Raw genomic sequence first — 144179 nt, forward strand, 5'->3', positions numbered from 1 at the left:
ATTTATTCATTCGACCAATTAATAGATACAGAACAGAACAAAGCACATGGTCATTGGCAAATAAAGCAAAACAATTACTATAACCGCCCTGGCTTTTAAACACGATGTAGCTCTCGTTCTGCAAAGCCTAGCAACTAACGAAAAACAGTGACGTAAAGCTTGAAAATCCCCTTATAGAATATGACATCATCTTTTGTGCCTTCTATTTGCATAAGCGATGTTTAGGTAGTAATACGCAGGGTGGTTTTGGGCGCTTTAGGTGCTAAAGGGGTAAAGAGCAATAGACATAATGTAAATTAAAACAACAAAATACAAAAAATATTGCACCAAGTAAAACATTTGTACAAGCTTACTAAAAAGTATCTTGATGTTCAAAATTAGTATAAGGGACCTATACATAAATATACAAAATTAAATAATTAAAAGATTAATAATCTGTTATTGAAAATTTAACTACTGTAATATAACAGATGTTGCCTTAACATAGTAGCACAAATTAAATTGTAAATTTTTATTAAAATCTTTATTAACTCAAGATCCTGTATATTTAAAGCATAACTGAACAAAATTTCCTTTTTTTTAAAAGAGCAAAATAGACATAAATTGGCATTTCTCAACATTGAGACAATTGAGAATAGAGTTGTAGCTTGATGATTAAGACGGTTGGCTAGCAATCTAAGGGTCCTGTGTTACATGTTTTTAAGAATAAAAACTTATTTCATTGTATCCTATAACTTTTTTAAACATTGATGCTTTCAAGTAAATTTAAAACAATTATTGGATGGATATTGTAATTGAAGACTATCTAAGTTGTAATCCGGCAGATGCGGACATTCAGGCGACCCTTGTGAATCACAAACGTTAAAGAGTGAAAAAGTTCATTAAATGATGAAGGCTTGTCATAAACAGTAGAATTGAAGCAATTTTATGATACATTACAGAAGGATAATCACTAGGTTTATTTTTACATTTCATCTGACTCCAAAATCTTATTTGTACAGTAGGCCTTGTATTTTTAGCTAAAGAATATATTTACGCTGACAGTAAAGTATCTCGAGCAAACTTTAAATTATTTTTTGTCATTTCTTAAAATATAAAAACAAAAAAACAGGCCAAGTTATTAAATTATAAAAAACCTGTTATTGTAAGTTAATTTATACTAGAGTGTACATGAGCAAAACAGGCCTACCCTATAAAAATGAATAAATAATAATAATATATTAAGATTTAATGACAATTTTTGACAAAATGGGTTTTATTACATGATATACCAAAATATGAGCCCATATTATTAACATGATAATATTATGAACAATTTCAAATTTTTTGGTGGTTGTTGTGCTTTGTATAGCAAATTTTGAAAATGTCTAATTAACCAATGACAAGCAAATCATAGGTGAAAAAACCAATGACAAGTGTTATAACGTTCGTAAAAGCCAGTTACTTATTCGTCGTAGAGGGCGTAGATGCAAACAAGTTTGCTGAACTGGGTTGGCAAATGGTAAAGTAGGTCATGGGTGATCGATTCATACTAAATTTAAAAAAAAATAAATAAAGTATGTCAAGTGTTATAACGTTCGTAAAAGCCAGTTACTTATAGAGGATGTAGATGCAAAAAAGTTTGCGGAACTGGGGTGGCAAATCGTAAAGTAGGTCAAGGGTGATTGATTTATACCAAAATTTTTTGAAAAAATTAAGAAGGTCAAGTGTTATAACGTACGTAAAGCCAGTTTCTTATTCACCGTAGAAGGCGTAGATGCAAAACAGTTCGCGGAACTAGGGCAAATGGTAAAGTAGGTCAAGGGATACCAAAATATGTTGAAAATATTAAGTAGGTCAAGTGTTATAACGTTCATAAAAGCTAGTTACTTATTCGCCGTAGAGGGCGTAAATGCATAAAATGTTATTGAACTTTGACCGGAAGAAGTAGAGGAGGTCAAGGCTAACATGTTGATGCAATAACCACTCAATTAGATAGTTATTACATATTAAAATCTGTTTTTAAAAATATTTGTGACTGTCCCTTTAATTCAATTTGGATAAGGAACTAGGAACTAGTAACCAACTTCACAGACATGCAAAAAATCGTATATTTTTTACCACTTTAAATAACCATAACTTTAGAACGGGTAATCGGATTTCAATCATTTAAATTGCAAAATGCTAATTACATTAAGTCCTTTATAGTTAACTGAAAGAAAAAGTAAAACAATTAATCTGAATTTTTTCATTGGGATACCTATTGTTAGAATTCAAATTATTAATGGTGGGCTTATACTTAACATAGGTCTACTTTACTGTGAAAACAGGATGCTGGTCAACTCATCACTAAAATACTTTGATAACAAATAGTATATCAAGACTTAAATATTATGAAGAGGGAAGCTTGAATGCCACTATCATTCCAAAATAGGGATAGGCTGCTGTGTAGTGTTTATATGACATGTTCAGTTTTTAAATTCACTAGTAAATAATAAACCTTCTTAGTTTCTGTCTAGCATTACTGCTAATGCAGCATATTAAAGTTTAAATTTCTAAATTAGATAATGTTTTGTACTATATTACATAGCCTATGTAAATACGTGAACGTGATTGGTTGAAACTGCATCACATGACTACCGCTGCGAGGATCGTAAATCGTATATATCCTCGAGAACGATGATATTGACTGTGTAATTTTCGCGTATTTATCGTGTCCCCTGTCATTAAACATATAGATTCTCGAGTTGGATGATATTGACTGTGTAATTTTCGTGTGCCAACACTCGCGTTGCCGATAAATAAACAAAAGTCATCAACTCGATCTTGAACTCGGGTGGAATTGTCACTCCATCGCAAGACAACGCCACTGCGCCACTGAACTTGCTTGGAGAAATTTATCTTCTAAACTATTTAAGCTATGCATACATAGCGCCCTCATTTGTTATTAGTCCACCCTAAATGTGATGAAACACCGTTTGTGATTGGTCAATACTCACGGTGTAGTAACCTAGTAACTAGTACGCGCTGAACATCCGGTGATTCGGCTCCTCGAAGAGAAGTTAAGAAGACGAATTTTTATTCGGCCTACCTGATTAGAATATTATTATTAATAGGCTTATTGATGGAAATTCTTCTGTTAATTTAAACGACCTAGGCCTAAGTGAATATTTTATTGCCAAGGAATCATTAATTAGTAATTATCTGTATATTATTCTTCGCAAGGTAAGGTGTCTAGGCAGGCTTGTTTAAATACAATACAAATATAGAGGAGGCCTAGCCTAGCTTCACCCAACCCAGCAGACTTGTTCTTGGCTATATAATATAACAGATATTGCCTTTTATATCGGTTAAATATAAAATTTGACATCCCCTCGGGAATGATATTAAGTTCTCGGGGAATATATATTTCTCTCAGCTGGCGCTTCGGGAAATATATATTCCCTCGAACTTAATATCATTCCCTCGGGGATGTCAAATCTTATATTTAACCTCTAAGCAGTCAATATCTGTATAATACATCACAGCCACTGATCATAACTGGGCCCTCTTGGAGACCAGTCTTTGACTGAAGAGGTTGCCCAGTATAAACAAAATATTTTAATTTCAATAATGACACGTCAACCAGTAATTTTGATCAAAACAAATTTAAGGCAAATGTACTGTACATTACTTTACATATAGTCTACTCGCCCTAATTTGCTAAACATTTTAGCAGCTAGAAATATTGCCACATAATTTTTTTTGGGTAAAAAATGTGTATTTTTTTTTTCGTCCAATGTTGAGAGTGGCCTAACAACAATGAAATCCATAAATTATAAATAATTACAACATTGTTTTTCATATGTACTGTATGGACAATGGTGTTTATAACCCTTTGATTAACCCCACATTTCATAGGATACATACTGTACAGTACAAACAATGGCATAGACTCAACATTAGGATGTTTTTTCACTGACAGAATTAACTTGGATTTATAGATTCAACAGCAAAGTGAAGTTCTCGTTCATGTTTTATGCCACAAATTCAGACCACTGGTTCCTTCTGAGCATGTACAATACAATTGTGTCATCATCAAAGTGGTTCTGAAGCGGGTTGATTTGACAGATTTCCATGTTAATTCATTGCTCCTTGCTTATTCTTATAGTAATATTGTAATACGTCAACACTACTTCTGTAACACAAGGCAAACTAGTGCTGATCTATTGATACTAACACTAAGAAATCTTCTGACAGACTCTGAGCTGGTTTATATCCATTGTTATAATTTGTTTTCATTCTGAATTGTCTGACTTGGCATAACCATCTGGTATGCAAATAACCATCTGGTATGCAAACACAATAATCAAAGGAAGTGTCCTCATTATCACATTACCTGTACAAATTGTTGTACTTTATTATTAGGAATTTAAAAGAGAAAAAAATGTTACCTTTGAGTTTGTTTTTAAAAATTACAGTATGACTCTGAGAATAAGAACATGATGTTTGGTATGATAATTATCTATACTATGTGAAATATAATAACCTCTATGTGCTTAATATTTTAACCCAAGCTGGTCACAACCTCATATGTATGTGCCTGATCGAGGCAGAATCAGATGTGAATGTTGCAAGCGATGTAAGTCATATATTTAACAAAATATTTTACTTTTTTTTCCAATTTAAAAAGTCTAGATTAATTTTTCACAAAATCTACAAATTGGAGTAGTAAAGATTTTGTCTGATTTAATGTTGTAATTATAGATACAAAATCTTCACTCATCTTAAACCTTATTTATTGTTTTAATGATTTACATTAATACATATACAACAAATACAATACATTAGTTTATATTTTTGAATGACAGGTTTGCCAAATATAATTGTGGCACATTTCAACAAATTACAGCATATAATTACTGTAGATAAAACCAAATTACATTTGCTCATAAAGAGTATTATCATTCTTCGGAATGTGCCTTGAAAGCTTTGGTCTTTGCTCTATCGTCTTACTGTACACCATTGCTTGTAGTATAATATCACACTACCCGGTCTGTGTTAAATATAAAGGCATCCATGTCTAATTCATATGTTATATTTACCTGTTTCAAATGAAAAAAATTGATAGCTAAATTGTTTTAAATTTAAAGAAATGCAGAAAATAATTTGCAAGCATATTAATTATATTGAACATAATGAACAACTATCTAAAAGGTAGTCTTCTTTATTGTACCTTTTTAATATCCTAGATGTGGGTAAAGTACATTGGAAGAATCCTCTTTCACTTCTCATCTGTTAACATACATATTTTATTTGTTTATTCTTTAACTTCATTTATATATTATTCTTCATTTATATGTAAAATTGTGAAATTCTAAGCATGCCATGAAACATTTTATTATCTTATTTTATGCAATGTAATTATATTCTTCAGTCTATTACGTGCCTAGCTTACCTGGATAAACCGACAAATGCCATATTTCTCCTCGAAGAGCGAGATATACTCGAAAAGTAGAAAATTCATTGAACACCCCTCTCTCTAAATGGTACAGTCCACAAACCTCAAGTGGGAACATCCCTACAATTCACCATCATCATTTCTTTTCGAGACATGAAAGAGTAAACATGTCTGACAAAGAGCTTGCAATTCACAGTGAATTTGCTGTTTGCAAAGAAAGTTACTGAGATTGCTACTACATGCGCACGAAGCTAAGTAGTTGTTCTTGTTTAGAGATTCATTGAAGTGTCATAATTTTGACTTTAAATATGCTTTCCTAGGCCAACTGTCTAGGATGTTTGCAGTAGCATAGGGGGCCTAAGCCTAAAACTGTAGCAGGCTAAGACTCCTATGTAAGCCTGGAGTCCTGCTTGGGCTGGCCTCCTAATCATTCAACATCTCTTAAGGGGCCTAGACTTAGAACTTGCAGGTCAAGCTTACCCCCTTTATGGGGCAGCTCCTGTTCTTGCTTATGGCCTAACATAGTGTTTAGGCCTAGTTCTGTTTGAGCTGACCTTCTTATCATTCAACATCTGGGCCTAGACTTAAATCTTGCAGGTCGAGCTTCCCCCATTATGGGGCAGCTCCTGTTCTTGTGTACTGCCTAAGATAGTGATTAGGCTTATCTTTTGAGCTGGCCTTCTGAGTTATCATTCTCACATCTCATAGGGAACTAGACTTGGAATTTGCAGGACAAGCTTACCCCCTTTATGGGGCAGCTCCGGTTCTTGCTTATGGCCTAACATAGTGTTTAGACCTACTGTTTGGGCTGGCCTCCTGAGTTATCGTTCAACACATTTCGATAGGGGAGGCCTGACTTAGATATTGCAGGACAAACTTACCCCCTTTATGGAGCAGTTCCAGTCCTTGCATGCTGCATAAGACTAGGCATTCTGTTTTACTAGACAAAGAGGCCTAACATTGTGCTAGACCTTTAAAGGTCTGGTCCCCAGGAGTCATAGTCACCTCTCTCCAAGATCGATCCGTCTGTTCATATATATACAGTATAAGCAAATTCCTTCAGGTCAGCTGCGACTGACTCGCCTTTTCTGATCTAAGATTTGACCTCCGGCCTGGCTCATTGAGTTGCCTGGTCGACTACATGTACATGGTACATTTGTACCATCTGTACTGAGGTTTATGTAGAGTTTACAGTCTACAGTAGTCAATCTTTGAGGCATTGCTTATTTGTGCTGCAGACGCACCTGCTAACACTGTGTCTTCTTTGAGCATGCAAGATGAATGTTGGTTCCTTGCAGTGCTGGAGGCCATTTCAAAACGAAAATATTCCTCCCTTCAGGCCGTACTTTTCGGTATTGCCTTCCCTCGTCATTGATCATGGCTTGTTACAGGTTACGACAATGACGACACTATCTTCTACTGAGCGAAGATCGTGGAAGGCACGGGTAGGTTTTTGCAGGTTAGAATAATAATTATCATTCCTGCGTTGCTTGTGTTGGTTCACTTGCTGTGCATTCACCGCTCAGGAAGGCCCCAATTTATCCAGTCATTCTCCTGGATTGTCAACAGGCTTAATCTTTTGATTGAGAGCCTTTTTGCCTTCCTTCTAACGCAGGAACAATTCGGGCATTACGTGTCGGCACCTCAGATCCTGACACTTTTTAGGGTATGTCTCCTTGCCGTCTGTCACTGCCAATAAGAAACATTCTGTGCGAGTGCCAACTTGTAAAACCTTAGCTTACCCTAGGTCGAGATTGCACTTCTGCATTTACCTGTTGAGTAATGCAGGTACTCACAGTGTTGAGCTACTGGTATGCCTTTGATGCAACCACAATGATTTCACAGACAGCGCTACTAGTTGACGCACCTAGGTTCGCCCTAGTAGTGTATAGCTTGAAGGAGAACACATGGACCTACAAATCAAGGCTACTCTGCTTACTGTATGAGTTAAGCAGAAGCAGCAAGCCACCCTGTACACATGTACCCTGTTGGCTGCTGATGAGGTTGCTAGAAAAAGAGAGTGCAACCATTATAGCTTTTGGTCCCACGCCGATGGTGCCACTGTGCTCGCTCCCATGCCCGCCACCACAAGTCTGTCTAAAATTCAGACTTTTTCACGCACACAATCTGTATCCTGCACGAGGCAGATCAGACAGGGCTGCACGTTCAACACCAAGATTGCAAAGTAACAGAGATTGCAGGTTCTGGTGACATGCTGGTGGAGTCTGTACCCTCGAAGGTCAGACAAATGGGGGGTTCGCCTAAGATGGTTTGCCTGAGTGTGGGAGACCCCTGCTGGAGAGCAGGTGGTTTCTCTCCACAATTACACACAGCTATTGCATTATGTTAATTAACATTACGAGCCCCCTAGTAAGCGGGGAGCTCGCTCGACAAGGATACCGCCAGAGCCACAAAAGAGTTGTGTGCGTCTGCACGGTCTTTCTTTCCTGCCCAAAAAGGGGCAGTGGAACAAGTCGACATACAATGCGCTGTCTCAGGACACGAGTCTACCGTCTTCCTAACAGAAAAAAACGGGCGATGGCGACCCATACTGAACCTTATGAGTCTAGACTAGCGGTTCTTTCGGCCCCAAAGGTTTAGGTGGAGACAGCCTCATCCATCCTGTTGGGGCTAGGACGAGAAGACTGGGCGGCCTTGATAGATCTGAAAGACGCATACTTTCACTTCCCTATCGCCGAGGCGGATCAACGCTGGTTGCGTTTCAGAATCCATGACCAACTTACCAATCCGTAGTTTTGCCGACCAACGGCCCTTGCGTGTTTACACGCATAGTAAGAATGCTGTCGACATTCTTTTACCAACATGGCATAAGAGTGTTCATGTATCTCGACGATTGGTTGGTCGTGGCCCAGTCTAAGGACAGACTGATGAGCAGTCTACAATATGTCCTTATCGTTACGGAACAGGCAGGTTTCATTATAAATCGGGAAAAGTCGTGCCTGGTGCAGACTCAATCCCGCTATATCTCGGATCACAGATAAATCTCGTGACGGGCTTGGCGTGTCCATCCCAACAATGAATAGCGTCTGCAATGAGTGCAGTACGCAATCTAATTACTGTTCATGCTCCGATGGTTTACGAATGGCTCAGAGCACTAGGATGTCTGGCCAGCTTCGTCGCCTTAGTTCCGTATTGCCGGCTGTGTATGAGACCAGGACAGCTTTATCTGCTGGCTTATTACCGACCGCACTTAGACTCATTACTCAAAGTGGTCCGATGAATGCCTTCATCCGAACGCATCTCAAATGGTGGCTGGTAGGAGGCAGGTTGACTGTGGGAATGCCAATTCAAAAATCATTGCCGGGCGTCCGTATAGAGACAGACGCATCCGAGACAGGCTGGGGCGGTTGCTCCAAGGCACTCCGCGCCTCCGGTCGAGGAGGCGCGCTCCCACATCAACCTCCTAGAACTCTGTGCAGTCGAAAAGACCTTGAAGGCCCTTCGACCTCACGTGACCGGTCGTCACGTCCTTATCCATTCCGACAACTCATCAGGGGTAGCATATATAAATCGTCAAGGAGGCACGAGGTCCCCGACGTTATGCTTTCACCTGTGGACTCTGATGTTGTGGTGCGTAGACAACAACATCACACTTGGCTGCCCACAATGCGGGCAGCCTCAACATTGTTGCGGACGCCCTGTCCTGACAAACACGGAATGGCGCCTTCTACCCAGCATTGCCACACTGATATTCGACCACTTCGGGCGGCCTCATATAGAAATGTTTGCGACGTCAGACAACACATAGATCCCGACCTTCTGCACAAGGTTTCGGGATGCACGTGCGTGGGCGGTGGATGCCCTATCCATACCGTGGGTCGGTCTATGGGTTTATGCGTTTCCACCGATCTCACTAATACCAACTGTTCTGACACACATTCAGCGCCATCCTTGCCGGGTCCTTCTGATCGGGCTGGACTCGACAAGTGTGGTATCCACTGCTTCTCGACCTGCTCTGCGATCATCCCCTGCGTCTTCCAGTTCGAGAGGATCTGCTGACGCAGGGCCGAGCTCTGTTCTCACTACAGAACCTACAATCCCTGCGCCTAACTGTATGGCCATTTTCAGGGATCAGCTCCGAGACTCAGGCATTCCAGATGGCCCTGCCGCCCTTGCGGCGAAATCTCGTCGGGAATCTACTCTTGCCGTCTACAATAGCCGATTAAAGCATTTCTTTACATGGTGCAGGCGCCAACAAATAGAACCAGGGTTGGTTACCCTTGGTCAAGTATGCGCCTTCCTGCATTACCTATTTGAGTCAGGTCTTCAGGTCCGCACCATTTCAGGCTATAGGCTCGCCATTGGGGCGGTGACACCAACACTAAAAGACGGTTCCACGATTTCGTCATCCCCCGTTATCGCTCAGATGATACGGGGAATGTTCAGAGAACGACCTCCAGTTAAGGTCTTGATTCCTCGATGGGATGTTAACGTCGTCCTAGCCACTCTCTCACACACCCACCCTTATAGCCTGCTTATAATAGCACTTGGACCGCCGATGGCGCCAGGTAAATGCTGAGGCAAGTTGTTCGCTCTTACCTTGGAACCAAGTCAGAGGTAATTGTGGAGGGTGCAGCTAGTACTTAATGATGTTTTCTAGCATGAGGGAAACTGCATCGAATCAGAGCCCCCGGTGAGCGAGGTGCTCTTTTGAAAAGGATACCGTCGGAGCCACTAAAGAGTTGTGGATTCCTGTACGGCCTCAAGGTCTTGCTTCAAGATCTTGCTTAAAAAAAAAAAATAAATAAATAAAGATATCGATGCACGGACTAGAGAAACCGAACGTTTCCAGTGCCGCTGTTGTGCACCATCTGTCCATAGAGGCATGATGGTGAACACATTACCTTGGACAGCTCTGCAAACCTTGTGCCTGTAGCCACATCAGTGATGGACACACAAAGCTCATTGGTAGCTTGTCTCCCACCGCCGACTAGTACCTAGTCCGGTGCTACACTGGCATTTGTCGGTTTATCCAGGTAAGCTAGGCACGTAATAGACTACACAAACCAGAAATGGTGTTGGTAGTCTATAAGTGCTAGCTTACCTGGATAAACACCCTCCCGCCATCCCCTCAGACAAGAGGTCTTGAGAAATGATGATGGTGAATTGTAGGGATGTTCCCACTTGAGGTTTGTGGACTGTACCATTTAGAGAGAGGGGTGTTCAATGAATTTTCTACTTTTCGAGTATATCTCGCTCTTCGAGGAGAAATATGGCATTTGTCGGTTTATCCAGGTAAGCTAGCACTTATAGACTACCAACACCATTTCTGGTTTGTGTAATTTAAAGTAGGATCTTGATGTTTTTCAACAACAGCTAGCTATAGAAAGAAAGTTGATTGAATATAATTATATGTAACTTTTTTAGAAAATTCAGTCGATGATCAATGGTTTAAAAAAAAAGAAATATTTGATACAGTATTTAAAATGAATTAATAAAAACAATTATGCATTTCTTCAATAGTCGCAAATGGTAACTGGCTGGCCTCTTAATTTATTTCAAAATGTACCCAACTTTGTCAATAAATGATCCAATATTGTGAAATAAGTAAATAATATTCTAATTTTAGCTATTAATTACCGGTATGTGAAAATCATTCAATTTGAGGCCTCTAATATTAATCTCATATTAGTAAGCATGTCCTGATCAATTTTAAATTTCAGTGCTAAATAAACTTGTCTCCTAAATCTAAACTTAGTTTTCTTCATCTTTCTGAGATAAAACATTGTTTGAATGCCTTTCTGATGAATTTGACAGTAAAACAAAGGTTATTTCATTGCAAACCATTGTTTATATCACCATAGTTAATACAGTTTTAAAGAAAACTGAATAGGCCAAATTTGTTTCATGTCCAGGATTTGAATTTTCAATTTTTTATTTGAGAAATGTACAAAATATGTGAAAGATGGTGTTACATACAGTTCAGTTGTGTTTACATACCTTAGAGTGTGTAATAAATGCTTCATTTTTATTTTTTTTATTACTATTAAAAGATACAATGTAGCTAATAAATTAGAAAGTCATCCATCTCCAAAATTTGATTATAAAGGAAATATGAAACTAATTAACATTTTGTTTTTATTTATTTTATCTTTCATATTATGTTATTAATCTATGATTTATATATACTACAGCTTGTGTATCTGACAGTGTTCTTTCTTCTTTATTTTAAATTAAAAAACGCCAGTTTGGAGCAATGTTAAATGATCAAAGCTAAACATAATTGTCAAACATAATAATTATAATACAGTTAACCTTTCCACCTACGCACTGTAATTCTTAATTACAAACTTTCTTATTTACAAATGCCGGTCATCACTAAGTTTGTTTACACTTGATATACTTACCTTCTGCATGTAAATTATGTTATTTCAAAATTACATGCGGAACAATAAAGTTATTGATTAATCATTAATACTCCTCACACTTATTTAAATTTTATTAATAAAATACTGTAATTTAATAATATTGATAATGTGCCAAATTGTTAAGTTAAATTGAGATTTGCTATTCTCTTAAAAACAAAAAACAAATATATTCTTAGGCTAAATCTTACATAATTTATTTTAAATTGTATTTTTAAGTGTATATGGTAATTATTACAGTTATGATCATACTTCAGTTGAAAATAATTTCCATTAAACAATTCTATAAGAGAAGAAGCACATTACGTGCAATAGCTTTCTTTAACTATTTTCAGTTAATTAATTGCAAATATATCCTGCATTATTATTATTATTGCAATCATTATACTACTATATAATTTAAATTTAAGCAAATTATGTAGTTAGACAGGGGTAATAATGTCAGCTGCATTACATCAAATCAAGACATTTTAATACAATCACACTGCTAGAAACAATGGTCAATCCAATTAATTGTGGTGTGGTCCCAATTATTATGTCACTCATAAAGAATGGAAAAATAATAATAATAATGGATAAATAAATGACAAATCCATTAGGTGCTCTATAAATATTGTTTATTATTATTATAATATAACTTTAAAATCATAGCACATGGGCAGTACTCACCAATTTTCAAATTTGTTGCTCATACCAAAATGTAAAACCACTAATGCTAGAGAATTTACAGACTTATCGCAAAATCAGCATTGCATTAAACTATCACATGGAAGTTTTCAAATATTATATACTATAGCCCTGTTTCTGCTGCCAAGAATATACACACTGTATATTACTGTATTTTATATGGTATTTTTTGTGGCAGCAGAAATGGGTCTCATAAAAAATATACTGTATAAATATACCGCATATTTATCTTGATCATTATCGATATCGTTATCTCTGATATTTTATCAATCATATATTTCTTGCACCTTTCTGCTGCCTTATGAATATACCATCTATATTGTTCACCCATAACACAAGGTTTGTTAAACATACCCTACTTAGAACAATTACTAAAATGTCACAGTGGACTGAAAATGTTAAGATAATTGCTCTATTTAAATGTGATAGAACCGAGGTTTCAGGGTAATAACAGGAGATGTAGAGTTTGGTTATCGTCAAAACAAGTGAACAGCAAGCAGTACAAAACAGCAAACTGACCATGGACAATGACTGCAAGTTGGGTAGACACAGGGTTTTCCGGTCCCATAGGGGATTTTGAGGGATCGAACCATAGCTATCTATTCCTCAATCCATACAATCTCACAAAGTAGTTTTCAAAAGAAACGGGTCACCGAATTATAATTCTAATATATTATTACGGTATGTTTATGCCGTACATATTGTAGCAGAAACAGGACCTATCTTACATTAATGGCTCATTGGGATTACTAAAGGTTAGTATTTAATAGTAATACCTAAGGGTAGACTCACAGCGTCAGGTTTGTTATCCAACACAAGGTAATCCGTGTCGTTAAAAGTCAGGGTGTTCAGACACAACGATCGACATTCCAATGCCCACATTTAAAACACTCTGATTAGGTCTAAGCAGATAGAACTATGCATACATTGATGTCAAACACATGATGGTTTACATTGTAAAGTTGTTCTTTGTTTATTTATATTCATATAATGTTACTTTCAAAATATATTGATTTATACTACTCTTACTACTTACCACTTGCAGAGGATTTGCAATCTTGCTGTACAGGTATGCTGTTGGCCTGCTAATTGTGGTCGTGTCTTTTCATTTGTTAAAGTTAAAATCACTGGATTATCCTTATTAAATCTACCCTCTCCTGCTAGGGTTATTAACGCCACTGGCGAGGCGTAACAGCTTCCTAACGCTAATCTGCAGCTTAGTTCACATAAAAAAATATGTACACTGCTTAACATAACGCCACCGTCAGTCTGAACATACCCTAAGACACTGAACAGTACTATGTTTAAAAATAAAAGTGATTAATCAAAGACTCCAGCTGATAACTCCTCCACATAAAACTCCTAGAAAGTAGGAAGCCTTTTGTCCTCTTCCCTGACTGACTGAGCAGATATACCTATGATCTCTCTATTAATAATTTATATTGTAAACCTTATTATGTAAACAGAAATATCAATGAAATTTCTTCTTCACTAAAAAGTTGTTTAAAGATATGCTACATTATTAGCAATTTACACCTAAATCCAGCCCTCAGTCTTAACCCTTTTCCAACATGCAATTCGTTTTTTAAGGATATTCACTACATTATTAGCAAATTACCCCCTAAATCCACCCTTTTCCAACATGGCTGTTGAAAAAGTGTGTCATCCAACGGAATAGTTTTATTGCCAGTATTGTATGTCTGTGGATTTTCCATCTGAATTGACATAGCAGCAATCAATCATTTAATTAAGAAACCTTTGATATCAACAAACGTATAAGCCAGTTTCGAAGTTACCTACTTCTATTCTAGTTGTAGTTAAATTGTTTCTACTGAATAATGATTTAAACGAAACACAATCGGCCTATAAAATTAGAAGTTAAAAAAAAACTAGAGGTGCCATTTATTATGAATTTCATGTGCGAAAGCATTTCTGGCCATATAGAGGTGTCATTTAACAAAATTTGCTTTAAATCCCGCTCCCTTTTCAGATCCTGGCCAAGGCCCTGGACATTTGGGCAATCACCTTAAAAGATAGTCCTGCTACCAGCCAGTGGTGGCGCCAGCGGGGGGCCGGGGGGCCAGGGCCCCCCCGTCGGGGAAAGCTGGCCCCCCTGTCGGGGAGTATTGGTCATATTTGTCGGGGAGAAAAATATGATCATTTCTTTTCTGGTAAAAAATAAAACCATATTAAGTGTACTACTATATATTTTAAGTAACTGCGGCATTCCATTTTTGACGTACGTACGATATACTGACAGCGAAGTAAACGGTATGATGTGGTACGCATTTGTCTGGCGGTGTCTCTTTGTACGAATCTTTCATGGCTCACTGCGGTATACGCGTCGACATACATCCAGGGACCAAAATGTGTATTTTTCAGATTCCAGGCGAAAATCGAAAATTCATTTGCAACTACGCATCGACGTACGTTCATACAGGGATAAAGGTACGAGTTATGTTCTCACGGTTCAGTTTACGAATTGTTTCAATTTACCAATAACCCTTGGTGTACCGCGTATATGTCCGCTGTCGGTTGGTTGGCCCGAACCATAAAACAGGGTCTGGTCACGTTTCTTTTCGCGCATAAATCTCGATCTAGGGTAGGTGGGTGAATAGGGTGGCTAGCCACCTCCCTTAATTCTAAAGGGAAAAAAAAGATGCACCAAACCCATGACCGTCGCTAGACGCGGATTTGACGCACTTGACTCTTTTTAAGAAGAGTAGGCTAGAGCTATAGTTGTGTAAATAGGCCTACATAGTGAAATAACTATTTATGAATTCAAGAGTCTAAAAAGAAAACGCAATTTAAAATCTTCGGAAAATACCCACAACTGAGTTATTTTCAAAACACATGCACTCCCATTACCAGCATCACGTTTTCTTAGCTCGCTCCTCGTGTGAATGCTGACGTCATCACTCTCCAAAAAATACACCATTTTCCGCCCTGGTCCGTGTGCAAGCGTTAGCGTGGACCTGTATATTTACACCCCTGTACAGAGTAGAGTGTAATATCGTGAACTTTTTTCTCGCGTATGAAGGTTTTTTATATAATGGTATACAGTATAAACGAAAAAACGAAAAACATGATGTTCTTTTATTATTATTTCATAGGCATAACATAAACATGAAATGTCTTGTTCTATGTACACGGCCGAAAAAACGGCATTTTATTGATTTGTGTTATAGACACGGCGATTACGGCAATCATCATTGTATACGGTACTAAATTACATTGAGTTATTCACCCGGCTATAGGGTATATATCTGAGGTTAACAGACCACCAAAGCACAGTCGTACACTAAACACATGCACTATCGAGGCATTTTCGGATCAAAGTTTATTATTAGTTCATCGAAAAAGATCCGTATTAGAGTATTTAGGAAAGATTTATTTAAATTTACATTATTATGTGACATTGTTATTAAATGTAATGGAAACAGTTGCTCTAGCCTATTAAACAGTGTGTAAGCATCTATTTTTTCAAAATTTTTTGAGGCTCGGGAGGGGGACCCACCCCCGCTTTCGCGCGTACGGCCCCCATGGGGGATTCGGCCCCCCCGTCGGGGAATTTGGCCCCCCCGTCAGGGAAATCCTGGCGCCACCACCACCCCTGTAAATAATTCTAAGCATGTGAAACAAAATACTGATTATTGATTATTTGAAAGTGGATAATTTAAAAACATAAAATATGTTGGTATCACATGGATGACACACACACACACAGAGTGATATCACTTTGTTAGTTTTTCTGTCTTGTGCTGCTATTTGTATCGTGGTATTCTAGCTTTAAAGTTTAAAAAAAAATTAAGATATAAATGAGTTGAATATTTATTATTGAAATGAGTATTTATTATTCAATTACATAATAAAAAATTAGTTTTGATAGCTGAATTTAATTAGCTTGGTGTTTATGAACATACTACATTAATACATAACTTGCTGGCTCATCTTGATTGTGCTAAATACTTATGTCATGAGGTAATTTCCAGATTGATCGTAATCAAAACGGTACTGGGTTTGGTCTACTAGCGTTCCTGCTCCCAACCAGTACATCCATTCATAGAAGCCTTAATGAAGTAAGCCTACCTGGTGGTGGCCATAGAACGGTCCCGAGATAACGACTATACTTCGGCTTTAGTCGATAGAAGAAGAAGATTGAATAAATTGTTAGAGATAGAGTATACGATGTTATGATTATGTGTAGATATGTGGTTTGTTTTTTTTATTCCAATGATGTTATGTATTTAATAAATTTGTTATATCAATACTTATGCTAGGGTTTTATTTCTAGATTTTTCGTCCTCTTTTAATACTATACAATCAAATATTTAATGAAATCAGTAAAACAGCTTATAGAATAATAGGAACTAAAGAGAACACTAAAGATATTGTTAAAAGTGCAATAAGTAAAAAGTAATTATGTCGGATGAGTATCACCCTTCCTCATCATTACCTTGTCTTAAGTACCAAGATGGAAAACCAATAGGATGAGAAACTTGTTTCTTACTACTGCAATGAGCCAATTCAATGAACTTGGAAACATTGATCATTTTATGCTATACCCTTACACACACCAATCTTGCTTGTATTTTGTATTTTAAACGATTTATTTTATCTGTATTTTACAAAATTTTAACATTTTTTAACTCATTTTTATATCTTTATGTGAATTTTTAACTTGAACAAACAAAAATAATGTACATATTTTTCTGTGTTTGACCATGAATAAATGAATACTAGGCCGGTAATTTGTTTAGGTTTATAACTAAATAGGCCTCTGTAATAATATTCAATTCAAATTGCTCTATCCTAATTATAGTTTTCAAAGTATTAAATACAAAATTACTAAAGAAATATAAATTGGAGACTGCTTTATTTTTTTTATACATAAGCAATATTATAATAATAATAATAATAAAACAATTTAAGCATTTTACTAATGTAATATACAGTACATAAGTACTTTCCTATCTACCAGATTGTTGATTCAGACAGCTTTAACCAGTTAAAGATTTTGATAATTTCCTTGGATGATACTATTTTTTACTGAAACCACTCTGAGTCTAACTAAATACCTGATCTTAATACAAATTTTAAAGATGCCAATAAATATAAGTTATTAAAAGATACTAGGGATAAAATTAGCACTGTCAGTGTCAATTGAAATGAAAATAGGCTGTTATATAGTTTACAGGGTAAACAAAATTTGGTTCAAAACTTAGATTTAGACTCTCAATATAAAATCTGGTAGTGATGATGATACACCTTTAAAGCTGTTTTACAAGTTATCAACTTTTCTTTTGCATTAGTGTTTAGTGGTTACAATAATATATCAACCACAAAATGATTGTCATCCCTTTCTGTGTACCAATCCAATTGTACCCAATGTTCCAAATAAATCGATCAAAAATATTTTAATAAAGTTCCACAAATATAAAATTTATGGAGGGCGACATTCAAGTTTATCTAAATTGTGTGCACAATAAAAAGAAGTTTGCTATTCATTTTGTATAACAAACACATGGAATATTTTAAAACACATTTTGTTTCTATTGTTCACTAATCGTTGTATACTTTATTGTTTTATAGCATTGCTATGTTTTAATATTGTTGGTGTTCCACTTTAGTGCTTTTTGACAATTAGGCTTAAATATACTGTAGTTGTTACTGTGTGCAAAACAATATCAGTTTTTTGTAGCAACAGTGTACAGTTATATGTTATAATTTAAAATATAATCTTTAATGTGTATTATTATCAATACATAATGATATACATTATGTTTTTTCATGCTATGGTCATAAATTTCCATTTGAAACACTTTATAAAACATTGAAAACAATAGTGCCTTGACCATTTTATTAGATTAATATTTAATCAATAGTTGAAGGTGTATTGTCCTCAAAATCATGAAAAATGAAGATTAATTAAATCAGATTTTGAATATGTTATTTTGTAGGGTTTTATTATAATAAAGTTAATCACTTCCGTAGAAAAAAAATGGGAAAAAAAAAAATGTTTTCACTTATAAAATGACAAATAAATGGTTAAATATAAACCAATTAGCTACCAGTCACATTGAACATAGGATCAAATTGTTGGTCAAAATGGATAACTGTTATGTTACATTCAAATGGCACATTCAACAAAAATGTTAAGAGTTTTTTTCAGGGGGACATCTTTAACAAAAACACTTAACATTTCACAAACCTTCAATTGTTCTTACATATGATTTTTTATTTTTAGTCGCGTGGAAGCGACTCTATAGTTCACTATGTCGGTCGGTTGGTCTGTCTGTCTGTCTGTCTGTCGGTCTGTCTGTCGGTCCGGTATCACTATGCGTTTTATCGCTTTCTGACCTTATCTTGATATCAGTTTAATCTAGCTAGGTCAATTTTTCACAGTATATTCCTTATGGCCAGGAATCAATGTGGTTATGTTTTCACGGTGCGCAATAAAAAATTACGCGGTCTACGCACGATTTAACGAAATCACGTTTGTAATCATATCTTCACAACCATGAATCACAATTAAATAAAATTTGGTACTCATAAATTTCAGGGCATAAATCATCATATGGCAATACAATTACGTGCGTAGCGCATGTAACGCATGCGTACGCGCGCTTAACATTTTCAAAATTTATTTTCGATGAAATAAGAGTACATTTCAGGCAATTTTAAGCGTTTACAAAATTGCCATGAGTGCGCATATTTGTGCGCGCGCACTGCGCGTTAAATGTTATTGCGCACTCTTTTTGCCCGATTTCTGTTTTCTTGACTTACTTTTCAACTCGAAATTACGTTATACGAGCACGTCGAAAGTGACAGGCTACGCACGTGTAAATTAAAAAAAAATAAATGTTTTTAAACATTTCAACATTTTTAAACATCTTCAGTAATTTCGGTCAGTATAGTTCACTATGTCGGTCGGTCGGTCTCTCTGTCTGTCTGTCTGTCGGTCTGTCGGTCTGTCTGTCGGTCCGGTATCACTATGCATTGTAGCACGTGACTTAATGGCTGTTGGCCTTGTTTTATATGAAGTGCAATTTTTACAAATTGTTTTTTTAGACAAGTCACTTAAATGACCTATGATCCCTGTGTATTATAATGATCAAAGATGCTAGTTGTACTGAATATTTTAGTTTTTATTCATCATCTTTATTAATGAATTTTGCCATATACTCTTTTATTGTCAATACACTACCAATCTGTCCACCACCACCTCCTCATTAAATAGTGAAGAGCAATGATAATATACACCCATTTTAGACCCATTTTTAGTTTTCCATAATACATTACAAGGGCCTATACATTTTATATTACACAGTGCCCTCACTCATCATTTATTTTACTTTTTAAAATTTCTTTTTTTGTTCGCACTTTCAGTACCAGTGTACTGTTCAACAAAAACCAATGTACTTGACAGTGATTATTTTGCTTTTTATTAAAAGAAAGAAATTAACAAACACAAATAAAAAACAAAACTTGGTCTACTAAAATCCGTGAATAAGTGCATATATATTAAAAGCTTTGGTTGCAGTGCAAGTTAGTTGACCAATAACCAGTAATTTGTTTAGTTTTGAGTGGGTGTACTGTAATAATATCATAGGCTATAAAACATGTACATTTACTATCAACATTTATATCCTGATGAATTTCAGCATTTCTTAAAAGCTAAATGGAACTTAGTCTGCAACCTAGTTTTCCTGATAATATCTATCTGAGATCAAACTTTTTACACTTATTGATAGATTTGTTTGATAATAAAATAAAGGGATTGTCATTGGCAACCCTTATCACCATGGTTAGGAAAAGACTGAATAACACAAATTGTTAAAGACTGTTCGTTTCATGTCCAGGATTTGAATTATTTATTTTTTATGCGGGGTAATTACTGTACTATTAGTCAATCAATGAATTCTACTACAAATAGAAATATGTTGTAAATGCAATATTGTGGGCATGCAATGCATGTGGTGGGGCGTTTACTCAAGGAAATAGTCCAAATGATGTTCTATAGGGACGTAATATTCGTGGGGGATTATTCAAAAGAGGGTGTTTAATCAAATTGTCATCCATGCACCCTACAGGTCCCCATCTCTGAAACCTATCAGCACCACAACCACACAGGTTCAGTACATTTTCTAGTAAAAAGACCCCTACCTTCATCAACAACCCAGCAAATGGGCATTTGATATGGAACACAATCTAAAATGTTTGTCACCGAAGTTGAGCTTGAGTGACAGTCGATACTGAAACACACATGGAATTTGATTTAGTGATTTGAATAAAATAAATTTAATTAATTTCAAACAATGACAATTTATTTAATTTATTTAAAAATTGATATTAAAATATAAAGCATTTTGTTCATTTATTCTGGGGATGGTAATGGGGTAAAAAATAAATAATAATTTAAGTATAAGCTAGTAAAATAGTTTGTTTATCAGAATTGCTATCGAAGTTTACTCAATAATATAGTTCTGCTGTTACCACTATTACATTCTTGAATGATTAATTAACACCAAACATGTTGAGTGCTTTCTGCCTTTTTAGCTTACATACATTTTGCCATTTTGGTGCTTAATATCAGGTGAATAGTGGTAAAGTTGGCACCACCTGCAGTTGATTGAATGTATCAGTTAAATGTTCTTGATTTTAATTTCCAGGGCATAGACCTATAATCATTGATACAACCGAAGTATCTTAACCCTTATCTATCTTATCTAGTTTGTTAACTCTTCTCAAAACGAATTCACAAGGTTCTTCTAGATAGTGTAGTGTTTTTTTTGTTTGTTTTTTTGATCACTTGCCTAATTTCAGGTCTTGAAATTTAAAAATGAATATTTGGTTGAAATAAATGAAAAAATGATGAAAATGAGAGCCTCTGATTAGGCTGTACACTTTTATGTTTCAAACAGTATAGTTGTAAAACAAAATGTTAAAGATGTATTGTCCCCCAAAAAATGAAAAATAAAGATGAAAAAAATCAAATTTTGAATAGACGGTTTTGTAGTTAACATAAAGTTATTCACTTCCACCGAAAAAAAATCCGAAAAAAATATTGATTTCGCTTATAAAAAAATCAAAATAAGTTTACCATTTTTTCGAACTCATCGGCTCAGAAATTAGGCCGGTAGAGCTAACTCATACATATGCATGATATGTTAATGAGCATCCACACAGCAGAGATCTGATCTAACAATGGACGATGCACGTTGTATGTACAACAACACCACCAGAGATCGACGCGATTCGACTGTGGGTTTCCCTGGCCTGATCGTATAAATATGTAAAGCTGAGCTGTTAATTTGTCGGTAAGTAGGCCTAGACGGTTATTTTAAAAATAATAATATATATAACGCAATAATAACAGGAAGGTAAATTAATTAACTTAACCTGGGATTTTTTCAGTTCAGGGCTAGGCCTAGAATAATTAATACATGCTGCTGCATATTACTAGTAGGCTAGTAGCAAGCAGACTGTGACAATCGGGTCCCTGCAGAAGATGCCCAGCTAGGCCCTATCTATACATTGTACTTGTTATGCGCGATTTGAACGATTTGCGCAATTTGAAATTGCGCAAAAAAAATCCTTGCGCAATTTGAATTGAAACATGTGTTTCAAATTGCGCAAGCAACGTATTAAATTGCGCAAGTAATCTGCAAATTGCGCAAGGTTTTTCGACAGATTGTGAAATCATGCACACCCATATTTTTATAGTATTTAATTTCTAAGAATGATTCAAAATTAAAGATAAATATCACATTTCCTTATTTTAGTAGTGCAAATATTGTTATAAGTTAGCATACCGTCGAAGAACCGACGAAGGAAAACGAAGCGGTGGTGTTCCACCAGGCGGGCGCGGCGCGGGCGGCCGGCTATACTAGGCCTACTCTAGCCTAGCTAGGGTCTGGACTACTGATACTGACTAGGTTACATGGCCTAGCTTAAACTAATATTAAAAACTTAAAAAGTGAGTATTAAACATTATCTTCATTGAAATGGTCTTATTTATATAATAAAATACTAAATTTTAAACTCCTCTGCCTAGGCCTAGCCTAGCCATGTATGGGAAAATTTACAGTTCGTTTTCAAATTGCGCAAAGGTGTCATATTGCGCAAGAACTATCTTGCGCAATTTACAAATTGTGCAGCGCAATTTAAAATTGCGCAAAGATTTTCTTGCGCAATTTGAAATTGCGCAAGTTGATTGCGCAATTTGAAATTGCGCAAAAAAATCCTTGCGCAATTTTAAATTGCGCAAGAATTCTTTGCGCAATTTCAAATTGCGCAAGGATTTTTTTGCGCAATTTCAAATTGCGCAAATCATTCAAATCGCGCATAACATACTCTTCATAGACTGGCCAAGGCTATATGCCATCAATCTTAGCTACATTCCGAAAATACAGCCAGCCAGTTGAAGCTTGTTTAACTAATTTTTATGATAAAAATAAAACAAACATTTTTCAGGGAAAATGGTTGCAATACAATACAAGCCTGAAATTGAGAACCTTCCAGCAGCACTGTACAAACAAGTAGACAGAGGGGAAAAGTCAGCTTAGCCATTTTACAACACAAACAAATGTTCTCTGTACTGTAGTAAGTCAAATATTTATTTTCTCTTTTTATAAGTTATAACATTATAAGTAATGTGTTTTAATTACCATAGAAAGGTAGTATACTTATTTGACTATGTCAAAGTAAGCAATTTCACTAGCCCAATTTTGCACTAAATATGCATGATCTATTTTTTCAAGATTTTCATACTTTGCTTTTACTTTTTTTAAAGACGTTGAGCTGATGAAGACTGGAACAGAGGTCACCCAAAGACAACAATGATAGACTCGGTATTGGAATATGATTGGATATTGCAGGAAAAATATTTCTGACTCTCCTGCTGCATTCGGCCAATATGTTCTTGTCCAGCTTGTAAAATATTGTATCATTTTTTTTGTATTATATGTACAGTATATTATTTTGTAAACATAACATTCAATAAATTAAAAAAAAACTACTACAACAGTACACAGGATAAATTCTTCAAATTTACTTACACTTCATAATATTACAGTGCAAAAGGAGTTAATAAAATATATATATACAGTATATCTGATTGAATTCCTGTATTGTTTTTTGTGTCAATTTGTCTACTAATTATCAATGTGTTGATTGTGGCAGTAATTACGACAGCTATAGTCTTCTAAGATCGCTCACATCCATTACAAAGTGTCATTTTAATAGTAAGAAACGTTTCAATAAATTGTGAATGTTGCCACTGTACGATACATTTTATGTTTCTCACTACTTGCTCTTATTGTTCAATCAATCAACCTAAAAAAAAAAAGAAATTTGTGTCAAAATATCTGCATAAAATGTTTATTTGCGGAATGTTAATTTGAACCTATTGCATTTGATACAGAAAATATTTTTAAAATATTGCATCAGTAAAACATCCAAAACAATATTTAGATTTTTTTTTTTTTTTAATTTTCACTGCCAAATAGATAGTTGAAATCTTTAAAAATTAAACCAATTCATCATGATTAAAACAAAAATACATCCCTTCTGGTGGTGTTCTACTGTAGCCCTAGCTAGCAGTGTACTGCCTAGGCCTACTACACTCTCTACTTCTAGAGACAGAAGTAGGCAGCAGTTAGGCTACTCGAGACTGTCAGTGCTAGTAGTAGTAGTAGTTACTAGTAGGCCTAGTAGTAGACTAGTAGTACAGTAGCAGCAAATTCGGGCCTAGGCCTAGCTAGGCCTCTCCTGTTAGCGAAACAAAAACTCACCTAAATGAATAAGATTCAACATCAAAGTTGCCAACTGTAATTCTAACTTAGCATTCTGCTAGCTATAGTTTTCGTGTTTTCTTCAAGATTCGTCTCGCATCACTACTCGATCTCTCACGCATGCATTGCATGCTATCGTTGTTGGCTGTTGATTTGGAAAGCATCATCATCCACACGATGTATCCATACAATATGAATATTTATGAGCTAACTCAGGTCAAGGGTGAAATTAAACCGGAACACATTTGTCTTCCAGACAAATAGCTTCCGGTTGGTTAATTTTTGCATTAAATTGCGATTTTCTCGTGTAAAAAATTATTTTTTTCAATCCAAATTGAGGTCAAAGTGAATAACTTTTATGTGCAATTAAAATGGCCTATTCAACAAAAATATTGAAAAAAATTTTTTTTTCAGGGGGACAATACATCTTTAATGATAATGGTTTATTACATTTTATAGACATGTTATTATGGCTACGTATGGCTGTGTATTAATTATATAAACAGTTTAATTTTCTATTAATACCAAACATGTTGGATAATCATTTGACTAATATCAAAATAAGTTTATTGTTTAATAATATTTTGCTTTTATAAATAATCATAGTTATATCTAAATAAACTACCAAAAAGTAATGAATTTATTATTTAAAGTATTTATTATTCCAATACACAACAAATTAGTTTTGCTTATTATTACTCTGAATCTTTTTAGTTTCTTTGTAATAATAGTTAATTCTTGTTTATATTGTTTTAAAAGTATTTGTACTAAAAAAATATTAGTTTAATAAGTAGTATTTTTAATGATTTCAGTAGGCTGTGAATCATTTTAGTTGTATGCCTAATTACTGTAATTATACCATAAATTGTCAATATTATCTTATAGTTTAAAAAGTATAAACTAAAATATAATAAATTAAGACTCTTTGTACACATGTTGTACATCATTGCCTTTTTTGTTGTTGTACATCATTGCTTTTTTATACCGTTGCCACCGCATTTTCGGTCTTTGCAATACCCATGCTTATACTGTTATATACATTAATATCTTTCCTTTTTTAATAGTGCCATCTATGTTTTGATATTTTCCACAAATGTTATAGTGCACGCTATTAGTGTGGACATAACTATCTTAAAACCTCTCAATATTTCATTTGTTCAAGTTGAGATGTCATATACTTTAATTCATCGTTCACATCAGCAGTTGATTGAATGTAATGTTTAAATATTATCTACTCAACAAATATGTTCCATTTGTATAATGTACAGTACAAAGCATTAGCAAACCTTTACATTATTTTTCTTTTTGCGCATTTAAATACCCTATAAAGTATGAATACACATGTGGTTGATAACCACAATAAAATAAAATATAGATAAATTGGCCAGACAAATTGGTACGCATACTGGCCCACATCTTTCTGTTTCACTACATTATACTGGTACTGCCAGTAACTGCTGCTGCTAATAACTTATCAATTCCAATAATTCAGACAACAATGAACACAAATAAAAAACAAAAAAAAAAACAACTTTCTACCATAAAAAAGACTTTCTGAGATAACAGTTTTAATTATTGTTCTTTCTTCATTAAATGATATTTTTTAAATTGATATTCTATTTAATAATTTAAGAAACAAAGATTTATTATCAATTATTTTTGTTTAAAAATCAGTAGTAAACATTTTGTGTAACATAAATATAGTTTGAATTACTAGACTATAGTACTATGCATATTCTTAGTGGCATTACTCACTAAGGTTGGAGTGACCTACTCATACCCATACATTCTAGTGAACAAAAAAATGTATAATTTTTCATGAGCCTTTGTTGTACAGCAGCAGCCGACAAACGTACTCGCTAATAAAAAAATTCATTATCTATATATACCCCATTCGCCAAAAATATTTACCATAGAGGAAGTATTGTTTTGACCATTAATTATTCAATGATAATCTGACGGTAATAATACTTAGCCCCTATGTTGACAGCCAAAAAATTGTTTATTGAACATAGGTCAAACTAATGTCTATATACATCTCATAGACTCTCTGTGCGCATGCCCAGTTTGAGTTAAAAAATTCCCATTTAGACTCTTTTCCCAGACGTGCTTTGAGGTGTGCTCATGTCCAGTTTGTGTTTCTAAATACCCATTTTTTCAGCCTTAATAAACTATTTTAAGCCTGCATTGTAAATGTTTCCTAATGCTTCCATTCTCTTGAATGTAACTGCCTACAAAAAAAAAATTGTTGTGTACTTTTTGAAAATTTACTTTTTCATTAATTTTTTTTACTGAAGTATAAAACATTTCAATAGAATAAGCAATGATTGGAACATGTGATACAGCACTTTATTTGTTTATTGGTATACTCAGTATGCATGGTCTACTAGGAAAGTTGTATGTAGCCTCAGTGAATATTATTCACATCCTATACACAATGTATATTATTCCACTGTTTGTCTTCAATGTTCATCAAAATAATATATTAATATTTATTAGCTTGTTATAAAATCATTAGTTATAGGATTTATAGTATAGATAATTTTTAGTTGCATTGAATCTTTTTCAAATGTTGGTATATATACATGTGAATAAATAATGTTTATTTCTTTGTTATAATTACTGTATAATGATTTATTTCCAGTGATTTTTTTTTATATCTTTGAATTAAAAAGAATAACAATTTTTATGAATTTGTTTTAATGTAAATTTTATTAATTTTTTGTAAGTCAATTCAATAAGTATAACACAAATAATAAAGATCTTAAAATCTATTAAACTGTATAAATGTTAAGTTTGCATTTCTTATGTACTGTATTGATTTTCAGATTCAATATTTTTCACATTGATATGATTTGTTAGGTTCTTGGTATTCTGGCATCAGCCAAACCTTTACCCATTTTAATTCTCTGACAGGCTTGAGCTATTTATTTCAGGGAGGTATAAAAATGGTCATGGTATTTCTAAAAACTGTCCATTTGATCTAACAACTTTAAAAAATGAAACAAATATGGTTCAAAAAGATGTCTACAATTAAATTGTCCATCTTTTTTTTATCAGATTAAACTCAAGATTAACATTGTTACAATCAATATTTAGACTAATATGCTACACTTGCAAGAACTTGTAATAGCTAAACTCTACCACCACACAATAGAGCAATGAACTATTCTTTGCTCTTATCATCACATAAAGGATAATTAACATAATGAAGTTAGTTAAACATGCCCCTGAAAGTAAAAGTTTGTATGCCAAACCTTCAATAATTTAATATTTAAAAAAAAATATATAAATAAAACTAAAAAGTGATTGATATTTAAATATCAGCAACAACATTTTGACATTAAAATTGAAATAATACAAATTTGTATAAAAGTATATAAAATAATTATCATATTAAAAAAAAATGTATACAAAAGTAGAAATCAAATTCAGAAACTAATTTGACTTGGTTGCATTGCATATGATTATGCAGTAAATAGTTGCAAATTGATTTTTGTAAAGTAACCCTCTGTATAAATTACATAACAAATGAATATGCGCAACTGTAAGATATAACCAATATTGTATGTATTTCATATTATAGAATGGTTGGACAGCTTTGCATTTAGCAGCAGCCTCTGGAGAAACAGACTGTTGCAGTCTGCTGGTGAATGCAGGAGCAGGTGTCAATGTATCAGATGAAGTAAGTCATCTTCATTATTATTTATTTTCATTTTTAAATATACTGTATAACATTTTATTTTTTAATTATAATGGTCTTTTGGGTAATAATATTTAATGTATAAAACTTCATTGATGCTGAAATTGGCATAATTTGAAGATATTCAATATATTTTTTTTTCTCTGATATTTAATCATAAAAATTGCTATGACACTACGTTAACATTTTGTCATGTATTTCCATTGAACAATTAAAACAATGAAAATGATAGTGCCAATTTTACTTAACTAAACTACAGCAACATGCTATATGCACAATTGAAATATATCATCCTTATTCCAAAGTGTTAGATACAGTAATTTAAACAGTTTTGTGAACACTACAACTTCACAAATTTTCAATTTTTCTTTAGATCATTATGATTTTGTATATCTTAAAAGTTCAGTTTTTAACCAAAATGATTTAATAATTTCTGAAACACTATGATTCTACCTATATATCACATAGAGGTACAAATGATCAAAGATGCTAGTTGATAGACATATAGACTGTATTCATTTATTAGGTGATCATTTAGAATAAAATGATCACCTATTGTTATTGTATGAAATCTTTATTCTTATTCTTATTATTTATTTCTCTCTGTACAGATTTTGTGTAACAAATATCTCAAAAAGTTTAATGTTAATGATTACCAAAATTTCACAATGTCTTTCAAATACGTTAACTTAGTCCTAATAAGCTTTTCAGCGTGATCACTCATCCGTGACGTCACGTATACGCCATTTTGTGAAATCACATTATCAATCATATCTCCATAATTCATTATCACATATTAATGAAAATCACTACACGTAAACTTGAGGTCAAGGTAAAAAATATTAGCAAATAAAAACTCGGGCGTTTCAAGGTCATGCGCGTGAAATCGCGCGTTGAAATTTTAAAAAGCTCAAAATTTAGTTTTTATCAATTTAGAGCATGAAATAGGCCATTTGTGTGTTTAAAAAAATTACTGCGCAAAAATGTGTTTTTGCGCAGTAATTTTTAAAAAGGGTAAAAAATAAAATTTGATGTATACATCATATTCTACTCACAATCCTTAGTACATTCTCCGACTTTGAGTCCATTCCGACTTAAAATAACGCTATACGAGCACGTTAAAAATGACAAAATGCGCACATTAATTGTACAAAAGTGCTAAAAATGGTAAAAAATAAGGACTTTTTAAAATGAATATAACTCTTCAGAATGGCAGGTGACCCCCAATTTTTTTAACTTATTATGGAAGCCAATAAGTTGTAGATACAAATGTATATACACATTAGACGTACAAAATGGTATGACGTCATCAAATGGCCAATTGAATTTAGAAATTAGGAATTTTTATCGTTTTGTGTAGGTTATCACATTCAATAGAGCGCATCTCTGCTATTTGATCCCGATTTTCGCAAAAATTTCAGTGTGTGCTTGCTTAATTATTTATCTTTCTCAGAAGTTGTCAGTGTTTTCATTTTGATGGCGTCATCACGCGTAAAAACTTGAATAACTTAGGTCGTGTAATTTCAGCTACACCATACATTTGAATATCTTATAGCTCCTCAGAATTAAAGGTGACCTTGAAGATTATAATTTATTATGAAAGCTGATGAAACGTAGATATGAATTCATATAAAAATTAAGCCTATCGGATGTTGTGACTTTATCATATGGCCAGTTGAAGTTAAAAAGTACTTTTTAAATTTCTTTAGTCAAAGTTATACAAATTTTAAAGAGCGCGCATTGCGCTTCTACGTGTCAAATTCTCTTTCAATTCTTATATTTATTTGGTCAATTCATTATCTTTCGAAATTGTCATCTTCGAGTATATTTTGATAATTCCATCATACCAAAAAATTAGAACATGATGTGTGTCCCGTAATTTCACCTATGCTACACTGTATATAGATATACAGTATATACTGTACATATTGTATATGGCATATAATAGGCCGAACTCAGCACTATTAAGCGTATAATAGGATGGCATACATCAACATTTTCCGATCATGTTAACGTACGTACATGTTTAAACAAAATTAATTTCGGTAAAATGATAAAAATGATCACCTATAATTCGTCAAAGTGACGAATTAAATTCTAGTTAGGTGATCATTTAGAATAAAATGATCACCTATTGTTATTGTATGAAATCTTTATTATTAGGTGATCATTTAGAATAAAATGATCACCTATTGTTATTGTATGAAATCTTTATTGGTTATCCGCCTCAGGCGGATAAGCAATTGTTATTGTAGTGTTTCTTTTTTTTATTATTCTTCCATATTTCCGCCACTTTTTGTGTTCAACTTTTCTCTGCAACGTGTTAACATAACATGTTGTAACTTTGTAAACATTTCGAAATTTAACTGAAGTTGTGCAGCGAAGCTTTTGGACGCTGTCAGATCCGCGTAGCGTAAGTTACGCGCGAATTTCTGAAAATCTTAAGTTGATCATAACTTCGAAACAAATATATATTTTTTAACGTAATTTCCAGCCACGTTTGCTTCACATCAATTGCTAACTTTTTCATCGTTACCGACATTTGTAACATTGGAAAGTGCGCGCGTAAACGGCTTTTGAAATTTTAAAATGCTCCAAATCAATTTCTGATTAAATTAGAGCACGATTCAGGTCATTTTAAGGGTTTGAAAAATTGCCACCAGGTGCGCACATTTTTACGTGCGCACGGCGCAGGGAACACGTATGAGCATTTCTTTTGCACGAGTTGTGTTTTTCAATCTTCGGTTAACAATTTTACGTTATTTTAATCACTATTCAACTTGAAATGACGTTCTACGAGCACGTTAAACATGACTGGTTGCGCACGTAAAATGTTGAAAAAATTTGAAAATGTTGCAAAATATGTATACTTTTAAAAATGATACAGTTCATCAGAATGCAAGGTTACCCCCATTTTTTATTTTATTTTCTTGCAGTGTATGAATCATAGGTCTGATTTATTATAGTGTCGAATGTTAAAAGGTGTTTGGTGGCTACATTATTTGCATATTAAATATAATTTTTGAAATTTTTATCATCAAACAAACATAAACATTTTCAAAGAGCAAAATAATAAACATAACGTTTATCTTTTTTCTTCACATGTTAATATATAAAACTTAAAAGTATGCACTTTCATAATATGTCACTGTTTAAAATTTGTGAAGATTTCTTCATAGTAAAAATTATGATTTAGTTTGATAAGTAATAATCTATTTGCATCGAGTGGTTCACGACATACCGAATGAACGAGTAAACTTTCGTCGGATTTTCTTCAGCAGGTGCTCATATGGCTCGATGTGTAGTGCCACCGACTTTGGTATCAGAGGTACCGGGATCGAGTCCCGTCACGGGAAAACAATTTAATAAAAGGATTTATTTGGTTGTTACACTGAAAAGGCAGTTTTAATTTTGAATTGGCTACTTTTTGGAAAAGCCATAACTGAAAAGTACTTGAATGCGCAAGATACGTTTTGTGGCGGGCGGATAACCAAACTCGTCCTCAAGTGACGAGTTCAGATCTAGTTATTTTTATTTTTTTTATTCTTTCTGTACACTTTTTGTGTAACAATTATCTCAAAAAGTTGAATGGCAATGATCACAAAAAATTCACAGTGTCTTTCAAATACTTTAACTTAGCCATAATAAGCTTTTCAGCGTGATCACTTAACCGTGACGTCACGTATACGCGATTTTGTGAAATCACACTATCAATCATATCTCCATAACTCTTTATCACATATCAATAAAATTCACTATACGTAAACTTCAGGTGAAGGGTAAAAATATTAACAAATAAAAACTTACGTGTTTCAAGGTCATGCACGTGAAATCGCGTGTTAAAATTTTAAAAAGCTCAAAATTAAGTTTTGATCAATTTAGAGCATAAAATAGGCCATTTGCGTGTTTTAAAAAATTACTGCGCAAAAATAGATTTTTGCGCACAGGATTTTTAAAAAGCGTAAAAAATAAAATTTGATGTATACATCACATTCTACTCATAATCCTTAGTACAATCTCCGACTTTGAGTCCATTCAGACTTAAAATAACGCTATACGAGCACGTTAAAAATGACAAAATGCGCACATTAATTGTACAAAAGTGCTAAAAATGGTAAAAAGTAGGGCCTTTTTAAAATGAATATAACTCTTCAGAATGGCAGGTGACCCCCAATTTTTTTAACTTAATTTGGAAGCCGATAAGTTGTAGATACAAATGTATATACACATTATACGTACAAAATGGTATTACGTCATCAAATGGCCACTTCAATTTAAAAATTAGGATTTTTTTCCGTTTTGTGTAGTTTATCACATTCAATAGAGCGCATCTCCGCTATTTGAGCCCGATTTTCGCACAAATATTAGTATATGCTTGCTCAGTTACTTATCTTTCTCATGAGTTGTCAACATTTTCATTTTGATGATGTCATCACACGTAAAAACTTGAATAACGTAGGTCGTGTAATTTCACCTTCGCCGTAAATTTGAATATCTTACAGCTCTTCAGAATTGAAGGTTACCTTGATGATTATAATTTATTATAAAAGCTGATGAAATGTAGATATGAATTCATATAAAAACCAAGCCTGTCGGATGTTGTGACGTTAACATATGGCCAGATGAAGTTAAAAAGTAGTTTTTTCATCTTTTTCGTCAAAGTTATACAAATTTCAAAGAGCACGCACAGCGCTTCTACGTGCCAGATTCTCTTCCAATTCTTATATTTATTTGCTCAATTCATTATCTTTCGAAATTGTCATCTTTGAGTTTATTTTGATAATTCCATCATACCAACAAATTAGAACATGATGTGTGTCCCGTAATTTCACCTATGCTACACTGTATATATACAGTATACACTGTACATATTGTATATGGCACATAATAGGCACAACTCAGCGATATAAGCGTAGGCATCATGTCATAGGATCGTATGTTAACGTACGTGCATGTTTAAAAAATGTTAATTTCATTAAAATGATAACAATGATCACCTATAATTCGTCAAAGTGACGAATTAAATTCTAGTGAGAAATTGTTTTTGTAAAAAAAAAATGTTTCTTTGCAATTTCTTTCTGTACAGATTTTGTGTAACAAATATCTCAAAAAGTTTAATGTCAATGATTACCAAAATTTCAGAATGTCTTTCAAATACTTTAACTTAGTCCTAATAAGCTTTTCAGCGTGATCCCTCACCCGTGACGTCATTTATACGCCATTTTGTGAAATCGCAATATCAATCATATCTCCATAATTAATTATCACATATTAATGAAATTCACTACACGTAAACTTCAGGTCAAGGGTAAAAATATTATCAAATAAAAACGCGCGCGCACGTAGGGTCATGCGCGTGAAATCGCGCATTAAAAATTTAAAAAGCTCAAAATTACGTTTTAATCAATTTAGAGCATGAATTAGGCCATTTGCGTGTTTCAAAAAATTACTGCGCAAAAAAATTATTTTGCGCGCGCGATACTTACAAAGTGTAAAAATTGCAATTTTTTATACAAATCGCATTCTACTCACCATCCTTAGTACATTCACCAAATTTGAGTCAGTTCCGACTTAAAATAACGGTATACGAGCAGGTTAAAAATATCAAAAATGCGCAAATTAATTGCATCAAAGTGATGAAAATGGTGAAAAATAAGGCCTTTTTAAAATGAATATAACTCTTCAGAATGGCAGGTGACCACCAATTTTTTTAAGTTATTCGGGAAGCCATTGGGTTGTAGATACATATTCATGTACACATTAGACGTACAAAATGGTATGACGTCATCAAATGGCCACTTCAATTTAAAAATTAGTAATTTTTATCTTTTTGTATGGGTTTTCACATTCAATAGAGCGCATCTCCGTTATTTTAGCTCGATTTTCGAAGAAGTTTTAGTATGTGCTTGCTCAATTAATTATCTTTCTCAGGAGTATTCAATATTTTTATTTTGATGACATCATGACGCGTAAAAACTTGAATAACATAGGTCGTGTAATTTCAGCTACACCTTACATTTGAATATATTATAGCTCTTCAGAATTAAATGTGACCTTAAAGATTATAACTTATTACGAAAGCTGATGAAATGAAGATATGAATTAATATAAAAATTAAGCCTATCGGATGTTGTGATGTTATCATATGGCCAGTTGAAGTTAAAACGTTGTTTTTAAATTTCTTTAGTCGAAGTTATACAAATTTCAAAGAGCGCGCATTGCGCTTCTACGTGCCAAATTCTCTTCCAATCCTTATATTTATTTGCTCAATTCATTATCTTTCGAAACTGTCATCTTCGAGTTTATTTTAATAATTCCATCATACCGAAAAATTTGAACATGATGTGGGTCCAGTAATTTCACCTATGCTACAGTGTATATAGATACAGTATATACTGTACATAATAGGTACAACTCAGCACTATAAGTGTATATGCATCATGTCATAGGATGGCGTACATCAGCTTTTTACGATCGTATGTTAACGTACGTGCATGTTTAAAAAATGTTAATTTCATTAAAATGATAAAAATGATCACCTATAATTCGTCAAAGTGACGAATTAAATTCTAGTTTTTTTTCTTTCTGTACACTTTTTGTGTAACAAATATCTCAAAAAGTTGAATAACAATGATCACAAAAATTTCACAATGTCTTTCAAATACTTTAACTTAGCCATAATAAGCTTTTCAGCGTGATCACTGACCCGTGACGTCACGTATACGCCATTTTGTGAAATCACATTATCAATCATATATCCATAATTCATTATCACATATTTATGAAATTCACTACACGTAAACTTCAGGTCAAGGGTAAAAATATTAGCAAATAAAAACACGCGCGCACGTAGGATCATGCGCGTGAAATCGCGCATTAAAAATTTAAAAAGCTCAAAATTACGTTTTAATCAATTTAGAGCATGAATTAGGCCATTTGCGTGTTTCAAAAAATTACTGCGCAAAAAAATTATTTTGCGCGCGCGATACTTACAAAGTGTAAAAATTGCAATTTTTTTATACAAATCGCATTCTACTCACCATCCTTAGTACATTCACCAAATTTGAGTCAGTTCCGACTTAAAATAACGGTATACGAGCAGGTTAAAAATGTCAAAATGCGCAAATTAATTGCATCAAAGTGATGAAAATGGTGAAAAATAAAGCCTTTTTAAAATGAATATAACTCTTCAGAATGGCAGGTGACCCCCAATTTTTTTAAGTTATTCGGAAAGCCATTGGGTTGTAGATACATATTCATGTACACATTAGACGTACAAAATGATATGACGTCATCAAATGGCCACTTCAATTTAAAAATTAGTAATTTTTATCTTTTTGTATGGGTTATCACATTTAATAGAGCGCATCTCCGTTATTTTAGCTCGATTTTCGGAGAAGTTTTAGTATGTGCTTGCTCAATTAATTATCTTTCTCAGGAGTTGTCAATATTTTTATTTTGATGACATCATCACGCGTAAAAACTTGAATAACGTAGGTCGTGTAATTTCAGCTACACCTTACATTTGAATATATTATAGCTCTTCAGAATTAAAGGTGACCTTGAAGATTATAACTTATTATGAAAGCTGATGAAATGTAGATATGAATTAATATAAAAATTAAGCCTATCGGATGTTGTGATGTTATCATATGGCCAGTTGAAGTTAAAACGTTGTTTTTAAATTTCTTTAGTCGAAGTTATACAAATTTCAAAGAGCGCGCATTGCGCTTCTACGTGTCAAATTCTCTTCCAATCCTTATATTTATTTGCTCAATTCATTATCTTTCGAAATTGTCATCTTCGAGTTTATTTTGATAATTCCATCATACCGAAAAATTTGAACATGATGTGGGTCCAGTAATTTCACCTATGCTACACTGTATATAGATATACAGTATATACTGTACATAATAGGTACAACTCAGCACTATAAGTGTATATGCATCATGTCATAGGATGGCGTACATCAACTTTTTACGATCGTATGTTAACGTACGTGCATGTTTAAAAAATGTTAATTTCATTAAAACGATAAATATGATCACCTATAATTCGTCAAAGTGACGAATTAAATTCTAGTTATTCTTCTTTCTGTACACTTTTTGTTCGTCAAATATCTCAAAAAGTTGAATAACAATGATCATAAAAATTTCACAATGTCTTACAAATACTTTAACTTAGCCATAATAAGCTTTTCAGCGTGATCACTCAACCTTGACGTCACGTATACGCGATTTTGTGAAATCACATTATCAATTATATGTCCATAATTGATTGTCACATATTTATGAAATTCACTACACGTAAATTTCAGGTCAAGGTAAAAAATATTAGCAAATAAAAACTGGCGCGTCTCAAGGTCATGCGCGTAAAATCGCGCGTAAAGATTTTAAAAAGCTCAAAATTAAGTTTTGATCAATTTAGAGCATGAATTAGGCCATTTGCGTGTTTCAAAAAATTACTGCGCAAAAACACGTTTTTGCGCACGCAATTCGTAAAAAGCGTAAAAAATAAAATTTGATGTAAAAATCACATTCTACTCACAATCCTTAGTACATTCTCCGATTTTGAGTCCATTCTGACTTAAAATAACGCTGTACGAGCACGTTAAACATGACAAAATGCGCACATTAATTGCACAAAAGTGCAAAAAATGGTAAAAATTAAGGCCTTTTTAAAATGAATATAACTCTTCAGAATGGCAGGTAACCCCCAATTTTTTTAACTTAATATGGAAGCCAATAAGTTGTAGATATAAATGTATATAAACATTAGACGTACAAAATGGTATTACGTCATCAAATGGCCACTTGAATTTAAAAATCAGGATTTTTTTCCGTTTTGTGTAGGTTATCACATTCAATAGAGCGCATCTCTGCTATTTGAGCCCAATTTTCGCACAAATTTCAGTGTGTGCTTGCTTACTTATTTACCTTTCTCATAAATTGTCAGTGTTTTCATTTTGATGACGTCGTCACGCGTAAAAACTTGAATAACGTAGGTCGTGTAATTTCACCTTCGCCGTAAATTTGAATATCTTACAGCTCTTCAGAATTGAAGGTTACCTTGATGATTATAATTTATTATGAAAGCTGATGAAATGTAGATATGAATTCATATAAAAACAAAGCCTATCGGATGTTGTGACGTTAACATATGGCCAGATGAAGTTAAGAAGTAGTTTTTTCATCTTTTTCGTCAAAGTTATACAAATTTCAAAGAGCGCGCACAGCGCTTCTACGTGCCAGATTCTCTTCCAATTCTTATATTTATTTGCTCAATTCATTATCTTTCGACATTGTCATCTTTGAGTTTATTTTGATAATTGCATCATACCAAAAAATTAGAACATGATGTGTGTCCCGTAATTTCACCTATGCTACACTGTATATAGATATACAGTATATACTGTACATATTGTATATGGCATATAATAGGCACAATTCAGCTATATAAGTGTATGCATCATGTCATAGGATGGCGTACATCAACTTTTTACGATCGTATGTTAACGTACGTGCATGTTTAAAAAATGTTAATTTCATTAAAATGATAACAATGATCACCTATAATTCGTCAAAGTGACGAATTAAATTCTAGTGAGAAATTGTTTTTGTAAAAAAAAATGTTTCTTCGCAATTTTTTTCTGTACAGATTTTGTTTAACAAATATCTCAAAAAGTTTAATTTCAAGGATTACCAACATTTCAGAATGTCTTAAAAATACGTTAACTTAGTCCTAATAAGCTTTTCAGCGTGATCACTCATCCGTAACGTCATTTATACGCCATTTTGTGAAATCACGTTATCAATCATAATTCCATAACTAGAATTTAATTCGTCACTTTGACGAATTATAGGTGATCATTGTTATCAATTTAATGAAATTAACATTTTTTAAACATGCATGTACGTTAACATACGATCATAAAAAGTTGATGTACGCCATCCTATGACATGATGCATACACTTATATCGCTGAGTTGTGCCTATTATATGCCATATACAATATGTACAGTATATACTGTATATCTATATACAGTGTAGCATAGGTGAAATTACGGGACACACATCATATTCTACTTTTTTGGTATGATGGAATTATCAAAATAAACTCAAAGATGACAATTTCGAAAGATAATGAATTGAGCAAATAAATATAAGAATTGGAAGAGAATCTGGCACGTAGAAGCGCTGTGCGCGCTCTTTGAAATTTGTATAACTTTGACGAAAAAGATGAAAAAACTTCTTTTTAACTTCATCTGGCCATATGTTAACGTCACAACATCCGATAGGCTTGGTTTTTATATGAATTTATATCTACATTTCATCAGCTTTCATAATAAATTATAATCATCAAGGTAACCTTCAATTCTGAAGAGCTGTAAGATATTCAAATTTACGGCGAAGGTGAAATTATACGACCTACGTTATTCAAGTTTTTACGCGTGATGACTTCATCAAAATGAAAACACTGACAACTTATGAGAAAGATAAATAATTAAGTAAGCACACACTGAAATTTGTGCGAAAATCGGGCTCAAATAGCAGAGATGCGCTCTATTGAATGTGATAACCTACACAAAACGGAAAAAAATCCTAATTTTTAAATTCAAGTGGCCATTTGATGACGTAATACCATTTTGTACGTCTAATGTTTATATACATTTATATCTACAACTTATTGGCTTCCATATTAAGTTAAAAAAATTGGGGGTCACCTGCCATTCTGAAGAGTTATATTCATTTTAAAAAGGCCTTAATTTTTACAATTTTTTGCACTTTTGTGCACTTTTGTGCAATTAATGTGCGCATTTTGTCATGTTGAACGTGCTCGTACAGCGTTATTTTAAGTCGGAATTGACTCAAAATCGGAGAATGTACTAAGGATTGTGAGTAGAATGTGATGTTTACATCAAATTTTATTTTTTACGCTTTTTACGAATTGCGTGCGCAAAAACGTGTTTTTGCGCAGTAATTTTTTGAAACACGCAAATGGCCTAATTAATGCTCTAAATTGATCAAAACTTAATTTTGACCTTTTTAAAACCTTTACGCGCAAATGCACGTGCATGACCTTCAGACGCGCCAGTTTTTATTTGCTAATATTTTTTACCTTGACCTGAAGTTTACGTATAGTAAATTTTATTGATATGTGATAAAGAGTTAGGGAGATATGATTGATAGTGTGATTTCACAAAATCGCGTATACGTGACGTCACAGATGAGTGATCACGCTGAAAAGCTTATTATGGCTAAGTTAAAGTATTTGTAAGACATTGTGAAATTTTTATGATCATTGTTATTCAACTTTTTGAGATATTTGACGAACAAAAAGTGTACAGAAAGAAGAATAATAATAATAAAGATTTTGTACAATAACAATAGGTGATCATTTTATTCTAAATGATCACCTAATTAATTATCACATATTAATGAAATTCACTACATGTCAACTTCAGGTAAAGGGTAAAAATATTAGCAAATAAAAACGCACGCGCACGTAGGGTCATGCGCGTGAAATCGCGCGTTAAAAATTTAAAATGCTCAAAATTACGTTTTGATCAATTTAGAGCATGAATTCGGCCATTTGCGTGTTTTAAAAAATTACTGCGCAAAAACCCGTTTTTGCGCGTGCGTACATAGAAAGCGTAAAAAATAACAATTTTTTGTACAAATTGCATTCTACTCATCTTCCATAGTACATTCACCAAATTTGAGTCCATTTCGACTTAAAATAGTGCTATACGAGCACGTTAAAAATGACAAAATGCGCACATTAATTGTACAAAAGTGCTAAAAATGGTAAAAATTAAGGCCTTTTTAAAAAGAATATAACTCTTCAGAATGGCAGGTGACCCCCAATTTTTTTAACTTATTATGGAAGCCAATAAGTTGTAGATATAAATATATATACATATTAGACGTACAAAATGGTATGACGTCATCAAATGGCCACTTCAATTTAAAAATTAGTAATTTTTATGTTTTTGTGTGGGTTATCACATTCAACAGAGCCCATCTCCGTTATTTGAGCCCGATTTTTGCACAAATTTTAGGATGTGCTTGCTCAATTAATTATCTTTCTCAGGAGTTGTCAATAATTTCGTTTTGATGACGGCATCATGCGTATAAACTTGAATAACCTAGGTCGTGTATTTTCAGCTACACCATACATTTGAATATCTTACAGCTCTTCAGAATTAAAGGTGACCTTGAAGATTATAATTTATAATAAAAGCTGATTAAACGTAGATATGAATTCATATAAAAATTAGGCCTATCGGATGTTGTGACATTATGAAATGGTCAGTTTAAATTAGAAGGTAGTTTTTTTCTCTCTTTCGTCAAATTTATACAAATTTCAAAAAGCGCGCATTGCGCTTCTACGTGTCAAATTCTCTTCCAATCCTTATATTTATTTGCTTAATTCATTATCTTTCAAAATTGCCATCTTCGAGTTTATTATGATAATTTCATCATACCAAAAAATTAGAACATGATGTGGGTCCCGTAATTTCACCTATGCTACACTGTATATAGATATACAGTATATACTGTACATATTGTATATGGCATATAATAGGCACAACTCAGCACTATAAGAGTATGCATCATGTCATAGGATGGCGCACATCAACTTTTTACGATCGTATGTTAACGTACGTGCATGTTTAAAAAAAATTTAATTTCATTAAAATGATAAAAATGATCACCTATAATTCGTCAAAGTGACGAATTAAATTCTAGTTAGGTGATCATTTAGAATAAAATGATCACCTATTGTTATTGTACAAAATCTTTATTATTAGGTGATCATTTAGAATAAAATGATCACCTATTGTTATTGTACAAAATCTTTATTATTGTTATTATTCTTTCTGTACACTTTTTGTTCGTCAAATATCTCAAAAAGTTGAATAGCAATGATCACAACAATTTCACAATGTCTTTCAAATACTTTAACTTAGCCATAATAAGCTTTTCAGCGTGATCACTCATCCGTGACGTCACGTATACGCCATTTTGTGAAATCACATTATCAATCATATATCCATAATTCATTATCACATATTTATGAAATTCACTACACGTAAACTTCAGGTCAAGGGTAAAAATATTAGCAAGTAAAAACGCGCGCGCATGTAGGGTCATGCGCGTGGAATCGCGCAGTAAAAATTTAAAAAGCTCAAAATTACGTTTTAATCAATTTAGAGCATGAATTAGGCCAATTGCGTGTTTCAAAAAATTACTGCGCAAAAAAAATATTTTGCGCGCGCGATACTTACAAAGCGTAAAAATTGCAATTTTTTTATACAAATCGCGTTCTACTCACCATCCTTAGTACATTCACCAAATTTGAGTAAGTTCCGACTGAAAATAACGCTATACGAGCAGGTTAAAAATAACAAAATGCGCAAATTAATTGCATCAAAGTGCTGAAAATGGTGAAAAATAAGGCCTTTTTAAAATGAATATAACTCTTCAGAATGGCAGGTGACCCCCAATTTTTTTAACTTATTCAGGAAGCCATTGGGTTGTAGATACATATTCATGTACACATTAGACGTACAAAATGGTATGACGTCATCAAAGGGCCACTTCAATTTAAAAATTAGTAATTTTTATCTTTTTGTGTGGGTTATCACATTCAATAGAGCGCATCTCTGCTATTTGAGCCCGATTTTCGCCGAAATGTTAGTATGTGCTTGCTCAATTAATTATCTTTCTCAAGAGTTGTCAACATTTTTATTTTGATGACGTCATCATGTGTCAAAACTTTAATAACGTAGGTCGTGTAATTTCAGCTACACCTTACATTTGAATATATTATAGCTCTTCAGAATTAAAGGTGACCTTGAAGATTATAACTTATTATGAAAGCTGATGTAATGTAGATATGAATTAATATAAAAATTAAGCCTATCGGATGTTGTGATGTTATCATATGGCCAGTTGAAGTTAAAACGTTGTTTTTAAATTTCTTTAGTCGAAGTTATACAAATTTCAAAGAGCGCGCATTGCGCTTCTACGTGTCAAATTCTCTTCCAATCCTAATATTTATTTGCTCAATTCATTATCTTTCGAAATTGTCATCTTCGAGTTTATTTTGATAATTCCATCATACCGACAAATTTGAACATGATGTGGGTCCAGTAATTTCACCTATGCTACACTGTATATAGATACAGTATATACTGTACATAATAGGTACAACTCAGCACTATAAGTGTATATGCATCATGTCATAGGATGGCGTACATCAGCTTTTTACGATCGTATGTTAACGTACGTGCATGTTTAAAAAATGTTAATTTCATTAAAATGATAAAAATGATCACCTATAATTCGTCAAAGTGACGAATTAAATTCTAGTTATTATTCTTCTTTCTGTACACTTTTTGTTCGTCAAATATCTCAAAAAGTCGAATAACAATGATCATAAAAATTTCACAATGTCTTACAAATACTTTAACTTAGCCATAATAAGCTTTTCAGCGTGATCACTTATCCGTGACGTCACGTATACGCGATTTTGTGAAATCACACTATCAATCATATCTCCCTAACTCTTTATCACATATCAATAAAATTTACTATACGTAAACTTCAGGTCAAGGTAAAAAATATTAGCAAATAAAAACTGGCGCGTCTCAAGGTCATGCACGTGAATTTGGGCGTAAAGGTTTTAAAAAGGTCAAAATTAAGTTTTGATCAATTTAGAGCATGAATTAGGCCATTTGCGTGTTTCAAAAAATTACTGCGCAAAAACACGTTTTTGCGCACGCAATTCGTAAAAAGCGTAAAAAACAAAATTTGATGTAAACATCACATTCTACTCACAATCCTTAGTACATTCTCCGATTTTGAGTCAATTTCGACTTAAAATAACGCTGTACGAGCACGTTCAACATGACAAAATGCGCACATTAATTGCACAAAAGTGCAAAAAATTGTAAAAATTAAGGCCTTTTTAAAATGAATATAACTCTTCAGAATGGCAGGTGACCCCCAATTTTTTTAACTTAATATGGAAGCCAATAAGTTGTAGATATAAATGTATATACACATTAGACGTACAAAATGATATGACGTCATCAAATGGCCACTTCAATTTAAAAATTAGTAATTTTTAACTTTTTGTGTGGGTTATCGCATTCAATAGAGCGCATCTCCGTTATTTGAGCCCGATTTTTGCAGAAATTTTAGTATGTGCTTGCTCAATTAATTATCTTTCTCATGAATTGTCAACATTTTTATTTTGATGACGTCATCACGCGTAAAAACTTGAATAAACTAGGTCGTGTAATTTCAGCTACACCATACATTTGAATATATTATAGCTCTTCAGAATTGAAGGTTACCTTGATGATTATAAATTATTATGAAAGCTGCTGAAATGTAGATATGAATTCATATAAAAATTAAGCCTATCAGATGTTGTGATGTTAACATATTGCCAGTTGAAGTTAAAAAGTAGTTTTTTCATCTTTTGCGTTAAAATTATACAAATTTCAAAGAGCGCGCATTGCGCTTCTACGTGTCAAATTCTCTTCCAATCCTTATATTTATTTGCTCAATTCATTATCTTTCGAAATTGTCATCTTCGATTTTATTTTGAAATTTCCATCATACCAAAAAATTAGAACACGATATGAGTCCCGTAATTTCACCTATGCTACACTGTATATAGATATACAGTATATACTGTGAATATTGTATGACACATAATAGGCACAACTCAGCGATATAAGTACAGTGTATATGCAATCATGTCATAGGATGGCGTACATCAACTTTTTACGATCGTATTTTAACGTACATGCATGTTTAAAAAATGTTAATTTTATTAAAATGATAACAATGATCACCTATAATTCGTCAAAGTGACGAATTAAATTCTAGTGAGAAATTGTTTTTGTAAAAAAAAAATGTTTCTTCGCAATTTCTTTCTGTACAGATTTTGTGTAACAAATATCTCAAAAAGTTTAATTTCAATGATTACCAACATTTCAGAATGTCTTTCCAATACTTTAACTTAGTCCTAATAAGGTTTTCAACGTGATCACTCATCCGTGACGTCATCTATTCGCCATTTTGTGAAATCACATTATCAATCATATCTCCATAATTAATTATCACATATTAATGAAATTCACTACACGTAAACTTCAGGTCAAGGGTAAAAATATTAGCATATAAAAACACACGCGCACATAGTGTCATGCGCGTGAAATCGCGCCTTAAAAATTTAAAAAGCTCAAAATTAAGTTTTGATCAATTTAGAGCATGAATTAGGCCATTTGCGTGTTTCAAAAAATTACTGCGCAAAAACACGTTTTTGCACACGCAATTCGTAAAAAACGTAAAAAATAAAATTTGATGTAAAAATCACATTCTACTTACAATCCTTAGTATATTCTCCGATTTTGAGTCCAGTCCGACTTAAAATAACGGTATACGAGCACGTTAAAAATGACAAAATGCGCACACTAATTGCACAAAAGTGCAAAAAATGGTAAAAATTAAGGCCTTTTTAAAATGAATATAACTCTTCAGAATGGCAGGTGACCCCCAACTTTTTTAACTTAATATGGAAGCCAATAAGTTGTAGATATAAATATATATAAACATTAGACGTACAAAATGGTATTACGTCATAAAATGGCCACTTGAATTTAAAAATTAGGATTTTTTTCCGTTTTGTGTAGGTTATCACATTCAATAGAGCGCATCTCTGCTATTTGAGCCCGATTTTTGCACAAATTTCAGTGTGTGCTTGCTTAATTATTTATCTTTCTCATAAGTTGTCAGTGTTTTCTTTTTGATGACGTCATCACGCGTAAAAACTTGAATAACATAGGTAGTGTAATTTCACCTTCGCCGTAAATTTGAATATCTTACAGCACTTCAGAATTGAAGGTTACCTTGATGATTATAATTTATTATGAAAGCTGATGAAATGTAGATATGAATTCATATAAAAACCAAGCCTATCGGATGTTGTGACGTTAACATATGGCCAGATGAAGTTAAAAAGTATTTTTTTCATCTTTTTCGTCAAAGTTATACCAATTTCAAAGAGCGCGCACGGCGCTTCTACGTGCCAGATTCTTTTCCAATTCTTATATTTATTTGCTCAATTCATTATCTTTCGAAATTGTCATCTTTGAGTTTATTTTGATAATTCCATCATACCAAAAAATTAGAACATGATGCGTGTCCCGTAATTTCACCTATGCTACACTGTATAAAGATATACAGTATATACTGTACATATTGTATATGGCATATAATAGGCACAACTCAGCGATATAAGTGTATGCATCATGTCATAGGATGGCGTACATCAACTTTTTACGATCGTATGTTAACGTACGTACATGTTTTAAAAAAAATTAATTTCATTAAAATGATAAAAATGATCACCTATAATTCGTCAAAGTGACGAATTAAATTCTAGTTTTATAATTATTATCATACTCATTTGCCATACTCTCCTTTATTCCTTTCAACAACATCACCACCAACTCCAACCACCTCCTGGTTATAGTCACCACCACCATTCCCAAGAATGATGATGCAGAATTAGTTTGAGAGCTAAAGTGATCTTTTAATACACACCACAATTATAGTTCTTTGTTATTAGGTTGTAATTATTTTTTCCATATACAATATAAGATACAGATAGTATATCTGCCACAATTATTCTTTCTTTATACTCAGGATTAACAAACATAAATAAAACTGAAATAGCGGCACAAATATAATTTTGTAAGTTATTTACCGTACCTAGTTTTTAACAAATCACCTTACATAATAATTACAGTATCAAACCACCATTACAATGTCATACAAAATTTGTAAAAATAAACAAATCATCATTAGCATAACTAGGTGATAATTGATCCATTGTAATATTTTTAGTCTATTAAAAAAATGTTTATGTCTTAACATTTATTTAAATATACATACACACATAGTAAATTATAGTTAACAAAAAATAAAGGGAAATTGTTTAACACTAAACAACCTACATTAGAGGTGAAAAACAACTAAGAAACACAAGAAAGCTGAACTTAGACTTAAATGTTCTACACAACTGTAACAAGTTCAGAGTGTATCCAAAATTTAACATTATGAAATATTTTAGACCACAATGGTGATCACAGTGCTTTGCAAAGTCTGCAGTTGCACTTTAATCATGTTTTATTCATTCATATTTATCTCCATCATCCAACTTTATCAAACAAAACTTTTTTGAGGATAAACATACAGTAGCTATATGTAAGGTTCAACTTTTATAATTTTAAAAAGTTTAACAGTTTCTAACATTAATGTTTAACAATTTTGACGAAGGAGGGTTAAAAATTCCCCATATTAAGAGTTACTGTACATCTCTCAAATCATGTTGGGTGAAAAGATATCTTGATGGAAATCAATCCAAGTGGAAAGTGTTTTTAAAAAGTAAGATTAAAGAGGTTGGAGGAAATATTGTTTTCGAAACCAACTTTTCTAAATCTTCAAAAATATTAAAACAATTTGAAAGGTTCCATAAAGATATACTCTCTGCGTGGAGTGAATACAATTTTGTAGAACCGTATACAATAGAGGACATCTTAAATCAATCTTTATGGAACAACTCATGTTTTGATAAAAGAGAATTTAAAGTTGAAAAAAATTGGTTGGTTAAAAATGTAAACTATGTAAAAGATATCGTGAACAAAGAAGGGAAAATATTAGAACTAGACGAATTTAACCAAAAATATAATTTTAAACCAGACTTCTTATTATATCACCAGATTGTAAATTCAATTCCAAAGCTCTGGAAACAGAAATTAATTAAACAAGGTATAAACACAACTAATGAAGTTGAATCTAAATTACAGACATTCATTTCTGTGAAAACGAGAAATTGTCATTATATCTATAAACACATTATATTAAAAAATGTTGAAGAGCCAATTGGAATTGAATCCAAATGGGAAAAAGGAGTTTGACAACAAACTTAATTGGAAAAACCTTTTCTCAAATTTACACGCCTGTACAAATGACACTAAGCTAAAAAATGTTCAATTTAAATTTATTCATCGTATAATTTATACAAATACAATGCTCTTTAAGATGTCAAAGGTCGATTCACCAATGTGTCGTTTCTGCAAGGAAAAGCAGGAAACACTGCTACATATGTTCTTTGAATGTGATCTGGTAAAGAAAATTTGGGAAAATGTAAATCAATATATGTATCGAAATATCAACAATAACTTAATTATCACCAAAGAAAGTATATGTTTTGGTTTTGGAAAAACACACAGTGATGCAAACATTTTAATTTTAATTACCAAGTGGTACATATTTAGTTGCAAAATCAAAAAACAATTACTTAATTATAATCATTTATTTCACATTTACCAAAAATACAAGGCAACCATATTATTAGCAAAATGATTATTATTAAGTGTATTGTTGCGATACATTACTTTTTTTTCTTTAATTTCATTACTCTCTTATTTTTGAGAGAGTATTATATCGTTTTAATAGTTACGTTGCCTTTATATATTAATTTTGTATTATGTATGTGATGAAATGAAATAAAAAAAAAAAAAAATAAAAAAAAAAAAAAAACATTAATGTTAAAAGATTATTTTTAAAAGAACTTATATTATAATTTCAATTTTCAGTACAAGCTATTTAACAATTTAAAAAAAATATATGCAAAGTTATTGTAGCATAACTTTATATTTTAATCAATGGATGTAAATGACTTTGCATTATATAAATGTATTACAATTGTTTATAAACTCTTAATTGTTGTAGATTCTATTTCAGTACAACCTTTTTTTAAAACTAATATTGACCTTGGTTCATCCTTGTTTCAGTTTGATGGTCCTACCTTTTCAATAGAATTACATTCATGTTCACAGAGTAAATTAAGATTTATCTCCTTTAAAATTAAATTCAATAAAACTATATCCCATAACAATTTTCCTGTGAATAAATAGATGGAATTATTCTTAGTTTATTGATTTGATTCAGACCAATTTCATACACATTTAGCAATATTTTTTTCATTTTTTAACTAATAATATGCATAGAAAATGTTTATTTTACAACTACAATACCTCATTAAGTAATTCATTTATTTACTTTTTTATGGCTTTAACTAGTTGAATTCTCTCATGGTACCAATATAAAGTCTTAATCGGCAATACATTTCTATTGATCATACATTCTAATAATTAATGTTTCATATTTTTTTGGATTTTATTGTGTTACAATAAAGTAAAAATAAACGGTGTGGGAAAAAACATTATCAGATGACTAAATATATGTAATATAACGTTTTAATACATTTCTGGTGTTTTTGTACAACTTCAAATTTTTATTTATGTGCTATAGTTTAGTAGTAAACTAAATTTATCTTCCCATTTCCACCCTTTAAGACAGAATAGTCCAACTTCCCTTCCCCTGTAGTAGAGCACCGTATCAAGAATGTTAAATAACAGACAAGAGACATAAAATTGCTTGTCTACATACACTTTATTCACAGTACACATATGGCTGAATGCATATAACAACATTACTATAAGCCCAACAACTGGGAAACCTTTAACATGTGGCTTACCTTTCATCGGTCATGCTTTTTTTTTAAGGTAACACCAACCCAGCGAATGCTATGCAGTCCAAATAGATACTTATTGTACCCACATCTTCGTAAAATATCCTTAAATAGCACGGCAGCGTGAATAGGACATCTTTCTAGCATGTGCCTACTAGTTGATTTCACTGACTAAATAGTGCTAATGTGGTTCCATGCCTTCTACTCTCTATCAGCATGTATAAAGACCCAGGTATCTGTGTTCAACAATAATGTCCAACCACCAATAGTTTTGATAGTTCAGACACTGAATTATTTAATATTTTAAATAAACCAAAATAAATTTACACTATCTAGTATCTTTGTAAAAAATTTATAAAATATGCACTTGATGTTAATTTTCCTTTTACCCAAACCTTGTATTATTTTAGATAAATACAGAATTTAATTTACAGTATTGTGGTACAAAACTATGAAACCAAGACCTTCTGTTTTTGAATTATTTCTTGTAGATGTTAAAACTTTGATTAGTTTTATAAACTACACCTTTTCACCTTCTGTCAATTATATAAGAATGTATTTATTCTGTTACTGACATTCAATGATTCAGGTTTCTCCTCATCTAATGTTCAAGCAGCATTGTTATAATTTTTTTTTATTGAGAATTGTCCTATAATTTCACATATAAATTCATTATTCCCTCAGATTTGGAATCAAAATAAAATGTACAATGACTTAGGAATGTATTTAATAATTGCCTTGATTTAATGCACAACTATTAATTTAGATTGTATACTGGCTTTTTCTTTTTATCCAAATGTACATATGAAAAACATAAGCACTCATTTTGAGGGCTTGTGATGAGTTGAAAAACAAATAACAATATTATCAAGTTAAAGTTCAAAACACTTTTTTCTGTAATGGTCAAATGAATACAAAACAGAAAATATATTTAGGTTACATTTGTTTAAAAAGTAGCATGAAAATATATAAAATAAAATACATGAATAAAGGTAATGACCATTACAGGAACCAGAACTTAAAACTAATAAATAAATTCAAAAGAAATATAGACAATAGCGTATTATTTCATCAGAAAAGTAGTTGGAGAGATAGTGATTTTTCAAATATCATTTAAAAGTTTTTACAATTAGAAACAATGATTAAATCAAGACTATTCCACTTATATTTGGGGTATCACTTGGTTTGTCAATTAAAAAATTTAATATATTTTTGTTAAATACTTAATTTTGTAGTTAAGCATCATTTTTTGGTTTATAATTGCTAAACCTTCACTCTCGGATTAGAGAGGGCGTAATCACCAGCCCAAACAATTTTACAGTACTGTATAAGTAAAACATTTTATTTTAATTTCTTTAGAATACCAATATATTTAGATATTTGATTTGATAAAAATTGTTGGCAGCCAATAATCTAAAAGACCAAGGATTGATACTTCACTTTTTCTTTAAATTAATTTTCTATTAAAAAACATAACAATTGTTGTTTGTAAGTTTATATATAATACAATTAGTTTTAGCTGTATTAATTAATAATTGGTTTGTAGTAAACCATTCACTAGCTTATTTAAATCTAAATTAAAAAATTTCAACAAGACATCAATATTGTTATTAAAATATAAGAAAGTTGTATCATCTGCAAAAAAAGGGTTGTCTGGAAGATTTACTAATTATTAATTTGAAATAATGATTTTCATCTGTAAAATAGCTTTTAAACTAATCTAAGAAAGGCCCCAAAATACCATAACGAAACAACTTGAAAATATTATGGTTAACAACATCAACATTTTAGAAAATCTAGAAAAGTACTTCATAAAATTAATTGTTTTCAAATGCAGTATTAAGGGAATTAGTGAGTTCAAGAAAAGCATGACAAGTGGTATTGTATGCATACATTTTTCATTATTTTTTGAAAAAAAATGGGTAAAATTAAGATTGGTATAAAAGTATCCGTTTTTAAATACAGGATTAACTTTTAATATGATTAGGAACAGAACCCATCATGAATGATGGCTTATAATTAATGGCGCAACCTTTTTAAGAATCACGCCCTCAACCTTTACTAGAATATAAATTATTAATTATATTAAGCACTTCTGTTTCAGATATAAATGAGAGGCTATATGGGAGGTGGTAATTAAGAGATTAGGTCTTTGGTATTTTTAGGAATATAGAATTACAGGTAGTTCTACACATTTTTGAAAAATAATCACTGAATTCTGGCTAGTTAGATTTGTATAATATTCATCATTCATGTATTTTTACTTTCTCTACCGGGATTAATTACAGAAATTTTTACTTCTCATTTTTTTTAAATGTTACATTTAATCTGATTGAATTTAGTTTTGTAGCATTTTTTTCATTTGAAGTGCAGCAGTAATGTTGCTATACTTTTTATATCTTGAGATATCGGAACATTTATGAATTTATTTAAAGTTTATGCTTACGTTTACTAAATTGATTTAGGTGGAGTGGGTAGAGGGGTGTCATCCATAGTTGTTTTAGTGTTGTTTTTTTCCTTGAACTGCAAAAAGTTTATAAAAAAAATGTATCCAACATTAGAATTAACTGTAAAGTTTAGACCAATCAGTTGCAAAATGCACCTATATCTCTAATTCAGTATGAATGTTCAGGAACGTCAACCTATTTTAAAGTTAATCATAATCAATTATTTTTTAAATAGGTAAATGATCAGAGATGTCTGTAAAAATGTGTGTAAAAATAAGTTCTGCATTAATTTATTTTTTTTTCTCGTTGGTTTATAAATCCTAGGGAAAAAAGAACAATAATTGATAAGATGATACAAAATAATTATTAATTAGATTATGCTTATTAATTTGATTAAAACAATGTTGTATTTTCTCACAATATTCCAAAATCTTCATGATTTAAACTTTGAAAACAATTAATTTATAATAACAGCAAGATGTTCTATGTTATTATATTTCAGTTGACTTAAATAAAGCCAATTATAAAATTCTTTTTTGTTTTATTGATTTATAAAAAGCTAATCAGATAGTTCTTTTGTCAATAATAAATCTGGTCATATTTTGTAATAAATAAAAACTGCCCATAACAAAAAGTCTTAGTAGTTATAGCTCTATAGCGGTTAGCCTTATAGTCTATCCGGCTTAGTAGATATAGAGCTGTCGCCTATTTATCACCTACTAGTAGATAGATATTTGATAGATTTTTTATAGTCGTTAGTAGATTTTTGCCTCATTAGCATATTTCGCGATGATATTAGTAGGCGACACCTACTAAATACAACTATTATTAGACTACCAATAATCTATCTAGAATGGATTCTTAATTGGCTATTATTTGGCTTTTAAAAATCTACATTAATTTGCTATTTATGGGCTATTAAAAATCTACTAATTAAATGACTATTATTGGGCTATTAAAAATCTGTATAAATTGGCTATTATTTGGCAATTAAAAATCTACATAAAATGGCTATAATTTGTCTACTTAAAATCTACATTATTTGGCTATTAATATACTATTAAAAATCTACTAAATAATTGGCTATTATTCAGCTACTAAAAATCTACATTATTTGCCTATTATTGGGCTATTAAAAATCTACTTAAAAATGGCTATTATTTGTCTACTAAAAATCTACATTATTTGGCTATTATTGGGCTATTAAAAATCTACATAAAAATGGCTATTATTTGTCTACTAAAAATCTACATTATTTGACTATTATTGGGCTATTAAAAATCTACATAAAAATGGCTATTATTTGTCTACTAAAAATCTACATTATTTGGCTATTATTGGGCTATTAAAAATCTACATAAAAATGGCTATTATTTGTCTACTAAAAATCTACATTATTTGGATATTATTGGTCTATTAAAAATCTACTTTAAAATGGCTATTATTTGTCTACTAAAAATCTACATTATTTGGCTATTATTGGTCTATTAAAAATCTACTTAAAAATGGCTATTATTTGTCTACTAAAAATCTACATTATTTGGCTATTATTGGGCTGTTAAAAATCTACTTAAAAATGGCTATTATTTGTCTACTAAAAATCTACATTATTTGGCTATTATTGGGCTATTAAAAATATACATTATTTGGCTATTATTGGGCTATTAAAAATCTACATTATTTGGCTATTATTGGACTATTAAAAATCTACATAAATTGGCGACTATTGGGATATTAAAAATCTACATTATTTGGCTATTCAAAATCTACATAAATTGGCTATTATTGGGCTATTAAATATCTACATTATTTGGCTATTAAAAATCTACTAAATAATTGGCTATTAAAAATCTACATATAACTACTATTGGGCTATTAACAATCTACATATAGATATTATTGGACTATTAAAAATCTACATATAACTATTATTGGACTATTAACAATCTACATATAGATATTATTGGGCTATTAAAAATCTACATATAAATTGGCTATTAAAAATCTACATAAATTAACTACTGTTAATTTAGATACTTAAAATCTACAGAAATTAAAAATCTAATCTTTTCTGGCTAAAATACAGATACAGAACAATAATTCATCTTATTGGCAAATAACAAATGTATAATGATTAAAAAAATAACAAATTAATTTGTTTCCCATATTTGTAAACCTTAATCTTGTCCATACATATGCGAGTCCGAAAACTTTAAGCACATATTTTAACTCAGTTGGACATGTAAAAAGAAGAATACCAAACAACAACAGTTACTTTTGTAACAATTTAGACTTATTAAGTGAAACAAGACATTAGTAACCAAATATACAGTATACATTATTTATAAATTTATTTAACAAAAAATTAAGATAGTACATTATTTGTAAACCTTAATATCTTAACCATAACATTGCACATGTTTTAACTCAGCTGGACATGTAAAAGGAAGAATACCAAACAACAACAACAGTTACTTTTGTAACAATTTAGGCCCTGTTTCTGCTGCCAACTAAATACCGTATATTATACGGTATTTTTTGAATACCGTATATATACGGTATATTTTTGGCAGCAGAAACTGCGCTCATAAAAAATATACCGTATTTTGTATACCGTATTTTCCCCACAAAATTTGTGGATAAAATACGGTATTTACAAATTTATACCGTATTTTTTGTACCCGTTTCTGCTGCCAATAAAAAATACCGTATTTTTTTTTTACATGACAAAAGGTCAACATTCGTGTTTTTATTTTCTGTCGCTGTCAGCTGCTTTTTCACACGTGTATAGATATATTCGGCGAAAATGTGGAGCGAAGACGTCACAGTTTTACTAAATAAATGTGTGTGGGGAAGCTAAAATGTCTGGCCAACTAATAAAAGGAACAACCACATTTATAAAGACATTTCTAAAAAAATAAAGCAGGAGTATGGAATAGACTTGTCTCCAAAGCAAGTAAACTCAAAGCTGAAGAGCCTGCGAAAGCAGTACAACATTGCAAAATACAATAACTCGGGGAGGGAACGAATTAATTTTCCCCATTACGATGTTTTCTGTGCTCTCACAACATCTCTATCACTAGGGCTAGGCTGTTGAAAGTGAGACGTAAAACTTCCTTTATTGCGACTTTTAATTATCGACCAAATAAATGAATGGCAATTTGGGTAAAAAAGATGAAATTTAACACGACCACCCAAGAAGTATTGTTAGCAGAAACGGGGTACTAAAAAATACGGTATAAAAAATACCGTATTTTATACCGTATTTTTATACCGTATTTTGAGCAGTTGCAGCAGAAACAGGCCCTTAGACTTATTAAGTGAAACAAGACATTAGTAACCAAATATACAGTATACATTTTATAAATTTATTTAACAAAAAATTAAGATAGTACAGTATTTGTAAACCTTAATATCTTAACCATAACATTGCACATGTTTGAACTCAGTTGGACATGTGACAGGAAGAATACCGAGCAACAGAGCAACACTCATCACTTTTGTAACAATCTAGACTTATCGAATGAAACAAGACACAGTATCCAAATATACAGTATACATTTTATTTAAACTTCAAAATTCAAAACAATTCCTGAATGGAATTAGACCAGACAATAAGAAATGCACCAAATATTGTCACTATTGACATGAAAAATTAATTACGCAAAAGCACACTTCACCATAAATTAATCATCTTTGCACTTGACCATCAAATTTGTACTAGTATAGGTTAAAGATCGTCTCTCTGAAAAAATAATTGTTTAAACATTTTTTTGTTGAATATGCCATTCGAATTTTGCTATACAAGGGCTACCTACCAGTAACCTATTAACAGACTATAAACAAACTGATAATAGCCAGTAACTATTAATAAACTATTTATTTTATATACTTAGGCCTACTAAGAATTATTACAAATAGATACAGTAGATATAGCTAGATGACCTAGGCCTCTAGGCCTAGATACTGCATTAGAAATCTATTATTAATATCACAGTTGTAATATCTATCAACTGCATACTTACAATGGGTGTCACGAAACCTAAGACCACGAAAGCTAAGACCCCCTAAGACCTAAGATCACGAAAGCTAAGACCCAACACCTAGATTACAAATATTTATCTTTCGCACCTGCCTTGTATTTTAACTCCCAACATTTATTCTGAATACCACACCTTAGAATTGGCACTTTCATGAAAAAGAATCACATAAAAAGTAACAAATACATTTTTAAATTGATGATTTTACAGACGTTTTTCTCGCACACAAAATGACTAGCCTACAGTACAGTAGGCCTACCCCATGGGCCATGTTCTATGTTTTTGTTTCTATGGAACGTCAAAAGAGCAAAAATTATATAGAGGGCTGAAAACTCTGTGGAGTCCATCTACAGTGTGGATGGAACAATGTAAAATTAAAATTGTAATGATAATAGTATACTCATGCAAGTACGAAGAAATAAATACTGGCAAATAAATTTTAATTTAAAAATCATGATAAGTTTTTTTGTTTCGTTTTCTTTCTGTTTTTATACTTGTACTATTATTGTTGCTCTTTTGGCGCTCCATAGAAACAAAAACATTGAGCATGGGGAGCTCGAGGAGTTACATTACAGTATACAAAGAAACACATCTGTAAAATCATCAATTTAAAGGATTTATTTATTTGTTATTATGTGTTTCTCCTTCTGAAAGTACTTATAAGTCCTAATTTTAAAGTGTGGTGTTCAGGATAAAGTTAGTCAACAAATTTGGAGTCAAAATACAAGAAAGGCAGGTGCGTAAGAAAAACATCCTCTGAACCAACACAATGGAGTAAATATATACCAACAAACAACCCGTCAAGTTTGTTTGTTGTAAAGTAAAAATATACATTTACTCAACGGGCGAAAATAATGTGAGTTTATCTATGTTTTGCGGTAGTATTAAATTATATTTATGGTAATAAATGAAACCTACTGTGTTTAAAATTATGTATAATAATAACCTATTAATAGACTAGGCTTAGGCCTATTAACAAACTGATAATAGGCCTAGGCAGCCCAGTATAACTATTTAGTATTAATATTATAAACTAAAAAATCTATTTTATAATTGAACCCTGGGAAGTAGGCCTACAACTTGTGGCTTATTACTATGTTTTCATTTATGTACACACCTATAATTATATTATACTGTATAATGCCATTGTTGAATAAATAAATGTTTTTTGAACAACAAACAGGCAATGTAGGGCCTAGGCTAACTAGTAGTAGGCCTATAAGCCTAGGCTATAAAGTATATTAGGCCTAGGCTAGGCTATTATAATTATAACTTGAATGAAAAATGCCTAGTGCAATTTAAAAAAGACTAGGCCTAGGCTAGGGCCTACCTAGCTTAGTAGCCTAGCCTAGCCTAGGCCTACTAACTAATACAGGCCTGGCTAGGTTATAGAGCCTACTAGAGGCCTACTAGCCTAGCTTCTAGCCTATCAAAAAGGAACACTTTAACTTTAACAAATAAAATGTAAAGATATGGATTGATTCACTTACCACTAAACTGACATTGTGTATAAATAAACATTCATGGTCTGATCGAAAAGGCCTACAACAAGCGAATGCTCCTTTTTTCTCTGATCATCTGCATCGTGCCTGCTGCTGCTACAAAAAAAAACCGGGAATTTGGGTGTAACAATTGTTATACACACGCACTAATATATAGACAACGGCTATCTATAATCTATTAACAAACTACATTTTACATTTTACATTTAACTTATATTCCATACTGTACCATATCTATTATATATAGATAGATGGAGACTACTACAAGTCTATTAGAAATCTATGAGTAACACAGTTTTGTATTATCTATCAACTGTCTACTTATAATAGATAGACAACAGCTATCTATAATCTATTAACAAACTACATTTAACATATATTCCATACCTACTAAATATCTATTATATATAGATAGATGGAGACTACTACAAGTCTATTAGAAATCTATGAGTAACACAGTTTTGTATTATCTATCAACTGTCTATTTATAATAGATAGACAACAACTATCTATAACCTATTAACAAACTACATTTAACTTTCCTTCCATACCTACTAAATATCTATTATATATAGATAGATGGAGGCTACTACAAATCTATTAGAAATCTATGAGTAACACAGTTTTGTATTATCTATCAACTGTCTATTTATAATAGATAGACAACAGCTATCTATAACCTATTAACAAACTACATTTAACATATATTCCATACCTACCAAATATCTATTATATATAGATAGATGGAGACTACTACAAGTCTATTAGAAATCTATGAGTAACACAGTTTTGTATTATCTATCAACTGTCTATTTATAATAGATAGACAACAGATATCTATAACCTATTAACAAACTACATTTAACTTATATTCCATACCTACTAAATATCTATTATATATAGATAGATGGAGACTACTACAAGTCTATTAGAAATCTATGAGTAATACAGTTTTGTATTATCTATCAACTGTCTACTTATAATAGATAGACAACAGATATCTATAACCTATTAACAAACTACATTTAACTTATATTCCATACCTACTAAATATCTATTATATATAGATAGATGGAGACTACTACAAGTCTATTAGAAATCTATGAGTAACACAGTTTTGTATTATCTATCAACTGTCTATTTATAATAGATAGACAACAGATATCTATAACCTATTAACAAACTACATTTAACTTATATTCCATACCTACTAAATATCTATTATATATAGATAGATGGAGACTACTATAAGTCTATTATAAATCTATGAGTAACACAGTTTTGTATTATCTATCAACTGTCTATTTATAATAGATAGACAACAGCTATCTATAACCTATTAACAAACTACATTTAACTTGTATTCCATACCTACTAAATATCTATTATATATAGATAGATGGAGACTACTATAAGTCTATTAGAAATCTATGAGTAACACAGTTTTGTATTATCTATCAACTGTCTACTTATAATAGATAGACAACAGCTATCTATAACCTATTAACAAACTACATTTAACTTGTATTCCATACCTACTAAATATCTATTATATATAGATAGATGGAGACTACTACAAGTCTATTAGAAATCTATGAGTAACACAGTTTTGTATTATCTATCAACTGTCTACTTATAATAGATAGACAACAGATATCTATAATCTATTAACAAACTACGTTTAACTTGTATTCCATACCTACTAAATATCTATTATATATAGATAGATGGAGGCTACTGTAAGTCTATTAGAAATCTATGAGTAACACAGTTTTGTATTATCTATCAACTGTCTACTTATAATAGATAGACAACAGCTATCTATAATCTATTAACAAACTACATTTAACTTGTATTCCATACCTACTAAATATCTATTATATATAGATAGATGGAGGCTACTGTAAGTCTATTAGAAATCTATGAGTAAAACAGTTTTGTATTATCTATCAACTGTCTACTTATAATAGATAGACAACAGATATCTATAACCTATTAACAAACTACGTTTAACTTGTATTCCATACCTACTAAATATCTATTATATATAGATAGATGGAGACTACTACAAGTCTATTAGAAATCTATGAGTAATACAGTTTTGTATTATCTATCAACTGTCTACTTATAATAGATAGACAACAGCTATATATAACCTATTAACAAACTACCGTTAACTTATATTCCATACCTACTAAATATCTATTATATATAGATAGATGGAGACTACTACAAGTCTATTAGAAATCTATGACTAACACAGTTTTGTATTATCTATCAACTGTCTACTTATAATAGATAGACAACAGCTATATATAACCTATTAACAAACTACCGTTAACTTATATTCCATACCTACTAAATATCTATTATATATAGATAGATGGAGACTACTACAAGTCTATTAGAAATCTATGACTAACACAGTTTTGTATTATCTATCAACTGTCTACTTATAATAGATAGACAACAGCTATCTATAACCTATTAACAAACTACGTTTAACTTTTTTTTCATACCTACTAAATATCTATTATATATAGATAGATGGAGACTATTCCCTGTCTACATAAAAACTCTTAAGGTGAAAAATATCTATTAAAAACTACTAACAATGGTGTAGCTTAAAGGCCTACTTTAAATAGTGCTACATCAACTATGATACAACTACTTACTGTGTACTTTTAATAGGTAGTACCTATTATGTCACCTATCTATTTTATGTAGTCAGAAAGTAGTCGAAGAAATCATGATAAAATCCTTAGTAGCCAAGAGAAAAAAACTACTAACGGCCTATTAAGCCTACTAAGGATAGAGCTATTTCTATTAAAGACTATCTAAATCTACTTAGTTATTTCGTTATGGGTGAAATAAAATGTTCATAACATATTTTATTAGATACATTATGCATATTACAAAGATGGTAGCCGGTAGATCATCTATCACATAAAAGTTTGTTGTCTTCAAATCATTGCCTTAGCTTTTCGAATCACAATGGATCTCTACAAATGATAATGTGTCTTGGGCATAGATCTTCACCTTAATTTTTCCAGTTCAGTATGCATTTTCAATCGAAATATTATTTAAGCCAAGATCAGTTTTAAATATGTTCTTTACAAGTTGCATTTGATCTTTTCCTTGATGTCACCAAATCTTAGAATTTCTTTTAACTGGTAGCAATTCAGCTTTCATGTAGAGTATCCTGTTTAGATTTAATGTTCACACATTCATGTCAAACTATCCGTTGTAGCTTTAAATTTATCCTTAGTTTTATTTTGAAGTTCCATAACATTTCTGTTTAGCAATGATTGTTAGCCTTGCTTTAGTGATGATCTTAATAATAATAATAATAACAACTTTATTTAAAAACGGATGCAACACTTGAATCACCATATTGGTGTTTTTCCTTGTCAATCCTAGTATTTATGTCAGCTGCTAAGCTACTGTACCCATGGCTTTAAATTTGCCGAATGATCAACTGTTGGGAATTAAATATTATGCGGAGCAACTATGTCTTCACTCAGAGATGTCCATAGCACTTCAATTTTACTGTAAAGAAGAATTTGGGTTCTCTACACTAAAGGTTATTCACATGACAGTATGTAGTGATATGTAAAAGGAATTTAATAATAAATCATAATCATCAGAAATATAAAAATTTATTTAATTAATACAAATTGTTCAATATAAATTAAAGTATTTAATATTCCCAGAGTATTATCACAAATAGATAATCATTTCAATTTGTAGCATTCAAAATACAGTAGGAAGGTTTGTTTATAATTTTATAATTCTATTACTCGATGGGTAGACACCCCAACAATTAATTTTTTTTAACTCCATCTTTGGTATTGCATTCTTTGAAAATTACCTTTTTTTTCAATGAGCTTGCCTGAATCTCCGACTGTCTGGTGTTTTCAATTCTCCTTCTCCTTCCTTTTTATTTGGATATAATATCATATTTTGTATCATCTTCTTCCCAACTTTTTTATTTTTTTCTGGGAGCCTAGGCGTAAAGTTTTTAAGCTTATGTAGGTTTCCTTCCACACATACTATGTTTTTTATTGGTTATCACAAGTGTTTATATAATTATTATTTTTATTATTCAATATTTATTGAATATTGAATAAACAAATCAAATCAAATAAAAGAAATCATAATATAATAATTTTGTGTATGCTAAATGCCTTAGTAAACAACTCACATGTTGTACAGTATACGAATACCATTGGGCTACTGGTTTAAATTTTTTTTTTTATATCTAGTAAGACTAATAATACAATTAATGTGCATTACTAGAGTAAGCTAAGCTAGTGGCATGTTTTGAAATTAAAATGACCATTTTAATTAACTGACAAATATAAATGAAAGTGAAACTATTTTTTAATAGTGAGTATACGTGTATTCTTTAAATGTTATGATTTTCTAAAAACCAATAGAGTTAGCCGAGGCCTCTAGGCATATAATACATAGCAGACAATATTTTTGAATAGAATAAATAAATAAAATACTTTTTGTCTTTTTTTAATTGGACAATTGGATTAATAATTTATAGTTGTGACTACATTCAGATGTCCTGTAAATAATTTCATTTTTTTTTCTGTTACTTATTCATTTTTTCATTTATACTTCAAGTATGTCACTGTAGTAAAAGAATTGTCAGGAAATGATGTCATGCAACATGGAAATATTGCTGTTTCAGGACATGACAATATCATAACTCAGGTTTCAATAGGCTATTGAAACCTGAGTTATGATATTGTCATGTCCTCTATTAGGCATACAGCAAAGACTCTCCTAATATTAACCATGATTTGTATGGTTTCCTAATATCTGACAGTACTTATGTTGTTGCACCATCTGGTAAACAATCACAATCTCTATACTCAAATGTTTCTTTAATATTTTTGAGCTGGGTCTTTAGGCTTTTACAGTTTTTAATATTCTATTCATGTTTTTTATTTTAACCCTAAACTTGTAACTGTGATATTCTTAACAAACTCAGAAATCCATTCATACAACACTAGGGCCTCACACGCCCTTCATCTTCCTTTAACTAAACTTTCTTTAATTCAACACAATGTCCGATCTAATGATTTTTGTCGACCGCTTTTCGTCTCCTCTGCCCCATGGCTACTAAATTACAATAATTACCATTTATATCAATTATTGTCTTTATGCTTCCTGTTTGTTTTTTTTTGTGTGTGTTTTGTTCTGTCTTTTTGTTGTTCTTTTTAGTCGCGTGGACGCGACTCTATAGTTCACCATGTCGGTCTGTCGGTCTGTCTGTCGGTCCGGTATCACTATTTTAGAACGCGACTTATGGCTGTTGGCCTTGTTTTTTTTCAGTACACACAATATGTTACATTTATTGTACCTGGCTTGCCTACCACAAGTGTCAATTAGAGTAATCCAATTGATGTATAACTTCTAGCTTCTTCTTTTTAGCATTTAAAAAAAATTTGTTTATTTTTTGAAGCAGGATTATATTTATTATCTATTTTAATTATTTATTTTTGTCAAATGTTAACGTTTTATTTGAAAGAAGAAGTAATAAATGTTACTTGAAATGAAATGAATTTATAAATTACTATTAACTATTAAGAAAACAAATCAAATAGTTTATTCATATCAACGATATTGCAAAATTATTCATGGAGTATGAACAAATTATCTATGTGTTAACTGTTTTTATTAACTTTTTTAAATTGTATTAATCTATTAATCAATTTTTCCTGTTATAATCTTTTGTGGTCATTTTTAGATTATATTTTGTATTGTTTTATGCACACATTATGTTTGTGAACAAGCTCCATTACAAAAATGATTTTATTATTATTATTATATTATAACTTATATTATCAAGGTTCTATCTTTTATTTTTTAATGAATCCCAAAAGTTTGAGACGTGTCAGTCTGTAAAGCTGTGGACAGAGATAAAATCCTTTTTTTTTGTAGTATAAATGAAGCATGGCCTCCTGAGCTCAATTTGATTCTTTCAAAGTTAAAATAATATATATACTAAAAGGAAAATAATATGTGTTACTAAGTCACGTATCCATGGTGATTGTGATGACAGGCCCAGACTCTATACTATACCTGATATTACGATACTATCTGAATTAATATTCAGCCAGTGTGCAAAAACTTCTGGATACTATTTAAGTTGATTATCAATGACTTAAACAATTTAGCTTTCCTATAATGCTAACACCTTTTTAATGTTTATATAATGCTTTTTTTTTTATAATTATAACTCTTTTTAATGTTTTATATACACATTATTATACATGGATAAAAAGGTTAAATAATACACGAAAAAAGAAAGGAAAAGGGAGAATTACGTTGGATAATAACAATTTAAACAGATTATAAAGATGCAATATTTAGAACAACAACAAATATTGCGGATTGAATTGTGTCTTGTTGTGAATGAATGATTTTTGGTCTTTATTTTGAATATTATATTGATAAAGATATACAACAATTACGAAAAAGGGAAGATTATATTGGATAACAATGATCAAATAGATTATGAAGATTGTAGATTTATGACAACTACTGTATTACATATTACTTATTAACTTGTATTAATCATGTCATTGAACGAATGAACAAAAGTGCTGGTTCAAGCCACAAAAGAGAGGAACAAAAGACAGTGCTAGAACCCTGGTGCATTTAACATCGTGTATAAGAGAATGACAAAGTGCATAAAGTATAAAACCATGAAAGAGTATAAGAGCATGATGTCAATACAGAGAAGAGATTAGTGGCTTTCTGTAGTTTGCAACGCCCTTTTCATTAATTGGGTACGTGTGATAATAGAGCATTGTCACACATTGCATACAAAAACAAGTCATGATATTATTTTATGCTCACTAAACTGAATTCAGAAGAACATCAAACATATATTTATGAATAAAGCTGAAAAAATGAATTAGTAGTTTCTATAATTATTAAATTGCTTTAAAAAAAATAATATGGGATTTACACTACCCATCTGAATATACATACACCTTAATCTGAATACCTTATCCAACATGAATACAGTGTTTAAACAGCGCATAATACTATGCCTTTGTAGATTCATTCCATAACATAGTTTCATTCCATTAAAACTACAATAGTAACATTATCGTATAACCTATATAACCTACCACTTTTTTTAATAGAATAAACCGAATGCTATCATCTCTTTAACTATTTAATACACAATAACATCTACCCGTCTATGATAGTGCAGCGTGTCAATCACAGCTAAAGACACCAGTTGTACACCTTTGTGTCTTATTATCCAATGCATTCCAACACAATGCTGCTCAGACACCACCTATATTATTCGACTTGAGTTTGCTAGATCATCATATAAAAGTGCATTATGATGGGATCAGATCGTTTTTATATAATTGTCCTTTATTAATAATTATAATATTGACAACCATTCTGATGTGTGTTAATGGTTGTGCAGAGCCATGATAAATACAATTGTCACAGCTTCAATAAGGTGACAGGGAGAAAATTAAATGAAAACCTTCCTCCATAATATTTATCTGCTCAAATGCTGGATTATAATTAGTTTTTAATAGTAAATGTGTCCATATAATTTATTGTTTGTCAAGTAGGTCTTTTACCACACTGATGTTTAATGTGAAATGCTTAAATGTATTCAGAGTGAGATCTGACAATGTAAATTATCTTAATTAAAATCATTTACATTAAAAACTTTCAATTGTATTTATATTTTTGTGCTGTTCTTAAAATACAATTGCAGTCTACCAAATCATGGAGCTATAAAGCTCAATGAGACTAAAAACTGTTAACATATGATGTACACAGCCTATTTAATACTTAGTTAAAATGCCATTTTAGACATTTTTAACCATTGATTCATTTAGTGCAATTTATAAAACTTCATCAAAAGCTTTACAATGGTCATATGTGTTTTTATTATTTATATTACTTATAACATATTAATACCAAACTATATAGATAGTTACAATATAATAGCGATGAAAAACATCATGTTTGCACAATAAACATTAAAATATGTTTATTTTTTAAAAAGTAATAAATATAGGCCTAAAGAACATTTAACATTCAAAATATTCAATAATGTATCTCTTCACTGAGTAAACTTTTTATTATGATCATGATTAAATTAAATAATCTAACAATATATATATTTAAAAATATTTTTAATTATACCACAATTATAAATGGTCAGGCTTCTACTGTGCATTGCTAAAGAGGTTTGTTATAGTTGTATGACATATTATAATCTATTTTTTTAGTTTGGAAATTCACCACTCTTGGTAGCTGCATTAAATGGTCACACTGCATGCTGTATGACATTAGTTGATGCTGGTTGTAATGTGAACCAACAAAACAATGTAAGTTGTATACACAGTATATCTAGTAATTTCATATAATTATGCATGTATTATTGCATCGTATTGTAAATATCACAGTGTATGCAGGCATATTACACAATACTGTGAGGATTATACTATTTGCTGCACCTACCCCCTCACCCTTTCGCTCCATCACTAGGACAGAATAATCTTGATTTTGTTTTACCATATTATAATCCAAGTTGATCAACTACCACCATTCAATCCTGAATGTTAAATGTTCTTTAGGCCTATATTTGTTATCCTCAAATTAGTGCATTCTATTTGTGTACCACACTCTATGCAAACTTCTTATATCTGTACCTGGCTGGTGCCATGATATTATTGTAGGTATTATTGATTCCACTGTACATTCACCAACCTATTTATAGAATCTTAAAGCAAAAAGTATATAAAACCATAGAGATATTGAGATAAAACTAAATATTTTATCTTTTGATTCAAAAAGATTTGATGTAAAATAGTTTAAAAAGCTGACAAGAAGCTTTTATATTAGCATTATAATGAATAAAATTGTAAGGTGAATCAATCATAAAGTATTATAACTGATATCCAAGTATACCATTTTTATCGTCTGCAATTTGCAAAGTATATTGAAATTTCACTAAAGAACTTTGTCCTTTAAATTAAAAGGTTTTTTCTCTCCAGATATCTTGCTAAATAAATATGCTCTTTTTGTATTCAGTGAATATAATCAATCAATATAATCAATCAAATGATAGATAAGTAATGGTAAACATTCAATAGGTTTTGATTATATCATTTATAAATCATTTATAAATCATCCATGTTTCGTAAATAAAATTGGAGAGTTACTAAAGGGTTGTATGTACAATCAAAATATAATATTCACAGTATTAGTACAGCTTGCGCACTTTTTTTTTTCCTCACTTTTTACAAGAATGGAGAGAACGCTCTGCATATTACTGCTCGAGCAAATCTTATTTATGAAGAGCACAAAAATGCCTTTGTGTTCTTCATACAGGAAGGACGTATGGACATTAGCAAGAAAAATAAGGTTAGTTTGTTATTAAGTACTGTAATGCAATTATTTTAATAATAAAGTTTAGTTCTATTCTTTTTTTTTTAAAGTTATATAAAATATAACAAATAGAAACAAAAAGGTTTATTATTATCTGTTGATATCAAGTTTGCAGTACACCACGTTAATAAGTTCTGAAAAAAACTGTTTCTCGACGTTTCAATCAATATGCTTTGATCTTCCTCAGAATTATCATTGAAAATATTACAGGCTATTTTTTTCTTGTCTGACCCTCGAGTAGTCTATTGCCCATGCACGTTCTCACATGTTCCTGTATATTTGTTTGATGGAATGATTAATTACAGAAATATTAAAATGAATATAGTGTAATATTTATAGTTATTAACATTTCTTTTTTATTTTCCATTACAGTATTCACATTGTAGGCCCCTACTGTTAAATTGTAAATCTAAATTGAATTAGTCCAGTGGCATATTTTTTTAAGATATGGACAAAAGTAAAATTATTGACCTTTAAAATATCTAGAATTTGCATAACTATTATGAAATATATTTATTTAGTCTGTCATAATTTGATTTTTTTTAATGGCCAGGGTTATTTTACCTATTAGTATTATTTAGTTTGGCTTATCTTTTGGTTTAGTATGTTCTTGCAAATTATGAAATTAAGCTGAATTTTTAATTTTTTTTAAAAGAGTAGCTGAGGGATTTATCAGAACTAATTATGCTTATAACTAGAATTGCTAATATTGTTATTTTAAATCACAAACACTTTGATTGTCAGAATGGAAAGTCTGCATTTGATATACATATTGAAAATGTGTGCGATAAATACGATGGTGAACAGAAGAAAACAGAAATACTTGCAATTTTGAGTGGTAAGTTAAAAAAACACATTGTGCCTCAAATAAAAGCATGAACTTCTAAAAATAGAATTAATGATCACTTTTTATCCTGTAGTACATGTAGTCAGTCCTATAATCAAACAAATAAAAAAATATGATTTATAATTTAAAAAAAGTAGATTGATTCAAATAGCGGCTCATCTCAACTACTGTCATGTTGGTACAGGGTATGTTGAGACTCACAGCGTTAGGTTTGTTATCCAACACATGGTGTATGGTACTTCATTGCATGGAAATGTGTAATATGGTTTCAGTTGTGCATTTTATCCTGTCTGCCATTTTGTGTGTTACTAATTCTGTTATAAATATCTATATGTTGGTCCCAAATGTAATTTAAAAATATGTTTGTGTTTTATATCCTACATTATTTCCAATCTGTAATTCTGCACTGAAAAGCTTGATTACACATTCATTTTACTTGTTTAGGTGGACCTTTACCTAACATCGAAATGACATCGTCAGGTATGAATATTCTTCAATTTCAATGCACCACAATAGGGCTATTGTTTCCAAATCTATAAAAAAGGAATTAAAAAATTAATATTGGTCTATAGCATTAGGTATCTTTTATGTTCTATTTGTTATGGAGAAGTTTGGTATTCACAATATCTATAAATAAACTGCTTGTAAAAGTTACTTAAATATTATTTTACATAAGAAATATAAAAAAATATATTTTTTTTTAGAAAATAAAGAGTTTATCATGATTGAACTATAATTTTATTTACAAATTATAAAACAACTACACTATAGACAAAGTGAACATTTTACAAAATTACATTTGGGTAATTTAGATCTACAGTAGACATTGAGGAGGGTAGGTGGAATCAAACAAACAAATTACTAATATTTTAGGATTTATTAAAATATTTTATAAACAGTATAATATATATATCTTATTTTATTTAGATATTACAATCAAAGAATTATTATACATTACCAATAACACCTACAATAAAAGGCTACTAATAGCAGCTAATCTTGGAATGACACAAGAAGATATAAATTCATTTGAACTACCAGATATAAGCACACTTCAAAGGACTTACAACATGTTGAACACATGGGCAGTTAAGGTTACTAAGAAGTCCATGCGTTCAGAACTTGTTGCAGCTCTCAGGAAAGCTGAGGAAAAAGATGTGGCTGATAAAATTGAAAGTAAGTAAATAAAACCATAAGATAGCCTTCAGAATGACTGAACTCTCTAATTTATAAGGTTCTTAAAGGCTTTGTAACGATATTCTGTGTGTTTATAATAATAAATAAAAAAACTTTTGAAATATGCAGAAATGTCTAAGTCTAAATGTTGGTCGCATTTGTGAGAATCGGCTTTAATAAGCCTATGTGTTGGCATATACCTTATTAGTACCACATATTTATCAAACCAATTGTTATAAAATCTTTGCATTTGATGGAAATCTATCATCTGTTTTTCGTGAGGGATTGCTGAAGTATTTTATTCTATATACAGTATACCTTCATCTTTGTACTCTGCTATTATCACCTTAATTTATTTAAGTAATGATTGAGGTATTCATAAGACAGTCTTAGTGCATATTAAACTGTTCAATTTATAAAGAGTATAGTTGCTATCCTGTAGTATACAAAGAAACAGGAAGTTATACAAATAGTTATTTTACCTTTTATTGTGTTTTTAAGATGTGCATGTTCCAGAGGAGATATTGGCACGAGGACCTGATGCGGTGAAAGCATTTCAAAATGCACTTGAAGAAGGACAAACAGAGTTTAATCAAGGAAGAACTATTTTTGTAGGACTTGAGAATGTTGGAAAAACATCTACTATCAATTCTCTTTTAAGAAAAGAGTAAGCATACTTTATATCAATTATTACATTTAACCACTTAAACTGTTACATACAGTTTTTACTGGATCAATTACAACAATAACCCATACATTTTTTCTGAATAGTTTCAATTTATTTCACCATAAAATAATATCAAAATACATAGCAAATATTGATGAGAGTGACCATCAAAGCAAAGCTCGTATTCCAGTCACCCATACACATAGCTAGCCAATAGCTTAAATATCTTATTTGATTGGGACCCTTATTTATAAGTAATCTAAACATAAATAATCTAAATATCACAATGTAAAAGAGTAAGAAGATAGTTGATTAAAATTTACTATTATTAAAATTGTTGTTTGATTAAAGTATTTGGCCCTTTAGTGTTCTGGGTATGTTGAGGGTTTAAAACAAGATTTTAATGCAACGTAAAAACAATGTCATTGCAGTATACCATCAAATTATTTTCTGTTTTATTATTAATGCAAACATTCTTTTATAATTATATAATGTCATTTTGTCAGGTTTAATCCATTGCATATAATAACAGATGCAATGGTTAAAACAACGGTGTGTACACCAGATGCCAGTAACAAAGAAATGTTGAAAGAAACAACGCAGGATATTTGTAAGATTCACTTTATTCAGATACATACTGCAACCAGAATAGATGATTTATTTATATTTTTGTAATTTATTTTTTATTATTATTTAGGCAAATTGCCAAGGATAACCATAAGCGAATTAATTCACTATCCTTCTTAAAGGTAGCAATCATGTTCAAAAGACAAACATACACAAGATGCTCTACATAAACAAAGTGTTATTACAAGTCTTTGGGAGTGGAGTTGTAATTTGTCATTAGACAAAATCCTGGCATATGACAGGACTTGAACCCAGGACCCTTCAATTGGTAGCCAAGCACCATAACTGCCAAGTCACAACTCCACTCCAAATTTAAAATTCACCCTGACTCATGCACTGTCATGTCACAACTTGTTTTTTATTTTTTTTTTACCAAATAATTGTTGTTCTTATATCATGTCATTGTAAATCAATTTAATAGACACTCTAGGTTTAATATTTGGGTGACAATTTGCGACTAGTTCTTGCACACAAATGACTTTGATATTTCATAAATGCATGGAGAAAACTCCGACCATATAAACATACAAGTTATTTAAATTCAATTTGAGGATAAATTAGTTTTTAAATTGTTGCAACAACTTCATAAAAATGGTTTCAAAGTTTCTATGCTTTTAAAAACCAACGTAACAGTGTAAGAAATAAAATAATATATACATGATTTTATTAACATTTTTTAATTTAAAAGCTTTAGACATGTATCAGGATGCTGTCACTGATGTCACAGTTAAACAAATGTTGAAAAGTCCACGCCATAGAAAAGGATACACACCAAGAGCAGGACCATCAAAGCAGGAAACAAAATCTGGTAAAAGATTTTAATTAAATTCAATTCAGTAATCTGCTGTAAAATAAATTTAAAAGTATAAATATAAAAGGCACAAAATACCAGTCAATATAAAATTGGTACAAAAGAATTAAATTTAATATAGAAGTGGATAAAAAAGAGGTTTATACAGCATTTTGCAGTGATTACTGCTGTCACATTTGAATTCAAATAAAGAATACAAAAGATACACAAATGATGATGGCAAATTGGATCAAGTTGGAATCGGCAACAAATGATTCATTACACTAAACTTTGTTCTTGCCTAGTTAATTTGATTATAAAGCATAATGATGAATGCTAATACATTATGCTATTTATAACAAGATAGCATCTTTAATTATATCATCACATTTTTCAGATAGTAGACCTGAGAAAGAGAAAAACCCCACAGGAGCATCAACATCAAAACAGGAAGCCAAATTTGCTGAAACATCAACAAGTTCAAATCCAATGCCAAGTCCACAACAAGAGGGTAAATATTTATTTTGAAATATGTTTGATTGTGCTGTTCATACATTTTAATGATATCAGAAATAAAGACTAAAGTGCTAAATATTGAAATGATTAAAGGAGCGGAAATTTAATCATAATCATCAGTGTCTGCTAATGAACATATATTATCTTGCAAGTTACTTTGACAGTTAATACTAATATTTGTATATTGTATGACACTGCTGTGTAATCTATTCAACTTGCAGTACAATGTGGTTAAATAAACTCATCACTAAACCATTGATTGGAAAGGATAAGGTTTAGAATACTTAAATATTGCATTGGAAATACTTTTTCTTTAAATAAAAAAGTTATAGTTGGTAATCACAATTGAGGAGACCTAATGCAAGTTGTTGTATGTGTTATATATTTTATCACAACAGAACCAGTGTATGAAGAAAAACCAGAAATTCCTAAAGGGTTCTTGAAGAAATTTGTAAGCAAACTTCGCTCTGCAAGAGAAGGTGGTGACTCTAAAGTGGATAGCAACAAGTTTGTTATGCATATCTGGGACTTTGGTGGTCAACCAATTTACCATGTGATACAACGGGTAAATTTTATTGGTGTATTTAATTTTTATTAATACAGATTAGACATGCCTTCTTCTGAGGTTGTGTTAGTTTCAGTGTATACTTTGTCTTTTGGCCTTGTTACAATATCAGCACTGAAATCAAAAAGCTTGCTCACTTGATTTGAAGTTAAGAACCTATAATCTTGCTCCAAGGTATTACAAAAATGTGGATCTAATAATAGTACAATATGTCAATATCAGATATAAAATACAATTATTATTATTATTACAATATTATAAATTATTTTATTCTTCATTTAATTGAATACAGTCAACTCAGTCTCTAGTCTCTAATTACCAGAAACCAAAACCAGACTTGAGGTCAAAAAAGATAAAATACATTTGGAATATCAGAATTTCTGTCAATGCCAGCCAAAGGGTGTCCAGTTTTGAGAGACTTTAAGTATAATAGTATTCATTGATGTCTACCATAATGTAATTTTAGCCTAGATGGTCAACTAAAAAGGGAGAGAGAGAGAGAGAGGAAGAATGGATTAAAACATTCATTATTTTTTAAAGCAATGATTAAGATTATAAATGTTTCCAAGGTGAACATGCACTTTGTGAGGAAAACAAAAGTATCAAATAATCAGTTGTGCCAGTATCTGACACATGTGTATAAACAGTTTGTAATATTGACTATTATGATTATGTTTACTAGATATTCATGGTATCTTATGCTGTTGTATGTGTGGTATTCAACCTGAATGAAGGTCTTAATGCCCCAGCTAAAGTTTGTGATCCAACAACTGTAAGTAAATTTTACAAATTTCAAATGTTTATGTAATTGTACATAAATAAAATATTTCCTTCATGTTATCCTTTACCTTAAAACAAACTGTGCAAATAGCAGATGCCTGATATATGATTGTTGTTATTTCCACTTCCATGATAGTGTTGTTTTTCTATATAAATTTGTGCTGTTAATAATAATAGACAATTTGCCACAATGTTTCAAACTAGAACTTCAAGAATTTAAAATGTAAATTTTGTAAATTTTTTTTTTTTAGGGAAAAGTGTATGAACATCGAATGACAAATCTTGACTTCATTCTGTTTTGGATTCGTTCTGTTTTTGTAAACGTAAGAAAAGGACAAAATAACAAGATAATGCTGATTGGTACACATTATGAGAGCCTTGGTGAAACTGAACAAGAAAGACAACAAAGGGTACATATGCCGTCGCATTTCCTTTTAAACAGTATAAAATTGTATATTGTCATAATTCATTGGAAACAATATGTAGTTTCATCACTAACATTGGCAATCATGTATGATAACGTCATGTCATGAGCATACTACTGTACTGTGCTGGCTTATGATTAACTAATTAACTTAACTTAATTTTATCTTTTATTTGGATATAATAAAACAAATAAAAGGGTATACAAATATCTATGATTTAGCAGACATTTTGATTTTTGTTTTCATATATTGGTATAATTATACAATGTACACTGGGTACGTAAATGTGTAACATAACTTAAATGAAACACTTTTTGCACTTTACAAAAGGGGTTTTGGTTGGCTAGGCACGCTCTAAATCTTCCCCTGGTATAATTCCAATTTGATATTTTAGGTAAAGGAAATAGAGAATATACTTTGGAAAGCCCTGGAAGGAAAACCATTTGAGGACATGGTGTATCAAGGAGAGGTATTTACAATAGAAAACAGTGTCTCATTTGAAAAGAGCGGTGCTTCTAAAATCATTCTCCAACTACAAGAATTAGTCCAGATGATGATTCTTACTTTTCCAATCAAATGGCTGCAAGTAATGCAAGAAATAAAACAGCTAAGAAAAGACAAACTGTATCTACCAACGTCTGAGGTTAGAAATATATTTTTCTTTCTTTCAGCTTGATCTCAATTATATATCTTTACAGTTTAGTGTAGGTAAAAATTGTTTGAAAACAATAACCAGTTACATTCGTTTAGACTAAATACATTAAACTCTGTTTTTCTGTCAATTTTAGTTGAGGATAATACATAGTTGATTGTTTAAAACAACTATCATTGTAACCATCATGGTCACCTGCATTTAAAAGTGTATAGGAAACAAGTTGGTTTACTGTACAACTATCATTGTAACCAACATGGTCACCTGCATTTAAAAGTGTATAGGAAACAAGTTGGTTTACTGTACAACTATCATTATAACCAACATGGTCACCTGCATTTAAAAGTGTATAGGATACAAGTTGGTTTACTGTACAACTATCATTGTAACCAACATGGTCACCTGCATTTAAAAGTGTATAGGATACAAGTTGGTTTACTGTACAACTATCATTGTAACCAACATGGTCACCTGCATTTAAAAGTGTATAGGATACAAGTTGGTTTACTGTACAACTATCATTGTAACCAACATGGTCACCTGCATTTAAAAGTGTATAGGAAACAAGTTGGTTTACTGTACAACTATCATTATAACCAACATGGTCACCTGCATTTAAAAGTGTATAGGATACAAGTTGGTTTACTGTACAACTATCATTGTAACCAACATGGTCACCTGCATTTAAAAGTGTATAGGAAACAAGTTGGTTTATTGTTTGTAAACATTTTCCCCATGAAGGTATAATGTTAAACTTGCCTTTTTTTGTCAGTGTTAATTGACTGTTTATGACGAATGTCATCGGTAAGAGAACGGTGTAATTTTCGGGTTTTTTTTATTTTTATTTTATTTTTTTAAACATTTTATTTATTGTACATCCAACAGTGTAAACACCAATTACAGGATGAAATATACATATATTATATATATATATATATATATAAATCCAAAGGAAAATTACTGAAAAAAATGACAATGCTGTGGGTATCAGTGGCTGGATCTCAATGGAGATACGAAAAATAAAAGCGAAACGCTAAATCAAAACGATAAAGTAAAGAGCCAGAAAAATTAGCAGAGCTTTCGGGCAACACTAGCCCTTCATCAGTGCAAGTGAAGGAATTTGGATAACGTAAAGTTATCCAAATTACCCTCCATAATTATATATATATATATATAAGAACTATATAACAATTAGAATCATATTTAAACATTAATAAAATAATTTAAAATTTAAAATTATTTAAAATTATCTAACCAACTTATGGTAGACAACATACCAAAATGCCATTGTAACATTGTTCAGAAATACAAAATGATTTAATATGTTGCAAGTTTCATTTCTAACCCTTTCATGACTATGAAAAAAGATGTCCTTCTAGTAACTTTTAGTATTATTTCCAATATGCTGTTTAACAAACACAGTAGCACAAATTACAATGTTGGTTAAACTCCCAACTTTTAGAATTTAATATTATTTAATTGTTATGTTTTTTTGCCTTCTAGATAAATGATTTACTTGTCCGTTGTAAGATCACCAATAACAAAGTGCTTCTTGAGTACTTACATGACATCGGCGAGATTCTGTTCTACCCAGATGACAAGATCCTCAAAGAAAAAATTGTTATAGATTTGAAGGGAGTAGTTGACAAGTTTAAAACAATCATCACAGTTATTGATCCCAAGCTTCAGGTTAGTACTATTATGCACTATACTTTTGTGAATAATCTGACCTAAACATTGTGATAATGTTTTTATGCGATGAATTTAGCTTCAAAATGTAATGTCTACCACAAAGAGAACTTTTTGTCCTGGAGCCTAATATATATACTGTCACCATAATGAAAGTTAATGAATTTTAAAATAGAATCAAATTTATTCAAATTTACACCTTGTTTAATTTTACTACTGTATATTCTAATACATAAAAGCAAATATGCTTGTGCATTACAGTAGAACTCCTATTAAAGAGGACACCATATATGTGGACCCAACAAAGTGTGATCCCTTTAATAGAGCTTAGTCGTAGAACCCCTATTAAAGAGGACATCACATAATGTGGACCCAACAAAGTGTGATCCCTTTAATAGAGGTTAGTTGTAGAACCCCTATTAAAGAGGACATCACATAATGTGGACCGAACAAAGTGGGATCCCTTTAATAGAGGTTAGTTGTAGAACCCCTATTAAAGAGGACATCACATAATGTGGACCCAACAAAGTGTGATCCCTTTAATAGAGGTTAGTTGTAGAACCCCTATTAAAGAGGACATCACATAATGTGGACCCAACAAAGTGTGATCCCTTTAATAGAGGTTAGTTGTAGAACCCCTATTAAAGAGGACATCACATAATGTGGACCCAACAAAGTGTGATCCCTTTAATAGAGCTTAGTTGTAGAACCCCTATTAAAGAGGACACCACATAATGTGGACCGAACAAAGTGTGATCCCTTTAATAGAGGTTAGTTGTAGAACCCCTGTTAAAGAGGACACCACATAATGTGGACCCAACAAAGTGTGATCCCTTTAATAGAGGTTAGTTGTAGAACCCCTATTAAAGAGGACACCACATAATGTGGACCCAACAAAGTGTGATCCCTTTAATAGAGGTTAGTTGTAGAACCCCTGTTAAAGAGGACACCACATAATGTGGACCCAACAAAGTGTGATCCCTTTAATAGAGGTCAGTTGTAGAACCCCTATTAAAGAAAACACCACATAATGTGGACCCAACAAAGTGTGATCCCTTTAATAGAGTATCAATTTATATACTGTTTTACTGAAAAAGGAAGATGGAATCATATATTAATCAATTTATTAATTAATGATTATCCAAATTATGTTCTCTACAAGCAATAGAGAGAAATGGCGAACCGCGATGACGTCACTCAAATTTCACCGAGTGGGTATAGATTGTAAACAAACCATTTCGCCACATGTTTTTGTATGGGAAATTCCGATGGGTTGAGTTAAAAGGGAGGTAGAAAAGAACGTTTAAAACACACATAATAGCAGTATCTTTTTTTTTTTGCAACACCCTTATCAATTTTAATGTTATATGGGCAAATCTTAACATATTTTATTTTAATTTGGATTGAATTAAGACGCGTTTTTGTTATATACTGTACCCAGCTCTAGGCCCTAGATAGTTGGCATGTATGCTGTAGTACCTCGAGCCTAGCACGGATTATCGGTTATTATAAAAATAATAATATTGGAAATTCGTTATTGCGTACTGTACTCACTACTACTAATTTAGCTAGGGTGCTGCTAGGCGTCTCCTAGCTAGGTAGTAAGACTAAATAGAGCCTCTCTAGTAGATGTAGGACTAGCATTAGTTTCAGCTTGACAACTGCCATTTTGTTATGTGGCTAGTGATGCTTCCTGCAGGGGGGCTACCGCCAGTAATGATGCTTGATAACACCATTCTACTATAATACTATAGGCCAAGTCTAATGTAGACCTACAGATATGAGATATTTTTAGGAATATGATTGTGAATGATGGATGACTTTTATACATATTTCATTGATTTATTGTGTAAATACACAAATACAACAAGAATTATGAGCGTTACAGCAACAACATTGGTTAGACAACGCCATGATTCACGTGTATAAACATAGGAAATGTGTCGCCCTCAACGGTTTGTTATGATTTTATACCCACTCGGATTTTAGACGTGCGTCGGTTCGCCATTTCTCTCTATTGAAGATGAGTATCATTTCACTTTAGTTTGTCCCTTTTATTCAGATATTAGAACTAAATATATTTTCATTTTATACAAATAACCCCTCTAAATTAAAATATATTTATCTTATGTCTACTACAAATATCTCATTACTAAGCTTGGAAAATATATATATTTTTTTCATTTTAACGTAGAACAGAATTCTTAAACGCACTCTAATGTTATTGATTGAATTGTTACATTGTATATTATTTGGGCCAAAAGCCATATAAATAACTATTTTTTTGGATCATTCCAAGAAAGAAAGTATACATAAATATATTTACCCTTCAAATTGTACTGCTGTACTTTTTTGGTTGGTTTATAGCCTTGTTGGTTGTATTCAAGTAAACTGGAAATCACCTGCAATTGTTTATGAACAAAATTGAAGGAAAATTAAGAAATATAGGATATTTAGTTTAAGGAAACGGAGACAGACTAAAACAGCATGGATTAGTTTGCTTTATTATTAGATTAGTAGGCTAGCCTAGGCTTAGGATATGTTAAAATAGCAGCCATGCATGTCATCACGACACTAGCTAGAGTAGTGATAATACAACATGCAGAACAGTAGTACTACTGTAGCTAGTTTGGGCCTACAACTACTAGAGGCCTAGGGCTAGACTTTAGAGGCCTAGGGCTAGACTTTAGAGGCCTAGCCTAGTAGGCCAAAATAACAAAAGTGATCATGAATGAATGGAAATAAATCTCGTTTGTGTGGTAATGACATGTAGGCTAATAATAGGTTAATAATATAGTATTGTTGGGCTTTGTTTCTAGCCTACTATAGGCTAGTACTATGTAGAGGCCAATAAGACAATTTGCGGTCATACACAGCCATGTAATCAATCAGCTAGCAAGGTGGGGCAAGCCAAGGCTGAAGCGCCTAGCTTACTAGCCAGCATGCAGCGAGCGGCGAGGCCTCCATTTTGTTGTCGATCTTTGATCATAGTTTGTAGGCCTATGCCTATAGTAATAAGAGATAATAATAGACATATATGTCAGGCCTACCTTTTATAAAACAGCAAGATTTGTGCCTCATCCTTAATTTGATGCGATTAGCCAATAATACCCATTCTAGACCTGGCATCTCTGTGCTGCGTGATCGCCGATTTTGCCGCCGAGCTACACTGGCACAAACAAAGGGAGCCGTTTTTGGCTGTTGGCTTGCAGTTTTCTGATTGGTTGTTTACGGTCTGCCGGCCTATACGACGCATGCTCCATTATTTTCAAAAAGTTGTGCAGTATTTCTTATTCTTTAATCGATTTTATTTGATTTAATTTAAATAATTGTTTGTTGCAATAATATAGGATTACAAATAATAATATAAATTGTATTTTGAATGGTAATTACGGACCATGCTTCTATTCCCGTCACCTCAACCCAGAACACCCCCCCCCCACCTCTCCCCTGGGTCCCCCTGGGTCCTCTCCCGTACTCCCACGACGTACACCCAGCCATCCGCTTTCGCTCTTCTCCGAATTCCCTTGGTTGTTAGGAAAAAAACTAGTTGCAAAACCAATTGAAACAACCTTGCCCGGTTGAAAAACCGATTGGACCAGTTGACTAGTTGAACTCAGTTGAGCTTTGGGAATACCAGTTGGCCAGTTGGAAAAACCAGTTGACCTGTTGAAAAACCAGTTGACCAGTTTGAAAAACCAGTTGACCAGTTTGAAAAACCAGTTGACCAGTTGAAAAACCAGTTGACCAGTTTGAAAAACCAGTTGACCAGTTGAAAAACCAGTTGACCAGTTGAAAAACCAGTTGACCAGTTGGAAAAACCAGTTGACCAGTTGGAAAAACCAGTTAGACCAGTTGAAAAACCAGTTGACCAGTTGTTAAAACCAGTTGAACCAGTTGGAAACCAGTTAGACCAGTTGAAGACCAGTTGGACCAGTTGAAATTTCCAACTGTTCTCAACTGGAATTTTTACCTGGGTTGTAGTTGTAAATGGTATAATTGTTTATTTCGGGAGAAGATATCAACAAATTAGTAATTCTTCGAACTATGGTTTCTGTTTTACAAACGAATCTTTCTTTCCACCAATCGCTAAAATACCTACTAGTTGCTATTATGACATTTGACATAATCACCACCTGGTCTATCTTGTTCTGCTTATTTTCTCATCCGTAACTTGAACTGAACTTGATTGTATCTCTTTTATATCTCTTATATAGTCTGAATGAGATGTGCAACAAGTATATAATAAACATTTAAAAAATTAGACAGAAACCGCTAAAAAAGTTGTCTTATAAAATCTTATATAGTAAAAGACAAATGATTAGGCCTAAAGTACACTGAGAAAGATTAAAACTAAGAAATGTACAAATAGGCCATAAGCAGTATATCGTTTTATCTCGTTCCAGTGTTAGGGGTCTAGAATTTCTTAACATATTTACAATGTTAATTTTATATAATATTTTTTAACAACATATTTCTTCACAATCATGTGTCAATTTTGAGAAATCATCGATTGATTTTGGTACTCTATTTTGATATACATCGCGATGTATCGGCGTGAGTGATGTTGGTTCCGCAAAGGAAACATGTTCAAAATTTATCCGCAACATCCAAAAATCTGTACCACGTGATTGTACTTCACCAATCATAGTATGATTACAGATTGGGGAATCCCCTAAAACGCACGGAGTGCAGCAGTTTAAAGGGGGATTCTGGGTTTAAAATTGCTTTTAAATATCGTTTATTTATTAAATAAAAAATATTATAACAATATAGACATTTCAGAATGAAGAAGTAATAACGAGAAATTGAAAAAATTAAATTTCATATACATTTTAGGGTAAATTCATGGAAAGTCTGTTTTTTAGCAGCTTGGGGAAGCTCATTAATATTCATGAGATATTCACAAAATCACGTCACCAGTGGATTCGAAACTCGCGACGTCATGTACGTTGTGTTTGTCAACTAATTTACATCTCTCTCCCCTGTCAAACGACGACCACCATTGTGATCATTGTGAAATACATTTTTTGTAGATTTTCTAAGCTAGGCCTAAAGTGTAATAATAACAGTAGTAGCATATATTTATTTGACATTTAATGAAATACAAAATTTAGTACAGATACGGAGTCATAAATTATACTATTTTTATACCTCTATAGTACAGATCGTATTATCGGCTTCACGTACAATACTACTCTAGGCCTAGCCTAATAATAATATGGGCGAGAGCCATTCTGACAAGGGATTCCATGCCACGATGGCTACGTTAAAACAATGGGGCCCATGGGCCTAGCTAGCCTACTACTAGACGATTGGCCCATAAATAAATAACAAAACCCATCCTATCAACCAACCAAACTCTTAAACAATCTAAACCTAAAACATTCTACAAAATCGGCTGTAAATATTGAAGCAAAACAAGGTCCGATCGCCGTCCACACGTATGGTGTCCCGATCGTCTAAGTAGGCCTAAAATAAATAGGTTTAGTTTACTCTCCAAAAAAGCGGATACTCATGCATCAAGCAAGTAGACCAGGTAGTAGGAAGGAGACCTAGCCGATCCGGCCCAGTTAAAAATTGAGCTAGCTAGTGTAGTAGACCCTATGCGAATTGATACTACCAGGCCTTTTACTATAGGCTTCACTACACAAATATTCCAACTCTCTCATTCGAGCTATATTATCTATACCATTCCGGTAGGTCGAGTCGACCTTCAATCAAATACTGTACATCGTTCATGTTGTGATTATAGACGGGGTATACTCGACCCGACCAGTTTGGTATTGTTGTATCTGCTTATCACGTGACGATGCCAGGCATGGGCAGCAGAGAGAGCACGTGTATCGTCGTCTCGCTCGATCCTCAGCAGGAATGTACAGTATACGTTACGCTTCATTGATTTTGATTTTTCCCTAAGTCGGTGCGAAAATCGGCAAACGTAAAGTGCAAACATATCTACTTTTTCACTGTTTTGATGAATTTTCATAAAAAATTGACTTTATAAATGGGAAGACCGACTAAAATTACATCAGATAAGTATAATTTTACAAAAGTAATTGATATGGTTTATGATAACGAGTCGTCGGAAGATGGACCATTTCACGAATTTCCTATTTTGTAACCACAGTGTGATTTTGCCGTAGCTGCACTTGTAATCTGGCCTGATTTCACAGCCTTCGTTCTGCTTCACTGGACGCTTATATAAATTGAAACTTTTACCGTTCAAGAGACAAACAAATATATTTTACATTTTTTACTATTCATTTTAAACCCGGAACCCCCCTTTAAGTGTGTAAAAAATCAACACAAATGTATCCTTCGCGAGTCGAGGAATTTTGGTTTATTTTGCTACTTACAAACATTGTAAACGGACATTTTTAGTGAAAGAAAAAGATATGCTTGTTTGAAAATTGTTTCCTGCTCAACATGGTGTATGATTATGGTTTGTTAGAAACACAAATTAGAGAAAATAAGAGGCCAAACAAAAGATAGCTAGCCTAGCGCCAATGTCCTATCTAGGCTCTAGCTTAGCTAGAGTGTAGTAGGCTACTGACTTTCAATATACTTCCTAGCTAGGTTAGGACTGAGGGGTAGCAACATACTACTCTAGGCTAATAATGCTAAATGTCTAATAACGGCAGTCAACCCGACAATTATAAACAGATGATTAATATTTGCAAGAAAACCATACAAAACTTTTCGTAATAGTGCTTAGGCCCATGTTGAAAACCTAGTTAGACTAAACAAAACCAGGCTACATTTGGGTGGCATGGTCTGAGTCCTTGGTATCTAGGGCCTATATATGTTTACCACACTATTTTTCAATTCGATTTCAATCAGCTTTTGTTATTTCACAACAAAAAAAAGCTATAGCTTTTAGTATTAAAAAGTAGATGAACATATGAAATATCTACATTTGGGTGGCATGGTCCGAGTCCTTGGTATCTAGGGCCTATATATATGTTTACCACACTATTTTTCAATTCGATTTCAATCAGCTTTTATTATTTCACATAAAAAAAAAGCTATAGCTTTTAGTATTAAAAAGTAGATGAAGATATGAAATATAACACAATTCAGCCTATTTTTCTTCTTGGAAATTAATACTTAAATTATGTAATTAATGGATAATTTATTACAGTTGTTCTCCCATTATTTTATATGATTTTACTGATTCGTACTTTACTCTCATAATTTTTACATCTTTGTACTGTGTATAACTGTATATATATATATATATATATATATACACAAATCAGGCACAGAACATTAATTCTAAACCGCCCGGTGATATACTGAAATTTAATTAATTAATTTGAAACGATAAAGATGAGGAAATCTGTGAGAATGAGAAAAAGTCGCCCGAACCGAGACTCGAACTCGGACCGCCTGCTTGAGATGCAGATGTCCTAACCATTCGACCACTGGGGCTTTCATGGTATTGTTCGAACTCGATTGGATAGCGACTCTTCAACATTCTCGGCGTGGTACGGCGGAACAGCATTAGTCCTCAGTTGTACGCACGCGCACCAGAGATCAAATTGATACGCCCTCATCTTACAGTATTTTTATTCACATTTTTATTCACATTTTTATATACATTTATATTGACTACCAAAATTTAAGTTTCAGTATTAACCACCATTTAAGCTCTTTTTTAGTTTCATTCCAAAATTGTTTATATCTCTACCAAGCTACCTTCTTTGTTTTCTACTCTTATTCAGACTCCACCCGGTCTCCTTTTGTTGTATTTCTTTTATTCCTGTCACCCAGGCAGCACTTGCCAGCTCTTATACTATGACGTTATCCAAATTCCTTCACTTGCACTGATGAAGGGCTAGTGTTGCCTGAAAGCTCTGCTAACTTTTCTGGCTGTTTACTTTATCGTTTTGATTTAGCTTTTCGCTTTTATTTTTTGTATCTCCATTGAGATCCAGCCACTGATACCCACAGCATTGTCATTTTTTCAGTTATTTGCCTTTGGATTTAAATAAACATTGAAATATACATAGAAATTCATTCATAAAAGTACCAATACATGTTCAAATAATATTTCACATCATTTTTGTAACTGAACAAGCCAAAATGGCCACCATTATGCCCAAAATGGCTGCCATTTTATCCAATATGACCACCATTTAATCTAAATGGCCACATATATCAATCAAATATTTAGGAAGCTAAAAATGGCCAAAACTTCAAAATTATCTATTCGTACCCTGGATGGTACGCTCGCGTACTGGTATCCAGGGGTCCCCACAGATGGTTCTAGAATACAATAGAACCCACCGGGAACACCCGACACTATTTCTAATCTAAGCATTTGTCTATTTACTGAGGAATTTGAAGCTTCAAATACAGGTTGGAATGTTCCATTCATCGCAAATCAATACATTTGTAAACGTATATTAAATCTATCAAAATTGTGTTTTTTAAAGAAAATCGGCCTGTCTTCAACATTATGATGCAGCTATTAAAAACAATTATCGTAGAAGGAGATAGGAAAATGCAAAGCATCCTTATTATTATTATTGTGTGCAGGTATTTTTCAAAATGGACATCCATTAGACAGTGTATACCACAATCGGAAAACACCCCTATTTAGGGCAAATTGTTGAACCTAAATTTGTTTTAATTTGTTTTAATTGTCAATAACTAATTATCTAACTCATTTTAATTAGTAAACAGGGTTCACTTTAGGTGGTTAAAATGAGTACCGAAAATACGAAGCAACTTTATATACCATCGATTAAACATTCTAGTAACGCAGATTTACCGAATTTTGCCCTTACGTAAATTTATATATAGAAGATACTGCATCTCAAAATCCCAAAAAGTCTCAAATTTACTAAATAATCTAAATTTTTCACATACAGAATACAATAAATTTACAATCCACTTGACTACCCATATCTTAAATATAATAACACTTGATCAAGTATTAATTTGTAAAGTTATTATTACATAAAAATTGGTCCAGACCTAAAAAAAGACTATAATTGCAGGGCTATATTGCTCGAAATTAACTGGATATTTTGTGGAGAACTTTTGATATAGTGTGGATAACATATTTATTTCACAATATTAACTTTCAAAATGTAGACCCTGAACGTCGGAACTAAATTCATTTTCTAGGCCTTTTTTCAGCTACTGCTTATGGCCTAAAAATTAAGTTTGAGAAGGAATTGCATTATATATAAAGCATTCGTGTGTTTTGCCATTGTCAGAAATATTTTTAAATGTTTTTCAAAAATATTACTTGCTAAATCATATTTATCATGGGTTAATTGAATTGGTGTAATTTTGAATTCATTATGGATTTTAAGATCATCAAAGAATAAGTGGTATTTAAGATCTAGAGAGGTAGTAGAAAACAATTCCCAGAACATGGATAGATTATTATTGTTTAGTTCATCTTTAAGGTTCATGAGTATTGGTTTTCTTAAATGTATAAGTCGTTTGCATTCAAATACGAAATGATATACAGTTTCGTTTTCATTACAATTACACAATAAACATATACCTGAATTTTGAGGTGACCGTGCTTCTTTTCTACCTTCAAGTGGTAGTGAATTGGAGCTGAATTTTAGGCCTGAAGTATATGGTAATACACTTATCTAATAGATTTTTGTTTTCTAATTTTGGAGAGGTTTTAGTGACCAGAAGAATAGTAATTACTTTGTTGCATTGACAAATTTACACTTTTGTGCTTTTCTTTTTTTTAGCCATCTCTGAAACAGCTTTGGAGAAATTTAAACAAGGGTAAACTAGATGAAAAACTGTTGCGGCATATTTGGAAGGATGAGTCAGTTGAGATGATTGACTTCTTTGTGTCTCTAATGCAAACCTTTGGGTTAATGTGTGAAAAAAGGAGTAAAGAGGTATTTACATTTTATTTTAAATATTTAATTCAATTATTTTTTAATATATTCCATCTACTACTCATGTTCTATTTTTTTTCTATAGAATGTTGGACGAACGTTCTATGTTCTTTCACGCCTAAAGCCCCTACGTGATGATACAGAGGCTGTTGAATATGAAGAGAAACGTGCTGTTTCTCTCTTTCATGACTTTGATGGCTACCTTCCAGATGATCTCTTTCAACGTGTTGCGACTAAATTTATTGAGGAATTTCAAATGGAAGATGTTGAGCCTACATTATCTTACGAGCATGTAGAACTGAACATTGATGGCCATCATCTTGTCATTCTAAATGTAGCTACCATCAACAATCGCCGTTTGTTCCAGGTAAACTTGATAATGCAATCATGCCTTGAATGCCAGTAAAATCACAAGTATTATATTGGGGGATTGTTCTTATGTTGTTTATTATATGTTTATTAAACCATTTCTTTGTTTTTGTTGGTCACCACTTCTGGATATAACAGATATTAAAATATACACTGTCAGTAACTTTAAATTTCCTTGGTTTATTGCCATTTCTGGAATGATATCAGTAGTAATCACTTTGGAATTGATTTGTTTTTTATATTGCAGACAACAATTGTCAGAACGACACTCATGAACACAGAATCAGGAAGCAGATCTCCTGAAGATGATGATCCACAACCTAGCATCTGTAAGAAGGTAAGCTATAAGTACCAAAGAAACTAATGTTAATAGTATAATTTTGCTTGTTTTGTCAGTGTAAATTTATAAGTTCCTGGGTTGTTTTTGAATGATTATAAATGTCTGTGTAAATATGTAATATAAGATATAAGATAAGACAAGATATAATTATTTCTCTTTAAATCATTTTAAATGTAGTAAAGTCATTTTATTGAGATTATTTGAAATATTTTTTATGTTGTCTAGGTCCTTAATTTCCTTGAAAAAGAATTGCAGGTTTTAAGTCAGAATGGTGCACGTGGTGTTGAAGTAAAGATGTACATCCGTTGTGCATGTTCAAATAGTGAACACACTCATATGCAGGTTGTTCGCAAATTTGACAAAGATGTGTTGCCATGTAGAAGCAGAAGAATGGATGTGAAACGTTACCGTAAACTGTTTAACAAAATAGAAGTAGAACAAGGTATAGGCCTAATAATCCATAATATATGACATAAAACAAAACATGCAAACATTCTTATTTTTGTTCTTTAACTAATGATATTCCAAACCTCAAATTTTCAGTTGATGCATTTTAACCTTTATCTCTAGTTTTTATGTTACATGTAAAAAATACCTTTGCTTAATGATGTTTTATCATTTGTATTTAGCTTCTATCTCAAAATCTGACACTGACCAACCTTCTTCTATAAAGAAAAGAAAAACCGCTTCAGAAAATTCTTTATCAAAAGTTCAAAGAACTACTGGTAAGATGTTTTATGTTGTTGATTAGCATTATATTTCTATTATAAAAACTATGCACACAATTTATTTTATTTGCAATTATACACGCCTCCGTGTATCCTTGTCTTTATACACGCCTCAGTGTATCCTTTTCTTTATACACACCTCAGTGTATCCTTGTCTTTATACACGCCTCAGTGTATCCTTGTCTTTATACACGCCTCAGTGTATCCTTGTCTTTATACACGCCTCAGTGTATCCTTGTCTTTATACACGCCTCAGTGTATCCTTGTCTTTATACACGCCTCAGTGTATCCTTGTCTTTATACACGCCTCAGTGTATCCTTGTCTTTATACACGCCTCAGTGTATCCTTGTCTTTATACACGCCTCAGTGTATCCTTGTCTTTATACACGCCTCAGTGTATCCTTGTCTTTATACACGCCTCAGTGTATCCTTGTCTTTATACACGCCTCAGTGTATCCTTGTCTTTATACACGCCTCAGTGTATCCTTGTCTTTATACACGCCTCAGTGTATCCTTGTCTTTATACACGCCTCAGTGTATCCTTGTCTTTATACACGCCTTAGTGTATCCTTGTCTTTATACACGCCTCAGTGTATCCTTGTCTTTATACACGCCTCAGTGTATCCTTGTTTTTATACACGCCTCAGTGTATCCTTGTTTTTATACACGCCTCAGTGTATCCTTTTCTTTATACATGCCTCAGTGTATCCTTGTCTTTATACACGCCTCAGTGTATCCTTGTCTTTTGATTGTTTAATTATGTAAACTGTCCCATTCAGTATTATTTCTATGGAAAAGTAATATTATAGTCATTTCAAATGATTATGATTTTAACAACAATTGTGCTTTACTGAATTTATATCATTTATATTATAAACTTGTGGCTCCCCCCGCAACGAAAACAAGTGTGTTTGAATGCACAACTGTCGTTTGAGCAGAATCATCCTGGATCGTGGAATACCCTGCAGAACCCGATGGGTATTTTTGCCTGAAATGTAGACCGAAATGTTATGTTGGTTTGTGGTTGTTGTGATTGTTCACCGTGTGCTAAGTTGTGCAAAATGTCCACGCGGACAGTGGCCCAAGAGCACTTTGTGTGTTCTCTAGCAATGTGGAAGTGACGGTCGTACAGTTGCCATGAAGTCGGATATTGTTTTTTGAGGCTTTGAATGAATTTCAGATAAGTAAATAATTCTTGCAGATCTTGAGGGTGAGCGGACAGGTATATGGTTGCAAAGTCAAAGAAAGCCGTGAACCACTCCTGTTCATCTAACCCCCGTCTTTTCAATTTAGGGACAAGTTCAAGACCCCATTGTATTGTATATTGAACGTCATTGGTGGGTCACGGGGCGAAGATCACACATGTCGACAAACCTATGGGCCTGAATTTTATTCTTTAGGGTTTCAGAAAGAGCTACAGCCTTGACCCCACCGGAATAGTGGAAAGGATTGGAAATAAGATTTCCTTTGGCCAGATAGGGATATGTTTACATTATGGCGGGGTACTATCGCTAATTGTATCAATTTCCTGGGGGATGCTCGTCGTGAGGTCTCATTCAGCGGGAGGATCAGTTCTGACATATTTCGTTCGATGATGTTAGTAATATCAACTGTCGACGATGGGTTACCCTTCAATTGTTGAACCTCCGCGGAAAGGTTTTTAACAATCGCCGTAAGTTCTGCCAGTTCCGTTGCCCCAGTTTTCTTAGGCCTCCTCTTGGCAGGTGTGTTGGTTTTTGCCTTCTTAGTGGGTCGAGTCTTCGCATCATGTAGATATGGAAGGCAACAAACAACTGACATAGACCATTTTAAATCTCTATGTTTTTGTAGCCTCTTTATCTACCCACTAGACTAGACTCATTAATGTACAATAGATAGCATATGATGGATCATGTAGATATGGCAGGCAACAAACAACTGACATAGACCATTTTAAATCTCTATGTTTTTGTAGCCTCTTTATCTACACACTAGACTAGACTCATTAATGTACAATAGATAGCATCTGATGCATCATATATATAGATATAGAAAGCAACACACAACTGACATAGACCATAGCAGAACAGTGCATTGAATCAATTGTGATACTGTACTCTTGATTATGACTAATATATATCTGTTTTTTGTATAGATACTCGGACTGCTGCTCCTCTGGCTACAAGCTCGTTAGGGACAGGTTAGTTGAGTAACATTAGATCATTATGTATCATATGGACAGTTTAAAATTAAAGTTGAATTGAAATTAGATAGAGCAGTGTTACAACTGCTAATGTAGAAAATACAAGCTAATGTAGAAATGGTAAGCTAAATGTAGAAGATAAAATTTAGTAAAAGCCAAGGTAGGAAAAATGCTTATAATGAAACTACTGTTGCCAGTAGCAAAAACCTTTAAGGATAGTGTAGATGTTATGTATTTATATGAAATAATAATTAAATGTGTTGCGTAGCACTGTATACATTATAATATACTGTAACATGATGTAAATTGTATGTAAATATACAGAAACCATCATGTATGTATAGTTTATATATCAGAATGAGACATGCATCAACATTCATATGGATGCTTATTTTTTAGTGAAAAATTGCAACACACTCAACTGCTTTTTACATTTTGTATTTCTCAGTAATAGGGAGGTTTCGCAATCTTACGAATACGATAACGAAAACGGATACGTCACGCACACATTGCGAAACCTCCCTAATAATTGCGTTTTACTTTTATGCAATAATTTTCTATCATTTGTTTTGCAGTTCAAGAAAATACATTCCAAGAAAAGTATTTTATATTACTAAAATATAAATATGCTTATTTTACAGAGAAACATTTTAAGATTTGTTTTAGAGTGGTGACTAGTGGCAATCATAGTATAATAATTCTCAAACACTTGTTTTTGTAGTAAATACATCACAAGAACAATTCAACAATTTGAAGTATGATCTTGGTTCACTCTATATTGGTGAGCGACTGCTGTTGTTGAAATGCTGTCTATTTGAACACGTAGACTTACAGCACCTTGGCAAGTCAAGTTGCACAGCAAATTACCTATTAAACCAACTACATGAACGTCGTTATATCACACCTACTAATATCCGTCTGTTGCTAGAGGTGGCTGAGATTTCACAGTTGAAAGATGCTGAAGATCTCATAAATCAATATGTTGTAACCAACAAGGTTCCAAACACTGATGAAGGAACAAAGTCAGTTTCACCATATAGGAAACGACTGTGCATGGCATTGCAGCAATTTGACCCACATAAGTTAAATGATGTAATTGCTTACTATGGATTGAACTTATTAAGTTTACCAACAATTTGGGAATTAGTGTTTTACCTTGAAAGCAATAGAAAATTACTAGAAGAATCAGAAAGAAAGAGGTTTGCTGAGCTTCTTGGACCAATCGCTGAGAACATACTATTCAATGGTATGTATGTTGTATCATGTATAAACATCATTTATAACAATTGAAGTTAATTTATGTGATTTCTTACATACACAGTGTGATTATAAATAATGTAAGCCACGTAAAGTATATTCAATTATAAATCTCATCATATTTAAATATTGATAGCATAACCTGCATCATTACACCAGAATTGTTAAAAGAGTAAAAATCAATCTCATAATTATACTGTAAGACATACATGTTAAGACCATTTGCACTGTACACAATATCTTGTTTGACACAACTTTATCTATGTTTGTTAAAGAGTAATTACTAATTTTTAAGAACAGAAAGTTTACACATTCACATTTTGAACATTTTTGCTGACATTAAAGTCTTTTATACTGAAGAAAAAACTTGCCTATCACAAATAGGCCTATGTGCATGGAAACATGCCCTTAGAAATAAGAGTACCTTTTTGAATGGGCCTGCCTTGCGTATGCATGCAAAAATCTATTAGAAAATATGTATTTTTAAAATTTGTTCCTATGTTTTTGTTATAGTTTTGTAAAAAAAAAATGAAAACAAATTTGAATTGAATGTTACCTATGATGACTTAAATGGCCTGTTTCAACTATGATACTATACAATAAAAGTTTTTCTAATTTTTTTTTCCAGATGAATGAGCAATTCCACTTCTATCCAAGCAGACAATTGAAAGAGTACCACAAACATGTGAAAATATCAAGACAATACTATTGCCATGCAAGGCAACCGAACGAGTAGGGTATCGTAACCAAAACGAGTATCATTACCATGCAAGACAACCAAACAAGTAGGGTACCGTAACCAAAACGAGTATCATTACCATGCGAGAAAACCAAACGAGTAGGGTACCGTAACCAAAACTAATATCATTACTATGCGAGACAACCAAACGAGTAGGGTACCATAACCAAAACAAGTATCATTACCATACGAGACAAACAAACGAGTAGGGTACCATAACCAAAACGAGTATCATTACCATGAGGACAACCAAACAAGTAGGGTACCATAACCAAAACGAGTATCATTACCATGTGAGACAAACAAACGAGTAGGGTACCATAACCAAAACGAGTATCATTACCATGAAGACAACCAAACAAGTAGGGTACCATAACCAAAACGAGTATCATTACCATGTGAGACAACCAAACAAGTAGGGTACCACAACCAAAACAAGTATCATTACCATGCAAGACAACCAAACGAGTAGGGTACCGTAACCAAACGAGTATCATTACCATGCAAGACAACCAAACAAGTAGGGTACCGTAACGAAAACTATTATCATTACCATGCAAGAAAACCAAACGAGTAGGGTACCGAATCATAATAAGTATCATTACCATGCGAGACAACCAAATGAGTAGGGTACCATAACCAAAACGAGTAGGGTACCTTAACCAAAACGAGTAGCATTACCATGCAAGACAACCAAACGAGTAGGTTATCGTAAATAGATGCCTGATATATGATTGTTGTTATTTCCACTTCCATGATAGTGTTGTTTTTCTATATACATTTGTGCTGCTAATAATAATAGATAATTTTCCACAATGTTTCAAACTAGAATTTTAAGAATTTAAAATGTAAATTTTGTTCATTTTTTTTTATTTAGGGAAAAATGTATGAACATCAAATGACAAATCTTGACTTCATTCTGTTTTGGATTCGTTCAGTTTTTGTAAATGTAAGAAAAGGACAAAATAGCAAGATAATGCTAATTGGTACACATTATGAGAGCCTTGGTAAAACTGAACAAGAAAGACAACAAAGGGTACATATATCATCACATTTCCTTTTAAACAGTACAAAATTGTATATTGTCATTAAATCATTGGAAACAATATGTAGTTCCATCTCTAACATTGGCAATCATGTATGATTGTTTTATACGTCATGTCATGAGCATACTACTGTACTGCGCTGGCTTATGATTAACTAATTAACTTAACTTAATTTTTTTTTCATTTCGATATAATAAAACAAATAAAAGGGTATACAAATATCTATGATTTAGCACACATTTTGAATATGTTTTCTTGTATTGGTTACAATGTACACTGGGTAAGTAAATGCGTAACATAACTTAAATGAAACATTTTTTGCACTTTACAAAAGGGGTTTTGGTTGGCTAAGCACACTCTAAATCTTCCCTTGACATAAGTATAATTCAAATATGATGTTATTTATTTTAGGTAAAGGAAATAGAGAATATACTTTGGAAAGCCCTGGAAGGAAAACCATTTGAGGACATGGTGTATCAAGGAGAGCTCTTTACCATTGAAAACAGTGTCTCATTTGAAAAGAGCGGTGCTTCTAAAATCATCCTCAAAATACAAAAATTAGTCCAGATGATGATTCTTACTTTTCCAATTAAATGGCTGCAAGTACTGCTGGAAATACAACAGTTACGAAAAGCCAAACTATATCTACCAACTTCTGAGGTTAGAATAAATATCGTTGACAAATCGATTGATGAATGTGTCTTTTAATGTTTAACATCCATTACATTTGAAGCATTAAACCCTGTTTTTCTGAGTGTTGCATTGAATGGTGTTAATTAAAGTGAAAAAAAGCAAACTTGTTTCATTACATTTGAAATTGTGTGGGATACAAGTTTGTTATTGATAGTAATATAACAGTAATCCCTGCTTTTCTGTCTGTGTTAATTGACTGTTTATGGTGAATCTTCAACAAATGTTTATCAAACAGGACCGGTGCAATTTTAGTAGAGTACCAAAACAAAAGGAGCATTTTTTGTCCTCTAATAATTATTGAAGTAAGTGGTGAACCTTGAGTTTACTGTTGGTTGGGAAAATTTCAGAATTCAAATCTACCCTTGCATGGTAAAGTATTATGTCCTATATAAACAACCTTTCAACAACGAAATGAATGATAACATCAACAGAAAACCAGTTTGTAATTAATCAGCATTTGTTTTTTCATTACATTTTTCATTATGATATTTATTTAACTTTTAGATTAATGATTTACTTGCTCGTTGTAAGATAACTGACAGAAAACTGTTTCTTGAGTACTTGCATGACATCCGCGAAATTCTGTTCTACCCAGATGACAAGATCCTCAAAGAAAAAATTGTTATAGATTTGATGGGAGTAGTTGACAAGTTTAAAACAATCATCACAGTTATAGATCCCAGCATTCAGGTTAGCAAACTTCACTTCTTTGAGTGGTGTCAATCATTGGTGAATATCAGACGTAAACATTGTGGTAATTTTTTTTTAGTGTGATGGATTTAGCTGCAAAAATGTAATATCTGCCACACAGAGAATGAAATTATACCTTATTATTTCTATTATATTCTAATAAACATATTACTGTAGCACTCCCATTAAGGGAAGACCCAACAAAGTGTCCCCTTAATAGAGGTTAGCCATGGTCTTAATCTGTCTCTCTTTCATTTCACAAGTAAGTTTTAATAAGGTTTAAGGGAAGGCCCAACAAAGTGTCCCCTTAATAGAGGTTAGCCATGGTCTTAATCTGTCTCTCTTTCATTTCACAAGTAAGTTTCAATAAGGTTTAAGGGAAGGCCCAATAAAGTGTCCCCTTAATAGAGGTTAGCTATGGTGTTAATCTGCCTCTCTTTCATTTCACAAGTAAGTTTCAATAAGGTTTAATGGAAGGCCCAACAAAGTGTCCCCTTAATAGAGATTAGCCATGGTCTTAATCTGTCTCTCTTTCATTTCACAAGTAAGTTTTAATAAGGTTTAAGGGAAGGCCCAACAAAGTGTCCCCTTAATAGAGGTTAGCTATGGTGTTAATCTTCCTCTCAGTCATTTCACCAGTAAGTTTTAATAAGGTTTAAGGGAAGGCCCAACAAAGTGTCCCCTTAATAGAGGTTAGCCATGGTGTTAGTCTGCCTCTCATTCATTTCACAAGTAAGCTTCAATAAGGTTTTCCCAAAGGAGAGGTTCTACTGACCAGAAGAATAATAATTACTTTGTTGCATTAACAAATTACACTTTTGTGCTTTTATGTTTTTTAGCCATCTCTGAAACAGCTTTGGAGAAATTTAAATGGGGGCAAACTAGATGAAAGACTGTTGCAGCATATTTGGAAGGATGAGTCAGATGAGATGATTATCTTCTTTGTGTCTCTAATGCAAACCTTTGGGTTAATGTGTGAAAAAAGGATTAAAGAGGTATTTACATTTTATTTAACATTTTAGTTTAATTATTTCTTCATATATTCTATCTAGGACTCATGTTCCATTTTTGTTTCTATAGAATGTTGGACGAATGTTCTATGTTCTTTCACGCCTAAAGCCCCAACGTGATGATACAAAGGCTGCTGAATATGAAGAGAAGCATGCTATTTCTCTCTTTCATGACTTTGATGGCTACCTTCCAGATGATCTCTTCCAACGTGTTGCAACTAAATTTATTGAGGAATTTCAAATGGAAGATGTTGAGCCTGCATTGTCTTATGAGCATGTAGAACTGAATGTTGATGGCCATCATCTTGTGCTTCTAAATGTTGCTACTATTAACAACCGTCGTTTATTCCAGGTAAAATAATAATAAATAGTTTTATTCAATTCTACTCAAAAGTCTATTATTTCGACCAAAAAACAATGAGGTAAAAAAACAATAATGACAAATATTGTATGACGGCAGAATCCAATGAAGATGAAAATCTTGATAGACAAGTTAATTATATGGACTTTTAGATTTGAGTAAAAATGTTTAAAGGATTGATTTGTTTTTTTTTGTAATTGCAGACAACAATTGTCAGAACGACAATCATGAACACAGAATCAGGAAGCAGCTCTCCTGAAGATGATGATCCACATCCTAGCATCTGTAAGAAGGTAAGCCAGTATCAAACATTCTACACTTTATTTAGAATTACCTCCAACTTGTTGCTTTTACATCTTTCACAAGCATAATTCTATTTACACAAGTAGTCATTAGAAATACTGATATATGCCTCTTAATTTGTTCCTTTTTAATTGTTATTGCATTACTGTTACAACTTTATTTATTTTTCAGGTGCTTAGTTTCCTTCAAAAAGAATTACACTTTTTGAGTAAGAATGCACATGGTGTTAAAGTAAAGATGTACATCCCTTGTGTGTGTGCTTCAAAAGGTGAACCTACTCATATGCATGTTGTACGCAAATTTGACAAAGATGTGTTGCCATGTGGAAGCAGAGGAATGGAAGTGAAACGTTACCGTAATCTGTTTGGAGACAATGTCCTATCAAAGGGTAAATTATTATTTGTATTTTTATTGTTTAAGATCGCATGAAGCCTAGGTAGGATGTTGACGAAAAATGAATAATATAATACAATCTTGCAATAATGCAATGTTATTTTTCTCTAGGGGAAAACTACAAAATCACTTTAACGGATTTGTAGAAATTTAACACAAAAAATGAACACATACTTACCAATATTTTTTCCTTTCCAAAATGTCAGATATACGTGTATATATCAAATAAGTTATAGTATTATGCCCTAAATAATAGTTTCAAAAATGCTGGTTTCAACTGATAGATGTATTTTTGGGCAAAGTTCATTTCTCTATTTGTTACTATGCCTTGAGACCCTTGTTGTAAATGTATGTATCATTTGTGTCTGTACACATTAGAAGCTAGATAAAATTACAAGATTTACAGTACGCATTTTTTATGATTTTCAATTCATAGTGAAAGCCTAAATATTCTGTTATTATTTAACCTTTTTTTTTTGCCAGAGGAGTCCATTGAAGACAAGTATGTGAATAACATTGGTAAATATGACTTTCATAGATACAGACGTATTTCGTATCATAATATATTAAATACACTTCTACTAGTAAGCAACTACTACATAGGCATTGGATACAATATTAAAAATCTATTTGCAAATCTCATAGGATTTTTATATTTTTACGTCTGTTATTGAAATAGAATTAATATCACTTTCATAGCATACAGTGTTAGTACCTATAATCACTTTCATAGCATACAGTGTTAGTACCTATAATCACTTTCATAGCATACAGTGTTAGTACCTATAATCACTTTCATAGCATACAGTGTTAGTACCTATAATCACTTTCATAGCATACAGTGTTAGTACCTATAGTTGATGAGGAATATGATACCACTCAATGTAAATGGCATAATTGTTTCAAAATATTACTTCTTCTTTGTACAATATAGTATTGTTTACACATTAGTACAGCAATTAGTACATTCTGGAAGACTTGATTGAACCTTATTTTTGTATTATTATAGTAGCCTTAATATTGCTTATTATGTTTTAAAAACATTGTTTGTTTGAACTTTTGAGACAGATCCATGTAAAAATAATAAATAGAAAATTTAAAAATGTTTTTTTTTAAATCATAGACTATGTGGATGACCTTACTATTGAAAGTGTGTCTACAGAGATGGATCTTTCCTGTAGACGATTTGGTGTTCGTTTGGGGCTTACGTGGTCTACAGTGAATACTATATTTGATAATGAAAAGCAGACAGATAAAGCTACAGCAAACATGCTGAAACATTGGAGAAGCAGCATTGGTAGTGACCTTAATCAGCAACAAGTATTGTGCACCGCACTAAGGCAGCATGATCGTAATGATCTTGCTGATCTGCTGTTTCAGAAATACATTGACGATGAAATACCCAAGGTTATCAAACCTTCAGGTATATAGCATTATATTGTGATTCCTGCCATTAAATAGTATAAAAATAATGAATGTTTATAAGTACAATGCCACAAATAATTTATGAGGTGAACATATATAAAATTTTCATCTTTCACCTAAGAAAATATTTTTACTATTTTTACCTTTACTTTTAATGAAAGGAAAGGCCTAAATCATTCAAATGGTTGATCCAACGTGGTCAATCAACTACAACCTAGCCTCTTGTAACTTGTGGTTGCTCACTCACCGTGTAACAAAAACAAACATGCAAAAACTAAATTTCAGTGCTCTTGTGCACATATATCAACATTGCACTCTCAATTAAAACTCAAACTCATTAAAAGAGCAATAGCACATTTTAATAAAATATAACTCACAATTCTCCAAATGGATTAAGAATCTTCTTAGGTGTGTTATAAAGGTTGTGTTGGTTTATTTAATTTATTCCGATATTGTTTGTATTAATATTTTTATTTAAATTTGTTAATTGACACAAAATTATGTTTATTTTCTATGCACAAATGATTCCGAAATAAAAGATTGAATGGAATTGTGAGTTGAATTTTAATAGAAACAGAACTCAATATCTTAACGCCTTTATTATTTCACAGCTCGTTTTGATGATCAAGATCTACTGTTCATCTGTGACAATTTAGGTCAACATTGGAGAAGATTAGCAGTGCGCCTTGGAATTAAATGGGATGTTATCAGTAATATCACAGGTAAAAACAGACATGATGAAGATGACATAATGGTAGTCCTGGTTAAGTGGAGAGGTAGACAAAGAGCAGCACATCAAATACCTACAATGATCAAGGCTTTAAAACAACAAGGACGTGTTGATTTAGCTGATAGCCTGTGTACAAGACATGAATACATAGATGACGTCAGTTCAGAAGTTCCAATGTTTACAGACCAATCAGGACAAGGTGGGTAAACGCTTATTATTCTTAATATGTTATTGTAACTATATACCTGATTATTTTTATTTAATTTACTTTTATAAGATTGTTGAGAGATGGACAAACATGATTAAATATTACATTTTGTTTTTCAAATGTTAAAGCCTATAGGCATATTGGAAGATTTTTTTAATTCAAGTATTAAAATTGTTGTTTTCATTATTAATAATTGTATATAACATACACGATCAAAATTGTTTTAATTAAATGTATTTTTACAGGATGCTTAACAGACTTGGACTTCCTGATAATTTCTCTGAAGATGACAGAATGGAAGAGTTTTTGCAGGGGTCTTGGTATTGCTGATGTTGAACTATCACAAAATGAGAGAAAATATTTAATGCTTACTGTAGAAGCAACTATGGAATCACTGGTACAATGGCGATGTAAGCAAGGAAGAGATGTGAACCAACGAGAGGAAGTAATAAAAGCCTTGAGAGCAGTTAAGAGAATGGATATTGTACAATTACTAGAAACCAAGGAAGAGATGTGAACCAACGAGAGGAAGTAATAAAAGACTTGAGAACAGTTAAGAGAATGGATATTGTACAATTACTAGAAACCAACGTGTCTATTGAAAACCTACAGTAGACCATATGAACTGCAGTTATATGGTAACTCAGTTCAACAAATAAACAATTTGTATGAACAATAGGAGATACATAGTTAATAAAGGACAATAAAGAAGACCTATTGAAACAATGTTTTTAGAAGTCTTGAACTATGTCTTAATAGACCAAAGTACTCTAATATAGGTCACGTACCTGACATGAGATTACGTGAATGACAAAAAATTTATATATTTGTAGGTATTTTTGTATCTGCTTAAATCTGAAATAAAAAATAATGCCTTTCACAAAGGCAGTGCTCCAATTTTGGACGTGGAGTAGAACTAATAGACAGTGTACTACTGGTTGCTTGAAGATGATCAGTCAACAGCCTAGACTCTTCTCAAGTGTGTGGTTACTCAATCTCTGTAACAAAAATAAATGCTCAAAACCGAATTGCAGCATTCAATTGTATATACTGATGCCACATACAGTGCCATACTGTAGTATATTTATTTAATGTCATATCACCCACAATGTGCATGTGATTTAAGTTGTGTACTCACAAAACCATACCACATACTGTATTATAACAAAACAATTATCAGCTGCTATCTATACTAGTATGTGTGTGACTCTGAAAACCTAAAACAGAATGCTTCCTTTCTCCCCATTCATCACCAAAATAAAAGATATTTTTACTAGCCATACAGATGCCATACAGATGCCATACAGATGCCATACAGATGCCATACAGATGCCATACAGATGCCTCCAATCAGTCAATCACATCCAATATTAGAATGTAGCTTGACTCATTTATGCTATATTGTGATGAAACTGTGCAATAAGTAATTGAATTTTTTGTGTCTTTTTGTTATATATATATATACAGTCAGTCATGTCAATGATAGAGATACATTGTCCAAGATGAGTCTTAGCAATTTGTGCGGCTATGTTGGCTATGGTTAGTGTTAGCGCTTGTGGTGTACCCAAAGTTTTACATGGGAAATATGTGTAAATAATAACACACTGTATATTAATTAGCAATATACTTGAATGTTAACATTCATAATTGCGCTACATAAATTTAAAACCATTAAAAGATTTGAATGTCTCATGGCATAGCTTTTTTCAATCTTTTTTATTGAATTGACTAAAATTTTAAACTTATCTGGTAAAGGTAATGTACAATTTTGTGGTTTATGCGTTAATCACAATTAAATACATCGAATATATACATTTACTAAAGCCAAATTAGTTACTGCATAATATATTTCATATTCTATTTTAATAAATGATATACAATATATATTTTGTTTTGTATTGTATTTTTGTTTGTCTATTTTCTTTTAAATCTCAATGCGAGTCACAAGTAAATTCATATAATGTTAAGGTAAATTGGTTTCAATCTTGCAAACATAAATGATTATTATTACATTATTTCTGAATTTAGTAAATGATTTGGCTATTGATTTGTATGCACTTAATTTAGGACAGACTAACTTTTTTTCGACATCCTGCACAGAAGCCTTACAAATTTGTAGTAATTAGACTTACAAATGTTGATTGATGGCCATATCATCTTTTTTTGATAGTTGACAGACTTGCTAAACAGAACAAAAGGTGCGGAGATGGGATAATTTACTGTATAACAGCAATTATTTTTTACCCCCGGTGTGTCATTTTTCAATAATGGTTGCCCAGGTATGGCACCTTTTTTTGTAAGTATCACTATATCTATAAACATTAAATATTTTGTATGAGAACTTATGGCGAAATTACTTTTATTTTGTTTGTGGATATAATTTTGTATATAAATTAATATTGTCTTGATTGACATACAATAAAATTACACTATACTGCTGTCATAGTACTTGGCTAACAAGCCCTATAGGACTAATATTGTCTTGATTGACATACAATAAAATTACACTATACTGCTGTCATAGTACTTGGCTAACAAGCCCTATAGGACTAATATTGTATTGATTGACATACAATAAAATTACACTATACTGATGTCATAGTACTTGGCTAACAAGCCCTATAGGACTAATATTGTCTTGATTGACATACAATAAAATTACACTATACTGCTGTCATAGTACTTGGCTAACAAGCCCTATAGGACTAATATTGTATTGATTGGCATACAATAACATTACACTATACTGCTGTCATAGTACTTGGCTAACAAGCCCTATAGGACTAATATTGTCTTGATTGACATACAATAAAATTACACTATACTGCTGTCATAGTACTTGGCTAACAAGCCCTATAGGACTAATATTGTATTGATTGGCATACAATAAAATTACACTATACTGCTGTCATAGTACTTGGCTAACAAGCCCTATAGGACTAATATTGTCTTGATTGACATACAATAAAATTACACTATACTGCTGTCATAGTACTTGGCTAACAAGCCCTATAGGACTAATATTGTATTGATTGACATACAATAAAATTACACTATACTGCTGTCATAGTACTTGGCTAACAAGCCCTATAGGACTAATATTGTATTGATTGGCATACAATAAAATTACACTATACTGCTGTCATAGTACTTGGCTAACAAGCCCTATAGGACTAATATTGTCTTGATTGACATACAATAAAATTACACTATACTGCTGTCATAGTACTTGGCTAACAAGCCCTATAGGACTAATATTGTATTGATTGACATACAATAAAATTACACTATACTGCTGTCATAGTACTTGGCTAACAAGCCCTATAGGACTAATATTGTATTGATTGGCATACAATAAAATTACACTATACTGCTGTCATAGTACTTGGCTAACAAGCCCTATAGGACTAATATTGTCTTGATTGACATACAATAAAATTACACTATACTGCTGTCATAGTACTTGGCTAACAAGCCCTATAGGACTAATATTGTATTGATTGGCATACAATAAAATTACACTATACTGCTGTCATAGTACTTGGCTAACAAGCCCTATAGGACTAATATTGTCTTGATTGGCATACAATAAAATTACACTATACTGCTGTCATAGTACTTGGCTAACAAGCCCTATAGGACTAATATTGTCTTGATTGACATACAATAAAATTACACTATACTGCTGTCATAGTACTTGGCTAACAAGCCCTATAGGACTAATATTGTATTGATTGGCATACAATAAAATTACACTATACTGCTGTCATAGTACTTGGCTAACAAGCCCTATAGGACTAATATTGTATTGATTGACATACAATAAAATTACACTATACTGCTGTCATAGTACTTGGCTAACAAGCCCTATAGGACTAATATTGTCTTGATTGACATACAATAAAATTACACTATACTGTGTCATAGTACTTGGCTAACAAGCCCTATAGGACTAATATTGTATTGATTGACATACAATAAAATTACACTATACTGCTGTCATAGTACTTGGCTAACAAGCCCTATAGGACTAATATTGTATTGATTGGCATACAATAAAATTACACTATACTGCTGTCATAGTACTTGGCTAACAAGCCCTATAGGACTAATATTGTCTTGATTGACATACAATAAAATTACACTATACTGCTGTCATAGTACTTGGCTAACAAGCCCTATAGGACTATTATTGTATTGATTGACATACAATAAAATTACACTATACTGCTGTCATAGTACTTGGCTAACAAGCCCTATCGGACTAATATTGTATTGATTGGCATACAATAAAATTACACTATACTGCTGTCATAGTAGTTGGCTAATTAAATCTAGGAATATTTGCAAAGGAAAATGAACATTAGAAATGATTTTTAGTTGACATGGCATGACAATGTGTAATCTTCAAACATTTCACTCTCGATGAAATGACAAGAATCCGAGTAACTGACCTGAACTGCCAGGCACACAAAAAATGTCGCCATAAGCTCAGTTCCTTTCAGTTTTGTTCTATTCTTTTGGGACTGAAAGGAACTAAGTGCAACTTTAAATCATGTCACGACCAGTATAGCAATGAGTTTGTTGTTTCCATATAGGTGTGTTATAATCATAAAGATAGAATATCTTTGTTGGCTTTATTATATCTATTGGTTATATTTAACCATTATGTCAAGAAATAAAATGGTCAAAATGCGGCCATTTAATAATAACAATGTCTAGTACTATAGTAACGTTTTCATGCAAATAGGAATGACGAATACAGAACGGCCAGAACAAACATACAATCTTGACTTACTGTATTTCCAATGGGGTTGGAAAGTTTTTTTAAACTAAGAGAAAAAAAGTAACAAAAAGTTTAAATCCGCAAATTAAATCATATTCCTGAGAATAATTTTTATTTACTGAAATTAAATCGTTAGTTTTACATGATTTGTTGTCATATTAAATGTTGTGATTCTCTGTGTTTAGAGAAGGATGCTTTAGACCAGGTCCGCCTTATTATTAGCCAATCAAAATCGTATAATTTTTGGAGGGAAAATGTTATCCTCCTCTGAAGCCTAAAATGTGCATGTCCAGTATAAAAGTAGAATGTAATAGATATTAGAGGAGAAGAGAGAATAAGATCAGAGTAGACAAACGGAAAGATGATGATAAAGAGAATTATATATACGCCTGAGAAAGCTCGGAACCAACTAAAATATATATATATAAAATATATTCACTACATTTGTTTATAATAAAGATTAATATTTGGATAATTTCATATTTACTCATGGATGAACACCAGCTGAAAGAGCTCCACAATTTGGATTTCATATTCATTTACATGAAACTTACTCATGCGTGAAAACCAAATCAAAGCTGAAAGAGCTCAACAAAGACTCTGAATTCTTACAGTGTAATGGATGTTAAGTTTTGTAATTGTATTATTGTTTGTATTGTGAATACAAATTGGTACGACAGCACACGCATGTAAAAATTGAATTGTGTCAATATTCATTTTTCTTTCAACATATACAGTAGACAATTTGCGGCATTTGACACAACCTTGATACTGGTGGTAGTTCCTGGATTAACATACTTAATCCTGACATAAACTGCATTATAGCCTAACTGGACCATGATACAGCAAACCAAGTAACACAATACCAAAAGCTATATCAATGGCAGGAGTTGTTGTAACTTGCACAAACTTGTTATTGATGGTAGTAGTTCCTTGATTTACAGGCTCCCCTTCAACACGTCTACCATTTTGGTGCACACTAACTATTGGTTTATGTGTAGCACATTGTTCATCTGAGCTCTTCTTTTGAGATATTTCATCCCCATCTTTCTTTTGTTCAATGTTTACTATGCCTATTGTATTTCCTTCACTTTTACCACTATTACAGTTCAGGTTACCATTTTCATGAAATTGTATTCTAGAATTGTTATTTACATTTTCTGGTTCTTCAATTTCATTGATGCTCTTATCGGTAAACTTATCTCTCTTGTCTTGATCTTCAACTTCTTTACTGGTAAACTTATCTCTCTTGTCTTGATCTTCAACTTCTTTACTGGTAAACTTATCTCTCTTGTCTTGATCTTCAACTTCTTTACTGGTAAACTTACCACTCTTGTCTTGATCTTCAACTTCTTTGGTGCCATTGCTTGAACTAATCACTGACAGGTTACTGTCAAGAGGTTCATTATCCAATGATACTGCTGACAGTATACCTTCTGTTAATATGCTATTGTTTTGTTGCGATTGTTCATCATTGCATTCTTGCACATCAGAATCAGCAAACTGGTAAAAATAAATGTTAAATTGTATTAAATTGTATCAAGAAAAAAAATATTAGATTAAAAATCATAAACTGAATGTTTATGATTTGAATACGGAGAATATTTCATGAAAATTAACTGATTGACCATTTAATGAGGTTGAACCAAGCACAGGCAATCTCTCAGTAAATGAAATATACTCTATTCAACATTATTAGTTTTATAGCACAGTACATATGATGATGTGTTAATTTAACATCATTAAAGTAAGTACATGTAAATGAGGATGTGTTAGTGATGAAGGAACATACTTCACATTGTAAAGTTTGTTGGTGCAGCGAAGATTGGAAATTGAGAGTTTTAAGTAAAAGCCTACCTCGTCTGAATTCAATTCATTTAATTGTTCATCTAACTTGCGTTGGTGTAAACGAATTGAATATCCAATCATAGCATACTGTATGACACGTGCTGCCTCATGTCGTCTCTTTACATCTTCTCTCACCTTCCAGCCTCTAAAACCTACAACATATCAATTCTAGTTAGTGACAATTAGTGGCTTGGTTTGGTAACAGCATGATGCCTGCAAGATATTTGTCAAAACACTATGACAATCAATACCTGCTTGAATGATGACCACAGCTGCCTCTTGTTTACTTTTGGTTGCCAGGATCTTTCTCCACCACATCTGTATTACACCAGCACTTAAATTGAATTCCTTCAATCTTGCAACTTCAAGTTTATCCAACTAAATGAAAAATAACGGAATATAATAAATATACAATGATGCAGATTCTTACTTACTTTTTTACAAGCTAAAAGTATTATAATTTGATGCTACAACTTTTTCATAATGTTATAATAAGATAGGAATCTTACTGATTTTCAATGATTTACACACATTTAACTGGGTAATAATTTTTAATAAAATGGTGTTTTTTAAATTGTGTCAAATTAATTGTTCTTTTGATTTATATTTATATACTTTTTTAAAAAGAAAAATGCCTCAATTTTACATAGTTAATTTTGGTGAATTTCCTATCTTATTATTAAGTTATACGACAAAAATATTCCTGTAGCACTACTTTTAAAAATAAAGACACTCATTCAGTTCTACTCCACAGGTTTATATTATACAGATATTGCCTGCTTAGAGGTGAAATATAAAAATTGACATCCCCGAGGGAACGATATTTTTCTCGAGGAACTATATTACATCTGTTATATTAAAATATGTGGCAAAGTGTAAGTAGACTTGGCTGGGTCGGCTAGCCTAAGTAATAATACTGCCTAGTTCACCTTACCTTGGCGAAAAATGACCGTAAGTCAAATAATTGCTAATGATTCCTTTGCCATAAAATATTCACTTAAATTAATTAAAATTTAATTTATTCTACTGCAAATATAAAATAATTAAATTATTATTAAACTACTTTTAAAGATGTATTGTCCCCCAAAAAATGAAAAATAAAGATGAAAAAAATCAAATTTTGAATAGACCGCTTTGTAGTTAACATAAAGTTATTCACTTCCACCGAAAAAAAATCCGAAAAAAATATTGATTTCGCTTATAAAAAAATCAAAATAAGTTTACCATTTTTTCGAACTCATCGGCTCAGAAATTAGGCCGGTAGAGCTAACTCATACATATGCATGATATGTTAATGAGCATCCACACAGCAGAGATCTGATCTAACAATGGACGATGCACGTTGTATGTACAACAACACCACCACCACCAGAGATCTGGCCTGATCGTATAAATATGTAACGCAGAGCTGTTTATTTGTCGGTAAGTAGGCCTAGACGGTTATTTTAAATATAATAATATATATAACGCAATAATATCAGGAAGGTAAATTAATTAACTTAGCCTGGGATTTTTCCGTTCAGGGCTAGGCCTAGAATAATTATTACATGCTGCTGCATATTACTAGACTAGTAGCAAGCAGACTGTGACAATCGGGTCCCTGCAGAAGATGCCCAGCTAGGCCCTATACATTGTACTCTTCATAGACTGGCCTAGGCTATATGCCATCAATCTTAGCTACATTCCAAAAATACAGCCAGCTTGCTGTACCATATATATTTACAGTTGAAGCTTGTTTAACTAATTTTTATGATAAAAATAAAACAAACATTTTTCAGGGAAAATGGTTGCAATACAAGCCTGAAATTGAGAACCTTCCAGCAGCACTGTACAGTACAAGTAGACAGAGGGGAAAAGCCAGCTTAGCCATTTTACAACACAAACAAATGTTCTCTGTACTGTAGTAAGTCAAATATTTATTTTCTCTTTTTATAAGTTATAACATTATAAGTAATGTGTTTTAATTACCATAGAAAGGTAGTATACTTATTTGACTATGTCAAAGTAAGCAATTTCACTAGCCCAATTTTGCACTAAATATGCATGATCTATTTTTTCCAGATTTTCATACTTTGCTTTTACTTTGAGCTGATGAAGACTTGAACAGAGGTCACCCAAAGACAACAATGATAGACTCGGTATTGGAATATGATTGGATATTGCAGGAAAAATATTTGTGACTCTCCTGCTGCATTCTGCCAATATGTTCTTGTCCAGCTTGTAAAATATTGTATAATTTTTTTTGTATTATATGTACAGTATATTATTTTGTAAACATAACATTCAATAAAAAAAAAACTACTACAAACAGTACACAGGATAAATTCTTCAAATTTACTTACACTTCATAATTTTACTGTAAATATTACAGTGCAAAAGGAGTTAATAAAATATATATATACAGTATATCTTATTGAATTCCTGTATTGTTTTTTGTGTCAATTTGTCTACTAATTATCAATGTGTTGATTGTGGCAGTAATTACGACAGCTATAGTCTTCTAAGATCGCTCACATCCATTACAAAGTGTCATTTTAATAGTAAGAAACGTTTCAATAAATTGTGAATGTTGCCACTGTACGATACATTTTATGTTTCTCACTACTTGCTCTTATTGTTCAATCAATCAACCTACAAAAAAAAGAAATTTGTGTCAAAATATCTGCATAAAATGTTTATTTGCGGAATGTTAATTTCAACCTATTGCATTTGATACAGAAAATATTTTTAAAATATTGCATCAGTAAAACATCCAAAACAATATTTAGATTTTCTTTTTTTTTTATTTTCACTGCCGAATAGATAGTTGAAATCTTTAAAAATTAAACCAATTCATCATGATTAAAACAAAAATACATCCCTTCTGGTGGTGGTCTACTGTAGCCCTAGCTAACAGTGTACTGCCTAGCTAGGCCTACTACACTCTACTTCTAGAGACAGAAGTAGGCAGCAGTTAGGCTACTCGAGACTGTCAGTGGTAGTAGTAGACTAGTAGTACAGTAGCAGCAAATTCGGGCCTAGGCCTAGCTAGGCCTCTCCTGTTAGCTTAACAAAAACTCACCTAAATGAATAAGATTCAACATCAAAGTTACCAACTGTAATTCTAACTTAGCATTCTGCTAGCTATAGTTTTCGTGTTTTCTTCAAGATTCGTCTCGCATCACTACTCGTCGACTCTCTCGCACGCATGCATTGCTATCGTTGTTGGCTGTTGATTTGGAAAGCATCATCATCCACACGATGTATCCATACAATATGAATATTTATGAGCTAACTCAGGTCAAGGGTTACATTAAACCGGAACACATTTGTCTTCCAGACAAATAGCTTCCGGTTGGTTAATTTTTGCATTAAATTGCGATTTTCCCGTGTAAAAAATTATTTTTTTCAATCCAAATTGAGGTCAAAGTGAATAACTTTTATGTGCAATTAAAATGGCCTATTCAACAAAAATATTGAAAAAAAAAATTTTTTCAGGGGGACAATACATCTTTAAGTACCTGTCCCTCTCTTAGGAATATCTTTGTTTTTCCAAACAAAAAGCTTTTCATTTTATTTTCTTTGTCTGCTTCAGCTAAAACCAGATTCGTAATAACAGCACATTTACTTTTTGTATCCAAATCTTTTACATCTTCTGAGTTTGACCTTATTAATAATTCATACCTCTTAAGAAAATCACTGTACAACATTCTATAAGAAAATTGTCATTATCATTTCAGAATCAAGTATAACAAACAACACACTGGCAAGTATGTTAGTAGGTGTTCAACATGTACAGTATGCACAGGGATATATATAGTATATATTATAAACAACACACTGGCAAGTATGTTAGTAGGTGTTTAACATGTACAGTATGCACAGGGATATATATAGTATATATTATAAACAACACACTGGCAAGTATGTTAGTAGGTGTTCAACATGTACAGTATGCACAGGGATATATATAGTATATATTATAAACAACACACTGGCAAGTATGTTAGTAGGTGTTCAACATGTACAGTATGCACAGGGATATATATAGTATATATTATAAACAACACACTGGCAAGTATGTTAGTAGGTGTTCAACATGTACAGTATGCACAGGGATATATATAGTATATATTATAAACATCACAGGCACAGAATAAATTCTATACCGCCCGGTGATATACTGAAATTCAATTAATTAATTTGAAACGATGAAGATGAGGAAATCTGTGAGAATGAGAAAAAGTCGCCTCCACCAAGATTCAAACCCGGAACCTTCTGCTTGATGTCCTAACCATTAGACCACTGGGGCTTTCATGGTATTGTTCAAACTCGATTGGATCGTCGTGGTAAGGCGGTATAGCACTAGTCCCTCAGTTGTACGCACACGCATCAGAGATCAAATTGATACGCCCTCATCTTTCAGTATATATATACATATATATATATGTATTGTAAGTCCTAGAGCAAGCTGTTTAATTGGGATTGTAATAGTAACAAACACAGTAAAATACAAATTACAACAAATAAGAAGGTTGTAACATGTTTAGTGCAACCTATAAAACAATACAACACAACCATTTTAGTTTTTGCTTAATTATTCAATATCGAAAACAAACAGGTGTAAGCTGACCTGGTAGGGAAGCCTGTTGCACTGATCTCAATTGTTTCAAGTTAACTTAACTAAACAAGGGTATCCACCAGTCATAGATGGGTACATTGTTAGTGCAAAAAGACACAAAACAACAGCTGTGAGCTGAACTGGTAGGGAAGCCTGTTGCAATGATCTCAATTGTTTCAAGTTAACTTAACTAAACAAGGGTATCAACCAGTCATAGATGGGTACATTGTTAGTATAAAAAGAACACAAAACAATAGCTGTAAGCTGACCTGGTAGGGAAGCCTGTTGCACCGATCTCAATTGTTTCAAGAACACCGCAAGCACGTAGTTGATTTATAACATGAACGTTATCAAAGCTGTCTGGTTGACACTCAAGACTTGGTTTGATACAGCGGATGTAGTGAGGTGTTGTTTCATGTAAAGTAGCCATAAGACTGTCCAATGAATTCTAAGATATAAGATAGAATTGTTAGATTGTTACCCCGAAGATTACATGTAAAAACTAAATGGTATCAACCAAAATAAGTATAAGTAAATACAAAATGGATTGAGGAAATATGTCTGATAATCAAAAAAAAAAAATATCTTGCATATATTTATTATTATAAGTTACATTTTCAACAGAAGTTAAAAAAAAATTGGGAAGAAATAATTTGAGTGATCCTGCAGATGTTTATTTGATTTATTTCAGCGTCATAAAAAACAATTTACAGATAAATTACAATTAATATAATATACAGGAAACAAAATATGAAACATCAACAATATACAAAAACAGGGATGCTGAGGAAAACCCATAAAAGTCCTTGTTTCTCCTTTTTTCAAGAAAAAGCAAAAACAACAACAAAGCAAAAAAACCTATCTAAATTCTAAAGCAAGAGCTCAGTCTTGAAGCTATTTTTCAATACTAAATTCATCAAGAGTCTAAATTAAGTTTTGAATGAGTTTCAACTTTCAGGATTCTGTACCTTAAATTTTGATACCACTGTAGAAGTCTTTTTGCCTTTTGTTTTACTTGGACTCTGAAAAAAATTCATAAAATTAACATATTTTAGGTTAAACAGAACTATTGACATAACTGACAAGATGCAAAGACATTATAAATATCACACATTTATTCGGCATTGTTCTTTGTTTAAAAGTTTCATGATGTAACATTGATGAAGACAGAACTTAAAAAGCAATGGTATAGTGTTAGTACGGTGTTAGTATGGTGTTACTACATTGTTAGTATGGTGTTACTACAGTGTTAGTATGGTGTTACTACATTGTTAGTATGGTGTTACTACATTGTTAGTATGGTGTTACTACAGTGTTAGTATGGTGTTACTACATTGTTAGTATGGTGTTACTACATTGTTAGTATGGTGTTACTACAGTGTTAGTATGGTGTTACTACATTGTTAGTATGGTGTTACTACATTGTTAGTATGGTGTTATTACATTGTTAGTATGGTGTTACTACAGTGTTAGTATGGTGTTACTACATTGTTAGTATGGTGTTACTACATTGTTAGTATGGTGTTACTACATTGTTAGTATGGTGTTACTACATTGTTAGTATGGTGTTACTACATTGTTAGAATGGTGTTACTACATTGTTAGTATTGTGTTACTACAGTGTTAGTATGGTGTTACTACATTGTTAGTATGGTGTTACTACATTGTTAGTATGGTGTTACTACATTGTTAGTATGGTGTTACTACAGTGTTAGTTTGATGTTACTATGGTGTTACTACATTGTTAGTATGGTGTTAGTATAGTGTTACTATGGTGTTTAAAAACAAATGATAAGATCAATCACCTGTAAACTGGTAACATTAGCATCAACTAATTGTTGCACAAACTTCTTGCTGCTAATTTTAAGCAAATCTACAAGTTCTGCTGGAATACCATCCTAAACACATCAAATGATACACAATAGATTAATTAGTAAATGAACATACACCTGTGAACACTGCACATCAAATCTACAAGTTCTGCTGGAATACCATCCTAAAAACATCAAATGATACACAATAGATTAATTAGTAAATGAACATTCACCTGTGTACACTGCACATCAAATCTAATGAGCAAATATAATGTAATAGCAATAAGGTTTCCATTCAAAGTAAATATTATAGGGATACTCGGAAAAAAAGCCATGGTAATAGGGCAGGAGGGCAAGTTGGTAAATTGATTGTTCGTTAACTTGATGAAATTGTAATATTGGAGAGCATATGTGGTTAAATAGGTTGAAACACTCTTGTCGTTTTCTAAATTGAATTGTGTTAGTGAACCAATTCTTATTTTGATATAAAAACAGAGAAATGTAATACTGTAAGCTGAGAACGTACTCCAGACTGAAAAAAGATGGCAGCCGTAAATGTGTTCAAAAACATTATTTAACATAACAAATAATAATCTAATATAATACATTCACATATTCTTGTCAAAGAACAGTGAAGATTTATAAATCGCAATGGAATGAATAAATTCTAGGTAATCTAGCATTTTTGTATTTGAGGATCATATAGAATGCGTTCACGGTTATACGCTTAACACGCTGCATTGTGTATTGTTCTCACGCAGATAGGCTCAACACAGGCATATAGCAGTGCGTACTGCGTAGGGCATATCTGATTGGTCGATTGAAAGCCGCTATTTTGTTGGTTCCCTCTCCATAGAGAATCACCTTTTGAACTGCGATAACAGAGCATAATAATAGATAGAGCATTACCTATAGCTACAAACAGCCATTCATACATTTTACTGTGGTATTTATTTTCAGTTATAAGATTATGAGAAATGAGTTTAAACGAAGCAGATGCACTATTCCATAATTGTAATGCTTTGAGAAACTATTTATGAACTTCTAACCCCCTTTTTTTGTGAATATACTGTAAAACTGGCTTTCAGTTGTAAGTATATTACCTTATTCTTTTCAATTAGACCATCCACTTGGTACGTAACTTTCTCTGCATAGTGATGCACAACAAAAGCTGGTGATGTCACTGATATGTGTGCACGAGATAAGCTTGCACTGCTGATGGTGTCATGAAGAAACTCACAAAATGAACTTGGATCTGAATGTCTGTTTAACTTGCATTGCTATAAACAAGATAAACTTGCAATTAGTTCATAGAAAGTAAATGACATAATAACATGATTGTGATCCTTAGATGGACAGTCTTCACTAAGCACAACAACTTGTAGTTTGCAACCGGTTGTGGTGCTACTGTACTTTTGCACCTAACTCACTGGGTAAAAGGTCACTCACCATCACTGATGTGCAGTAGGTGAATATTTTTAAATTGGTGTTAAGCTTGAGGTGCAAAAGTACATCAGCACCAGGTTTTCTAGTGTAAACTAGGCTCAAAAGTCCATTGTTTATCTTCTTACAAACGACAGTTTATTTTTATTGAAAGACAAACTATGGTTTGTAAGACAAACTATGCCTGTATGGTAAAAACCACTGTTTCTCAAAATGTCAAATTCAAAATAGGAAAGAGTTATTATTTTACGACGTACTGTACTACGATTGAGAAAGGCAAATTCTCAATACATCTTTTTTTACAGCAGTTTATCTTTCAATAAAAAGACAAACTACAGAATACAGGTCTTTTCCAACCATAATTGGCGAAAAACTATGGAATAGCAACACTTACTTGATTCATAAGTGCAAATATACTGATGTTGCCTTCAATAACATCAAGACATGTTTATTGACAGTGGAATAGCAACACTTACTTGATTCATAAGTGCAAATATACTGATGTTGCCTTCAATAACATCAAGACATATTTATTGACAGTGGAATAGCAACACTTACTTGATTCATAAGTGCAAATATACTGATGTTGCCTTCCATAACGTCAAGACATGTTTTATTGTCAGAAAAGTCTTCAAATTGCCATGGAATTCCCTCAGATTGACAGTCATCCTAGAATAATATAAACATGGCTGTTTAATCAGCAGTATAATTATGTTTATAAAGGTTCATCATTATCACTGTTAGAGAAAAAAAGTGAATGATAATTCTCATAAACTTTAATTATTATTGTTATCTTAATTATTTTATATTATATTATAATTATACTTGTATTTTGATATTTTTTTTACAAGATTCGTTTGATATAAACTAAAAGAAGTGCCATATTATTTTTCTTCATTTTTTTTTTAAATAAAAGAACTGTTGTTATTATCACTCTAATAAAACACCGTAGCACCAACTGTATATTAGCATACTCTATATATAGAAAATAAGTTTGTTGGAATACCTGTTCTGCTTTGAGGAAGTTGTGCACAAAATGTTGCTGAAGCTTCTCATTTGCATAATTTATGCATAATTGCTCCAAACTGTTAAATGAAAAACTTTCAAATCCGTAGACATCCAGTAGACCAATGTAAGACTGCCAACTCCTGGCCATGGTACAGCCATTGATGAATCCAACGAGCCAATCAAAAACTCTGAAACGTTAAACCATAATTTAGTCAGTCTTCAAAGCTAGTTTTTTTTTGGTAAAACCAAAGTGGGGTTGAAAAAGTTTGCATGTAAACATTTTCTCCTGTTACATACTAACTACATGACAAAGAAAAAAATTAGGCAGAAAGCAGTCAGGCCATGACAGAAAGAGAGATTAGGCAAGAAAAAAAAATAAATTAAATTAACTAAATATTAGAGTTTGAATGTAATGTATGTTTATTTTATTTTTGTGAATGTTTAAAGGTGTATGCAGGATTTGTTGTGGGCAATCCGCCTCGGTGCAGCCCAGCATGCATATGGGGAAGCAAATAAAAGTTATTGGATTTGTACAACATCTTCTGTGGGTTTGTTTTGAATGTATAACAGGTCAGTAAAAAGGTAAATACTGCACAACAAGAATCATTTTCAAAAGAATAAATAGGTTTCTTTCACTACAAACAAATATAGCTTTAATGTTTGTAAAATACCTGGCATAGAGTAACTTTGCAAGACAATCTCTCCTTGTATGACATTCATCTTTTAAGCAAGGCTTCATAAAGACACTCTTTCTACGCTTGTGAGATGCAGTGATTTGTCGGAATGCAAGAAATCTAGTTAAGGCATCAACATCAAGACCAAGTAACTGTGCAGCAGCATTAACAGAGGTGTCAACTCCTGATGAAGCAACATCAATAGTACAACAATATGATATATTGAATAATTAGTAAATTAGAAAATCTCTCTTTGGCTGAAATATTTTATCAACATTTTTTGAAGATGGAGAAGAATATTAATAAGATTATTTAAGATTTTAAAATGATATAATTATTAACGATATTTTTTTAGATATTTTTTAACCAACCTACCATAACATTAAGGTATTCCTTATGTCCGTTTTAGTTATTTCTCATATATTATATTATGGTAGAAATAAAAACAAATAAAAAAATACTTAAAAGATATATATACTGTTGATAGAATATTTTGAATTATAAGTAAACGCCAATTTATTATAAACATAATCTATTAAAACTTTAAGGTCGCAACTACTTTAAGCTAAACTATAAATACTGTATGCAATCTTAAAGGTCGCAACTACTTTAAGCTAAACTATAAATACTGTATGTATGCAATCTTAAAGGTTGCAACTACTTTAAGCTAAACTATAAATACTGTATGCAATCTTAAAGGTTGCAACTACTTTAAGCTAAACTATAAATACTGTATGCAAACTTAAAGGTTGCAACTACTTTAAGCTAAACTATAAATACTGTATGCAATCTTAAAGGTTGCAACTACTTTAAGCTAAACTATAAATACTGTATGCAAACTTAAAGGTTGCAACTACTTTAAGCTAAACTATAAATACTGTATGCAATCTTAAAGGTTGCAACTACTTTAAGCTAAACTATAAATACTGTATGCAATCTTAAAGGTTGCAACTACTTTAAGCTAAACTATAAATACTGTATGCAAACTTAAAGGTTGCAACTACTTTAAGCTAAACTATAAATACTGTATGAAAACTTAAAGGTTGCAACTACTTTAAGCTAAACTATAAATACTGTATGCAATCTAAAAGGTTGCAACTACTTTAAGCTAAACTATAAATACTGTATGCAATCTTAAAGGTTGCAACTACTTTAAGCTAAACTATAAATACTGTATGCAATCTTTTTACTGGTATAATACAGAAAATAATTAAACCCCATAACCTTTATATCATTTACCTTGTTTTTCAGAATCAATTTCACATGGTCCAGTAACATCATCACTAATAAACTCTACATTTCCAAGATGAAGTATACCACTTAAAACCTACAAATAAACACCTTTTCAAATTCAATTCAATAATTCAAAAAATAGAATTTATAACATTACTATTAGATTTATGTACTGTATAAAAAACATCAAAGTCTATTATCACTAATTTATATACTACCATATGGTTTTCATTACCATAAATTTGTAAAAGTTGTTTTGAATCAATATACTATCATAATTGTAAAAACTAGGTAAAAGATCACTGATGTTTACTGTCCACATGTGCTGGATTAGTTCAACCAAGGCATCTAAACACATTGCTTTGGTTCAGTTAGTTCACTGATGCTTACTGTCCACATGTGCTGGATTAGTTCAACCAAGGCATCTAAACACATTGCTTTGGTTCAGTTAGTTCACTGATGTTTACTGTCCACATGTGCTGGATTAGTTCAACCAAGGCATCTAAACACATTGCTTTGGTTCAGTATAGTTCACTGATGTTTACTGTCCACATGTGCTGGATTAGTTCAACCAAGGCATCTAAACACATTGCTTTGGTTCAGTTAGTTCACTGATGTTTACTGTTCACATGTGCTGGATTAGTTCAACCAAGGCATCTAAACACATTGCTTTGGTTCAGTTAGTTCACTGATGTTTACTGTCCACATGTGCTAGATTAGTTCAACCAAGGCATCTAAACACATTGCTTTGGTTCAGTTAGTTCACTGATGTTTACTGTCCACATGTGCTGGATTAGTTCAACCAAGGCATCTAAACACATTGCTTTGGTTCAGTTAGTTCACTGATGTTTACTGTCCACATGTGCTAGATTAGTTCAACCAAGGCATCTAAACACATTGCTTTGGTTCAGTTAGTTCACTGATGTTTACTGTCCACATGTGCTGGATTAGTTCAACCAAGGCATCTAAACACATTGCTTTGGTTCAGAATAGTTCACTGATGTTTATAATTCTTGAGCTGTGACCTGCTAAGTCCAACATTAGACATTGCTTACTAACTAAGTAAGTAAAAGTTTCTTACTTTAAATAATTCTTGTTGCTGTGACCTGCTAAGTCCAACATTACACATTGCTTGCTTTGTAACTATAAAATCTTGTTTATCCTTTTGATTACATGCATCTTCTGAACGGTTTAGTGGCACATAGTTTAAGTTGTCTGAACTCAATACATTTGGTAGTAACCAGTTCCTCCTTTCCCTTTCATTTGCGCCAAACAGCATCTATGATAATTTGAAAGAAGAAATGTTAATGATATTATTAAAAAGACTAATAATGAGAATAATATAAACTAATAATATATTTCATGCTTTGATAACATTAGTAGAGTGAGTGCTTTCTTGCCCTATATTACAAAATATTACAAAGTGACAATTTTGTTTCAAGATGTTTAATATCAGTACCAGAAAGATCCTTTTCACATTTGCCTACATTGATCTCCAGACTTATTACATGTTTTCATATTTACTCACGAACCTTGTGAAATCACGGGGGAAGTATTGTCATTGTATAGTTGATGGTGCTATCATTAGTACAATCTCAAGTTTGTGAGGAAAAAAAAGTCACGCTTCAATACTTTCAAATAGGTGTACGGTCAGTTAAATACCAGGACAAAGCACAAATGCGCAGAACAAACAAAAAAACAGGCCCCTGTGAATATCAGTAGAATTTTAACAACCTGATTACAACCAGAGGGTATATGTTTGCTATTAGCCTACTCACTTTAGAAACATGGCAACAGAAATATATTGCAGGGTTTTCTCTAACCTGCAGAAAATATGCAAATGTATCACAGTTCCAACAGTTAAGTTAAACAGTTGGTTATCCGGTTTAAAGGTACACAAAAATGAAACGTAATTAATACTAACTTGGTAAAAGATGTGAAAATTCCTGGCACCATCACATTGATAAACAACTCTAGTTTTCTCAAGAAGATATGTCTGAATAGAAGCACCAACAACATGATTTCCACTGAAAAAAAAATTGTAAAGTTAAAATAAGAATTGCTCTTGTGTGTAATTTCATTCTTCCCTGCTATGACACACAAAATGGCATATGTAGAAACTCAAAATGCATGGCCTGTATACAGTATGTTGGTTGAACATTGACAAATAAAAATAATGTATGAAACTTACCGACTGAATTGTAGCTGAATGTACTTTCCAAAGCGGCTACTATTGTGATTCCTGGACGTGCTAGCATTGCCTAAGAAAATGAAATAATAGTTGTCTAACAGAGATGGAGTTGTATGGAGGTGTAGGGTACTGAGTGGCAAAAAATTATTACTGTATATATATATACTGGTGCAGGCCATCAAATATTGCCATCAATTGCAATTAATTCTACTAGTCTTAATGATACCAAATCTGCCAAAAATTAAATTTGAGCATAAAATCTCACCAAATTCATATTTAGAACATACTGTAAGTTCCCCACTGCTGATCAACAGTTTTAGCCTATATATTATATTAGGAGTTTAAAGGATTTTGGCACCATGACTGAAGGTTAAAGATATGCTAGAATTACAAAATGTAAAATCAGTACACAAACTGCTTTAAATTATCATTTTAAATTTCATTTTACATAAAGCGTTAATCAATTTTAGGTTAGGTGTAGCTTTATTTATTTATTTTTAAATCAGTATGATATTTATTGACTTTTATATTTCAGTTTTCTCAGGGAAGAGTTAAATTTAATTTAACTCTTCCCTGGTTTTCCTTGTAATTTTAATGGTACACTATCATTATGCTCATTTTTATTTGGTTCTCATCTCTTTATCGACTGTTCTTATTCTATTTTTTCTTTATCTGTTGATGATAATGATGATGAATATAGAAAATTTGATATATTGATATGATTTAAAAATTCTGATTTTGTATATTTAACAAAAATAAAGGTCCAACTTCTAGCAATCTTTATTAGGACCATAACAGTACATAGATGTTTTTACATTTGAGAATGACATGTGTATCTTACTGTACTTTATTAAAGATAAACATAATAATTACCAAATGCTTCAAGAATAGGATTTGAGTCTAATATTCTACGTTCAATGCAATCTGCTGGTGATGGTGTAAAACCACTATGAACAAAAAAGACAACAAGTTATCACAAATAAGTAACAAAACAGAGACAAATCTATAATTATGATGAAATAAAAACTGTAACTTTACATACATGAGAGTGTTTAATGATATTAATGTGTTTATTTTTATTACCCAGGGTTACATACTGCCACCATTGTCAGATATTTTAGTAAACATCTTGCATTCCATGTCTGTAATAAAACAATAATAAATAACAGAGAATAACAAACGTTTTTGTATGCTCACAAAAAATATTGACTAAACTGCATTTGTGAAAATGGGTTGCCAACATTCCCTCTTTGCACGTCTGGCAAGCATTTATGTGACATTCAATAAATGCTGATTTTGTAACAGTGTCCTTTGAAACAGTAAAAACAAATTATAGCACTCTCTATTACTTGTCCATGCTTTTAGCCTCTCTATTTTTATTTAAGTTTGGGCCTCTCCATTATTTCAAAATAAACAAGAAATGGTTTTAAAGGTAAAAAATTGACTCTGATTACATTGGTGAAAACAAACGTAAAACTGAAATTGTTGAATTACCTTTCCAGAACCACTTTCACCGCTGACAATTATTGACTGATTAATCTTGTATAGTCTTCTAGTAAGATTACACAAAGCTGTTTCTGCAATTCCAAATACATGTGGTGGGTGTGCCTGAAAAAAAATAAAATAAAAAGATGTATATTCCCCAAAAAACATGAAAATGAGGATTAATAAAATCAAGCCATTTTACTGTTTTAAAAAAGTTATTCATTTTAAAGAAATAAAAACAAACAAATATAGTGTTTTTACTTTAAAAAAAGACAAAATTAATGGTTAAACTTAACCAAATGTTAAAAAATTACAGTTTTTCAGGTAAATAATGTTTTTTTTTCAATTTTTGGTCAAAGTGAATAACTACAGTATTATGTGACATAAAATAGCATATTCAGCAAAACAATTATCTTTTCAGAGGAGCTCTGCATATATCTCTAAGTTCTCACTTGTAAGTGCAACTGAGGACATATTAATATTTTTGCCCAATATTGAAGATAAAGTGAAGTCAAGATTTTAATAGTGATGTCACCAACATATAAATTTTCCTAAAAATCAATAGTATACTAGCGAATCATTGTTTACCTTTTGATCACTATGGTAACGATGAATCATATGAACATCAAAATGTCCAGTTTCTTTGAAAGGATTTAAAGTAACAAGGGTGTTGCCAGTCTGAGTGTGGTATCTACCAGCTAAGTAGCGCTCACGTAAACAGTTCAGCACTATGAACAGAAAAACTTAGGTTAAGTAACAAGTGTGTTGCCAGTTTGAGTGTGGTATCTACCAGCTAAGTACCGCTCATGTAAACAGTTCAGCACTATGAACAGAAAACATTAGAAGTAACAAGTGTGTTGCCAGTCTGAGTGTGGTATCTACCAGCTAAGTACCGCTCATGTAAACAGTTCAGCACTATGAACAGAAAACATTTTGTTAAGTAACAAGTGTGTTGCCAGTCTGAGTGTGGTATCTACCAGCTAAGTACCGCTCATGTAAACAGTTCAGCACTATGAACAGAAAACATTTTGTTAAGTAACAAGTGTGTTGCCAGTCTGAGTGTGGTATCTACCAGCTAAGTACCGCTCACATAAACAGTTCAGCACTATGAACAGACAACATTAGAAGTAACAAGTGTGTTGCCAGTCTAAGTGTGGTATCTACCAGCTAAGTACTGCTCAAGTGTGTTGCCAATATTTTGTCAAATTTTCTTCAAATTATTCGCTGTTCTACTCTAAAAATGTATTACTGAACTATAAATTTTATTTTAAAGTGAGTATTTAATTTGGAAAAATTTGAAGGAAAATGTTGGATTCATCCAAATTGTGGTCTTTGATCTCTAATTAGTTAGAGGGAGGCAACAGCTAATGGTAAAAAATAGGTGATCATCTGGCTTTAAATTAGATTGAGCTTTTAATTAAAGGAGTCTTTAATAGAAGGAAGACCTGTATAGTACTAACAACCATTGAAACATGTGTCTACTATTAATTCACTTACCAGCAGGTTCTGAGAGAGGATTAAGCAAAACAAGATCATCTGTATTGATCCAATCTGTTTGAGTACACAGCACTGGATAGCCAGCATGACCACGTATCACAACCTCCTAGACAATGAAGTTACAAGCAATATTTAAAATACATTATATAGAATACTTAGTAGCAAGGTTGGGTTGTTAACATAGATGGTATGCTTCCCTCCCCTCCTTACCTCACAATTATATTTTGTGTCTATAATCTTGCCATCACTAAAACATGAATTAACACACGCTGGAACCCAAACCTCTTACCTGGCCATTAGATTTAGTGACTATAAACTTGCCATCACTAAAACATGAATTAACACACGCTGGAACTCAAACCTCTTACCTGGCCATTAGATTTTGTGACTATAAACTTGCCATCACTAAAACATGAATTAACACATGCTAGAACCCAAACTTCTTACCTGGCCATTAGATTTAGTGACTATAATCTTGCCATCACTAAAACATGAATTAACACACGCTGGAACCCAAACCTCTTACCTGGCCAATAGATTTAGTGACTATAATCTTGCCATCACTAAAACATGAATTAACACACGCTGGAACCCAAACCTCTTACCTGGCCATTAGATTTAGTGACTATAAACTTGCCATCACTAAAACATGAATTAACACACGCTGGAACTCAAACCTCTTACCTGGCCATTAGATTTTGTGACTATAAACTTGCCATCACTAAAACATGAATTAACACATGCTAGAACCCAAACTTCTTACCTGGCCATTAGATTTAGTGACTATAATCTTGCCATCACTAAAACATGAATTAACACACGCTGGAACCCAAACCTCTTACCTGGCCATTAGATTTAGTGACTATAAACGTGCCATCACTAAAACATGAATTAACACACGCTGGAACCCAAACCTCTTACCTGGCCAATAGATTTAGTGACTATAATCTTGCCATCACTAAAACATGAACTAACACACGCTGGAACCCAAACCTCTTACCTGGCCATTATATTTAGTGACTATAATCTTGCCATCACTAAAACATGAATTAACACAAGCTGGAACCCAAACCTCTTACCTGGCCAATAGATTTAGTGACTATAATCTTGCCATCAATAAAACATGAACTAACACACGCTGGAACCCAAACCTCTTACCTGGCCATTATATTTAGCGACTATAATCTTGCCATCACTAAAACATGAATTAACACACGCTGGAACCCAAACCTCTTACCTGGCCATTAGATTTAGTGACTATAAACTTTCCATCACTAAAACATGAATTAACACACGCTGGAACCCAAACCTCTTACCTGGCCATTAGATTTAGTGACTATAATCTTGCCATCACTAAAACATGAACCAACACACGCTGGAACCCAAACCTCTTACCTGGCCATTATATTTAGTGACTATAATCTTGCCATCACTAAAACATGAATTAACACACGCTGGAACCCAAACCTCTTTTTCATCATGTATCCACACCATTAACCCCTGAAAGTACAGTAAACAGTTCATTATTCAATTCAATCAACTTTTATTATCCACAATCTGATTCTTTTGGTTGTGGCAGACTCACAAATGTAAATAAACATTTAAAACAAACATTTAAAATACACATGTATACAAATTATTGCTAAAGAGTAATTTTTGTAAAGTCTAACAGCTTTCATAATAAATTATTCATTTGGAGCTTTGAGGACTAAAATATGTATTGAAAAGAGGATGTGTTTCATTTTGAAGGATCTAATATTAATTATTCTGTATATAAATCTTTATGTTAAAACCATTAATGAATACGTACATGTGTGACGTTTCAACTTGTTTTAACAAGTCAGGGAATGACTATTTGTAATCTGTAATAGTCTGTGATTTTCCGAAGTTCTTTGCCTTTTTAGGGGGCGCTAATCTACAACTAGCAAAGCTACAGTACTCCTAGCAACTACTAACATCTAGTCAGTTGCCAGATGAAGACTTATTAAAAACAAGTTGAAACGTTGCACATGTACGCATTATTTTTAAACAATCTACTGATTTAAAGAAGGGCTAGACAGATGGAATTAGTAAATTAACCAGCCATGTGTGGGCAACCATTTCATTCCATGTTTTGATACCCTATGAATAACTGTGCCAAGTGTCAGAATGTTCACTTCAGGTCTACTAAAGTAGGCCTACTACAGTATCATGACAGAGAGAATATCAACAGCATTTTCCTTTACCTTTTTGAAACGACATGCTGGTTTCTTTTCAACTTGTGGTGGAATGCATCTAGGCCTAGATTTAGTAATAATCTGAAAAAAATAGCGAAATGCTAAATTTTTACAAACAAATTTTTATGAACATATAACCACTTGTGACCTAGCCTAGCTAGGAATTTAAATGGTTATTTGGCCCTATACTACTATTATAGCCTAGACAGGCCTGCCTACAGTACTAAGTACTAGGAACAGCTAGGCTAGGCTTTTGCAGAAAAGTGTAGTCGGTCTGATTTGATTTGAATTGATTAGAAAATCATCATAAAAGATTTTGCAGGATAGCCCAAAAAGCTTAGGCCTAAATAAACATTCATCCCTTATAGTACCAAACAAATATTGACCAGAACCAGCAATCAGCAACGCTCCATACTGAACACCCGATTTTATCTGAACCAAAATAAAACGTTATCGATTTTACCATATATCAAACATAAAACTACCGCATTGGGCCCTGCGCTAATACGATCGGGCCCAGCAAATGAGACGATAGAGACCAAACTGGTTCCTAACACATGAGACGATCGGGCCAACGCATGAGACGATCGGGCCAACGCATGAGACGATCGGGACCACATTTTCTGGGCCCAAGACGATCGGGCAGCAAATAAAAAAATTTTACTGTGATAACGGCCTAGACTTTGGTTAGGCCTAATATAGTTAGTAATAATACGATTTCGATCCAAGTCGGCCCTAAACCGTCTCGGCCAAAGTCAAGTCGGCCCCAAGTAAACCCCAAGTCAAGTCGGCCCCCCGTCAAGTCGGCCTCAAGTCAACTCGGCCTCAAGTCAACTCGGCCTCACGTCAACTCAGCCAAAAAATAATCGGTCAACTCGGCCCCATTAAAGTATGGAACGCAAAAAGTGCAAATGAAGGGGATTGATAAAATAATATTTCTTCACAATTTTTTAACTATGAATAATTCTGACTTTTAATGAATATCAATATTTAGACAATAATATATTTAGCAACAAAAACAGGAATGATTTCACCAACTTTCCTTTATTTACGTTTAATAAAATTTCAAATTGCACAATTGAAAACAATTCGTAGCTGCGCCTCCCTGTGCGTTTGGCAGCTTTTTTGATATCTACAACTGCTATGTGTTTTCGCTGACCGGGGGATTCCTCTTTTTTAAAAACGCAAAGCATGGACAAAAACGATGTACGATCATTTTTTCTATGGCCAAATGTGATGGAACGTAGGCCTCCGTCTTCGATTTACTAAATGCAATAGGCCTACCTGCACATGTTTTTGTAACACGCGGGTACTTCTATTCATATCGGCAATGAGTTCACAGGGAAAAATTTCATTTGAAAATTTTGTTTAGCAAAATTGCTAATCAATTTAAATTTAAATTAATTTTTTAGTCAAGAAAGATAGTTTTGTATTGTATTTTTTGCTACACAATTGTAGAAATGTGTAGCAAAAAGGTTGTTTTGTATAGCTTTTTGCTATGCTACACTGGCGAAATTATTCCCTGGTTCATTTTTTTATATGATATTATTATATTATATTTTTTATTTCTTCATTTTTTAGAGTGGATAGGCCTAGAGGCCTAGTAATAATCATAATAACATTAAGTACTTTTTGCGTTCCATACTTTAATATTGTGGCCGAGTTGCAGTTGACCGATTAGTTTTTGGCCGAGTTGACGTGAGGCCGAGTTGACTTGGGGCCGAGTTGACTTGGGGCCGACTTGACGTGGGGCCGACTTGACGTGGGGCCGACTTGACTTTGGCCGAGACGGTTGGGGCCGACTTGACCTGCACCCAATAATACCCTACCCAGGCCTACCTACCTAGCCTAGGCTACTAGCTAGGCTATATAGCTAAGCCTAGGCTAGGAGTATAGGCCTACTACTAGGCCTAGCTAGGCTAGGCTAGCCTGGCATTTATTGCACCTGACCTGCATTATCCTACATAATTGCCTGTACCTAGCCTAGCTAGGCGCCGCCTAGTAATTGCGGCGCTAATGCAGTTTCGTACCCACCCCTTAAAATTACTCAAAATCTTCATCCAACCTACTCACGAGTTGTCTACAGCATTCTGCAATCATAAAATTGTAAAAAATCGAAATTTTTTTATTTAAAACTATTTTTAATCAATTAATACTGACCACCCTTCGGAAATACATCGCCAGCTTAGCTTCGCGAAAATCATCGCTAGGCCTGCCGATAAAAGTACGGAGGCCTCACAGGACATTAACTCTATTAATAGAGTAAACAGTTGCGTTCTATAGAGGGCGTAGTTACTAACGTTTAAAGCCCGCACCAAATAATTATAATTTTCATTATTTCCGACATGCGTTTCGTATTTTTAATAAAGAAAAGAAATACTATACAATTGCTGTATTCATCATTGTGGGTATCATCATAATTATGTTATGTTTTTAATTTGTTCTTTCATTTTACTAGTAGAATTTCACACAGAAAAGAAGATAAATATGGAACTGCTGACTCTTGAAGATATAAGTACTACTGACCAATTTTCCTCTGTTTTAGTTTATTTTACATTATGGTTTGTAGGTCAAATAAATAAATGAAATGAATAAAAAGAATTACAGTACTTCATTCCTGAGTTACATTGTTAATGTTATAACACAATAATCAAGCTATGACGAATTAATTGTTTTAGTATTTGTTATCACTAGCTATACTAGAAACGCTAATGGTTTCCCTGTTTTAAGATTTTATAGAAGTATATTATTATTAATTAACATTTTTTATGTTTTTAATTTGTTCTTACATGGAAATAGGAAATGCAACAAAAACAGAAAGATATAATTTATTGAAATGTAATGTACAGTAATACAATAATTATAATAAAAATGTTTTCCATCAATTACTAGAATTTATTTTACTTCTGCTGACACTGAATACATCATTTCATGTCTTTCATAACTTTTTTTTTATCTTCTTTCCTGTTGTGTTTATTAAAATAAAATCAAATAAAACATTAAATAATGAAGCAACTATTCATTAATTTATTTCAACAATATTTTATGAGGGTGGTCCATCCAGCCGAAGCTGATCATTAGGGACCCTTACAAAAAATATAATTTGACAAGACAATAACACACAATATTCAAAATAAATAGAATTTCTAAAAATTAACAACATAATTAAACACAAAATATTTCTTTATGAAAAAAACTTAAAATCCGTTTCACGAGGAACATGTAAAAAATATTTTATTATCGCCATAATATGATCATAACAGCGTCCTCTATAGATCGATGCCCTATGAGGCCTCCGTACTTTCATCGGCAGGCCTAGCGATGATTTTCGCGCAGGCCTAGCGATGATTTTCGCGAAGCTAAGCTGGCGATGGATTTCTGAAGGGTGCTCAATTATTAATTGATTAAAAATAGTTATAAATAAGAAATTATCGATATTTTACCATTTTATGCTTGCTGAATGCTGTAGACAACTCGTGAGTGGGCTAGATGAAGTATTGAAATCATTTTGAGTAATTTTAAGGGGTGGGTACGAAACTGCATTAGCGCCGTAATTGCATTAATTTAGTAACTTACTTTTTTGCCTACTGGAATGTAATTATTGCTTTTTTCCATCAAAATAGTTGTCTTTTTGATAGGCCCGCCTCCTCTCACTTAATTCCCCAAAACCAACAGTTCCTTTTTTTTTTCAAAAACACCGCCGCGCGCCACCTATAATAAAGTATCTAATAAAAAAAATAAAAAAAATCGCTGTGTACCGCCCTCTCTGTTATGACTCGGTGACCTTAAAATAAACAACAGCTATTAATTAAAATTACACATGTTTTTTGCTATGATTTTGCGATCAATCAATCAACAAGATAGAAGCCAAGGTTTAGCTAGGCTACAGAACAGTCAGTAAGCATACAGTTACGTAGGCCTAGAAAATTAATAAAATGAGTCTTGATGATAGAAAGAGCTTCTATGTTTGTAGTTGTTACTACACCCATAACATATTTTTACCTAAGTTTAAACTGCATGTGACGTAGGCCTATATAGATGATAAAATATTTGCTAATATTTGGAAACCGGTAAAACCTGTTGCTGCCAAATCTTCTTTGTACTAGGCCTAGGCCTAGACAGCAGAACCTGGTCTGGTCCTAGTTAAGTAGAACTAGTAGGCCTGTCTAAACTAACCCTACCCTAGACCTTTATTTTGGAAATTAGATTTTTGCCGCTGTAGCCATACTGAAAACTTTACATATATGAATTTATGATATAGGCCTTAGTCTAGGGTATGCAGTATTTTTATAATTTACATGCACAGGTCAAAATTAACAAATTATGCATTATGATGGTACAGTACGGTAGTACTGTAGTTTCCATAAGTGCTCCGTTTAAGCACTGAGTGAGTACATAATTATATGGTATGTAATTTAAATGTGAATGGGAAATAGAGAGAAACAAGCTTCAAATTGGAGCTACTGTATAGTACATATAATATTAATAATAAAATGTGAATTGTTTGTGTATTATTTTGTAGATTATTAAAAACAAAGGGTGTGACAATGAAGAAGGATTCACAGACGTTCTGAGAGTCGTAAGTAATTGATGTTTTAATTTATGTAATTATGTTAAGTTATCTGGCTGATAATGGTACAAGTAGCAAAATACAGTTCATGTGTGTGTTGTAGCAGAATACGGTACCTGTATAGCAGAATATGGTACATGTGTAGCAGAATACGGTACCTGTGTAGCAGAATAGTGTACATGTGTAGCAGAATACGGTACATGTGTAGCAGAATACGGTACATGTGTAGCAGAATACGGTACATGTGTAGCAGAATACGGTACCTGTGTAGCAGAATACGGTACCTGTGTATCAGAATACGGTACCTGTGTAGCAGAATACGGTACCTGTCTAGCAGAAAATTTTTCCCATAGTGGGACATTCAAATGCAAAACTATATTTTCTTTATTTTATTTCATACCATTAAACACATGTTATCTCACTAACAATTCATTTCAGGTTAAAACAGAAGTAAAACGTAGAAAATCACTTGGCCGAGATTATTTAAAGAGAAAAGAGACAATTTTAAAACATTACACACCACTCCATCAAGAGATATACAAACTACAGGTATGTAATTAAGTAGTAAAAAAATTAAAAGAATATTTTACCTGTTAACTACACCTTGCTGACGAAACACAACTATAAATGCATGTCTGATTTTGTAAAGAACAACTATTACAACAAATGTTTAGCTTGACTATTTGCCTGACTACAACTGACAAGGACAACTTCCCCCTTTAGTTATATATTTAGTCAAGATATTTAACTAAAAAATTTGAAATAGTTGGAAAATTTTTCTTCTTTATGGTATTATTTTCTCATTGAAATTGTTGTAGATTTCATTTCTGAGCCTAACATTTCTGAAGTTGGTTGAACATAGCAAGCAGAAAAATGCATCAATGCAAAGTTTGATAAAACTCATGAGTACTGAAAAAGGTTTGTTGATAGTTGACCTATTGTAATCAAATTCTATAAAAAATTAGTAAAGGATTCTAACTTAAATAACTGTACATTGTGAAGCTCATTCTGCCGTGGAACAGTAATCGAAAAAGATAAAAATCAAAGCTATACACTAGTAGAGCAAGCTTTCCTATATGATTAAAACTATTTGACGAAAAGGCATATTTCAAACACATTAAAGGAAAAGTTAAGCACACAAAAAATGGCAAAATTACATGTTTTTGCATTGTTATTTTGTGAACAATGGATGTTCTATAACTCATTAAAATGGCATTCAAAAACTTGCATATTTACTGTAATTACGTTTTATGTTTCACATTTAACTGTTTTTTTTTTATGTAGGAGAGCGTATTTACTCTTTTCCAATATTTACTGAAGAGTTTTGTAATTCATTTAAAGAAGAAATAGAACATTTTGAAAACACAGATTTACCAAAAGGAAGACCAAATACAATGAACAATTATGGTGTAAGTGTGGCTACCGTAAATGCCCTGCTTTGCATAAACTAATCAAAAACCCCACCTCAAATATTAACTCCCCTACCCCATTAACATCATTTGGTATAAATGCCCCTCATAAACATTAGTAGGGTAGGAAGGAGGGGTTACCGTGCACCCCCATGATGTATTTTTTTAATGTACATTTTTGTAATCCTGAATATATATAATTAACATTTTTTGATGTTCCCAAGACGAAATATTGTCCCATGGGGTCTTTTGGGAGCCATTTTGGTGGCCATCTTGGATTTATCAAAATCATAAATATAGACGGTACTTGACAAAGACTGATCATAGAGGTCTGATTTTGGTCTTAAATTGTTCAGAATATGCACATTTCTATGTACTATAATGAAAAGTTTTCGTTCAAAATGGCCGTAAATTCCACTTTTGACCTTTGACCTTGTTTTTACATAAGGGTCATATCTTGGTAACCCCTGGTCATAAAGATTTTATTTTTATCTTAAATTGTTCAGAATATCCATATTTATATTAGCTTTAATGGAACATATTTTTGAAATTTGACAGGAAATATCATTTTTTACCTTTGACATTATTGCATAACGATTTTCGCAATAATTTAGACTATTTTTGTATTTTGTGACAATTGTAACAAAAGGTGTGTACACACTATAACAAAAGGTGTGTACACACTATAACAAAAGGTGTGTACACACTATAACAAAAGGTATGTACACACTATAACAAAAGGTATGTACACACTATAACAAAAGGTGTGTACACACTATAACAAAAGGTGTGTACACACTATAACAAAAGGTGTGTACACACTATAACAAAAGGTGTGTACACACTATAACAAAAGGTGTGTACACACTATAACAAAAGGTGTGTACACACTATAACAAAAGGTGTGTACACACTATAACAAAAGGTGTGTACACACTATAACAAAAGGTGTGTACACACTATAACAAAAGGTGTGTACACACTATAACAAAAGGTGTGTACACACTATAACAAAGGTGTGTACACACTATAACAAAAGGTGTGTACACACTATAACAAAAGGTGTGTACACACTATAACAAAATGGCATGTTTTTTTGTTTAGTAATGTATGAAATATTTATTTTAGATGCCCCACGGTACAGAGGGTTACTTGTAAATTTAACAATTGGTGAACATATGAAAAATTGACATAATTCGTTTTTGCTTTAGCGTACATTCTAGGCTCCCCGACGAGGGGGTTAGATTGTAGTAATTTAAACCAAAAAAATAGTAAAATTGGCTGCTAGTCAGTGGGTTTTTGCTTGAATGTAACCATTTATTTTGTCATTTTATAAGTGACCAATTTATTTATTTTTTCATTTTTTTTTTCATCTTTCATGTTTTTTTGTGGGACAATACATCTTTAATGAAATTGTTGTTAATATAAAAGTTGCTTTCAAAAGACATCAGACCTCCCAACTCTCTCCCTAAAATACAATTTATTTTGGATTAACCAACAAAATATCCAAAGTTGTTAAAAAAAATGTTACTACTCTAGAAATAAACTGAACGTAAGATATTCATGGATTGTTTAATAAGTGAAGTAATAAGTTTGCCATGTTTACTATTATAAATAATAAGTGTTCTTGGATTGGATGTATTTTTTTTGTAAGTAAATATTATAGCACCCCTCTATAGTGTGGACATGCTTTTATAAAATCTTCCAATATTTCTAAGTTGGGAAGTCCAAAACTTCCGTATAATGGTTATCTTCAAAATTATATTAATAATTAGAGCATAGCATTTCATATTTGTATAGAAGCCTTTACCAGTGACATTGCTTTAAATCTTAATTACTTTACAGATTCACATTTTTATTTCTTGCCAGGAAAAGTCACGCCCAAGTAAGAGAGACAGAAAGTACAAAGGAATAACATTTCCTGGTATAAATTGGGGGAAAAAAATTTTTCGTCAAAAGGTAAGTTTTTCTCTAATCAGTTTATTGAGTTTGGTGATTTACGAATTGATTTAGAAATAAATATTCATGTACATTTTGATAAACTAAATGTATGTTTTTTAGTTCAAAACTACCACAAACAGCAAAACCACCACAAATAGTGGTAAGTTCATTTTATTTTTCTAACAGCTATACAATGTCAAGTTAACTCAGTTCATCTAATAGATAAATTATGATTTTCTTATACTTTATTTTGTATTTAATCAAATTTTAGAGGTGAATACTGAAACACCTGCAAAAGCTAAAGATGTGAGTACTACAATATAGCATTTGTTGACTGTTCTATTTAACTCAACTCTACCTCCTCAAAAAGAATAATCCATCTTTCTTTCAACTCACAAATTCATTACTTGTATACTGTTTAAAATGAGGAATTAAATCTATTATACTTTTAACATTATAGCCCTGGCGAAAGAACAGTGTTTAACTTTTCCTTATTCTATTAAGATCCAGCCAATGATAACCATTGACAGTAATTTGCCTTCGAATTTATATACTTACTTTTAACATGGTATATAACATTACACTGATATGAATGGTTCAGAAAGTAAAACATTTACCTCTATGTTATTTATATAAAATTTGTTATTTTTATTTCTTGTGCATCAGGTTAGCAAGAAATCAACTGCAGAAGGTAAGTGTGTAATTAACTTAAATTCTTAATACGTTAATTGTGCAAGTATAAAATAATGGAACATGCTGAGTGAATAATAATAGAATTAGTGAATGATAAAAATGATGATTCACAAATAATAATAATAAAGTTGATAAAATTAACAGTGAAAGTGTTTACTACAATGAATCAAGATAGCCTTTCTACCCAAAGAAGAGCCATTTAATAACCTTTTACATCTTTTCTTGTTATTTTAGGTTTAATTAGTTTTATCTTTTAAACATTTTAATTGTAGAAAAAGTGATTTACTGAAATATTGTTGCTACAGTATATAAGTGCATTATAAATTTATTTTTTATCTTATATAAATATCATGTGTAATATTTTACTGAAATGAGAAAGAGGTAGATCACTATTATTCAAATTGTCATTTAAGTGCAATAATGTTAAAAACAAAAACCAAAAATTAGGGTGAGACCACGAAACACAACCAAAAAAATGAACGTAAAGATATAATAATAAAGATAATGACAACAGAAAATTACCACAGAGAAGATGTCATTGATAATAGTAAGATTTAGACAAATTATAATAGTTGTAGAGATGATAATGATGATATATTCAATGTCTATTATCTTTTTACATATATTTAGTCTATTTGATTTGTAAACAATATTTTTTACACATTTTTCCCGTTGATTAATAAAGGAACTGAAGATGCATCATTGAATGTTCAACAATCGTTGGATAAATATATTATTCAGGAAATTTTTTCAAAACAAGAAGTAAAACAGTCTCCTTTGGAAACTTTTAACATTTGGGATCACGGGAGACAGTTAATCTATCAAGGAATACATCAGGTAAGTTTTGGACATTTTGTATGTTTGTATGGTCTATTGTTTGTGTATTAACAGTTTTAATGCCTAATTATGGCAGTATCTTATCTGTATCACATGGATAGGATTCTGCTGTGTGTAGATAGGTGGGAACATGCCCACTGTAAAGATTGTTGTTTAGGCCTTCCACCTATCTTAATGTTAACAGATTACCCAACAAACCTCTGTGTATCTCTTCACACACCCAATCTATAAGTTTTGCAAGCTATCCATAGACTTCTCTCACTACATGTGAAGTGAATTTGAAGAGCTTTTTCTCTATTTAGAACTCTTAACTATTTATAAAGTTTACTTTTCTTTATTCTAATATATTTGTATTCTATTCACATTATTTCTATATTGCTGTTTTAAGAGATAAGTATTTCTTTGATGATATGCGGTCTATATGTTCTGGATATATTTATTGATTTTAGAAAACACTGCATTCTATTACATCAGTAGGCTTTACTATCCTTGTCAAATAGTTTATAAATAATTGTTTTTATTTTGTATGCAGATCTTTGTGACATCAGAGGCAGTTTATGTTGCTGTCTTTGATTTGAGTAAAGACCTCGATGATCCTGCAATAGTAATAGATCCTAATGGGGTAAGTATTTCAGGGGTATTAGATTAGATTAGATGTTGTTGACAATCTCATTCATTAGTTAAAAGTAAATTGCTTTCATTGCATTGCAATGTAGCTGTGTCAAAGAATGTCATACTTACTTTTATATATATAGACTAGTGCTGTTCCACCGTACCACGCCGACAATGTTAAAGAGTCGCTATCCAATCAAGTTTGAACAATACCATGAAAGCCCCAGTGGTCTAATGGTTAAAGCAGAAGGTTCCGGGTTCGAGTCTCGGTTGGGAAGATTTTTTCTCATTCTCGCAGATTTCCTCATCTTATCATTTCAAATTAATTAATTCAATTTCAGTATATCACCGGGTGGTTTAGAATTTATTCTGTGCCTGTAATGTTTATATGTATATATGTATATAATAACATAAAGTTGAAATTATACGATTTTTATTTGGTACTAAAATAATATACAATTTCTTATAGATTTTTATTATTTGAAATTAAATTATTTTTTACAGCAAGAACGTGAACATCATTGGACAAATCGTCAGTTTTTACTGTCTTCGATCCTGTCAGTTTATTCCCATAGTCGTATATTGGGACAGAATATTGAGAAGGAAGTAAATTTACCTGCTATCCTTGTTGTTGGCACACACAAGGCAAGTCTGGGAGAAACAGAAGAAGAACAAAATAAAGAGGTTAGTAATAATCTAGAATAGGTTTGTGTTTACAGTTAATACAAAGCTTAAAATATTTGTCTTGGGCACATGTACCACAGTGGGTATAGTAAATTTAAACTGTAGGACTAATAATCAATCAATTTTCACAGTTATAAATCCACCAAATGTAATTTAGCTTTTTGTGCAAATTAAGTTGACATGACATAAAACAAGTGATTGTCAAATTTGAAATATATAAAAAATATACTTGATGAAAATGAAACATAGAAGAGGTAATTTAGACTTTATTAATATTACTACATGTTAGCATTTTAAGGTTTTAAAATAAAGTTTTGGGGAGAAAAATTAACAATTCTTTTTGTATGTTTAAATACGGTGCTGTTTTTATTTTCTTTTGTTTGTATATATTATGTAGTAGTGTTTACTTTTTGTTTAATCTAGGCAGAGGTGGTGTTACAGAAAGTTAAAGACTCCATGAAAGGAAAACCATATGAAAAACATGTACTTGGATACTATGCTGTTGAAAACAGTAGGGAGACTACAGACAAGAGCTTTAGTGATCTGAAAAAAGTAATTCAGGATCTTATGAACCATTTAAAAAAGTCTATTCCATTAAAGTGGATGCGGTTTAGATGTGAAATGTATAATCTGAGGAAGGACAAATTGATATGTTCTGCAGAAGAGGTAAATTTTTATTTTATTATAATTTTTTTTTTTAGGGAAAGCAAAACTTGTTCAATAAATATTGTGAGGCAAAGCACCTTTCTTTAACAACACATTCAAGACTATCTGCTCTTGAAAACAAATCACCAGATTCTATTATACTTGTAATTGGTGATGTTAATAAATGCCACCTTAACTATCCGGGCTATGTTCAATACATTAATAAACCAACTAACTCCCGTACCACTTTAGGTGCCTCGAATCATAACACAATATGTATGTTGCCGAAATACAGGCAATACTTTAATAATAAATTTAAGCCTGCTACAATTAAATACCGCTCCTGGACAAGAGATGCAATGGTCAGACGTGTACTATGACAACACTGGCATAAATGCTAGTGTGACTGTCATCAATGAATACATCAAGCAATGCATCAACAACGTGATCCCAATTAAACATAAGAAGTCATACTTACACAACAAACCTTGGATGTCTAAAAATATTGCAACATGCGAAAAACAGCGTGCCTTTGCTAATAATGTCTACAGTCTCGTGAAACAAAAAGAAATTAGAAATTCAAAAACTGTGATAGCCAAGCAGCATGTAAAGCAATGCAAACCATAACTGGTTTTAACTGTAAACAAAAAAAGGATATAAATGGTAATACAAACTAAACTTGTAAATAACCTCAATGAATTCTATTGTAGATTTGACAAATACGACTTTAGTGATTGTATTAATGCAAAAGTTAAGTTACTAGAAAGCAAAGTTAAACTATTAGATCATGAATCTTACATGTTGCATGTCAATGAACACTTAGTTAAGCAGGTTTTAGGTGTTAAGGTAACTAAATCTATGGGCCCTGACGGTATTAGTAATAAAGTCCTGAAATGCTTTAGCCACCAATTGTCGGCAGTTTTCACTAAACTATATCAATGCTCTATAGACTTTGGATTGATCCAAAATATTTAGAAAACTTCTCTAATTTCTTCTTTACCAAAAGCTAAAAATAAACCTCCTACTTACCTCAATGATTACCGTCCCATCGCGTTAACATCAAATCCCATGAAATGTCTCGAATCATACTAAGAGCACTGGGAAAGTCAAAAGATGAATACCGCAAATGATATTAATCAGTTTGCATATAAACCAAACCAAGGTGTGGATGATGCTGTGATCATATACAATGTCTATAAACACCTAGAAAAACTAAGATCCTACTGTATATCAGGTTAACCTTTATTGACTTTTTCAGTGCCTTTAACCATACTTTAACTGTATTCAATCCCACCTACTCATTGATAAGATGTATAAATTAAATTTCAATAATAAAATTTTCTTTGGCTTAAGTTACCTGAGAGAGAGACCACAGTATGTTAAAATCAGTGATACACAATCTGAATTACGCAAAGTTAGCACGAGCGCACCACAAGGCTGTGTCCTATCACCCATTTTATTCAAACTCTATACCAGTGACTACTTATGTAAAGAGCCAAAATGCTCAATTATCAATTAAGCTGAAGACACTGTCATAACAGGTTTTATGTCAGATAAACCAAATGGCTATTTTGATGATGAAGCTAACCAGTTTGCATAATGGTGTAGAGATAATTTTTTAGAGCTAAACATTACGAAAACTAAAGAACTTATTATCGATTTTAGAATTAAGAAACCTCAAATTGAACTTCTCCTTATTGATGGTGAAGATGTTGAACGAGTCAACAAATACATATATTTAGGAACCATAATTGACGAGAAACTCACTTGGATCGACCAAGCCGTGGTAAAGAAAGCTAACTAAACTATACTTTTTAAGGAAACTTTTAATGTAGATAGTAAAATACTGTTACTTTTTTATAAAGCTGTTGAATATAATCTGTTACTATGGGAACACTTCACAATTGATTACTATAAAAAGCAATACAAGCGTGTAGTCTACAACACCGATTTGAATACCGTCTCCTAATTGTATGAAGATTGTTTGATTAAAAAAGTGAAAGCAATAATGGATAACGATACCCACCCGCTCAGGCCTTCTTTTATGCTTAATCAAACCGGACGTAGAGTACCGCTTAGAATACGAACTTCATGATACCGATTATCATTCGTCTCACAATGCATTTTCGAGTATAATAACACAAGTTGATAATAATTATAATCAATCTTACACAGAATTTATAATATTAATTACACTCTCTGTAAATTATATTTCTTGTTTCGTTTTTATATCTGTATTTTATAGTACTGTATTTTTATATAAACTGTAGTTTTATATGAATTTGTTTACATTACATACTGTGTATTTTATATGAATTTGTTTACATTGCATATAATAATATGAATTTGTGTATTTTTAACTTTTTTAAGTTATTCTAAATGTTTTATGCTGTTTATTGCCTTGAAATTTCAAATTATATATTTTTTGGCAATAAAGTTATCTTGGATCTTGAATATGCATTGGCTTATAACTTTTAATTCAGGTTTAGATTTATTATTCATTCATTCAATTCATGTAAGACTTTGATAAAGGTTTTTCCTTTTATATATTATGTTTATTTCTGTTATATTTATATTTACTTTTAATTTATGTTTGAACAAGGAAAGTCTTACATGAATGAATAATAAATCTTGAGTATTGTATTTTGACGTTGAACTTGAGTGCAGAAAGTTATTTTGAAGAAACACCTACTTATTGTGTGGAGTACAACACTTGTATATTTATTTAAATTTTAAAAACATGCATTTTTGTTGATTTTAGGTTAAAGAAATGGCCAGACAAAACGGAATTGGTAATGAAAGCCAACAGTTAATTATGCTTAACTTTCTGTACGACCTTGGTGACATAATCTACTTGCCTGATAATGAATTATTACGAAATCAAGTGGTGTTGGACCCAATGAGTCTTGTTCAGTTTGTAACAGCATTTGTGACAGTCGTTACACCCGATGAGTTTAAAGTAAGTGGGCTTATGTTGATGAAAAAAACACTCATTCGTTCAGAAGTTGACAGATAAAAAAAATGCTAGATTGGTGAAACTTTTAATTAGTCTTAAACTTTCTCTAATTTATCTGTAAACCCTAACACAATAAAGTTTGTTTCATTTGACACAAATGTTCCAATTGTGGTAAAACATGTGATGAATCTATATATAGGAGTATTTTTAGAATGTGGTACGCAATGTCGATACTGAAACATACCCACACACAATAATATTATGCTGCTTTGCAGCAGGCTATCTCCATCTACAATAATTGTTTTGTGTATGATATAATTGTGAAGGTCCACCCAAATTCATCAAAGGTGTCAAAACAAAATTGGCTTTGTTTAAATTTGTTTCAATATTTGGACAATTTTTTACTACATACATGACCACCATCATATTTGCAGGTATAGCCCTCCAGTACACATATACAATAGCTTGTCTACATTTTTTTTTATGTCAAAGCTTCATTACAGTATTAAGAACCATTTGAGGGCACTTCCTAGATACAGGATACGAAAAGCAAGCATACCCTCTAGTTAAATTAATTATATTGGTTCTCATAAAAATTCTCTTCTTTCTCTTAACATTCAATCACTACTGGTTCATGGACACAAAAGTACATTTTGATTGTTTTGTTATTTTAGACACCTCAGTACCTTGAAGCCTTTAGAAACCTTGACAAAGGCATACTGGATGAGATGTTGTTAAAGAAATTGTGGGAGAAGAAGGGTATTGATAGTAAGAAATTCCAATACCTTGTAGACCTGATGATTCGATTTGGTTTCATTTGTGAGAGAACAACCTCCACCAGCCAAGCCAACACAGCAAGTACATCTACAGTAAGATTTTTTCTCAACTTTTTTGCACAAATTTATTTTACGGCCAATATTTTATATGTTTTTTTAAGAACAACCCTGTTGTTGACATACCCTGACTTCTGAGAGGTAGTTTAAATGGGATATAAAGGAATTTTTGTAATTGATGAAAGCTGCTTACGTTTTGCCCAATAACGCAGTTAGGCCGTCTCAGTCTTGAACCTTCCTTGCTACTGGCCTGATTTTAACAAGACTTAGTATTAAAGATGTTAGATACATTGCTTTAAGCACTATTATTTTACTGTACTTGATTAAAGTTTGATCAAGGCAGATTAGATTTTATTGCATTTTTACACATTTTAACATTAATTATTTCAGAAATCAGTTGTCACGCGATCATTTTTTGTACCACTACGACTTGCTTTTGAGACGTCACCATCCAGTGAAGTGAAGTCTGTGCATGATGGGCTCTCTATCAGCATCTATTACGACCTTTGTGGACATCTGCCTGACATACTGTTTCCATATTTAGTGATTGATTTCATTAATGAATATCAGAAGGAGACAGAAGATGAACCACAACTATCCCATAATCATGCTGAGCTCTACATAGACCAATGTCATAATGTGATTCTGTCTCTTGTTCAATTGATAACTAAAGAAGATGAGCGAAAGTTCATGTTAAAGGTGACATTAAATCTTAAATTTAAACTACCAATAGTGTAATGTTATGATTTGGTACTATTAATATGTTATATACAAGTGTGCGACAATAATGCATGCAATAGCTTTCAAATCCTAAAAATAATATGCTACAACAGATCAAGTGAAGCATATTAAAACTAGAATGGCACTCCGAGAGTGCATACCTCCGCCTACTGTAAAATTCTTAATGCTGCGTGTGATTGGGCTAATTTCACTACAACAATTTGTATGCAAGTTTGGTGTAAATGTTATTTAACCAGCCTTTCAACTGACAATAGTTTCAGTTGACTATCAATAGAACAGCAACGACAAAAACAAGAAATTGAAATTCCAGTTTATTTGTTACTTTGAGACTGCTCGCCAGCTTTTGAAAATGCTCTCCAATCTTTTAAAACTAGCAGGTTTGAAAATAATAATAAAAAGTCCAGAATTGGCATCCTGAGATCCATAAGATTTATTACACACATAATACACAAATATACTTATGTACTTTAAAATGTTTGTCTTTAGGCAACAATTAAAGGCAGAATGGCAATTGCAGAAACAGCTACCACAGAATGTGAACCTTCTCCTGAAGCATGTAAACATGTATGTTATGATTTCTTTTAAAACATGCACCATTGGTGGCGACATTCAATATTTTTATTCATCGATAAGTCCAGAAAATACGAATACACCGCACAATGAATACGTAGTACCGGGACGATTCGGCCAGGATACGATTCGTGTACATACATCATTTCTGCCAGGGGACATAATTGGCATATATTTCGCATCTTACAAGACTTATTTTCAGTACAGGTTAAAATCTCACACACATAGTTTCCAGAGGGGTTGGCCATGTTTCAGAAATTCCCACTAGAGGGTGCGCGAGTGAAGCAAACAAACTCTCTAGTTAAAAGGAATTATCAACTTTTTTTTCTTACAGGTTATGTCAACGCTTGAGATGTCTTTCAAACATTCTAAAGATGGTGGTAGAAGGGGCATTAAATTCCATCGATGCATTCCCTGTGATTGTAGTAAGACATCTGAGAAGAAACACATGCAAGTTCTTGGAGATTTTCAGGAAGAGATGTTGCCATGCAAAGGAGATCGGATGAATGTTAAACGCTACAAGAGGCTATTTGGCAGTAAGTTCAGCAATACTAGAGTACAAATTATACAAATCACTGGTGCATTGTATTTCAGATTAAATTTCATGGGAAGGGGCTTTATTTTAGATTTTGGATCATTTGCCATAAGTAGCATTTAGTGTATACTTTTACTGCTTCCTTATCTATTATTGTAATAGAAGTGTAGATACATACAGGTAATGATTCAACAAATTACATGTAATAGAATTTAAACAATAACTATGAAGCGGTTAAAATATGTGCAACAAGATCATCATCATCATCACCCTTCATAAATGAATAGAATAAACTTTAAAACGTCATTAAAGACAAGCAATTACCCATAATGTTTAATGTCTGGTAAACAAGCATCATGACACTAGCAGTGGCACTGTGGCTTGGTGTATTACTGTACATTAGTCCTTGGTTAAATTCATAATACTAAGATGTTTCTCATGACCCAACAACAACACCGCAATTTACATAGACGAGTGATAATGGTAAGCGGTAAACTGCATGCTTGTCCCACGTAAGATCTATATCTATCCTGAGTGGGTTTCCACTCAACCGCCATCCACGTTTAAAAAATATAGATTCTGTATTTTTGTTTTTCATTACCCCTTACAGTTCCCGCTCATCTGTGTAAATTGGCCTTAAGCCTAATATTGAACCCGCTTTATAAAATATGAATTATGTTGTTCTTGCTTTTGGATCTGCTGCGTTAAAATTATATATACATACCATAATGGTATGTTAATACAATTTACAGGTTTAAACTACTGTAGTATTGTATGACAAGCAATTGGTCATATGATGTCAACACAAATTCAACAGTGAGTTTAAACTGCCTAGTTAAATACATGCATTCTTTTTTATTTGTATCAGTATTATTATCATCATTATAAATGCACTTTTCATATTAGTGTATCAATAAATAGGCCAGAAAATAAAGTGTTCATTCAAGTAAGCATTCGTAGCTGATGGGGCCATTTATTCAAAAGCCACTGCTGTCATCGCACATAATGTTTACACAGAATACCACAATGATCACCTTTTCAAAGCAACATATTTTATTTCGTCATTAGTAGTCGCATTACATGTATGCACAGTATTTGTTGTGGTTTGTTTCTAAAATGTTAATAATAATTATAATTCTGAATCAAAGAAAAGTATATTCTTATTTTGTAGATGAAAGAACAAGAGAATTGATGAAGCTAGCAAAAAAGCTAGGCAATGAATGGGTACAACTGGCTGTGTTCCTTGGGTTCACTAAGGCAGAGCTTGATGGCTTTAAATATGGCAATCGTAACATGCTAGGAGCAATATTCAGCATGCTAGACACTTGCTGCAAGAAGGCAGGTACTAGCAAGTCATGGAATATACAACTCACTAAAGCACTCAGAGAAATTGATAGACACGATTTAGCAGATGAAGTCAAAAGTAAGCTATAAACAGTGTTCTAAAAACTGCTAATAATTTTAGCCCTATCATCAGCATCATTTTCAATTTTTTATAAATACATTTTTGTTAAATATGTTTTACGTTTCATTATAGAGTTGATGTCTATAACATAGTATATTTTCACAACTTCCCATACAATACATTTCTTTTTTTTTGTAACACCATTGTTGGTATTTTAATATTTTTTACGTTTCATTATAAGTCTATAACTTAGTTTTCTTCCACGCCATTCCATTTTGTATTATATTATAGTTTCTTAGCAGCTTTTGGTCTGATTTTAATAAATAAATAAAACATTGTTCCAACAACAGCAACTAAAACATTGATTGTTTTATACTTTTATACTTTTGTACTCATTTTCATGTGCTTACAATTTAGATAAAGAATCTCAATTATTTTCCATGTATTTGGTTTGATAATGAACAACTATTTTGATTTTCAATGAATATATACAATTGCCCAGCAGGTAATTTAGTGATATTTTGTTTAAGTAATACTGTAGTAAGACAATGTATTCTCCACATTCAACTTGTTATGAAAAAATGTTATTCCTATTACATTAAATTTAATATCAGTGTGTGAAATCTCAAATGTGAAAGAAATAAGAGAAAAATCTTTTTGTTTTCTTAGATGAAGCATCTAAAGAATTAATGGAATTAGCCAAAAAACTTGGCAGTGAGTGGGAACAAGTTGCAATATTCCTAGAGTTTGCAAAGGCTGACCTTGATCGCTTTAAGCAAGACAATCATGGTTACTTGCTAGGAGCAATCTTCAGTATGCTGGATGCATGGTACAGGAAGTCGTCAGGTACTATGTCACAACTCATTGAAGCCCTTAAACAAGCTAACAGAAATGACTTAGCAGATGAAGTTAAATGCAGGCTATGAAAACAATGATTTTTTGAATGTCACTGCCTACAACCAGCAGCATCACTGTCATTGAAATAATGTTGACTTGTGCATTTATCTATTGTGTATATTAAAATTAAATGTCATTCACCAAGGCATTTATTGGTCTTCCTGGTTGTATTCCAACCTTCCAGTTCATTTGTATTGTTTACAATAACTCAACAGTCTCACAATAGATTGTAAATCAATTAAATGTAATTTACCAAGGCATTGATTGGTCTTCCTGGTTGTATTCTAACCTTCCAGTTCATTTGTATTGTTTACAATAACTCAACAGTCTCACAATAGATTGTAAATCAATTAAATGTAATTTACCAAGGCATTGATTGGTCTTCTTGGTTGTATTCTAACCTTCCAGTTCATTTGTATTGTTTACAATAACTCAACAGTCTCACAATAGATTGTAAATCAATTAAATGTAATTTACCAAGGCATTGATTGGTCTTCTTGGTTGTATTCTAACCTTCTTGTTCATTTGTATTGTTTACAATAACTCAACAGTCTCACAATAGATTGTAAATCAATTAAATGTAATTTACCAAGGCATTTATTGGTCTTCTTGGTTGTATTCTAACTTTCCAACTCATTATATACTAGTATAATGAAAACAAATATACAGTTGTGTGCACAATTTAAACATTAAATATGACCACCTGCAATACCATAAGTTACAATTTACAACGTTCATATGAATTCGTTAAAATATTGGTATGTTGCAACTTGAATTGGATAAATCATATCAACAATTATGGCGGCAGTACACAACCACATTGATGGATTGGAAGTTGAAGGATTTTTAGATTTAAAATTGCAACGAATCAAACTGTACAACAGTATGTTTGTAAATACAATTTGTTTTGTATCCTTGTTGTCCTTTATTATTAGTATAATACAAAATATGTGTATTTCCAGTTTCAAACTTATTAACATTCACTTGGAAACAGACTAATGTATACATTATAAAGTGTAGATCATTTAATCATAATCATAATTAAGAATAAATGTTAGTTACTATAAGAATATTCTGCAATTTTAACGCCATTTTGTAAACTTTTTTTTATAATTTAATTTTTTTACTGCCATATAATTAAGTTTAGTTTCTAGATGTTTGTTTTACTTTGTTTTTCTGAATAAAGAAACCTTTATATATTAGTCTTTAGATGTGTATGGTGTTAACCAAATTAACCAAATGTATTTCTATGTATAAATTTTTCAAATTATTTTGTTAAAGCTAACTACTTTTCTTTACTAAGATACCAGTTATTCCGATATTTACTGTTCAATTCAATTTCGTAACCGATATATGGCTAGAAATACCATTCAACGGCATGGTCCAATCTAATGCATGGTATTGATGCTTCTATACAATATTCTTATCTGTTAATACATTCAAATACAGTACTATTCAAAGGCATAGTCCAATCTAATGCATGGTGTTGATGCTTCTATACAACATTCTTATCTGTTAATACATTCAAATACAGTACTATTCAAAGGCATAGTCCAATCTAATGGATGGTATTGATGCTTCTATACAACATTCTTATCTGTTAATACATTCAAATACAGTACTATTCAAAGGCATAGTCCAATCTAATGGATGGTATTGATGCTTCTATACAACATTCTTATCTGTTAATACATTCAAATACAGTACTATTCAAAGGCATAGTCCAATCTAATGGATGGTATTGATGCTTCTATACAACATTCTTATCTGTTAATACATTCAAATACAGTACTATTCAAAGGCATAGTCCAATCTAATGGATGGTATAGATGCTTCTATACAACATTCTTATCTGTTAATACATTCAAATACAGTACAATTCAAAGGCATAGTCCAATCTAATGCATGGTATTGATGCTTCTATACAACATTCTTATCTGTTAATACATTCAAATACAGTACTATTCAAAGGCATAGTCCAATCTAATGGATGGTATTGATGCTTCTATACAATATTCTTATCTGTTAATACATTCAAATACAGTACTATTCAAAGGCATAGTCCAATCTAATGGATGGTATTGATGCTACTATACAACATTCTTATCTGTTAATACATTCAAATACAGTACTATTCAAAGGCATAGTCCAATCTAATGGATGGTATTGATGCTTCTATACAACATTCTTATCTGTTAATACATTCAAATACAGTACTATTCAAAGGCATAGTCCAATCTAATGCATGGTATTGATGCTTCTATACAACATTCTTATCTGTTAATACATTCAAATACAGTACTATTCAAAGGCATAGTCCAATCTAATGGATGGTATTGATGCTTCTATACAACATTCTTATCTGTTAATATGCTTCTATACAACATTCTTATCTGTTATACATTCAAATACAGTACTATTCAAAGGCATAGTCCAATCTAATGCATGGTATTGATGCTTCTATACAACATTCTTATCTGTTAATACATTCAAATACAGTACAATTCAAAGGCATAGTCCAATCTAATGCATGGTATTGATGCTTCTATACAACATTCTTATCTGTTAATACATTCAAATACAGTACTATTCAAAGGCATAGTCCAATCTAGTGCATGGTATTGATGCTTCTATATAACATTCTTATCTGTTAATACATTCAAATACAGTACTATTCAAAGGCATAGTCCAATCTAATGGATGGTATTGATGCTACTATACAACATTCTTATCTGTTAATACATTCAAATACAGTACTATTCAAAGGCATAGTCCAATCTAATGGATGGTATTGATGCTACTATACAACATTCTTATCTGTTAATACATTCAAATACAGTACTATTCAAAGGCATAGTCCAATCTAATGGATGGTATTGATGCTACTATACAACATTCTTATCTGTTAA

General features: G+C 32.1%; 4 protein-coding genes and 4 long non-coding RNA genes across 10 annotated transcripts; 5 read left to right on the forward strand and 3 right to left on the reverse strand.

Moving 5' to 3' along the window:
• Positions 1-21708: 21708 nt before the first annotated feature.
• LOC140045068 (uncharacterized) lies at positions 21709-23425 on the forward strand. Its single transcript, XR_011844537.1, has 3 exons — positions 21709-21812; positions 22969-23097; positions 23288-23425. It is a non-coding gene; the product is annotated as an uncharacterized lncRNA (long non-coding RNA).
• Positions 23094-24738, reverse strand: LOC140045067 (uncharacterized). Its single transcript, XR_011844536.1, has 2 exons — positions 24288-24738; positions 23094-23829 (listed from the first exon to the last, which is right to left on the reverse strand). It is a non-coding gene; the product is annotated as an uncharacterized lncRNA (long non-coding RNA).
• Positions 24739-66972: 42234 nt separating this feature from the next.
• Positions 66973-77961, reverse strand: LOC140045048 (uncharacterized). 2 transcript variants are annotated; one of them, XR_011844533.1, is made up of 4 exons: positions 77839-77961; positions 77115-77190; positions 67283-67434; positions 66973-66989 (listed from the first exon to the last, which is right to left on the reverse strand). It is a non-coding gene; the product is annotated as an uncharacterized lncRNA (long non-coding RNA). The 2 variants fall into 2 exon arrangements; XR_011844532.1 differs by lacking the exons at positions 66973-66989; positions 67283-67434 and adding an exon at positions 70063-70176.
• On the forward strand, positions 67996-98970 carry LOC140045047 (uncharacterized). The gene is made up of 18 exons (XM_072089779.1): positions 67996-68077; positions 68579-68744; positions 69251-69354; positions 70060-70179; positions 70559-70672; positions 71076-71242; positions 71925-72014; positions 72274-72432; positions 72842-73090; positions 92532-92717; positions 93557-93712; positions 93798-94079; positions 94292-94381; positions 94563-94779; positions 95268-95303; positions 95908-96207; positions 96821-97138; positions 97393-98970. Exons 1-18 carry the CDS (start codon positions 68011-68013, stop codon positions 97662-97664), a joined length of 3093 nt encoding a protein of 1030 aa, XP_071945880.1. The 5' UTR covers positions 67996-68010; the 3' UTR covers positions 97665-98970.
• LOC140043299 (uncharacterized) lies at positions 84287-90859 on the forward strand. The gene is made up of 8 exons (XM_072087797.1): positions 84287-84672; positions 84758-85039; positions 85289-85378; positions 85607-85823; positions 86011-86106; positions 88245-88289; positions 89014-89538; positions 90178-90859. Exons 1-8 carry the CDS (start codon positions 84607-84609, stop codon positions 90183-90185), a joined length of 1329 nt encoding a protein of 442 aa, XP_071943898.1. The 5' UTR covers positions 84287-84606; the 3' UTR covers positions 90186-90859.
• A 3782-nt stretch (positions 98971-102752) lies between the features above and the next one.
• LOC140044157 (unconventional myosin-XIX-like) lies at positions 102753-119037 on the reverse strand. Its single transcript, XM_072088634.1, has 19 exons — positions 118818-119037; positions 118239-118352; positions 117828-117886; positions 117618-117691; positions 116745-116814; positions 116478-116580; positions 115635-115832; positions 114560-114647; positions 113318-113504; positions 112645-112834; positions 112197-112307; positions 111299-111475; positions 110168-110279; positions 109350-109459; positions 108651-108829; positions 107282-107471; positions 104033-104159; positions 103791-103933; positions 102753-103436 (listed from the first exon to the last, which is right to left on the reverse strand). Exons 1-19 carry the CDS (start codon positions 118845-118847, stop codon positions 102753-102755), a joined length of 2946 nt encoding a protein of 981 aa, XP_071944735.1. The 5' UTR covers positions 118848-119037.
• LOC140045066 (uncharacterized) lies at positions 104934-106094 on the forward strand. Its single transcript, XR_011844535.1, has 3 exons — positions 104934-105203; positions 105560-105684; positions 105843-106094. It is a non-coding gene; the product is annotated as an uncharacterized lncRNA (long non-coding RNA).
• A 6764-nt stretch (positions 119038-125801) lies between the features above and the next one.
• LOC140045054 (uncharacterized) lies at positions 125802-142461 on the forward strand. 2 transcript variants are annotated; one of them, XM_072089783.1, is made up of 20 exons: positions 125802-125839; positions 126465-126521; positions 126951-127061; positions 127331-127430; positions 127797-127921; positions 129791-129880; positions 129983-130022; positions 130134-130168; positions 130529-130553; positions 131241-131392; positions 131925-132014; positions 132509-132688; positions 133112-133354; positions 136095-136292; positions 136964-137158; positions 137513-137821; positions 138350-138427; positions 138768-138969; positions 140140-140391; positions 141043-142461. In XM_072089783.1, the coding sequence occupies exons 4-20, from the start codon at positions 127394-127396 to the stop codon at positions 141297-141299; spliced, it is 2508 nt and encodes an 835-aa protein (XP_071945884.1). In that variant the 5' UTR covers positions 125802-125839; positions 126465-126521; positions 126951-127061; positions 127331-127393; the 3' UTR covers positions 141300-142461. The 2 variants fall into 2 exon arrangements, with proteins under 2 accessions (XP_071945884.1, XP_071945886.1); XM_072089785.1 differs by lacking the exon at positions 127331-127430.
• Positions 142462-144179: the final 1718 nt, after the last annotated feature.

This window comes from Antedon mediterranea, chromosome 3, assembly GCF_964355755.1.
Source record: "Antedon mediterranea chromosome 3, ecAntMedi1.1, whole genome shotgun sequence".
Classification (NCBI taxonomy): Eukaryota; Metazoa; Echinodermata; class Crinoidea; order Comatulida; family Antedonidae; genus Antedon; species Antedon mediterranea.

Excerpts from the sequence above, each read along its gene's own strand:
- LOC140045047 (XM_072089779.1), top strand. The coding sequence starts at position 68,011 with ATGCGTTCAGAACTTGTTGCAGCTCTCAGGAAAGCTGAGGAAAAAGAT. Across the intron at positions 70,180-70,558 it reads AAAGCAGGAAACAAAATCTG|ATAGTAGACCTGAGAAAGAG; the intron begins GTAAAAGATTTT and ends CACATTTTTCAG. Across the intron at positions 96,208-96,820 it reads CAAGGTTATCAAACCTTCAG|CTCGTTTTGATGATCAAGAT; the intron begins GTATATAGCATT and ends ATTATTTCACAG.
- LOC140043299 (XM_072087797.1), top strand. The coding sequence starts at position 84,607 with ATGATTGACTTCTTTGTGTCTCTAATGCAAACCTTTGGGTTAATGTGT. Across the intron at positions 85,379-85,606 it reads AACCTAGCATCTGTAAGAAG|GTCCTTAATTTCCTTGAAAA; the intron begins GTAAGCTATAAG and ends TATGTTGTCTAG. Across the intron at positions 86,107-88,244 it reads AAAAGTTCAAAGAACTACTG|ATACTCGGACTGCTGCTCCT; the intron begins GTAAGATGTTTT and ends TTTTTTGTATAG.
- LOC140044157 (XM_072088634.1), bottom strand. The coding sequence starts at position 118,847 with ATGATTCATCGTTACCATAGTGATCAAAAG. Across the intron at positions 112,308-112,644 it reads ACTTCCTCAAAGCAGAACAG|GATGACTGTCAATCTGAGGG; the intron begins GTATTCCAACAA and ends ATATTATTCTAG. Across the intron at positions 109,460-110,167 it reads GGTGATTGATCTTATCATTT|TTATGTCAATAGTTCTGTTT; the intron begins GTTTTTAAACAC and ends GCATCTTGTCAG.
- LOC140045054 (XM_072089783.1), top strand. The coding sequence starts at position 127,394 with ATGCAAAGTTTGATAAAACTCATGAGTACTGAAAAAG. Across the intron at positions 130,554-131,240 it reads CAAGAAATCAACTGCAGAAG|GAACTGAAGATGCATCATTG; the intron begins GTAAGTGTGTAA and ends TGATTAATAAAG. Across the intron at positions 136,293-136,963 it reads TTACACCCGATGAGTTTAAA|ACACCTCAGTACCTTGAAGC; the intron begins GTAAGTGGGCTT and ends TTGTTATTTTAG.